Raw genomic sequence first — 140,039 nt, 5'->3', positions numbered from 1 at the left:
GTATCCCTTGAAACTGCAATTGCTCAGAGGTGGTGGTTTTGTTTTGCACAACCAGTGACGCTCTTTTCCTCATGCTGCGAATGCTTTCCTCATCATATTCTCTTTAGGACACTCAGGATGAAACAGCTGTGCCTTGGCTCAAGCAAGAAATGTACACATGCAAAGGAAATTAAAATACAAGTGTTTGCTTCAGGTAGGTGTAGAAGTTTTTTCTTTCCAGAATGAATGTCACAGCCTTTAAACTTCAATTCTTTAAATCTTTTTGGAAGGAGATGTCATTTCAGTTGTGCTTGTGACTGTGTTACATCCTAGGCAGAGATACCTATTGAATCTCTGTCCAAGTGTTTGACATTAGCAAGATCACTGTGTCTGTCTGTGGTTGGGTAGTCAACCCAATAGAGGATGTTCATGTGCACAGTTGTGGTGCATCTTAGCTTTCATTTGTGTTGTACTGTTGCCTGAATTCTATGAAGTAATTCTCAAAGTACTTTCTTTTTTTTTTTTTTTTTTTTTTTTTTTTGCACTAAGTGCAGATAACAACACAAATCAGTGCAGTTGGCAGGTGGACTGTGCCCAAGAACATTTGGTCAAAAGTAGGATTAAAGTCTGTTTCTTTGAGCCTGAATAAGATCTTCAGATACCCTTCTACCTCTGTGTGTGCGAACAGACATTTGCTCAGTGCTGAAAATGACTGTATCTCGTGTTTACTGCTTCGGTGAGATACCTGTGGTTGATTTTGTACTGTGTTTGCAACAGAGTTCTGGAGTAGCCCTGGGTTAGCTCTTTCCTCATCTTGTTCTTGTTGATAACCTGTTCTGTGTTCAGGTTGCTATTCTTGCTAGGAACGGTGCAGTCACTGGAAAGGTGCTTTTTGAGTCAGTTGTCTGCTGTAGCAGGGCTCTGCAAGAAGAAGCTGCCTGGACTACAGCTGTTGTCAGAGTACAGCTGAGTGAATGGAGAAAAGGTTGTAGAGAAATACTGTTGATAAATCAGCACCATGGTAGGACTAAGAGCACAAAAAAAAGCGCTGTCAGACACTGTGCCATACACAGATGCACACTGTACTGAAAAGATTGTTGTACACCAAGTTGTCTTTTTTTAATCAGTATTTTTATGCATAAATACAGGAAGGTATTTGCGTACACTCGCACAGTGCCTTGCTCTCTGAAGTTTGTTGTGAGCCACTGAGCTCCTGACTGCGCAGGTAACCTGCCTCCTCCTGTTGTTGAAGTTTCCTTAGGCATTCTGGCCGTGAATGAAGCAGTCGGTCACGGAGATACCAGCCCTACCCTGAGTGCCTTGTGCTCACCAGATGTGGGGCTGTACGGAGTCGCTGCAGAGTGTGCAGAGACATACCAGCGAGAGTTGGCAGAAGTCGAAAGGAGAAAAGTGGCCACAGGTGAACCCCAATAGCTACCTGCTAGTGCAGTAAATTCAAGATGATTGCCAGTAGAATGGAAAGCAGAGGGGGAGCAATGTGAGGAGCAGTCTTGCGTTCTGGGTATCTGTCACGGAGTTGACCAGATCAATCTATGTTCGTGACAGGGGCGGCAGGCCTCTGCCCTCCCCCCCCCACCCCAGTCCCACAAAAATGGGAAGGAAGGAAGGGAGGAAAAGAGCAGCGGCAACAATCTATGGAGGAAAACTTATTTTACTATAATATTGGAATACAAGATAACACAATATATACAATTTAATTGAAATTTAGATTAATAAATCAGACAAGATGAGAGAGAGAGAGTTCCCGGGACCGATTCAAACCTGAAAAGCTTGGAACGGCTAGGAAAACACCCTCCAGCACCCACTGCCAAGCAGCAAGAGAGCGTCCCCCCCCACCCGGAAGGGCCAGATCCCGTGACTGCTGTAATGTACAGGGATAGGTAGCTGGGATTGGGGCAGTGACACTTCAATGCCCCGTACACTACATGATGTTTTGATGTGGAATACTGAAACCCAAAATAAAACAAACAAACAAACAAACATAGAACCATGACATTCCACCCCTTATTCTACATCGTTACATCATGCTTAAAATATATATACATATATACAAACAAAAAATGATTACAATGCATTACACACACACGACTATATATATATATATGTATATACACATAGAATTAGTAACTGCACTCCCCTGGCATCAAGTTTCCCTGTGGTACACACTGGACATCCCCATTCTTTTGCATTACCCACCAAGTGCATCCTGGTCCCTGGGCAAAAACTGTACCACGGAGAGGTTTGCCCTTTCCTGAAGCTGGAAGAACCCAAACTGCCTTTCCTAACATGTTCTTTACATGTACAACAGGGACTTTATCTCCCTCTACGGTATGTAGGGAACTGGATTGGTTGGGACCATCACGATTGATAGATCCTCTGGTATTGACTAACCAGGTGGCTTCTGCCAAATGCTTCTCCCAGTGCTTAAATGTTCCGCCACCCAGTGCTTTTAGCATCGTTTTTAACAATCCATTGTATCGTTCAATTTTACCAGAGGCTGGTGCATGATAGGGAATATGGTAAATCCACTCGATGCCATGATCTTTGGCCCAAGTATTTACAAGAGAATTTTTGAAATGAGTCCCATTATCTGACTCAATCCTTTCTGGGGTGCCATGTCGCCACAGGACTTGATTCTCGAGACCCAGTATGGTGTTTCGGGCGGTAGCATGGGGTACTGCATATGTTTCGAGCCACCCAGTGGTTGCCTCCACCATAGTAAGCACATAATGCTTACCATTGCGAGATCGTGGCAAGGTGATATAATCAACCTGCCATGCCTCCCCATATTTATACTTTTGCCATCGCCCTTCCTCCCACAGAGGTTTCATCCTCTTGGCTTGTTTGATGATGACACATGTTTCACAGTTATGAATAACCTGTGCAATGGCATCCATAGTTAAGTCCACCCCTCGGTCTCTAGCCCATTTGTATGTTGCATCTCTCCCTTGATGACCTGAGGTCTCATGGGCCCACCGAGCCAGAAATAATTCACCCTTGTTCTGCCAGTCCAGGTCTATTTGAGCCACCTCAATTCTGGCAGCTCGATCTACCTGATGGTTGTTTTGCTGTTCTTCAGTAGCCCGGCTCTTGGGCACATGAGCATCTACATGGCGCACCTTTACAACCATATTCTTTATTCGAGCAGCAATGTCTTTCCACAGGTCAGCAGCCCAAATAGGTTTACTCCTTCTTTGCCAGTTATCTTGCTCCCACTGCTGTAACCACCCCCATAAGGCATTCGCTACCATCCATGAGTCAGTGTAAAGATAAAGCATTGGCCACCTCTCCCGTTCAGCAACATCTAAGGCCAGTTGGACAGCCTTTACCTCTGCAAATTGGCTTGATTCTCCTTTCCCTTCAGTGGCCTCTGCAACTTGTCGTGTGGGGCTCCACACAGCAGATTTCCATCTGCGATGCTTTCCCACAATACGACACGATCCATCTGTGAACAGGGCATATTTCTTTTCATTCTCTGGTAGTTCATTGTATGGTGGGGCTTCTTTAGCACGTGATACCTCTTCTCCTGGTGGTGTTCCAAACTTTTTACCTTCAGGCCAGTCCATGATCACCTCTAGGATTCCTGGACGGCTGAGGTTCCCCATCCGTGCTCGTTGTGTAATCAGTGCAATCCACTTACTCCAAGTGGCATCAGTAGCATGATGGGTGGAGGGAACCTCTCCTTTAAACATCCAGTTCAGCACTGGCAATCGAGGTGCTAGAAGAAGCTGTGTTTCAGTACCAACTACTTCAGAAGCAGCCCGAACCCCCTCATATACAGCTAAGATCTCCTTCTCAGTTGGAGTGTAGTGCTCTTCAGACCCTCTGTACGCCCGACTCCAGAATCCCAGGGGTCGGCCTCGAGTCTCTCCTGAGGCTCTTTGCCACAAACTCCAAGTGGGACCGTTCTCTCCAGCAGCGGTATAGAGGATGTTCTTTATACCCTGTCCCGTCCGTACTGGCCCTAGGGCCACGGCACGGGCTATCTCCTGTTTGATCTGTTCAAAAGCCTGCTGCTGCTCAGGGCCCCATGTAAACTCATTTCTCATTCGCGTCACATAATAAAGGGGGCTTACAATGAGGCTGTAGTTTGGAACATGCATTCTCCAAAAGCCCACTGCACCCAGAAAAGATTGTGTCTCTCTTTTGCTAGTGGGTGGAGACATGGCAGTGATTTTGTTGATCACATCTGTCGGGATGTGACGACGGCCATCTTGCCACTTTATGCCTAGGAACTGAATCTCCTGGGCAGGTCCTTTCACTTTGCTTCGCTTAATAGCAAAACCAGCACTCAGAAGAATTTGGATCATTTGCTCTCCTTTTGTAAAGACTTCTTCTGCTGTATCGCCCCACACAATGATGTCATCAATGTACTGCAGGTGCTCAGGAGCACTGCCCTGTTCCAATACAGTTTGGATCAACCCATGGCAAATGGTTGGGCTGTGTTTCCACCCCTGGGGCAAACGGTTCCAGGTATACTGAATGCCCCTCCATGTGAAAGCAAACTGTGGCTTACATTCTTTGGCCAAAGGGATGGAAAAGAAGGCATTAGCAATGTCAATGGTGGCATACCATTTGGCCGCCTTCGACTCCAGTTCATACTGGAGTTCTAACATGTCCGGCACAGCAGCACTCAGTGGGGGTGTGACTTCATTCAGGCCACGGTAGTCCACCGTCAGCCTCCATTCTCCACTGGCTTTACGCACTGGCCATATGGGGCTGTTAAAAGGCGAGTGAGTTTTGCTGATCACTCCCTGGCTCTCTAGTTGACGAATTAACTTATGAATGGGGAGTAAAGAATCCCTGTTGGTGCGGTACTGACGCCTGTGCACCACTTTTGTAGCAATTGGTACCTGTTGCTCTTTTACTCGCAGCAGCCCCACAACAGACGGATCTTCTGACAGGCCAGGCAAAACAGACAGCTGCTTAATGTTGTCTGTGTCCACAGCAGCTATTCCAAAGGCCCATCGATATCCCTTAGGATCCTTGAAATGCCCCCTTCTGAGATAATCAATACCTAGTATACATGGAGCCCCTGGGCCTGTCACAATAGGATGTTTTTGCCAGTCCTTACCAGTGAGGCTTATCTCAGCCTCCAACAAAGTCAATTCTTGAGAGCCCCCGGTCACTCCAGAAATATGGATTGATTCTGTCCCTTGGTGACTTGAGGGCATCAGAGTGCACTGTGCACCAGTGTCCACCAGTGCCTTATATTTCAGTGGTTCTGATGTGCCAGGCCATCGAATCCACACAGTCCAATATACTCTATTATCCCTTTCCCCCCCCTGACTGAGGGCAGGGCCCCTCTATTCATTACCTGTGGTAACTGGAGCAACTGCACTGGTGGTTGATCTGCTTTGTAATTCTTTCACCCGGGCTCGTAGTACAGGACTAGGTTGACCGTGCCACTTCCCCATGTCTTCTCCATGGTCACGTAGGTAATACCATAAGGCAATTCGCGGTGTATTACCCCTTGCTTGAGCCGGAGAGCGTTTGCTTCTAATAGCTGAGATCTTTGATGGTGCACGTGAGAAGGAAGGTTCATCGTCTTTAGTTAGGTGGGTTCGCATAAATTTCATCATCTCCTTCATCTCCTTCATTAGACTCTTTTGATTATCCTGATCTTCATCAAGCGTCTCTGATACTGTTACAGGTTTGTCACAGTTAATCAGTTGAGACATTTGCTGCCGCGTTTCATTCAGTTGGTCCGTCACTTTTGAGATGGCGGCTACAGCAGCATGAATGGGGGATAGCAACTGTTGATAGTTTTGGAGCGTAAGAATTAATTCATAAATTAAGGGCGTTCTCTGTTGTTCTTGGTATCTGTCACACGCTGACATCAGTGTAGAGGCATATTTGTCCGGTGCTGTTGTTACGAGTTTCTGCCATATCTCAGGTGTCGTCCTCACTTTTTCAGGGTCGCGGTCTTGGCGTGGATGGTTAGGAACAAAGTTAGGGTCATACAACATTTCCACCACGCCTATTTCTCTTAGATACTGGATACCCTTTTCAACTGTATCCCATTTTTTCATCGCAATCTTCAAACCGTTTTTGAAGGGATATTTTTCCTTCACAGCTATTAACACTCGTTCCCAGAGGGAGGCAGCCTCATCTGAACACCGACTAATTCCTCTATCGATAGCTGGATCTCTGGCAATGGCACCTAGTTGGCGAGCTTCATTACCATCCAGAGACAAGCTATGGGCCCCACTGTCCCAACAGCGAACCAACCAGGAAACAATACTTTCATTCGGGTGCCGTGTAAACTCCTTTCTTGAACCTTGGATTTCAGTCATCTTCAGAGGCCGGCGAGTAGTAATAGAGATTTCCTCTTCATCACTCTCTTCTGCATGTCTCTTAGTTTTCCCTTTTGCCTTTCGTGATGGTGGTGGTTCTGAGGAGGGCCCCTCGCCTGGATCTTCCTCCATCTCCTCCTCCTCCTCTTCTCTTTTTCGTTCAAGACGTGAAGACACTCTTTTCCATTTCTTGCCCTCCACAGGAGCAACTGGTATTGTTACTGGTGTCTCCTGTGATCGATTAGATTTAACTTGGGGATTTTCCCCTTTGGCTTGAACCTCAGCTCGGAAACTCTCTCTCTCCAAAATGGTATTATATAGGGCACGGTAAGCACAAGCCAAACCCCAAATAAGTTGTACCTCCTTAGATTTATGTAAGCCGCATAGTCCCTGACTCAAATACTGGCTTAGTTTCTCAGGATCCCACAGGTGTTCAAGAGTAAAATCCCATGACACTGCGGGTCCCCATGCTTCTAAGACCTTTCTTAAACCTCTCCATATTCCCTGCCAGTCATCATTCTCTAGTTTTGGAGGAGACTCCTTATCACGAATGCGTTGGAGTACACTCAGGAGAATTAACAACATGCACACCAACATGAGTATTGATGACACACTCACCAACATGAGTATTAATTCAAGATTCGAAAAACGTTTGATAAACCGAGAAGAAAACCCAGAAACTGGTCTGAACATTGTGTTGTTTGTAAAATTAGCTATTCCATTTGGGATGTAGCTGTTTGTGAAATTAGCCATTCCTTCTGGGATGTAAATGTCAAAATTCAAATCATACCACATTGCAAGTAGATAAAACATAGGTGTCTCCATCAGTGCCCTTAGGTAGTTATATACGGATACAATTCCAAAACACGTAAGTGTGAGATGGACTATTGGCCAGTAGGTTGTGAGTAACACCATTGCTTTAAATCCTTTACCCAGCACCCCCAGGATAACAAGTGGGTTCATTAGTGGTGCTTGCTAAAAAGGGGTTAATGAACTGAAGCTAACAAGAGGAGGGAAAAAAAAAAGAAAAAAAAGGCACTACCCAGACTAAGTAGTACTCAAAGTTTACAAATATCCCAGAACACTGACAGTACGCCTAATCTTTCAAGGTCAGGTTTTTCAGCACAGACACTTGAACTACTGATAATGCTCCCTAACGAAGCTCTCTAAGAGCAGAGAGAAAATGAGATTCGTTCTAAAAGCTAAAAAGCAGCTCGAGCCCCACGTTGGGCGCCAAAATCTGTCACGGAGTTGACCAGATCAATCTATGTTCGTGACAGGGGCGGCAGGCCTCTGCCCTCCCCCCCCCACCCCAGTCCCACAAAAATGGGAAGGAAGGAAGGGAGGAAAAGAGCAGCGGCAACAATCTATGGAGGAAAACTTATTTTACTATAATATTGGAATACAAGATAACACAATATATACAATTTAATTGAAATTTAGATTAATAAATCAGACAAGATGAGAGAGAGAGAGTTCCCGGGACCGATTCAAACCTGAAAAGCTTGGAACGGCTAGGAAAACACCCTCCAGCACCCACTGCCAAGCAGCAAGAGAGCGTCCCCCCCCACCCGGAAGGGCCAGATCCCGTGACTGCTGTAATGTACAGGGATAGGTAGCTGGGATTGGGGCAGTGACACTTCAATGCCCCGTACACTACATGATGTTTTGATGTGGAATACTGAAACCCAAAATAAAACAAACAAACAAACAAACATAGAACCATGACAGTATCTTGTTAGAATCTCATGTTATAGGAAATTGAGGCTGCCTTGTAAACTGAAGTCTTTGTTAAGGGAAAGAAAAAAAAGGTAGGAAGGAAATGAAAAAGGTAGCAGTGAAATATTCCCCACTTGTAGAATATATTGTGCTTAGGTAGTTCTTGCGGTGGTTCATTGGAATCTGCGGCGTTCCTTCTATTGCTTGGAGGAAGGGCCCTCTCCATGCATTTCCTTCCTGTAGTATTTGTATGTGAGGAAGATAGATAGGTGTTTGCTTTCAACATAGCAGCATTTCTGCTTTCAGGAGGCAGTGGCAGTGAACGGGTGAAACACTGGGTGAGAGGAGGCTGTCATCATTATCATAACGTGAGGACCAGAGAGGGAGGATGGGATGAGCCGACAGAATTTGTGCAGAATGACACACAGCTGTCACGGGAGGAGATGCAGGTAAAGTACGTGCTCTTTTCCTCTGAAATTGAAGTTGCCCCTATTTCAGGCCTTATTGCAACTTTGAGATGTAATGTTTCACCTCAGTAGTGATGTTAGCAAGCTTTGTATCTTATTTCCCTGTTCGTTGTCTACTTTGCACGTCAGCACCTCTTTGTCCTATTGTGGAGAATGTGCACACCTTGATCACCAGAACAAGACGGTGGTGTTGCTGCTCACCGAAAAGCAACTTGTAAGTTTCTCTTGAGCAGAATACAGAAGCCGCTGTGTAACATGTCATTTTTGCATCTCCCTTTTCTCTTCCTGGCTCTTCTTCCTACCATAACACTAATCTAGAGCACTGTATCTGGAGTCACGGCAGCATACGAGCGAGAGCAGTTGTGGCTGGCCAAAGAGAACCTGCTGGTGAAGCTTCAGGCACGTTGTCGAGGCTGTCTTGTCTGTCAGGAATTCAACTCCAGAATGAGGTTTTTGAAGAAGCAAGTTCCAGCCATCACTTGCATGCAGGTATGAAATCCCCTAATTCTGTTTGAAGCTTGTACTTGTCAGTTGCTCTCCACACGCACGCTTACTGACTGGTTTTGTTCAAGTCAAGCAGTTGCCATGCACAATTATCTTCATTATCTTCTCCCTGGGAATCACTATGTATAAATTACTTCTCTCCCTCTTCCCATTAGTCCGTGGGTTTGGAGAATTGAAGATGGCATTGAGAATTGTGCAATGGATGGTGCTTTTGGTTGTTTAGTTTTAGTCATTTGTTCTCTAGCTGTGTTTTGTCCTTGTTGGGGGTGCTGCTAAGTCCCTCACAACGACAGCTGGTGGTGGAAGAAATAGTTAAGGCTATTGCACTGCATATCTCTTACGGCATGTCTTGTAAGATGAGCATGTCTGTGTTACATTTTATTCAGCCAAAGGGAAGTGGAAACTGAGCAGCAGAAAGAAGCATCGAATAGTAAATTACTGCTCTTCACTTTGAAAAGTCGCCTTTTTTCTTGTGTGTGTTTTCAGTCCCAGTGGCGTGGCTATAAACAGAGGAAGGCATATCAAATCCGTTCGGATTACTGACGAGCACACAAGGACCAAGAAGTGAAGGTAGCAAATGCTATGGTTTTGTTTTGTTTTTTTTTTTTTTTTTTTTTTCTTCAACATTTTTGGTAGCAATATTTGTGGAGAAGACTTTTATCTGACCTGCTTTGGGATTCTTTCCTGTAGATTCAGTCACTGGCCAGGATGTATCAAGGCAGAAGGCGTTACAGAGATCACCTGCAATATTTCAGAGACAACGTAAGAGATTGTGAAATGAATTCAGTATCTGACACTTTTTTTTTTTTTTACTCTGCCCTTAACAAGTTTAAGTGGCTTTTCCACTTAAGTGGGTTTTTTTTTCCAATCTAGATAAATGACGTTATAAAAACTCAAGCTTTTATCCGAGGAAACAAAGCAGGAGAAGACTACAAAACCCTCAGTAAGTGTGGCCAAAAGAATAAAGCTAATATGCTTTGAATCTCTATTTGCAGAAAAATACTGTTAGTGAGATCTGCAACAGGAAGAGAGCTATGAAAATCAGTTGGGGTGAAGTGGTGCAAAGAGTAGATAGGTAGGTAGGTAGGTGTCTGAAGGAAGAATTCCCTCTGACTGAGGGAGTGGAATGTGCTGTCAGCAAGTTTGCTGATGACACAAAACTGGGCAGAGTGGCTGACACAGCAAAAGGCTGTGCTGCCTTCCAGCGAGACCTGGAGAGTTGGGTGGGGAGAAACGGAATGAGAAAGAACAAGGGCAGGTGTGGAGTCTTGCATCTGGGCAAGAGCAACCTGAGTACCAGTATAGGTTGGGGGCTGAGCTGTTGGAGAGCAGCGTAGGAGAAAGGGATCAGGGGATCCTGGTGGGCGGTAGGAGGAGCATGAGCCAGCACTGTGCTCTCGTGGCCAAGAGGGCATCGTGGGGTGTATGAGGAAGAGTACGGATAGGAGGTGGAGAGGTGCTCTTTCCCCTCTACTCTGCCCTGATGAGTGGAGCATCTCCCTGTGAGGAAAGGCTGAGAAAGCTGGGTCTCTTTAGCTTGGAGGAGACTGAGGGGTGACCTCGTTGATGTTTATAAATGTGTGAATAGTGAGCGTGAGGAGGATGAAGGCAAGCTCTTCTCAGTGACATCCAGTGATAGGACAAGGGGCAATGTGTGCAAGCTGGAGCACAGGGGGTCCCACATAAATAAGAGGAACAACTTCTTCACGGCAAGGGTAACAGAACACTGGGATGGGCTGCCCAAAGAGGTTGTGGGATCTCCTGTGGAGACATTCAGCAGCTACCTGGACATGTTCCTGTGTGCCCTAATCTAGGTGATCCTGCCCCAGCAGGGGGATTGGACGAGGTGATCTTTGGAGGTCCCTTCCAATTCCTGACATTCTGTGATTCTGTGCAAAGTTGGTTCACGGTAGTACTTTTGCTGCTGGGAAATAGGAGCGCTGATCTTTGGGGTAAGTTCAGCAAGGTGGACTCCCCTAAGCTGATACTGACTTCATCCTATAGCGTTGACTTCTGTCGTGATTTATTCCATGCCAGAAGTTCCGGATGCTGTCAGGAGTTATTCAAGCCCATTGGTGTTAATTTGACCCTGGACTGGCTGCTGCTTGACATGCTGTCTGCACAGAGGTAACACATGCATTAATTTGTTTCCTGTCCTCTGCTGTTTTGTCTCTTGTTTTTAGTTAATGCTGAAAACCCACCTACGGCTGTGGTTGGGAAATTGGTTCACTTGCTCGATCGGACCCAGATTTTCAGGAGGAGCTGGAGCTAATGAAACTGTGTGAGGAAGCTGTGACCTTGATCCGATCTAATCAACAGCTTGAAAATGACCTCAATCTCATGGACCTCAAGATTGGACTGCTAGTGAAGAACAGAATGACACTGCAGGTAGGAAATGCAGTGCTGGGAGACGAGCAGAGTGAATTGAGGCCAATGGCAGTTAGCATGAGGACCTTCTGAGCCTGGATCTCACTTACTCAGATGCAGTGGGAAGTATTTCCCCCAGAGTTACAGGTTTTCCTCCCAGTAAGTTCCTAACTGTTCCACTTATTACTATGTATCCCTAGAAAGAGAACTGCAGCAGAAACATCAAGGCTTCAAGTGTTTTAAAAACAAAGCACCAGAAAAAAACCCACTCGGGACCAAGGGAAAGCAATAGATGGTATGCTTGAAGGCTCTGAGAACTGTTTGTCTGTTCACTTGTGGTTACGTGAGTCATGGACTTGCACACCTTAATTTCTTCTCACGTTTTGTGTGCTGTATCAGAAGGGGGAGGTGATTTTGGAGCAGGAAATGTGCTCAGACTGCTTGGTGTTGGTTGGCTGATGGAAGCCCCCTCTGTCACTTTGCTGACGATTGATTGCACACAAGAACAACGTTGCTGATACAGCGGTGCCTTTTTTTAACTCAAGCTGAAGTTACAGTCACCTTTTCCTTTGGTCCTGAATAGCGTGGCGCTAGGCTTGACCTTGTGTAAAATCTGAACCATGGCAGCAGTGAAGTTCAGTTCCAAAGGAGGCTCCAGCTCTTGGGCTGATGCTGGCAGCAAAAAGTATCATAGTTATCAGAGCAGTGGAGGCAGGGAGTCAGCAAAATGGAAACAGGGCTTGGGGCTTCAAGCACAGTTGAGAAAGAAAGGCATTTTCAAGCATCTTCAGAACGCTACCAGCTGTGACAGTAGTCCCTGCTCAAAGCAATTAGTCCTTGTAGGTTCTCACCCAATTCTGGAATGTGGGGACAAGACAGAAATCGCTGCTACAACAGATAATGTTTCACTTCATGATCTCCTGATGTACCTTGACTGCCTTATCCACCCAAAAGGAAGTGCTATCGTGCAGCTTTTTCCCATATTGCGTGTTATTTAAATGTGGAATCTGTCCCTCTGTGTTCTTTGCAGGATGTTGTTTCTCATAGCAAAAATCTTAGCAAGGAGAACAAGGAACAGCTCTGTGACGTGATGACGCTGAACGAGCAAAAGGGAGGTTTGCAAGCTTGGAGCAAAGAGGAGAGGGAAAAGCTGGAAGCCTATCAGCATCTTTTCTACTTGAGGTATGCAGCTTTTCATTCACTGCTCTTGTCATAGATGCTTACGTGTATTGGAACAGTCTGTGCTTCTGCACTGCAGTGTTGAGGCGCTGTCTGTCTTTGTGGTGTTGGCTTTTGTGGACACGTGCTGTATGGGAACTGCTGAGTCATGGCCTGAACCTCTGATTGATCACCTGAGGCGAGCAGTGAGTCAGGCAGAGGAGCACAGGTGAAGGCAATGCAGCTGTGCTGCTGGAAGGGGTGCAGCCAGGCTACAGCCCTCCTAGACCTGTTTAAGAGCTGGCTGCCAGTGGGGAAGGATCTCGTCTGGAGATCTGCTCTGCTGGAGTTTTGTAAGTGAGCCCAGGATAGGGGTAAGCCTTCTATTTATTCTCCTTTTGTTAGCTTAGTCTGCTTTGTCAAACTCTCTTGTTTATTTCATAATGACAACATCTTAATAGTCATTGATTATACACGTGCACTAAGTACTTTTTCTTCTTGTTTTAGACTACTCCAACGTACTTGGCCAAGCTGCTTTTGCAGATGCCTCAAAACAAACCCACAGAGTTCATGGATTCAGCCATCTTCACGCTGCATAACTACGCATCCAGTCAGAGAGAGGAATCTCTGCTGTTGCGGCTGTTGCAAACAGCATTGCAGGAAGAGATCAAGTACGTTGTAGCATAGGACACAGCCTTGCTGTTGCCTGAGTTTGGGCCGCTGCTAAAATTGCAGCTGTTGTTGTGTGATGTCCCGTGCTCATTAGCTGATAATGCTGACCTGTCCCTGCCTTCTGCTCATGCTGTTTCACGTCAGTCCTTTCTGTAACCTGGAAGGAGGAGGAATTACCTTTGTTCTTTAGGATTAAAGCCATTTTTCTTTAGCCAGTGCTTTCTTGCTCAGGGAGGCACTGTTTTTGATCTACTGCAGTGCTTTCCTAAGATTCATTCCCATCTAAGTTCTCTGCTGTCTAGTAAGAAGGACTTGGCACAGACTGCGAGCTTGGGCTTTACAGGCCAGAGTGAAGCTGACGCGAAGGTCACTGTTTTCCAAAACTGATGAGGAGGCTGAAAATCAGATGCTGTCTGGTTTGGGTTTTTTCCTGGCTGTCAGGCTTAAGGATTCTGGCTGTCTGTCGGCATAATTGAGTTGATTGCCACTTAGGAGTTTGGTGTTTATGACTTCTGGCTGATACGGAGCTTCACAACTTGCTAGGAATAGCAAATACATGTAATGTTGGAGGCAGTCATGCCTTTTTTGATGTTTTTAAGTGTGAGGATGGTATGTGCCCTCCAACAGGTAACGCCTAAAAGGTTTGTTTAATTATTATTATCTTTTCTTGGAGTAGTAGTTCAGGAAAGTGCATGTCTATGCTTTATTCTCTGCTGCTGGATTTCCCATAGCGGCATGCTGTGAATGGCTTTTGTTGCTGATTGCTTACTTGTTGAAATACTGAAAGGAAATAGTTGTGCCTGTGTAGAACTCCCTTTGTTTCCTCTGTATTTTTGAGATGCGCTCTTTCAACCGTGGTGCCCGTGGTCAGAACGCACTGAGGCAGATCTTGGCCCCAGTTGTGAAGGAAATAATTGAGGACGAATCGCTCAACGTCAGAACGGATCCAGTGGATATTTACAAGTGCTGGGTGAACCAGATGGGATCTCAGAATGGTGAGGCCGGGTATGGAAGCTGTTGCTACTGTTTTTTTCTGAAAGTTGCTCAGCTGCTTTGCATTGCTCTGTTAATCGTTCCGAACCATCCCTGTATTCATTGCATGCATCTGTCCAATTGCTACCAGCTTTTTTCCATCAGCTCGAGATGGCTTTCTTCTGAAAGGTATAAAGATCACAGAATCACAGAATTGTAGGGGTTTTAAGGGACCTCCAGAGCTCATCGAGTCCAACCCCCCTGCCAAAGCAGGTTCCCTACACCAGGTCGCACAGGTAGGCATCCAGGCAGGTCTTGAACATCTGCAGAGAAGGAGACTCCACCACCTCCCTGGGCAGCCTGTTCCAGTGCTCCGTCACCCTCACTGTAAAGAAGTTCTTGCGCATGTTTGTGCGGAACTTCCTATGCTGCAGTTTCCAGCCGTTTCCCCTTGTCCTGTCTCCACTCACCACTGAAAACAGTCTGGCCTCACCATTCTGCCCCCCACACCTTAGATATTTATAGACCTGGATCAGGTCCCCTCTCAGTCTTCTTTTCTCAAGGCTGAACAGACCCAGTTCACTCAGCCTTTCCTCATAGCAGAGATGCTCCAGGCCCTTCACCATCTTCGTGGCCCTCCGCTGGACTCTTTCCAAGAGATCCCTGTCTTATTTGTACTGGGGAGCCCAGAACTGGACGCAGTAGATCATCTTGTGACAGGGGTGTTGAGCCTATTAGAAGTGAATCTCATGAAGAGATAGGCCAAAAAAAGCCCCAAAGCATTTCTTCTGTGTTAACTCATAGATACAGATACCGTAGCTCTTACTCTACCAAGCCAATCTCTGCCCACAACTCGGGCAGGCTGCCCAAGGAGGCTGTGGATGCCCCATCCCTGGAGGCATTCAAGGCCTGGCTGGATGTGGCTCTGGGCAGCCTGGGCTGCTGGTTGGTGAACCTGCACGCAGCGGGGGGTTGGAACGAGATGAGCATTGTGCTCCTTCTCAACACAGGCCGTGTTCATAGAATCACAGCATGCAGCTGTTCCTGTCTGCCCATGAGAAGGTTTCATCCACGTGGTCATCCTGGTTGGTTGGCCTGTAGATCCCCCGCTACGTCATCTGTCCCTGTCCTCCCTTTAATCTGTGTCTATAAAGTCTTGATGGGCTCCCATCCGTCCCCAGTCAGAGTTCTGTGTTTCTTCCAGTGCTTGATGTTGACCAGATTTTGAGGATTCTGTTGTTGGTTGTATTTGTTTTGTTTTTAAGGCACTTCAAGGGAAGTGGTGGAAAAGCAATGCTATGAAGTAAAAGACAACTGTCCCAGCGCAGCACGCTGCGTGAGTTACTATCTTAACACTGCAATGTGCAGCTTGTGTTTTCACTGATTTATTTGCGACCTGAGGTACTACTGCGTATCGCAGGTGACCTTCTTGACTCTAGAGAGCGTGTCTGCATGTGGTACAGAAAGATACAGTTCAGAGTTAGCTGGGCCTGTTCTCCCAGCGACTGCTGCAGGGACAGCAGAGGACGTGAGAAGTCCTTTGCTCTTTCAGTGCTAGCATTGTAATGAAAGTGAAAGCGTGCAGCTCTTTGCAGCCAGGTGAGCGTGGATCTGTTTGTGTGTCAAGCCAAAAATTCTGCCTGGCACTGACAAAAGTATATTAGGCTGAGGAGTGCTCACCTTCACATCTGACTTTTCCAAATAGCAAGTTGCCGTACGATGTTACACCTGAACAAGCTCTTAATCACGGTGAGGTGAGGACGCACCTGGATGCCTCAATCCGAGATGTGAAGGCAGTGACAGACAAGTTCCTGTCTGCCATCGTTGTTCAGCTGACCAAATCCCGTAAGTCTGGTGTGTCACCGCGTTATCCTGCAGCAGTTAATAGTGGGTTCATCCGTGAGGAATTCTCACTTGCCTTTTATTTCCTTTGAAGTTACGGGATGCGTTTCATCGCCAAGGTACTGAAAGACTCCCGGCATGACAAGTTTCCTGATGCTGGCGAGGATGAGCTTCTGAAGGTAAGGAGCTGAGCAGCTCTGTGAATCATTGTCTGCCACGCTGACTGCAGCAGATGCATCTCAGTGTTGTTTGTTGGCTGTACGTGTGCAGAGAAGTTTCAAAGCTGCAGTTTAAGTAGACAGGCTATTTGTTGTTATGGGTATAAAGTACTTTGCCCTGTGCTTTGGATTGCTGGATACATGTTTGTCAAAGGAGACATAATACAGCGTTCAGAAGAAGTCACCCTATTGCTTTTCCTTTTGCTTTTAATATCTTGGGCATTGTGCCCCCTAGGTTTCTTGGCTTTGGGATGCTCTTGCTGCTGAATGGTGCACCTTGGTTTTGCTGGTGTTATCTGAGTCAGTTGCTCTTTTTTTAAAGAGACAGTGTGCCAAGTTGAAAAGGCCCGTGTGCAGAATTCTACTCTTCTCACTTCCCTTACAATATTCTAGGGCATTACAGTAGCTGCAACAAAGTATATGGTGTCATTTTTCATGAGGTGTGGGCAGTTTTGTGTTGTACATTTCCGTACTTTGGAGAACGAAAAGGATGTTAGTAGTAAATGCTTCCAAATGAGCACAGCATTGTGGCTTTCATTGGGATTGTCCTGGCGTTTGTTATTTTGAAGGTCTTTCTGTCTGTGAGTGCTCTTCTTCTTAATAAAACAAAGAGTGGCTTTGACATTACTTGCCACAGTCTCTTTAAGCTTTTCTGTCTCTGCTTCATTACGAAGTAATTCCCAATCTGAATGCCGTTTTCTTCTCTCTTCTGGTTCCGTGCTTTCCCGTTCTGAGGCATCGATTCTTTCTGTGCAGGTGAATTCATTTTTTCCATCTGTAAATGTAGGTGGAAAGCTGCAGTTTTTATTAATCCTTGTGGAAACAATGTCACGGCCCATGCCGCACTCTGAACTGCAGCTGTGTGCGGTGACTGCCTGTAGATGCATTAGGGCCTAAAACTACTCCTACAGTGTACTGTTCTTGTCTTCCTACTACATGTTTTACTATTATCAATATGATTTCTCTCACAAATGTGTTTCTTATGACTGGTAGTGAACAGTTTTGTCTGTTGTGACCATGTGCCGTCACCTGGGATAGTAGAGCAAGAGCTGAAACCGCTGTCAAAACCATGACCTCTCTGAAAGCAGTTAATTTCTGGGGCAGCTTAGCAATGGCGAAGCTTCTTCTTTCTGTTTTTGCCATTTCTTCACACCTCTGATCTCTTCTGTGCATTCAAATGGCACGTGAAGCAGGAGAAGCCCAGATTCTGTGACTTGGCTCTGCGCAGATTGATGTGAAACTCCAGGAAATACTGAAGCATGTGGCGTGGGAACTTTTGCTGCATGTCAGCGTGCTGGGCCAATGCCTTTTTGTTGTGGGAATTACTGCAGGCAAATGTCCAATACGGGTTAGAAGTAGATGGATGAGCACGTGGATAACGGGCTGTCTTTATCTTTGGGGCCTCGGCGTTCATTGCTGCTCACTTAGCTGGTGAATTGGACTTCTTTTGAAATGTCAAATACCGCTCATCTTCGGCACTTCTGAGTTTCTTACTTCTGGATTAAATGCACCGTTGTGCATTTATTTAGTGTATGTATCTATGTTGCAGTGTGAAACTAAGATTCTTTGGGACAGCATGTGCTTATTAATGGCAGCGCAGTAGACCCTGCATCTGGAACGGGGCCCACAGCTCACAGGAAAGTAATTGGTCAGAACTCACTCGGAGTAGTGTCAGTAAAAGTCAGTGGAGGTCTGTGCCATTGGTTTTCCACGTGTTTTTTTCTCTCCTCAACTTGTCCTAGATTGTTGGCAACTTACTCTATCACGGCTACGTGAATCCGGCCATGGTGGCACCGGATGCATTTGACCTAATGGATCTTTCAGCTGGAGGGCAGCTGACTGCAGATCAACGAAGAAACCTTGGTTTGTTGCAAAGATGCTGCAGCATGCTGCGTCCAGCAAGATGCTCATGGGAGACGGTGCACATCTGAGCATCGTGAAGGAATACTTGTCACAGTCATCCCAGAAATTCAGGTAGAAGACTTGAGCTGATTGTGTTGAGGAGTTTGTCAGAGGACAGTGTTGCAAACAAAGAGGAGTGATGAATTTTAAATGTAATAAATTCCATCTCAGTCAAAAAGGAGGTCTGTTGAAAATGAGAGATTGCCCTTTGGGCTTCCACAATCATTGATCATAATGACATATAAAATACGTAGCTGGAATTGACAAACTAGATATAGTATATTAATGAGCTGGTCCAAACAATTGGCTTTGCCATACAAGCCTCCAGAGTAAAGGCTGTTTTTCTTTGTGTTTATTATGATATTCTGGCCATTGAAAACTAGAGTGTGCGTGCGTTCTTTCCTATATGCACCCTAGTTCCCTGTATGCAAACTAGATGGCACTTTGGATTAAAGCAGGCTGGAATTTAGTTGTTTGTATAATCAAGTAACTTTTGAATGAAGAGCTTCTTTATATCTTTCATCTTTTGTAAGAAAGAAAACTGGAAATGGCTGGGAGTGAGGATTATTCTTGCAGCTGAGACAGAAGGATGGGTGCACAAGGTCATTCGGTCCATGGACTTGTCCTGCAGATGCTTACAGTGAGCGAATGCCGACATGGCCAGTACCAATAACTGAATCTTCTAGATGGCTTTTGATGTGATAAGCTATAGCTTGTCCAATTGCAGTATGCTTGGGAACCATGGTTTGAAGAAGAACAGCTGCTGGTATGCTGATTACCTTTTTCTCCTTTTTCTTTTCTTTTTTTTTTTTTTTTTTTTTTAGACGCTTATTTCAGGTTGCTTGTGAGGTTCCTGAATTGCAGGATCAATTCAGTATTGATGAATATTCTGGCTTCCTTCCTTGTCTATCCCTTCTGCAGAGCTTATAGCCATCAATCTCAACGCTCCAGTCATGGGAGCAGTCCCACCATGTTTCAGTAACAGCAGCTAGATCGTAGTTAGCCTGGTGCACAATGGCTTCCAGTTCCTCCTGCTTGTTGCTCATGCTGCGTGCATTGGTATAGGTGCACTTGAGCCGAGTCATTTGCCTGACTCCCAGCTCTAAAATCGTTCCGCCAGGCTCTTCTCTTGTGAGGCCTGTACTGTCCCCTTCCCCCGTCATAATTAGTTGATTGCACAGGAAGAAAAGCTTGATGTCTGTGCCAAGGGAGACGTACACCGCACTTGCGCTGCCTGGACGATGTGGAAACTGGAAATTGTGGGGTGTGCTGAAGCATGCCCTCTCAGGTCAGTCTAAGCATCCATAGAGTAGACCTGTCTAGCAAAACAGGGAATAGACAGTTAAACCCATTCTGTTGGGAAATACTCTCTCCTTCTAAGTACCTTTAGAACGTGAGTTTCTTCAATTAATTACTCAACTCATTTGCTTTTCCTGAATGATCCTAAGCTCTTTTCTCAGGCGACATCTGCACTCTGCTCAGTCCAAGGAGAATCCCTGCCCGCAGATGCAATGACACAGCATGGCTCACCACCTCATTTTTCATTGCTTACTGTTATGGTAGCTGCCATCCATGTCCAGGCTGCATGTTCTTAGAGCTCTTCTGGAGTCCATGGGGCAGACTTATGGTTGAACTAAAGGGAATTTTTTTATAATGCTCTAGCTCCAGATGATTATCCCTAGTATCATTGTATTTAAAAAAAAAAAAAGGCGTTTTGAAGTAGTGCGATATATCTTCTGTGCCTCAGAATGTGGCACGTGTGGCATGAGAGAGTTGTGAGGCCACGAGGACTGCCCAGACAGCATGAGAACTGTAAGAGCAGAGAGCTATAGGTGATGCAGCGCTATTGGTGCCACCCGCAGGAAGCGGTAGCTGGAACAAAATATGGCCAGAAGAGTGATCAGATTGCGTTTGGTAAGGAACTATTTCATTAGTTGTAGAACTTTGACAAAATGTATATTCAGGATGATGATCAGCATGCCAGGTGCTGGGACCATGCCGAAAGAGAAATGGTCTGAAAACGTCGGTGCCATTTGCAATATATCCCCTTCCACAAAGCCCTCAGATCCATGCTGCAACTGCATCCAAAGCAACCCAGAGCCCTGTGCTTGTTGTACCCGGAGCTGTCGGTGCCAGGAGTTGCTGCTGTGTTTGCAAGGACGTTGTGTCAGCAGTGTGCCGTCAGTGGGGTTGTTTGATGGCAATGAAACCGCTGAATGGCGTACCTCAAGACTCAGAAAGAAGATGGTAGTGGTGACTGTGTGTCTGGGTATAGATAGCTTGATACAGATCTATAGGACTGCAGTGTGGATTGTACATAGGCCCTGCGCTGCGAGGTACGCTGTTGGGAAGCAACGTCCATCTGCCCGAGGGCAGGAAGGCCCTGCAGAGGGACGGCCTGAGGCCAGCCGTACGAGGCTGCACAGGAGCAAGCGCTGGGTCCTGCGCTGTGGTCATGACAACCGCATGGCAGCTTGTGCAGGATTGGGCTGAGGTAGAATTCCAAGGGCCCACTGATTCTAGAATGTTGGGTGCGGTGTTGGAATCTTCTGGTCCTGTGACATGGTCTTGCCTCCCCACCCTGTCGTCATGGCGGAGCAGCCTGGTGGCCCTTAGTGATGTCACAAGAGGCTGGAATGAGGGGAGGAGCAGTGCGTGCTGCGTCCCTTCATTGGAGCGCTTGAGCTCTGCGTGAGTAGCTCGCTTGTTGCCCTTGTGCAGCGACTGAGTGCCTTCCTTTTCAACCCTTGTGTCTTGTGCAGCATCTTGTAGGTAAGCTGAGACAGCGTGGGATGGACGGGTGGGCAGAGAGCTGTTGAAAACTGCTGGCTGGTGGAGCTCCTAGCAGCTCGTACTGCTTACTCTTGTCCATCAGACGTAACTTTCAGCCAGTACCTGCATTCCCAAGCGATCCGCAAAGATGGCATTTGTCCCGTGGCTTTTCCCTTGTCATCTTTGCTCCATTGTGCAAGCTCACAGACCTGTTCCTTCTCTCTCCTCTATCCGCTCCCTTGGTGCAGCTTTCGCTCGTGGAAGCACAGAGCAAAGTGACAAGAAACAGCTGCGAGTTCAAGGAATTGTCTACCTTGTTCTGATCTCCTGCCAGGTACGTGCCACGCTTTGTCCCCCCACGTGGTTGACCAGCACTGTGTCGCACCATGTTTGGTAACACAGCCTCACCCAGCGTTGATGGGACACTGGTCCCGTGTGGGTTTTTTCCCTTCCCCTGCAGCTCCGCCCTCAGGAGGATGCTGTGTGTGGTGCTGTGACCAGCTGGTCTGAAGGAAAGCAATCCCGTAGGCAAAGAGTCCTAGGCCCAGTTTGTGCTGAGCTGCACAGCGTGACCCAAGGTCACAAGCACGCACGCTTGGCCTGTGAGAGTGTGCGCGGCAGCTGTAGGGAGCACAGCAGAGATGCAAGCAGAGGAAATCCTTGATGTGCGGGGCTGCAGCAGGTGCCGGTGGTGAGGCTGCTGGGAGCTGTGGCCGGGGAGCAGATGCACCTGCAGCAATGATTCCTCTCACTGCCCTGCTGCTGCGCTGTCAGAGCGCCCTGGGCGAATGCATCTGCTGCTTTGTGCCAGTCCCCATCTGCTAGCAGAGGGACAGCTGCTTGGTCAAATGCCTAATGAGCTGTCCCATTTGAACGGAGTGAACAGAGTGGGTTCTTCTAGAGCACCCGCCTGTGCCAGAGGATAGCCAAGGGTAGTTCTGAAGAAGTCTCTCAATAGTGTGGTGTGTGAAGAGAGAAAATATGAGCGTGTTTCTTTTCATTCCAGCTTGTCGTGCCTGCTGTGATGGGCATCGCGTGCAGCGAGATCAGCTGTGAGCCTGGCATGACACGGATGGAGGTAGAGTGTGGAGCTCTGATTGGTCTTTGTTCCCTGATTTGAGCCAGCAGAGTGAGCTGCAGATGTGCTCTCCTGCTTTTCAAGAGAGCGAATCCTTGCGGCTCTATCGGTGTCACTGAAAAGCTGCCTTCAAGGCTTTCTTTCCTTGCTGCGGGCATGTTCTTAGCCTTGCCGTTCCTTCTTGTGTGCCCATGATAAGGACGGAGTGCACTTCCTGCAGCTTTCTCTGCTGACATGCTCCTCAGCCTGAAATCCTCCTCGTTTGCCCTCAGCTCCTCACCGTGGCCTGTGCTCTCTGTTTCAGGCTGAGAACAACGGGAAGCCCCTGCTGGTCCGTGAGGAGTCATCTCTTAATATCCCAGCTATTGCTGCTGCCCACGTTATTAAGAGATACGTTGCCCAGGCACCGGGTGAACTCTCCTTGGAGGTAAGCAGTTAAGGGCGTTCCTTGTTGTCCTGTACAGAAGAGTATAACGTGTGAAGCTCTCAGGAATATTCTCAGACACCTTCCGAATGTTTGGTGAGGTGAAGCTCAGAAGATGCGGCTCCAGATTAGACTTGCACTGGGTTGGATGCAGGGAGGAGTTCAGCCATCTGTAAACTATGGCTCTATTTGGCATTGGAATCTTGTGATCCAAGAGCTACTGCCCAGTGTGGTAGCCTGGTCTCTGAGCAATGGCAGAGCAGTGTATGGAGTGTGCAGATCTGTTCAGGATCTGTTTGGCTGACTTATGCCTGCGGTTTAATTGGAGCTCTCCCTTTGGCAAAGAGCCTGCTGCTTCTGAGAACCATTTCATACTGAACAGCTGAATTCTGTATGTTGTGTATTGGAGTGACTCTTCTACTTGCACGTTCAGTTGTACGACTGCAAATGCCTGAAGAGCTGCACTGGTGCAATGGCTCTCAAGCTTGACGATATTGGGCAGTGCAGAAGAATGCAGTCATTTGAGCTGCGCTTTCCTCCCAGCCGTGCTGAAGCTGGGATTGACGTTGCAATCTCTTGCAGGTGGGAGACCTCGTGTGCGTCATCGAGATGCCGCCTCAGGAGCTGAGCCCCCGCTGGAGAGGCAAGCACGGCTTTCAGGTAGGCCCAAGCTTCAGACGTGAGAGCGCAACTTCGGTCGAGGCAGGAATCTCAGCTTAGAGCTGCCCTGCCTGCACAGCATGGCTCCACATGGAAAATGGTTTCCTTGTGCTGGTGTCAGAGGACTTTCCCTTTTGCTGTGGGCTTAGGCCAGAGCTGAAAGTTGGTCTTTGTAGGAAACTGCCTCCTCAGTTAACTTAGAAAGAAGAGCCCTCACAGCGTGCATCAGGTCACGGCCACTGAACCGCACCTTTGGAAATGCAGCAGCTAGGACACGTGTTTCAGTGTCTCTGAGCACTTGTGCTTGCACCCATGCAGAAGGTGAAGTCAGCGTCTTTTAGGAAGTCGCTGCCTGTCAGCTGAGATGAGGCAGGGTAACAGAGCCTCTGCGTGCTTGCTGCTGCTGCTGGCTGCAGAACGCTGGGTAGCTCAGAGCTGGGGATGGCAGCTGCATCTCAGTCAGCAAGCAGAAAGTTCATAGGCTGTGCCAACTCAGATCTAGCTGCATCAATCTATCATAATATATAGCTTCTGTATGAAGTCTTTCCCTTCGGGCACGCTTGAGATTTAGGGGTGCATAGCATACTTGTCCTTTCCCCGCTCCATACACAGTTTTATGGATATTTGCCTGCCAATTTGGAATAATTATTAATTTTAAGCAGGCCATTTTTTGGTTGGATTGTCTTACGGAGCATCCGGCAGGCACGTGATGAGGAAAAGGTGATGTTTGAACAGTTCAGGCCTGAGAAACGCTGCCTTCAGTATTGCACGTCTCTTCTTCCTCTTGTTACAGGTTGGATTTTTCCCTGGTGAGTGTGTGGAGCTCATTAACGGAAAAATCCCGGAGTCTCTCATCAATTCAGTGCCAAAGCCAGGTACGATGAGACATTTGATGGTGCAGGGAAGCAAAATGGAGTCTTTTTTGGGTGTGTTCCATGTTTAATACCTCCCTTATCCTTCCCCCCTTATCCTCTGTGCTGATAATCCTTCCTGCATAGCACGGGGCGTATGGCTGGTGTTTTGTAGGCAGTGAGAAGGAGGGAAGGCCAAGGCAGTTCTCCGGCAAGTCCGTACGAGGCTGAGAACAGCCAGCGTCCCTGGTGGACAGATAGAGGTCTGGTTGTGCTAGTGACACGCTTGATCAGAACGTGGCTTTTCAAGAGGGTCCTTAATGCCCAGGTTGAGCAAGCTAAGCAAGAGGAGTGCATTCAACTCCATCAGAACGTGCAGAGATTTGGCCCAGTCCTCCTGTGTTTTATGACTGGAGTTGGGGAAATCCTAGAATCCTTGTAGAATGGCTTGGCGTGGAAGGGAGCTCGAGGATCATCAAGCTCCAAGCCCCCTTGCCTCAAGCTGGGCTGCCAACCAAGCTCCACGTTTAAAGTGGGACTGGACCAGGCTGCCCAGGGCCCCATCCAGTCTGGCCTTGGACTCATCCAGGGTTGGGGAAAATCCATTTTGGTACGCACTTGCTCATCATGTTCTTCCCGTTTTGAGGTGCTCTGTAGAAGGTGTTGTGCTCGGCCTCGTCCAACGGAGCCAAACCTGAGATGAACTGGTTTCTTCCTTTTGTTGTGCAGTGCCAAAGAAGCGCGGCAAGCTCCTCACCTTCCTTCGTTCCGTGGTGAAGGCCCGCCCAAAGCAACGGAAAGAGCGGGAGGTGGAGAAGGAGAGGGTGTTCGGCCGTGACCTGGGAGAGCATCTTCTTCACTCTGGTCGTGATGGTAAGGGACAGCCCATTCCTGAGAGCTTCCCTGTTTGAGAACCTAACGATGAAAGGGAGATGGTATGTAGCAAGGGGCAGGTTGATACCAGTGGAGAAACGGGGAATGGGAGTTGATGGCTGAAAGATGAAGTGAGGCTAATGCTCCCAAGAGACAAGCACGTTTGTATTTGCTTCAGCCAAGCCCGGCTGGGCTTAGTGGATGGGATGTGACGGGAGCGCAGCCTGAGGCAGGACTTGACTAAGGAGCTCCAGTAACCGCCGGCACGTGTTCTTTAGTCCCCCAGGTCCTCCAGAGCTGCGCCGAGTTCATCGAGCAGCATGGCGTGGTGCAGGGGATATACCGCCTGTCCGGCGTGGCGTCCAACGTCCAGAGACTGCGGTAAGAGTGCTGCGACTGACAGACACAGCTGCCAGCAGGGGCACGTGCCCTGTTGCGGGCGTTCAGAGGCCTGCGGGCAACGCCTTAGCACAGAGAAAAGGTCTCCTTTGGGAACATCCCATCCAGCACGGCTGACGTGGTGCTGGTGGCCGAGTGTTTGTGTTCTCCTGTACATCAGGAAGCCCTTCCAACTCTTGATTGCATTGGGTGTGGCTTTTGACTTGCTTTCCTCTTTCTCAACCGCTTTCGTGTCCTTCTCTGCAGCCAGGAATTTGAGTCTGAGCAGGTTCCTGAGCTAACCGTCCGCGACGTTCACAGCGCGAGCTCCCTCTGCAAAATGTACTTCAGGGAGCTCCCGACCCCCCTGCTGACCGACCAGCTGTACGACAAGTTCTCGGTAAGCACGAGGCAACGCCTTTCCTTTCCCTCTTCGCTGGGCCTCTTGGGAGATGGCTGCAGCAGTGCCCCAGCTCTGAGGCCCTTCTTCTGTTAGCCCCATGGGGTTTACTCGCATGTCTTTGCCACATCCTGCATCGTGCTGATGCCGCTTCTGGTGGCCCCAGGAGGTGGTTATTTCCATATTCACAGTGCTTGCGAGAATTCCTGTGTTGTTTGTTTGTTTGTTTGTTTTTTGCTATTCCCCAGCTATTTCTGGAACAGGAAGGGGATTAATAGCCAAGCGTACTTGGAGATGAATGCCCCCTGCGAGGAGCTGAGCTGCCCAACCAGGCTGTAAACCGGCCCGGTGCTTGGACTCCTTGGCCGTGGTGGCACCAGCTGCGTGCCGCTATGTTTGCCAGATGCCTCTGGGGAGGCCTAAAATCTTTCTCAGTGCTGACCAGCAGCGCGCTGTGCCCATGGTTCCCGACCCTGCGGCAGGTATCTCGCCTGATTTGTGTCTCAATCCCTTTCTGCCCTTTTCCAGGATGCTGTTGGTGCCACTACGGAGGAGGAGCGGCTGGTCAGAATGCGGGACGTCATCCAGCAGCTGCCCGCTCCTCACTACAGGTCAGTGCTGCCCTCAGCCTGCTGAGCTCAGCCCTGCTGCACTTCAGAGGGCAATGGTGCGATTCCAGGCTTTGTCTCACGTGAGCAACACGATGCCTGGGTATGTTGAAGCGGTTGAAGGCTGCACCGGTTTAATTTACAGGGTTAATTTATTGGGTCAGTTCCTGGGCACGGGGGTAGGCTTGGTGCAGCTGATGGCTGTGGCTGTGCTGTGCTGGTGCTGGGTGCTGCAGCGTGGCACTTGGTCAAGTTGGGTCTACTTCATCTTCAGCATCAGTAGCAGTAATAACAACTAGTGTGAATTGAGGTTTGCTTTGTGAGTGGCAGCACGGCATGCTGGCTGGTGCTGAACATTTGCCTCTCTTGTTTCCCAGGACCCTGGTGTTCCTGATGAGACACTTGGCCTGTCTTGCTGCAAACAGCTCTGTCACCAACATGCATGCTAAGAACTTAGCCATTGTGTGGGCTCCAAACCTCCTAAGGTAAACTTCTTTTTCCGTTTCAACAGAACGCTTACATCTGTTCTCCAGTAGAATAAAGCAGTCCTCCCTTCTTCTGCACCACATGTGCTCTTCTCCTGTAAAATGTGCAGTGAGTGGCTGACAGCAGAGCAGGAGCCTGGACTGTTCTCCAACCCCGCGTGGGCACAATTTCTAGCTGAGCATTGCTGCTCTCTTGTTTAGATGGGACTGGTGTGTCCTTGATCAGCCAGGAGAACTTCTTCAGTGGCATCTCTTATATGCCCGCCGCGGAAGTCTCCTGAGAACAAATGTGACAGCTTTGGGCTGCAGTAATTCAGACCTGGGGAAGCGATCTTGGCTGAATGACTTCTAAAACCTGCCTTTTCTACAGATCACAGCAGAGCGAGTCTGCCTGCGCCAGCGGGAGAGCTGCCTGCACGGAACTGCAGACGCAGTCGGCTGTGGTGGAATTCATCATCGACCACACAGACGTCCTCTTCTGCTCCACATCCGGATCGGACATTGCAGATGGAGCAGGTGAGTGTCTTCCTCCATTAGCTTTATCTTGGTCAGACACCTGGATCAAATGCAGGCCTTTTCCAAGTCCTTTGAAATACACTTTTCCTGTCGAGGGAACAGCAGACTTCTGGGCTTAGATTGGAATCTGGCGTCCAGTTGCTGGATGCTGAGAATGTGCAAGCCCAAACTTGACAAGGAGAAAAAACCATCACTGTCATTATGATGTTTTGCAAGCAGGTGAAGCTTGATTAACGTGTGGCAGCGGAGCTTTCTCAGTTCCCTGCCCCCATTTTCTAGGGTTTTTGTTTGCCTGTTTCGATACAGGGAGCTGCTCTTAATGATGACTGCGTCCTTTGCCATAGACACACCTCTGAGCACATGGTTGTTTTGAGCTGCTCTTCTTCCAGTGGCTCGGTTAAGCAAGTCTGAGGAAAACACAGCAGCTCCCCCAGACCTGCGATGGCTGTGCTGCCGCTTTCTGATCCTGGCTCTCACCTGTGGTTTTCCCTTCCAGGGCACAGTTCTCTCTCAGGGCCCCAGTCTGTGCAGGCGTCTTCTCCTGCCACAGAGCTGCTCAGCCTGGAGGAGGCGCAGGCACGGAGGCGAGGCCACAGCAGCTCTCCTGTCGCTGTGACAGAGAGCAGGGACATAGAGGTGGAAGAAGGCCCCACAGCTGTACGGGGGAAATTCCACACAGTCATCGACTTTCCACCTGAAAGGTAAAGAGGACTTTGTTTTCCAGCAGCTATCATCACTGTTTGGGTGGGTTGTGTTTGTTCTGTCTCCATTATTTCTAGTGCCTAAACTTGTGGAAATTAGATTTAATGAATGGTGCCTGAAGTGTTGCAGTGAATCTCCCCTCCCTTTGGACTGTGAGATTCAACTAACATTGAGTTGCCCGCCGGGCTCAGTTTAGCCTCACAACGGTGCCGTTCCTTCCTTGCTGGGCAGGCAGTGACGAGATGCACAAAGCCACGCTGACGTCTACCCTGGCCTGTGCTGGCTGTACCTGGAAAGGTTGGGGTTTTCCAGATTTCAGAGCCTCGTGCCTGAATCCAGTTGTGGTTCTCCTCTACGCAGAGCTGTTGGTCAGACCTGCTGACACTAGAAACTAGACATGGCAGTGAAATGGGCTGATGAGCTGTCAGTGTCAGAGTCAGAGATGCTTTTGAAGTTCCTTTATGGCTGTGCAATTCCTCAGCCAGCAGTTATGCCTGCCTACTCAATCAAAGCCACCCTTTGATGCTGTCCTGTACAGGTGTGGAGCCTGTGGACCTCACATGCTCTGCATCTTGCTTGACACAGTTGAGGGGAATTTAGCCAGCAAGACTTCAGGGCTGAGCTATAGGAATGGAACCATCCTCAACTGCTTGAAATGGAGCGAGTTTCTAAGCTGTGTTTCAGCAGGAACCAGGCGGTGCTAGGAACAAGCAACTGTTGGCACGAGCTCAGTGCAGCTCTTCCCTCACCCTGCGCCACGCACGACTCACACCATTCCCTGTTTTCTCTCTCCAGACCAAGTCCACCCAGCAAGATAAAGGAATCACCAGCTGGCTGTTGGTGTTCCTGCTTCAGCCTGGGGAAACCATCGTCTGGGGCCAAACGCCAGCCACAGCACCATCCCAGGGAGCCCTCAGAAATAGAAATCGTAGTGCTGGCAGGTAAGGGTGCAAATCCAGCTTTCAACGCCTTGCTTTTCAGCAACATAGAATTCTTGCTGTCAGTGGGCTTGTATCTACTTCCAGCGTTCCAACCCATACCTAACACCTTTAGTTCTCCCCTGATCAAGAACCCCTTTTGTAATTCAGCTTGTGAAAGTTTGGCACTAACCCCCTGTGTATCCTTCCTAGATGAACTGAGCCCTTGTCCACCCAGAAGAACCGGAGAAAGTAGCGAAGCTGGGCTGTGTGCTTCCACCAATGGAGAGCTCTTGGGAAGCACAAATGGCTGCGGATCACGTGACAGCCTTGCACGTAACAACAGTGATGGAGAGAGGGAGCTCATCCAAGTTGAAGCCCTCATTTCTCCCGGCTGTGCTGAAGATGCTGACCTGTGCCCACCAGGCACCGCAGTCACCAGCCTGGACTGTGACCCGGCACCTTTGCAGTGCAGCCCAGCCCAAGTACAGTCCGAGTGCCCGGACAGCAACACCTCTGTGCAGGAGCAGGTCAGCATCAGCGAGGAGGAGCAGCAGAGCCTCTTGGAGGGGGGCGTACAATCAGGCCTCCAGTCCCAGGCACCGTGCAGCATCTCTGAGAGCTCTGAGCCACTCTCTACGTGATCTTTCCATCCAAGAGAGGACGATTCCCATCTTTACCTGGACCTCTCACGCCCTCCTGTGTTTTCCTTTAATAATAAAAGCGCACTTATACTCACTCAACGCCTTGAGTGCCTGTGGAGTCTTCATTCACGAGGACTGGGATGAATGCGGCACACAGCAAGGCACCTCTGCTGGCAACGCTGAGGCTGCAGGGTGCACGAAGCAGAGCTCTGGGTTATTTCCCATTCTGTCTGGCTTTGGGATGTCTGCAGGTCCCAGTTGGTACGGTAGCAAATAATCTCTAGCATCTTGGATTCTGCTCGTGGTGACCCCAAGCTTCCTGGCGGTGGCTTTGTGATGCCTTTCAGGGCTTTTGGATGCACTGTGATGCCTTGGCTGCTCCCTAGCACCTCTCTCCTCCGGCAGCGTCCATTCCTTGAAGGAATCAGCAGCTGGCTGTTGGTGTTCCTGTTTCAGCCTGGGAAAACCATCTTCTGTGGCCAAACGCCAACTGCAGTGCAATGCCAGGGAGCCTGCAGAAATGCAAGTCGTAGTGCTGGCAGGTAAGAGTGCAAATCCTGCTTCCAAAGCTCTGCTTTCCAGCAACATAGAATGCATGCTGTCACTGGGCTTGATTGCCCTTCTAGCGTTCCAGCCCATACCTGACACCTTCAGTTCTCCCCTGATCAAGAACCACTTTTGTAATTCAGCCTGGGAGAGTTTGACACCAACCCCTGTTCATTCTTTTATAGGTGATTTGTGCTCTTGTCAACCGAGCAGAGCCAGAGCATGTAGTGATGCTGGGCTGTGTGCTTCCACCAATGGAGAGCTGTTGGGAAGCACAAATGGCTGCGGTTCAGCTGACAGCCTGCCGCATAACAACAGTGATGGAAAGAAGGAGCTGATCCAAGTTGAAGCCCTCATTTCTCCCGGCTGACACAAAACTGGGCAGAGTGGCTGACACAGCAAAAGGCTGTGCTGCCTTCCAGCGAGACCTGGAGAGTTGGGTGGGGAGAAACGGAATGAGAAAGAACAAGGGCAGGTGTGGAGTCTTGCATCTGGGCAAGAGCAACCTGAGTACCAGTATAGGTTGGGGGCTGAGCTGTTGGAGAGCAGCGTAGGAGAAAGGGATCAGGGGATCCTGGTGGGCGGTAGGAGGAGCATGAGCCAGCACTGTGCTCTCGTGGCCAAGAGGGCATCGTGGGGTGTATGAGGAAGAGTACGGATAGGAGGTGGAGAGGTGCTCTTTCCCCTCTACTCTGCCCTGATGAGTGGAGCATCTCCCTGTGAGGAAAGGCTGAGAAAGCTGGGTCTCTTTAGCTTGGAGGAGACTGAGGGGTGACCTCGTTGATGTTTATAAATGTGTGAATAGTGAGCGTGAGGAGGATGAAGGCAAGCTCTTCTCAGTGGCATCCAGTGATAGGACAAGGGGCAATGTGTGCAAGCTGGAGCATAGGGGGTCCCACATAAATAAGAGGAACAACTTCTTCACGGCAAGGGTAACAGAACACTGGGATGGGCTGCCCAAAGAGGTTGTGGGATCTCCTGTGGAGACATTCAGCAGCTACGTGGACATGTTCCTGTGTGCCCTAATCTAGGTGATCCTGCCCCAGCAGGGGGATTGGACGAGGTGCTCTTTGGAGGTCCCTTCTGTGATTCTGTGCAAAGTTGGTTCACGGTAGTACTTTTGCTGCTGGGAAATAGGAGCGCTGATCTTTGGGGTAAGTTCAGCAAGGTGGACTCCCCTAAGCTGATACTGACTTCATCCTATAGCGTTGACTTCTGTCGTGATTTATTCCATGCCAGAAGTTCCGGATGCTGTCAGGAGTTATTCAAGCCCATTGGTGTTAATTTGCTGACGACACCAAGCTGAGTGGTGCGGTAGATACGGTGGAAGGAAGGGATGCTATTCAGAGGGACCTTGACAGGCTTGAGGGCTGGGCTCGGGTGAACCTAATGAGGTTCAACATGGCAAAGTGCAAGGTTTTGCATTTGGGCCGGAAGAACCCCAGGCACCTGTACAGGGTGGGAGGAGTGGGCCTTGAGAGCAGCTCGGCAGAGAAGGACCTGGGGTTCCTGATGGATGAGAGACTGAACATGAGCCAGCAGTGCGCTCTGGCAGCTCGAAAGGCAAATGGGATCCTGGGCTCCATCAGGAGAGGGGTGGTCAGCAGGGACAGGGAGGTGATTGTCCCTCTCTACTCGGCTCTTGTGAGGCCCCACCTGGAGTACTGTGTCCAGGTGTGGAGCCCTCAGTACAAGAAAGACATAGAGATCTTGGAAAGGGTCCAGAGGAGGGCGACTAAGATGAGCAGGGGGCTGGAGCACCTCCCCTATGAGGACAGGCTGAGGGAATTGGGCTTGTTCAGCCTGGAGAAGAGAAGGCTGCGGGGTGACCTCATTGCAGCCTATCAATACCTGAAGGGAACCTACACCCAGGAGGAGAGTAAACTCTTCAGAAGGGCTGACAACAGCAGGACTAGGGGAAATGGATCCAAGTTGAAGGAGGAAAGACTTAGGTTGGATGTTAGGGGGAAGTTCTTCACAAGGAGAGTAGTTAGGCCCTGGAACAGGCTGCCCAGGGAGGTTGTGGATGCCCCGTCCTTGGACGTGTTCAAGGCCAGGTTGGACGGGGTCCTGGGCAACCTGATCTGAATGTGTACGTTTGGTGGCCCTGCTAGGCAGGGGGGTTGGAACTACATGATCCTTGAGGTCCCTTCCAACCCAGGTGATTCTGTGATTCTGTGATCCTGGACTGGCTGCTGCTTGACATGCTGTCTGCACAGAGGTAACACATGCATTAATTTGTTTCCTGTCCTCTGCTGTTTTGTCTCTTGTTTTTAGTTAATGCTGAAAACCCACCTACGGCTGTGGTTGGGAAATTGGTTCACTTGCTCGATCGGACCCAGATTTTCAGGAGGAGCTGGAGCTAATGAAACTGTGTGAGGAAGCTGTGACCTTGATCCGATCTAATCAACAGCTTGAAAATGACCTCAATCTCATGGACCTCAAGATTGGACTGCTAGTGAAGAACAGAATGACACTGCAGGTAGGAAATGCAGTGCTGGGAGACGAGCAGAGTGAATTGAGGCCAGTGGCAGTTAGCATGAGGACCTTCTGAGCCTGGATCTCACTTACTCAGATGCAGTGGGAAGTATTTCCCCCCGAGTTACAGGTTTTCCTCCCAGTAAGTTCCTAACTGTTCCACTTATTACTATGTATCCCTAGAAAGAGAACTGCAGCAGAAACATCAAGGCTTCAAGTGTTTTAAAAACAAAGCACCAGAAAAAAACCCACTGGGGACCAAGGGAAAGCAATAGATGGTATGCTTGAAGGCTCTGAGAACTGTTTGTCTGTTCACTTGTGGTTACGTGAGTCATGGACTTGCACACCTTAATTTCTTCTCACGTTTTGTGTGCTGTATCAGAGGGGGAGGTGATTTTGGAGCAGGAAATGTGCTCAGACTGCTTGGTGTTGGTTGGCTGATGGAAGCCCCCTCTGTCACTTTGCTGACGATTGATTGCACACAAGAACAACGTTGCTGATACAGCGGTGCCTTTTTTTAACTCAAGCTGAAGTTACAGTCACCTTTTCCTTTGGTCCTGAATAGCGTGGCGCTAGGCTTGACCTTGTGTAAAATCTGAACCATGGCAGCAGTGAAGTTCAGTTCCAAAGGAGGCTCCAGCTCTTGGGCTGATGCTGGCAGCAAAAAGTATCATCGTTATCAGAGCAGTGGAGGCAGGGAGTCAGCAAAATGGAAACAGGGCTTGGGGCTTCAAGCACAGTTGAGAAAGAAAGGCATTTTCAAGCATCTTCAGAACGCTACCAGCTGTGACAGTAGTCCCTGCTCAAAGCAATTAGTCCTTGTAGGTTCTCACCCAATTCTGGAATGTGGGGACAAGACAGAAATCGCTGCTACAACAGATAATGTTTCACTTCACGATCTCCTGATGTACCTTGACTGCCTTATCCACACAAAAGGAAGTGCTATCGTGCAGCTTTTTCCCATATTGCGTGTTATTTAAATGTGGAATCTGTCCCTCTGTGTTCTTTGCAGGATGTTGTTTCTCATAGCAAAAATCTTAGCAAGGAGAACAAGGAACAGCTCTGTGACGTGGTGACGCTGAACGAGCAAAAGGGAGGTTTGCAAGCTTGGAGCAAAGAGGAGAGGGAAAAGCTGGAAGCCTATCAGCATCTTTTCTACTTGAGGTATGCAGCTTTTCATTCACTGCTCTTGTCATAGATGCTTACGTGTATTGGAACAGTCTGTACTTCTGCACTGCGGTGTTGAGGCGCTGTCTGTCTTTGTGGTGTTGGCTTTTGTGGACACGTGCTGTATGGGAACTGCTGAGTCATGGCCTGAACCTCTGATTGATCACCTGAGGCGAGCAGTGAGTCAGGCAGAGGAGCACAGGTGAAGGCAATGCAGCTGTGCTGCTGGAAGGGGTGCAGCCTGGCTACAGCCCTCCTAGACCTGTTTAAGAGCTGGCTGCCAGTGGGGAAGGATCTCGTCTGGAGATCTGCTCTGCTGGAGTTTTGTAAGTGAGCCCAGGATAGGGGTAAGCCTTCTATTTATTCTCCTTTTGTTAGCTTAGTCTGCTTTGTCAAACTCTCTTGTTTATTTCATAATGACAACATCTTAATAGTCATTGATTATACACGTGCACTAAGTACTTTTTCTTCTTGTTTTAGACTACTCCAACGTACTTGGCCAAGCTGCTTTTGCAGATGCCTCAAAACAAACCCACAGAGTTCATGGATTCAGCCATCTTCACGCTGCATAACTACGCATCCAGTCAGAGAGAGGAATCTCTGCTGTTGCGGCTGTTGCAAACAGCATTGCAGGAAGAGATCAAGTACGTTGTAGCATAGGACACAGCCTTGCTGTTGCCTGAGTTTGGGCCGCTGCTAAAATTGCAGCTGTTGTTGTGTGATGTCCCGTGCTCATTAGCTGATAATGCTGACCTGTCCCTGCCTTCTGCTCATGCTGTTTCACGTCAGTCCTTTCTGTAACCTGGAAGGAGGAGGAATTACCTTTGTTCTTTAGGATTAAAGCCATTTTTCTTTAGCCAGTGCTTTCTTGCTCAGGGAGGCACTGTTTTTGATCTACTGCAGTGCTTTCCTAAGATTCATTCCCATCTAAGTTCTCTGCTGTCTAGTAAGAAGGACTTGGCACAGACTGCGAGCTTGGGCTTTACAGGCCAGAGTGAAGCTGACGCGAAGGTCACTGTTTTCCAAAACTGATGAGGAGGCTGAAAATCAGATGCTGTCTGGTTTGGGTTTTTTCCTGGCTGTCAGGCTTAAGGATTCTGGCTGTCTGTCGGCATAATTGAGTTGATTGCCACTTAGGAGTTTGGTGTTTATGACTTCTGGCTGATACGGAGCTTCACAACTTGCTAGGAATAGCAAATACATGTAATGTTGGAGGCAGTCATGCCTTTTTTGATGTTTTTAAGTGTGAGGATGGTATGTGCCCTCCAACAGGTAACGCCTAAAAGGTTTGTTTAATTATTATTATCTTTTTTTGGAGTAGTAGTTCAGGAAAGTGCATGTCTATGCTTTATTCTCTGCTGCTGGATTTCCCATAGCGGCATGCTGTGAATGGCTTTTGTTGCTGATTGCTTACTTGTTTAAATACTGAAAGGAAATAGTTGTGCCTGTGTAGAAGTCCCTTTGTTTCCTCTGTATTTTTGAGATGCGCTCTTTCAACCGTGGTGCCCGTGGTCAGAACGCACTGAGGCAGATCTTGGCCCCAGTTGTGAAGGAGATAATTGAGGACGAATCGCTCAACGTCAGAACGGATCCAGTGGATATTTACAAGTGCTGGGTGAACCAGATGGGATCTCAGAATGGTGAGGCCGGGTATGGAAGCTGTTGCTACTGTTTTTTTCTGAAAGTTGCTCAGCTGCTTTGCATTGCTCTGTTAATCGTTCCGAACCATCCCTGTATTCATTGCATGCATCTGTCCAATTGCTACCAGCTTTTTTCCATCAGCTCGAGATGGCTTTCTTCTGAAAGGTATAAAGATCACAGAATTGTAGGGGTTTTAAGGGACCTCCAGAGCTCATCGAGTCCAACCCCCCTGCCAAAGCAGGTTCCCTACACCAGGTCGCACAGGTAGGCATCCAGGCAGGTCTTGAACATCTGCAGAGAAGGAGACTCCACCACCTCCCTGGGCAGCCTGTTCCAGTGCTCCGTCACCTCACTGTAAAGAAGTTCTTGCGCATGTTTGTGCGGAACTTCCTATGCTGCAGTTTCCAGCCGTTTCTCCTTGTCCTGTCTCCACTCACCACTGAAAACAGTCTGGCCTCACCATTCTGCCCCCCACACCTTAGATATTTATAGACCTGGATCAGGTCCCCTCTCAGTCTTCTTTTCTCAAGGCTGAACAGACCCAGTTCACTCAGCCTTTCCTCATAGCAGAGATGCTCCAGGCCCTTCACCATCTTCGTGGCCCTCCGCTGGACTCTTTCCAAGAGATCCCTGTCTTATTTGTACTGGGGAGCCCAGAACTGGACGCAGTAGATCATCTTGTGACAGGGGTGTTGAGACTATTAGAAGTGAATCTCATGAAGAGGTAGGCCAAAAAAAGCCCCAAAGCATTTCTTCTGTGTTAACTCATAGATACAGATACCGTAGCTCTTACTCTACCAAGCCAATCTCTGCCCACAACTCGGGCAGGCTGCCCAAGGAGGCTGTGGATGCCCCATCCCTGGAGGCATTCAAGGCCTGGCTGGATGTGGCTCTGGGCAGCCTGGGCTGCTGGTTGGTGAACCTGCACGCAGCGGGGGGTTGGAACGAGATGAGCATTGTGCTCCTTCTCAACACAGGCCGTGTTCATAGAATCACAGCATGCAGCTGTTCCTGTCTGCCCATGAGAAGGTTTCATCCACGTGGTCATCCTGGTTGGTTGGCCTGTAGATCCCCCGCTACGTCATCTGTCCCTGTCCTCCCTTTAATCTGTGTCTATAAAGTCTTGATGGGCTCCCATCCGTCCCCAGTCAGAGTTCTGTGTTTCTTCCAGTGCTTGATGTTGACCAGATTTTGAGGATTCTGTTGTTGGTTGTATTTGTTTTGTTTTTAAGGCACTTGAAGGGAAGTGGTGGAAAAGCAATGCTATGAAGTAAAAGACAACTGTCCCAGCGCAGCACGCTGCGTGAGTTACTATCTTAACACTGCAATGTGCAGCTTGTGTTTTCACTGATTTATTTGCGACCTGAGGTACTACTGCGTATCGCAGGTGACCTTCTTGACTCTAGAGAGCGTGTCTGCATGTGGTACAGAAAGCTCACTGGAAAGTAATTGGTCAGAACTCACTCGGAGTAGTGTCAGTAAAAGTCAGTGGAGGTCTGTGCCATTGGTTTTCCACGTGTTTTTTTCTCTCCTCAACTTGTCCTTGATTGTTGGCAACTTACTCTATCACCGCTACGTGAATCCGGCCATGGTGGCACTGGATGCATTTGACCTAATGGATCTTGCAGCTGGAGGGCAGCTGACTGCAGATCAACGAAGAAACCTTGGTTTGTTGCAAAGATGCTGCAGCATGCTGCGTCCAGCAAGATGCTCATGGGAGACGGTGCACATCTGAGCATCGTGAAGGAATACTTGTCACAGTCATCCCAGAAATTCAGGTAGAAGACTTGAGCTGATTGTGTTGAGGAGTTTGTCAGAGGACAGTGTTGCAAACAAAGAGGAGTGATGAATTTTAAATGTAATAAATTCCATCTCAGTCAAAAAGGAGGTCTGTTGAAAATGAGAGATTGCCCTTTGGGCTTCCACAATCATTGATCATAATGACATATAAAATTCGTAGCTGGAATTGACAAACTAGATATAGTATATTAATGAGCTGGTCCAAACAATTGGCTTTGCCATACAAGCCTCCAGAGTAAAGGCTGTTTTTCTATGTGTTTATTATGATATTCTGGCCATTGAAAACTAGAGTGTGCGTGCGTTCTTTCCTATATGCACCCTAGTTCTCTGTATGCAAACTAGATGGCACTTTGGATTAAAGCAGGCTGGAATTTAGTTGTTTGTATAATCAAGTAACTTTTGAATGAAGAGCTTCTTTATATCTTTCATCTTTTGTAAGAAAGAAAACTGGAAATGGCTGGGAGTGAGGATTATTCTTGCAGCTGAGACAGAAGGATGGGTGCACAAGGTCATTCGGTCCATGGACTTGTCCTGCAGATGCTTACAGTGAGCGAATGCCGACATGGCCAGTACCAATAACTGAATCTTCTAGATGGCTTTTGATGTGATAAGCTATAGCTTGTCCAATTGCAGTATGCTTGGGAACCATGGTTTGAAGAAGAACAGCTGCTGGTATGCTGATTACCTTTTTCTCCTTTTTCTTTTCTTTTTTTTTTTTTTTTTTTTTTAAACGCTTATTTCAGGTTGCTTGTGAGGTTCCTGAATTGCAGGATCAATTCAGTATTGATGAATATTCTGGCTTCCTTCCTTGTCTATCCCTTCTGCAGAGCTTATAGCCATCAATCTCAACGCTCCAGTCATGGGAGCAGTCCCACCATGTTTCAGTAACAGCAGCTAGATCGTAGTTAGCCTGGTGCACAATGGCTTCCAGTTCCTCCTGCTTGTTGCTCATGCTGCGTGCATTGGTATAGGTGCACTTGAGCCGAGTCATTTGCCTGACTCCCAGCTCTAAAATCGTTCCGCCAGGCTCTTCTCTTGTGAGGCCTGTACTGTCCCCTTCCCCCGTCATAATTAGTTGATTGCACAGGAAGAAAAGCTTGATGTCTGTGCCAAGGGAGACGTACACCGCACTTGCGCTGCCTGGACGATGTGGAAACTGGAAATTGTGGGGTGTGCTGAAGCATGCCCTCTCAGGTCAGTCTAAGCATCCATAGAGTAGACCTGTCTAGCAAAACAGGGAATAGACAGTTAAACCCATTCTGTTGGGAAATACTCTCTCCTTCTAAGTACCTTTAGAACGTGAGTTTCTTCAATTAATTACTCAACTCATTTGCTTTTCCTGAATGATCCTAAGCTCTTTTCTCAGGCGACATCTGCACTCTGCTCAGTCCAAGGAGAATCCCTGCCCGCAGATGCAATGACACAGCATGGCTCACCACCTCATTTTTCATTGCTTACTGTTATGGTAGCTGCCATCCATGTCCAGGCTGCATGTTCTTAGAGCTCTTCTGGAGTCCATGGGGCAGACTTATGGTTGAACTAAAGGGAATTTTTTTATAATGCTCTAGCTCCAGATGATTATCCCTAGTATCATTGTATTTAAAAAAAAAAAAAGGCGTTTTGAAGTAGTGTGATATATCTTCTGTGCCTCAGAATGTGGCACGTGTGGCATGAGAGAGTTGTGAGGCCACGAGGACTGCCCAGACAGCATGAGAACTGTAAGAGCAGAGAGCTATAGGTGATGCAGCGCTATTGGTGCCACCCGCAGGAAGCGGTAGCTGGAACAAAATATGGCCAGAAGAGTGATCAGATTGCGTTTGGTAAGGAACTATTTCATTAGTTGTAGAACTTTGACAAAATGTATATTCAGGATGATGATCAGCATGCCAGGTGCTGGGACCATGCCGAAAGAGAAATGGTCTGAAAACGTCGGTGCCATTTGCAATATATCCCCTTCCACAAAGCCCTCAGATCCATGCTGCAACTGCATCCAAAGCAACCCAGAGCCCTGTGCTTGTTGTACCCGGAGCTATCGGTGCCAGGAGTTGCTGCTGTGTTTGCAAGGACGTTGTGTCAGCAGTGTGCCGTCAGTGGGGTTGTTTGATGGCAATGAAACCGCTGAATGGCGTACCTCAAGACTCAGAAAGAAGATGGTAGTGGTGACTGTGTGTCTGGGTATAGATAGCTTGATACAGATCTATAGGACTGCAGTGTGGATTGTACATAGGCCCTGCGCTGCGAGGTACGCTGTTGGGAAGCAACGTCCATCTGCCCGAGGGCAGGAAGGCCCTGCAGAGGGACGGCCTGAGGCCAGCCGTACGAGGCTGCACAGGAGCAAGCGCTGGGTCCTGCGCTGTGGTCATGACAACCGCATGGCAGCTTGTGCAGGATTGGGCTGAGGTAGAATTCCAAGGGCCCACTGATTCTAGAATGTTGGGTGCGGTGTTGGAATCTTCTGGTCGTGTGACATGGTCTTGCCTCCCCACCCTGTCGTCATGGCGGAGCAGCCTGGTGGCCCTTAGTGATGTCACAAGAGGCTGGAATGAGGGGAGGAGCAGTGCGTGCTGCGTCCCTTCATTGGAGCGCTTGAGCTCTGCGTGAGTAGCTCGCTTGTTGCCCTTGTGCAGCGACTGAGTGCCTTCCTTTTCACCCCGTCTTGTGCAGCATCTTGTAGGTAAGCTGAGACAGCGTGGGATGGACGGGTGGGCAGAGAGCTGTTGAAAACTGCTGTCTGGTGGAGCTCCTAGCAGCTCGTACTGCTTACTCTTGTCCATCAGACGTAACTTTCAGCCAGTACCTGCATTCCCAAGCGATCCGCAAAGATGGCATTTGTCCCGTGGCTTTTCCCTTGTCATCTTTGCTCCATTGTGCAAGCTCACAGACCTGTTCCTTCTCTCTCCTCTATCCGCTCCCTTGGTGCAGCTTTCGCTCGTGGAAGCACAGAGCAAAGTGACAAGAAACAGCTGCGAGTTCAAGGAATTGTCTACCTTGTTCTGATCTCCTGCCAGGTACGTGCCACGCTTTGTCCCCCCACGTGGTTGACCAGCACTGTGTCGCACCATGTTTGGTAACACAGCCTCACCCAGCGTTGATGGGACACTGGTCCCGTGTGGGTTTTTTCCCTTCCCCTGCAGCTCCGCCCTCAGGAGGATGCTGTGTGTGGTGCTGTGACCAGCTGGTCTGAAGGAAAGCAATCCCGTAGGCAAAGAGTCCTAGGCCCAGTTTGTGCCGAGCTGCACAGCGTGACCCAAGGTCACAAGCACGCACACTTGGCCTGTGAGAGTGTGCGCGGCAGCTGTAGGGAGCACAGCAGAGATGCAAGCAGAGGAAATCCTTGATGTGCGGGGCTGCAGCAGGTGCCGGTGGTGAGGCTGCTGGGAGCTGTGGCCGGGGAGCAGATGCACCTGCAGCAATGATTCCTCTCACTGCCCTGCTGCTGCGCTGTCAGAGCGCCCTGGGCGAATGCATCTGCTGCTTTGTGCCAGTCCCCATCTGCTAGCAGAGGGACAGCTGCTTGGTCAAATGCCTAATGAGCTGTCCCATTTGAACGGAGTGAACAGAGTGGGTTCTTCTAGAGCACCCGCCTGTGCCAGAGGATAGCCAAGGGTAGTTCTGAAGAAGTCTCTCAATAGTGTGGTGTGTGAAGAGAGAAAATATGAGCGTGTTTCTTTTCATTCCAGCTTGTCGTGCCTGCTGTGATGGGCATCGCGTGCAGCGAGATCAGCTGTGAGCCTGGCATGACACGGATGGAGGTAGAGTGTGGAGCTCTGATTGGTCTTTGTTCCCTGATTTGAGCCAGCAGAGTGAGCTGCAGATGTGCTCTCCTGCTTTTCAAGAGAGCGAATCCTTGCGGCTCTATCGGTGTCACTGAAAAGCTGCCTTCAAGGCTTTCTTTCCTTGCTGCGGGCATGTTCTTAGCCTTGCCGTTCCTTCTTGTGTGCCCATGATAAGGACGGAGTGCACTTCCTGCAGCTTTCTCTGCTGACATGCTCCTCAGCCTGAAATCCTCCTCGTTTGCCCTCAGCTCCTCACCGTGGCCTGTGCTCTCTGTTTCAGGCTGAGAACAACGGGAAGCCCCTGCTGGTCCGTGAGGAGTCATCTCTTAATATCCCAGCTATTGCTGCTGCCCACGTTATTAAGAGATACGTTGCCCAGGCACCGGGTGAACTCTCCTTGGAGGTAAGCAGTTAAGGGCGTTCCTTGTTGTCCTGTACAGAAGAGTATAACGTGTGAAGCTATCAGGAATATTCTCAGACACCTTCCGAATGTTGGGTGAGGTGAAGCTCAGAAGATGCGGCTCCAGATTAGACTTGCACTGGGTTGGATGCAGGGAGGAGTTCAGCCATCTCTAAACTATGGCTCTATTTGGCATTGGAATCTTGTGATCCAAGAGCTACTGCCCAGTGTGGTAGCCTGGTCTCTGAGTAATGGCAGAGCAGTGTATGGAGTGTGCAGATCTGTTCAGGATCTGTTTGGCTGACTTATGCCTGCGGTTTAATTGGAGCTCTCCCATTGGCAAAGAGCCTGCTGCTTCTGAGAACCATTTCATACTGAACAGCTGAATTCTGTATGTTGTGTATTGGAGTGACTCTTCTACTTGCACGTTCAGTTGTACGACTGCAAATGCCTGAAGAGCTGCACTGGTGCAATGGCTCTCAAGCTTGACGATATTGGGCAGTGCAGAAGAATGCAGTCATTTGAGCTGCGCTTTCCTCCCAGCCGTGCTGAAGCTGGGATTGACGTTGCAATCTCTTGCAGGTGGGAGACCTCGTGTGCGTCATCGAGATGCCGCCTCAGGAGCTGAGCCCCCGCTGGAGAGGCAAGCACGGCTTTCAGGTAGGCCCAAGCTTCAGACGTGAGAGCGCAACTTCGGTCGAGGCAGGAATCTCAGCTTAGAGCTGCCCTGCCTGCACAGCATGGCTCCACATGGAAAATGGTTTCCTTGTGCTGGTGTCAGAGGACTTTCCCTTTTGCTGTGGGCTTAGGCCAGAGCTGAAAGTTGGTCTTTGTAGGAAACTGCCTCCTCAGTTAACTTAGAAAGAAGAGCCCTCACAGCGTGCATCAGGTCACGGCCACTGAACCGCACCTTTGGAAATGCAGCAGCTAGGACACGTGTTTCAGTGTCTCTGAGCACTTGTGCTTGCACCCATGCAGAAGGTGAAGTCAGCGTCTTTTAGGAAGTCGCTGCCTGTCAGCTGAGATGAGGCAGGGTAACAGAGCCTCTGCGTGCTTGCTGCTGCTGCTGGCTGCAGAACGCTGGGTAGCTCAGAGCTGGGGATGGCAGCTGCATCTCAGTCAGCAAGCAGAAAGTTCATAGGCTGTGCCAACTCAGATCTAGCTGCGTCAATCTATCATAATATATAGCTTCTGTATGAAGTCTTTCCCTTCGGGCACGCTTGAGATTTAGGGGTGCATAGCATACTTGTCCTTTCCCCGCTCCATACACAGTTTTATGGATATTTGCCTGCCAATTTGGAATAATTATTAACTTTAAGCAGGCCATTTTTTGGTTGGATTGTCTTACGGAGCATCCGGCAGGCACGTGATGAGGAAAAGGTGATGTTTGAACAGTTCAGGCCTGAGAAACGCTGCCTTCAGTATTGCACGTCTCTTCTTCCTCTTGTTACAGGTTGGATTTTTCCCTGGTGAGTGTGTGGAGCTCATTAACGGAAAAATCCCGGAGTCTCTCATCAATTCAGTGCCAAAGCCAGGTACGATGAGACATTTGATGGTGCAGGGAAGCAAAATGGAGTCTTTTTTGGGTGTGTTCCATGTTTAATACCTCCCTTATCCTTCCCCCCTTATCCTCTGTGCTGATAATCCTTCCTGCATAGCACGGGGCGTATGGCTGGTGTTTTGTAGGCAGTGAGAATGAGGGAAGGCCAAGGCAGTTCTCCGGCAAGTCCGTACGAGGCTGAGAACAGCCAGCGTCCCTGGTGGACAGATAGAGGTCTGGTTGTGCTAGTGACACGCTTGATCAGAACGTGGCTTTTCAAGAGGGTCCTTAATGCCCAGGTTGAGCAAGCTAAGCAAGAGGAGTGCATTCAACTCCATCAGAACGTGCAGAGATTTGGCCCAGTCCTGCTGTGTTTTATGACTGGAGTTGGGGAAATCCTAGAATCCTTGTAGAATGGCTTGGCGTGGAAGGGAGCTCGAGGATCATCAAGCTCCAAGCCCCCTTGCCTCAAGCTGGGCTGCCAACCAAGCTCCACGTTTAAAGTGGGACTGGACCAGGCTGCCCAGGGCCCCATCCAGTCTGGCCTTGGACTCATCCAGGGTTGGGGAAAATCCATTTTGGTACGCACTTGCTCATCATGTTCTTCCCGTTTTGAGGTGCTCTGTAGAAGGTGTTGTGCTCGGCCTCGTCCAACGGAGCCAAACCTGAGATGAACTGGTTTCTTCCTTTTGTTGTGCAGTGCCAAAGAAGCGCGGCAAGCTCCTCACCTTCCTTCGTTCCGTGGTGAAGGCCCGCCCAAAGCAACGGAAAGAGCGGGAGGTGGAGAAGGAGAGGGTGTTCGGCCGTGACCTGGGAGAGCATCTTCTTCACTCTGGTCGTGATGGTAAGGGACAGCCCATTCCTGAGAGCTTCCCTGTTTGAGAACCTAACGATGAAAGGGAGATGGTATGTAGCAAGGGGCAGGTTGATACCAGTGGAGAAACGGGGAATGGGAGTTGATGGCTGAAAGATGAAGTGAGGCTAATGCTCCCAAGAGACAAGCACGTTTGTATTTGCTTCAGCCAAGCCCGGCTGGGCTTAGTGGATGGGATGTGACGGGAGCGCAGCCTGAGGCAGGACTTGACTAAGGAGCTCCAGTAACCGCCGGCACGTGTTCTTTAGTCCCCCAGGTCCTCCAGAGCTGCGCCGAGTTCATCGAGCAGCATGGCGTGGTGCAGGGGATATACCGCCTGTCCGGCGTGGCGTCCAACGTCCAGAGACTGCGGTAAGAGTGCTGCGACTGACAGACACAGCTGCCAGCAGGGGCACGTGCCCTGTTGCGGGCGTTCAGAGGCCTGCGGGCAACGCCTTAGCACAGAGAAAAGGTCTCCTTTGGGAACATCCCATCCAGCACGGCTGACGTGGTGCTGGTGGCCGAGTGTTTGTGTTCTCCTGTACATCAGGAAGCCCTTCCAACTCTTGATTGCATTGGGTGTGGCTTTTGACTTGCTTTCCTCTTTCTCAACCGCTTTCGTGTCCTTCTCTGCAGCCAGGAATTTGAGTGTGAGCAGGTTCCTGAGCTAACCGTCCGCGACGTTCACAGCGCGAGCTCCCTCTGCAAAATGTACTTCAGGGAGCTCCCGACCCCCCTGCTGACCGACCAGCTGTACGACAAGTTCTCGGTAAGCACGAGGCAACGCCTTTCCTTTCCCTCTTTGCTGGGCCTCTTGGGAGATGGCTGCAGCAGTGCCCCAGCTCTGAGGCCCTTCTTCTGTTAGCCCCATGGGGTTTACTCGCATGTCTTTGCCACATCCTGCATCGTGCTGATGCCGCTTCTGGTGGCCCCAGGAGGTGGTTATTTCCATATTCACAGTGCTTGCGAGAATTCCTGTGTTGTTTGTTTGTTTGTTTGATTTTGCTATTCCCCAGCTATTTCTGGAACAGGAAGGGGATTAATAGCCAAGCGTACTTGGAGATGAATGCCCCCTGCGAGGAGCTGAGCTGCCCAACCAGGCTGTAAACCGGCCCGGTGCTTGGACTCCTTGGCCGTGGTGGCACCAGCTGCGTGCCGCTATGTTTGCCAGATGCCTCTGGGGAGGCCTAAAATCTTTCTCAGTGCTGACCAGCAGCGCGCTGTGCCCATGGTTCCCGACCCTGCGGCAGGTATCTCGCCTGATTTGTGTCTCAATCCCTTTCTGCCCTTTTCCAGGATGCTGTTGGTGCCACTACAGAGGAGGAGCGGCTGGTCAGAATGCGGGACGTCATCCAGCAGCTGCCCGCTCCTCACTACAGGTCAGTGCTGCCCTCAGCCTGCTGAGCTCAGCCCTGCTGCACTTCAGAGGGCAATGGTGCGATTCCAGGCTTTGTCTCACGTGAGCAACACGATGCCTGGGTATGTTGAAGCGGTTGAAGGCTGCACCGGTTTAATTTACGGGGTTAATTTATTGGGTCAGTTCCTGGGCACGGGGGTAGGCTTGGTGCAGCTGATGGCTGTGGCTGTGCTGTGCTGGTGCTGGGTGCTGCAGCGTGGCACTTGGTCAAGTTGGATCTACTTCATCTTCAGCATCAGTAGCAGTAATAACAACTAGTGTGAATTGAGGTTTGCTTTGTGAGTGGCAGCACGGCATGCTGGCTGGTGCTGAACATTTGCCTCTCTTGTTTCCCAGGACCCTGGCGTTCCTGATGAGACACTTGGCCTGTCTTGCTGCAAACAGCTCTGTCACCAACATGCACGCTAAGAACTTAGCCATTGTGTGGGCTCCAAACCTCCTAAGGTAAACTTCTTTTTCCGTTTCAACAGAACGCTTACATCTGTTCTCCAGTAGAATAAAGCAGTCCTCCCTTCTTCTGCACCACATGTGCTCTTCTCCTGTAAAATGTGCAGTGAGTGGCTGACAGCAGAGCAGGAGCCTGGACTGTTCTCCAACCCCGCGTGGGCACAATTTCTAGCTGAGCATTGCTGCTCTCTTGTTTAGATGGGACTGGTGTGTCCTTGATCAGCCAGGAGAACTTCTTCAGTGGCATCTCTTATATGCGCGCTGCGGAAGTCTCCTGAGAACAAATGTGACAGCTTTGGGCTGCAGTAATTCAGACCTGGGGAAGCGATCTTGGCTGAATGACTTCTAAAACCTGCCTTTTCTACAGATCACAGCAGAGCGAGTCTGCCTGCGCCAGCGGGAGAGCTGCCTGCACGGAACTGCAGACGCAGTCGGCTGTGGTGGAATTCATCATCGACCACACAGACGTCCTCTTCTGCTCCACATCCGGATCGGACATTGCAGATGGAGCAGGTGAGTGTCTTCCTCCATTAGCTTTATCTTGGTCAGACACCTGGATCAAATGCAGGCCTTTTCCAAGTCCTTTGAAATACACTTTTCCTGTCGAGGGAACAGCAGACTTCTGGGCTTAGATTGGAATCTGGCGTCCAGTTGCTGGATGCTGAGAATGTGCAAGCCCAAACTTGACAAGGAGAAAAAACCATCACTGTCATTATGATGTTTTGCAAGCAGGTGAAGCTTGATTAACGTGTGGCAGCGGAGCTTTCTCAGTTCCCTGCCCCCATTTTCTAGGGTTTTTGTTTGCCTGTTTCGATACAGGGAGCTGCTCTTAATGATGACTGCGTCCTTTGCCATAGACACACCTCTGAGCACATGGTTGTTTTGAGCTGCTCTTCTTCCAGTGGCTCGGTTAAGCAAGTCTGAGGAAAACACAGCAGCTCCCCCAGACCTGCGATGGCTGTGCTGCCGCTTTCTGATCCTGGCTCTCACCTGTGGTTTTCCCTTCCAGGGCACAGTTCTCTCTCAGGGCCCCAGTCTGTGCAGGCGTCTTCTCCTGCCACAGAGCTGCTCAGCCTGGAGGAGGCGCAGGCACGGAGGCGAGGCCACAGCAGCTCTCCTGTCGCTGTGACAGAGAGCAGGGACATAGAGGTGGAAGAAGGCCCCACAGCTGTACGGGGGAAATTCCACACAGTCATCGACTTTCCACCTGAAAGGTAAAGAGGACTTTGTTTTCCAGCAGCTATCATCACTGTTTGGGTGGGTTGTGTTTGTTCTGTCTCCATTATTTCTAGTGCCTAAACTTGTGGAAATTAGATTTAATGAATGGTGCCTGAAGTGTTGCAGTGAATCTCCCCTCCCTTTGGACTGTGAGATTCAACTAACATTGAGTTGCCCGCCGGGCTCAGTTTAGCCTCACAACGGTGCCGTTCCTTCCTTGCTGGGCAGGCAGTGACGAGATGCACAAAGCCACGCTGACGTCTACCCTGGCCTGTGCTGGCTGTACCTGGAAAGGTTGGGGTTTTCCAGATTTCAGAGCCTCGTGCCTGAATCCAGTTGTGGTTCTCCTCTACGCAGAGCTGTTGGTCAGACCTGCTGACACTAGAAACTAGACATGGCAGTGAAATGGGCTGATGAGCTGTCAGTGTCAGAGTCAGAGATGCTTTTGAAGTTCCTTTATGGCTGTGCAATTGCTCAGCCAGCAGTTATGCCTGCCTACTCAATCAAAGCCACCCTTTGATGCTGTCCTGTACAGGTGTGGAGCCTGTGGACCTCACATGCTCTGCATCTTGCTTGACACAGTTGAGGGGAATTTAGCCAGCAAGACTTCAGGGCTGAGCTATAGGAATGGAACCATCCTCAACTGCTTGAAATGGAGCGAGTTTCTAAGCTGTGTTTCAGCAGGAACCAGGCGGTGCTAGGAACAAGCAACTGTTGGCACGAGCTCAGTGCAGCTCTTCCCTCACCCTGCGCCACGCACGACTCCCACCATTCCCTGTTTTCTCTCTCCAGACCAAGTCCACCCAGCAAGATAAAGGAATCACCAGCTGGCTGTTGGTGTTCCTGCTTCAGCCTGGGGAAACCATCGTCTGGGGCCAAACGCCAGCCACAGCACCATCCCAGGGAGCCCTCAGAAACAGAAATCGTAGTGCTGGCAGGTAAGGGTGCAAATCCAGCTTTCAACGCCTTGCTTTTCAGCAACGTAGAATTCTTGCTGTCAGTGGGCTTGTATCTACTTCCAGCATTCCAACCCATACCTAACACCTTTAGTTCTCCCCTGATCAAGAACCCCTTTTGTAATTCAGCTTGTGAAAGTTTGGCACTAACCCCCTGTGTATCCTTCCTAGATGAACTGAGCCCTTGTCCACCCAGAAGAGCTGGAGAAAGTAGCGAAGCTGGGCTGTGTGCTTCCACCAATGGAGAGCTCTTGGGAAGCACAAATGGCTGCGGATCACGTGACAGCCTTGCATGTAACAACAGTGATGGAGAGAGGGAGCTCATCCAAGTTGAAGCCCTCATTTCTCCCGGCTGTGCTGAAGATGCTGACCTGTGCCCACCAGGCACCGCAGTCACCAGCCTGGACTGTGACCCGGCACCTTTGCAGTGCAGCCCAGCCCAAGTACAGTCCGAGTGCCCGGACAGCAACACCTCTGTGCAGGAGCAGGTCAGCATCAGCGAGGAGGAGCAGCAGAGCCTCTTGGAGGGGGGCGTACAATCAGGCCTCCAGTCCCAGGCACCGTGCAGCATCTCTGAGAGCTCTGAGCCACTCTCTACGTGATCTTTCCATCCAAGAGAGGACGATTCCCATCTTTACCTGGACCTCTCACGCCCTCCTGTGTTTTCCTTTAATAATAAAAGCGCACTTATACTCACTCAACGCCTTGACTGCCTGTGGAGTCTTCATTCACGAGGACTGGGATGAATGCGGCACACAGCAAGGCACCTCTGCTGGCAACGCTGAGGCTGCAGGGTGCACGAAGCAGAGCTCTGGGTTATTTCCCATTCTGTCTGGCTTTGGGATGTCTGCAGGTCCCAGTTGGTACGGTAGCAAATAATCTCTAGCATCTTGGATTCTGCTCGTGGTGACCCCAAGCTTCCTGGCGGTGGCTTTGTGATGCCTTTCAGGGCTTTTGGATGCACTGTGATGCCTTGGCTGCTCCCTAGCACCTCTCTCCTCCGGCAGCGTCCGTTCCTTGAAGGAATCAGCAGCTGGCTGTTGGTGTTCCTGTTTCAGCCTGGGAAAACCATCTTCTGTGGCCAAACGCCAACTGCAGTGCAATGCCAGGGAGCCTGCAGAAATGCAAGTCGTAGTGCTGGCAGGTAAGAGTGCAAATCCTGCTTCCAAAGCTCTGCTTTCCAGCAACATAGAATGCATGCTGTCACTGGGCTTGATTGCCCTTCTAGCGTTCCAGCCCATAGCTGACACCTTCAGTTCTCCCCTGATCAAGAACCACTTTTGTAATTCAGCCTGGGAGAGTTTGACACCAACCCCTGTTCATTCTTTTATAGGTGATTCGTGCTCTTGTCAACCGAGCAGAGTCAGAGCATGTAGTGATGCTGGGCTGTGTGCTTCCACCAATGGAGAGCTGTTGGGAAGCACAAATGGCTGCGGTTCAGCTGACAGCCTGCCGCATAACAACAGTGATGGAAAGAAGGAGCTGATCCAAGTTGAAGCCCTCATTTCTCCCGGCTGACACAAAACTGGGCAGAGTGGCTGACACAGCAAAAGGCTGTGCTGCCTTCCAGCGAGACCTGGAGAGTTGGGTGGGGAGAAACGGAATGAGAAAGAACAAGGGCAGGTGTGGAGTCTTGCATCTGGGCAAGAGCAACCTGAGTACCAGTATAGGTTGGGGGCTGAGCTGTTGGAGAGCAGCGTAGGAGAAAGGGATCAGGGGATCCTGGTGGGCGGTAGGAGGAGCATGAGCCAGCACTGTGCTCTCGTGGCCAAGAGGGCATCGTGGGGTGTATGAGGAAGAGTAGGGATAGGAGGTGGAGAGGTGCTCTTTCCCCTCTACTCTGCCCTGATGAGTGGAGCATCTCCCTGTGAGGAAAGGCTGAGAAAGCTGGGTCTCTTTAGCTTGGAGGAGACTGAGGGGTGACCTCGTTGATGTTTATAAATGTGTGAATAGTGAGCGTGAGGAGGATGAAGGCAAGCTCTTCTCAGTGGCATCCAGTGATAGGACAAGGGGCAATGTGTGCAAGCTGGAGCATAGGGGGTCCCACATAAATAAGAGGAACAACTTCTTCACGGCAAGGGTAACAGAACACTGGGATGGGCTGCCCAAAGAGGTTGTGGGATCTCCTGTGGAGACATTCAGCAGCTACGTGGACATGTTCCTGTGTGCCCTAATCTAGGTGATCCTGCCCCAGCAGGGGGATTGGACGAGGTGATCTTTGGAGGTCCCTTCCAATTCCTGACATTCTGTGATTCTGTGCAAAGTTGGTTCACGGTAGTACTTTTGCTGCTGGGAAATAGGAGCGCTGATCTTTGGGGTAAGTTCAGCAAGGTGGACTCCCCTAAGCTGATACTGACTTCATCCTATAGCGTTGACTTCTGTCGTGATTTATTCCATGCCAGAAGTTCCGGATGCTGTCAGGAGTTATTCAAGCCCATTGGTGTTAATTTGACCCTGGACTGGCTGCTGCTTGACATGCTGTCTGCACAGAGGTAACACATGCATTAATTTGTTTCCTGTCCTCTGCTGTTTTGTCTCTTGTTTTTAGTTAATGCTGAAAACCCACCTACGGCTGTGGTTGGGAAATTGGTTCACTTGCTCGATCGGACCCAGATTTTCAGGAGGAGCTGGAGCTAATGAAACTGTGTGAGGAAGCTGTGACCTTGATCCGATCTAATCAACAGCTTGAAAATGACCTCAATCTCATGGACCTCAAGATTGGACTGCTAGTGAAGAACAGAATGACACTGCAGGTAGGAAATGCAGTGCTGGGAGACGAGCAGAGTGAATTGAGGCCAGTGGCAGTTAGCATGAGGACCTTCTGAGCCTGGATCTCACTTACTCAGATGCAGTGGGAAGTATTTCCCCCCGAGTTACAGGTTTTCCTCCCAGTAAGTTCCTAACTGTTCCACTTATTACTATGTATCCCTAGAAAGAGAACTGCAGCAGAAACATCAAGGCTTCAAGTGTTTTAAAAACAAAGCACCAGAAAAAAACCCACTCGGGACCAAGGGAAAGCAATAGATGGTATGCTTGAAGGCTCTGAGAACTGTTTGTCTCTTCACTTGTGGTTACGTGAGTCATGGACTTGCACACCTTAATTTCTTCTCACGTTTTGTGTGCTGTATCAGAAGGGGGAGGTGATTTTGGAGCAGGAAATGTGCTCAGACTGCTTGGTGTTGGTTGGCTGATGGAAGCCCCCTCTGTCACTTTGCTGACGATTGATTGCACACAAGAACAACGTTGCTGATACAGCGGTGCCTTTTTTTTAACTCAAGCTGAAGTTACAGTCACCTTTTCCTTTGGTCCTGAATAGCGTGGCGCTAGGCTTGACCTTGTGTAAAATCTGAACCATGGCAGCAGTGAAGTTCAGTTCCAAAGGAGGCTCCAGCTCTTGGGCTGATGCTGGCAGCAAAAAGTATCATCGTTATCAGAGCAGTGGAGGCAGGGAGTCAGCAAAATGGAAACAGGGCTTGGGGCTTCAAGCACAGTTGAGAAAGAAAGGCATTTTCAAGCATCTTCAGAACGCTACCAGCTGTGACAGTAGTCCCTGCTCAAAGCAATTAGTCCTTGTAGGTTCTCACCCAATTCTGGAATGTGGGGACAAGACAGAAATCGCTGCTACAACAGATAATGTTTCACTTCACGATCTCCTGATGTACCTTGACTGCCTTATCCACCCAAAAGGAAGTGCTATCGTGCAGCTTTTTCCCATATTGCGTGTTATTTAAATGTGGAATCTGTCCCTCTGTGTTCTTTGCAGGATGTTGTTTCTCATAGCAAAAATCTTAGCAAGGAGAACAAGGAACAGCTCTGTGACGTGGTGACGCTGAACGAGCAAAAGGGAGGTTTGCAAGCTTGGAGCAAAGAGGAGAGGGAAAAGCTGGAAGCCTATCAGCATCTTTTCTACTTGAGGTATGCAGCTTTTCATTCACTGCTCTTGTCATAGATGCTTACGTGTATTGGAACAGTCTGTGCTTCTGCACTGCAGTGTTGAGGCGCTGTCTGTCTTTGTGGTGTTGGCTTTTGTGGACACGTGCTGTATGGGAACTGCTGAGTCATGGCCTGAACCTCTGATTGATCACCTGAGGTGAGCAGTGAGTCAGGCAGAGGAGCACAGGTGAAGGCAATGCAGCTGTGCTGCTGGAAGGGGTGCAGCCAGGCTACAGCCCTCCTAGACCTGTTTAAGAGCTGGCTGCCAGTGGGGAAGGATCTCGTCTGGAGATCTGCTCTGCTGGAGTTTTGTAAGTGAGCCCAGGATAGGGGTAAGCCTTCTATTTATTCTCCTTTTGTTAGCTTAGTCTGCTTTGTCAAACTCTCTTGTTTATTTCATAATGACAACATCTTAATAGTCATTGATTATACACGTGCACTAAGTACTTTTTCTTCTTGTTTTAGACTACTCCAACGTACTTGGCCAAGCTGCTTTTGCAGATGCCTCAAAACAACCCCACAGAGTTCATGGATTCAGCCATCTTCACGCTGCATAACTACGCATCCAGTCAGAGAGAGGAATCTCTGCTGTTGCGGCTGTTGCAAACAGCATTGCAGGAAGAGATCAAGTACGTTGTAGCATAGGACACAGCCTTGCTGTTGCCTGAGTTTGGGCCGCTGCTAAAATTGCAGCTGTTGTTGTGTGATGTCCCGTGCTCATTAGCTGATAATGCTGACCTGTCCCTGCCTTCTGCTCATGCTGTTTCACGTCAGTCCTTTCTGTAACCTGGAAGGAGGAGGAATTACCTTTGTTCTTTAGGATTAAAGCCATTTTTCTTTAGCCAGTGCTTTCTTGCTCAGGGAGGCACTGTTTTTGATCTACTGCAGTGCTTTCCTAAGATTCATTCCCATCTAAGTTCTCTGCTGTCTAGTAAGAAGGACTTGGCACAGACTGCGAGCTTGGGCTTTACAGGCCAGAGTGAAGCTGACGCGAAGGTCACTGTTTTCCAAAACTGATGAGGAGGCTGAAAATCAGATGCTGTCTGGTTTGGGTTTTTTCCTGGCTGTCAGGCTTAAGGATTCTGGCTGTCTGTCGGCATAATTGAGTTGATTGGCACTTAGGAGTTTGGTGTTTATGACTTCTGGCTGATACGGAGCTTCACAACTTGCTAGGAATAGCAAATACATGTAATGTTGGAGGCAGTCATGCCTTTTTTGATGTTTTTAAGTGTGAGGATGGTATGTGTTCTCCAACAGGTAACGCCTAAAAGGTTTGTTTAATTATTATTATCTTTTTTTGGAGTAGTAGTTCAGGAAAGTGCATGTCTATGCTTTATTCTCTGCTGCTGGATTTCCCATAGCGGCATGCTGTGAATGGCTTTTGTTGCTGATTGCTTACTTGTTGAAATACTGAAAGGAAATAGTTGTGCCTGTGTAGAAGTCCCTTTGTTTCCTCTGTATTTTTGAGATGCGCTCTTTCAACCGTGGTGCCCGTGGTCAGAACGCACTGAGGCAGATCTTGGCTCCAGTTGTGAAGGAGATAATTGAGGACGAATCGCTCAACGTCAGAACGGATCCAGTGGATATTTACAAGTGCTGGGTGAACCAGATGGGATCTCAGAATGGTGAGGCCGGGTATGGAAGCTGTTGCTACTGTTTTTTTTCTGAAAGTTGCTCAGCTGCTTTGCATTGCTCTGTTAATCGTTCCGAACCATCCCTGTATTCATTGCATGCATCTGTCCAATTGCTACCAGCTTTTTTCCATCAGCTCGAGATGGCTTTCTTCTGAAAGGTATAAAGATCACAGAATTGTAGGGGTTTTAAGGGACCTCCAGAGCTCATCGAGTCCAACCCCCCTGCCAAAGCAGGTTCCCTACACCAGGTCGCACAGGTAGGCATCCAGGCAGGTCTTGAACATCTGCAGAGAAGGAGACTCCACCACCTCCCTGGGCAGCCTGTTCCAGTGCTCCGTCACCTCACTGTAAAGAAGTTCTTGCGCATGTTTGTGCGGAACTTCCTATGCTGCAGTTTCCAGCCGTTTCTCCTTGTCCTGTCTCCACTCACCACTGAAAACAGTCTGGCCTCACCTTTCTGATCCTGGCTCTCACCTGTGGTTTTCCCTTCCAGGGCACAGTTCTCTCTCAGGGCCCCAGTCTGTGCAGGCGTCTTCTCCTGCCACAGAGCTGCTCAGCCTGGAGGAGGCGCAGGCACGGAGGCGAGGCCACAGCAGCTCTCCTGTTGCTGTGATAGTGAGCAGGGACATAGAGGTGGAAGAAGGCCCCAAAGCTGTACGGGGCAAATTCCACACCATCATCGACTTTCCATCTGAAAGGTAAAGAGGACTTCCTTTTCCAGTACCTTCTCATCATTGTTTGGGTGGGTTTTTGTGGTTTCTTTTTGTGTTGTTTTCCCCCCCCATTATTTCTAGAGTCAAAGCTTGCTGAAACTCAGTTAAACTGATGGTGCCTGAAGTGTTGCAGTGAATCTCCACTCCCTTTGCACTGTGAGACAGAACTCACATTCAGTTGCCCGCCGGGCTGAGTTGAGCCACACAAGGCTGGCATTCCCTCCTTGCTGGGCAGGCAGTCACGAGCTGCATGAAGCCACGCTGACGTCTGTCCTGGCCTGTGCTGGCTGTACCTGGAAACGTTGGGGTTTTCTGGACTTCAGGGCCACGTGCCTGAATCCAATTCCGATTCTCCTCGAAGCAGAGCTGTTTGTCAGACCTGCTGGCACGAGAAACTAGACATGGCAGTGAGATGGGGCCGATGAGCTGTCAGAGTCAGAGATGCTTTTGGAGTTCCACGCACAACTCACACCATTCCCTGTTTCCTCTCTCCAGACCAAGTGCACCCAGCAGGATGAAGGAATCACCATCTGGCTGTTGCTGTTCCTGCTTCAGCCTGGGGAAACCATCCTCTGTGGCCAAAGACCAACGGCAGCACCATCCCAGGGAGCCCTCAGAGACAGACGTTGTAGTGCTGGCAGGTAAGGGTGCAAATCCAGCTTTCAACACCCTGCTTCTCAGCAACGTAGAATTCTTGCTGGCAGTGGGCTTGTATCTCCTTCTAGCTATCCAGCCCATACCTAGCACCTTCAGATCTCCCCTGATCAAGAACCACGTTTGTAATTCAGCTTGTGAGAGTTGGACACCAACCCCTGTTCATTCTTTTATAGGTGATTCGAGCTCTTGTCAACCCAGATGTGCCAGAACAAGTAGCAATGCTGGGCTGTGTGCTTCCACCAATGGAGAGCTCTTGGGAAGCACAAATGGCTGCGGTTCAGCTGACAGCCTGCCGCATAACAACAGTGATGGACACGAGGAGCTCATCCAAGTTGAAGCCCTCATTTCTCCCGGCTGTGCTGAAGATGCTGACCTGAGCCTGCCAGACACCACAGGCATCAGCCTGGACTGTGACCCGGTGCCTCTGCAGTGCAGCCCAGCCCAAGCAGAGCCCGAGTGCTCCGACAGCAGCACCGCCTTTGAGGAGAAGGTCAGCATCAGCGAGGAGCAGCAGAGCCTTTTGGAGGGGGGCTTAGAATCAGGCCTCCAGTCCCAGGCACCGGACGTCAACACTGACAGCGCTGAGCCACTCTGTCCATGAGCTTTCCACCCAAGAGAGGACGATTTCCATCTTTACCTGGACCTCTCACGCCCTCCTGTCTTTTCCTTTACTAATAAAAGCACACTTATACTCACTCAACACCTTGAGTGCCTGTGGAGTCTTCATTCAAGGAGACTGGGATGAATGCAACACACAGTAAGGCACCTCAGCTTGCAACGTGATGGCTGTGGAGTGCGTGCAGCAGAGCTTCTCGTTTGTTCCTGCTTTGTCTGCAGCGAGAGCTCTGCCTACGATTTGGTGTGGCAGCTGACAATCTCTAGCATTCTGGATATGGCTAATGATAATCCCAAGAATCAAGAATCACACAAGGTTGGAAACGACCTCTAAGATCATCCAGTCCAACCGTCTCCTCATCACCATTGCCACCACTAGCACTAAACCATATCACGCAAGCTTCCTGGCTGTGGCTTTGTGATGCTTTCCAGGGCTTTTGGATGCGTTTTGACACCTTGGCTGCTCCCTAGCACCTTGCTCCTGCAGCTGCGTTGGCTCCTGGCTCCCACTTACAAGCTGGCCATGCAGATCATCTCCACATCTGCCAGCACCGCGCTGAGGCACGAGGAGCTCACCCTGACCAGCAGCCGCCCCGCCCCCCGGTCTGTCATTGGTCCGCGGCAGCGCCGCTCCACCCCCGGGCTCTCGTCGGTCCGCGGCAGCGCCGCCGGCTGCCATTGGCTGAGGCGCCGTGCGCGGGAGCGAACGTTGGGGGCCGGCTGTTGGAGGCGCGGCTCTCGTCGCAGAGCGCCGCTGCAGCCGCCTGTGCCGCCCCGTAGGAGACCGCGGCGGCAGCCGGAGCTGTCCGGGCGGCACCGAGAGAGAAGCCGCGGCAGCTCGGGAGCGAGTGCTGAGGACAGCTGTGCCGGAGGTGAGCGGGAGAGCGGTGCCGGGGCGGGGAGAGGGGCTGTGGGGGCTCTAGGAAGCTGCGGGGAGGCGACGGGTGGCGGGGGGGGGGGGGGGGGGGGGGGGGGGGGGGGGGGGGAGGGATATAGCGAGATGTGAGGCTGTAGGCGCCTGTGAGGGGATGTAGGGGTTATGGGGAGCTGTTGGGGGTGAGAGTCAGATACGGGGCTCTAAGGGTGGTGTATAGGGAGATAGGGGGCTGTGGTGGGCCATAGGGTCATAGGGGACTATTGGGGGCTGTTGGGAGCTGTAGGGAGGAAGGAATATGAAGCTGTAGTGCATTGTGGGGGGACTGTAGGCGTGGGTATGTGGATTTGTATAAAAAATGAAGCCTCTGTTCTGGGCTGCATTGCAAAAGGGGTGACCAGCAGGGAGAGGGAGGTGATTGTCCCCATCGACTCAGCTCCTTTGAGGCCTCATGTGCAGCGCTGCATCCAGGCCTGGGGCCCGCAGCTATTTGCACTGAATGAGCTGATGTTGTTGTTGCTGTGGGGTGTGATCAGCAGGATGGGAAAGCGCAGTGTTTGTGTTCACATGAGGTTATAGCAGGGCTATGTCAGACTGTCGTGGATGTTCTTCAAGTAGTTTTAGGCTACGGGAACATGGAAAAGAATCCTGACAGCTGGCTCTGTCTTCTGTCGAGCTCTTCAAAATACTGCTTGAGATAACAGCAGATGAGATGAAATGCGGAGCAGCATGGGACTTGTGTCTGCCTTCAATAATTCTTTTCCTAGGCAGTTTGTGTTAAATTTTGTTCCATGGACTGTGACAGAAATCTGGGTTGCTCCGTGAGGTGTTAAAACTAGCTGACCTGTTGACTACTGACATAAGGCTTACTTGATTTGAGCTATGGAACTTTCAGCTTGTTTTGTCATGGCTGTTTCTAGGTATCAGATAGCAAATAAAACGTAGATCACAGTGGCTGGATTTTTTTTACTCAGGTGCTTCTGACACCATGCAAAACTCTCTTGTGGAGAAAGTTCCAGAAGCTTTCAGTGTTTAATTCTGGCTGTACAATAGCAATTAGTTCGATTTAGAACACATGAAAAGAAAGCTGATAGGGATCTGGTTACAGGTGGTTGAAATGACAAGAGGGAGATGGTGCAGGTGTAGGAACTAGGAGGTTGCCTTCCAAGTGCCTTCCTGGTTCTCCGTGCTGCTTGATGTTTATTTTCCCATTGGTGCTGTGTTCAAGTGCAAGCACTGTAGGGTGTAGAGAACACTGTAGAATGCCTGGTACTGCCCCGACCAGTCATAGATACTGGAAGGAAAAGTTGTGATGAACTACCGATGGAAAACATGGACAGTTTTGAGGCTTCTTCTTGGCAGAAGTTGGTGAGACAGTCCTCTGATAATCAGACAACAGGTAAACTGGTTTACAAATGAGTCTTACTTTAAAGAGGGCCTTATGTAGTCTGGTTGTTTACAGTAATGCAGGACTAGTTGGGTAAATAACTGATTGGAAAACCTATAAGGGAATGAAGTTGTTTTTTTTAGGTTAGGTTCTTACTATTGAATGCAGTACAAGTGCTTGCATGACTGGGAGCCCAACTGTCTGCTGCCGTTGTTGTCATGCTGCCTCTTTGATGTGCTGCCTCTTCAAACTGCTGGGGCTGGCAGCAGCGAGCAGAACTAATGCAGCAATTAGAATGGGTGATGCAGAGAAGACTGTGGCAGAAATGATGAAGCCAGAGGCCCAGCTAGCAGAGGTTTATGCATTTGCTGCCGATCTTTATCCCAAGGAGCTGGCCGCCTTGCAGCAACAAAGCCATGATGTCAGTAATGCCTTCTGATGTCTGTGAATTGATATGGATCACCAAATCTGCCTTGTCTGTTTCACTAAACGTGCCTGTCTTGAGTGTTGGTAGAACTGCCTTGATGCTTAGTCTGTTCTGACGGGATGCTTCATCTTGAAGTCTTGAGCTACTCGGCACTGTGAGATTCTGTTTGAATCTCTTGGTGCTCTAGCAGTAGTTTTGCAGAGCAAGTGTAATTGATCTGTATTCCCCTTTGTATGCAGGGTAACCTCAGCCATGCAGAATTATCTGTTGCTGTAGAGATGCTCTCTTCTGTGGCTGTGATGATCAGGGCTTTGGGTTCAGGGGATGTGAGTGCAGTATGGAGACAACTGAGCAATGCTGTCCCAGGGCTGACAAACACTGAGGATGAGAACTGTCAGAGGTGAGTGTTTTGAAGGTTCCTGTCCGTCTTTGATATTGCTTACATTCCCAAGAGGTTCGGTTTTCTTTTCTTCCCCTTACACTTCAGGTTCTTTCCCTGCTTACTCCAATATTAATTTATTCTCTCTCGGTTCTTGCACCTTGTCTTTGCCTTCCCCGTTTCTTACTAATCTGCTCTGAGTGCCGTCTCTCAGACCTTTATCAAGGTTTCACAACAAAGCTATGTTGTGGCCCTTCGAGGTTCTCAATTGCACCAGGCCAGCTCCTGCCCTGTGTTTTTTGTCTGAAAGTGTCATGTGGTGTTTCAGTGCTTTTCTTGATTGCTTTGCACTGGAGCTGACCACCTTGCTCACGGTCTTTTGTCTTTTTCCTATTCCTTCTTTCTTTCGTGTATGTCAGTTTTAACCCTTGTGTTACTTCTTCCATTTTGTGTTTAGTTCTCATTGCTGTCTTGTGTGTTCCCTGGCCAGTTTTTCATGACGTGATACTTGCTGGTTTTGATTTTTGTTCTTAGACAGATGTGTGGATGATGTGATGAAGCTGAAGGCTCAGATGCGTGCAGAAGAAAATGAGTTTATCATGTGGAATGATATCCAGTCCCGTGTGGATGGTGTGCACTTAGCTGTGCATGAAGAACATGAAAGTAAGTTTTGCTTGATTAGTGCTAGACTGATCCTAGATCATAAGGTGTGCTAAAAGTAGGTGCATGCCAATGAACAATCTTGTTGCTGGATTCATATAGCCTGAGATAGTTGCCTTTTGCCACTGCTTCTTGTGGAGCTGAGTTGCCCTGAAAAGGCTATCACCTAGAGAGGCTTAAACGTGATGTCAGAGCCTGGAATCTTGACTGCCTTGCTTCCTGGCTCTCCAAATAGACACGGGCTTCCTGTGTGGCTTCAGTTCCTCTGATCACGTGAGCCAAACAAGTGCACGCCATGTGCATGCGTGCACCAAAGCACTAGTTTTGCAGCCTTGTATTTGTGAGGCATCACAGCAGAAGCCTGGAAGTTCATGTAGTCCAGCTCCTCGTTTCTTGTAACACTCCTGTAACCCCTGAAACCATAGAGACAACAGAGAACCCAAACCATCAACCGTAAAAGGCAGAGAATTTTATAATGACATCAGTTGACGTCTTATGGCATAGTTTGGGTAGGAACCTTTTGAATTCTTTCACCTGTTAGTGTTTCATAGAATCATAGAATGGCCTGGGTTGAACAGGACCGTAGTGATCGTCTAGTTTCAGCCCCCCTGCTGTGTGCAGGTTGCCAGCCACCGGACCAAGCTGCCCAGAGCCACATCCAGCGTGGCCTCGAGTGCCTCCAGGGATGGGGCATCCACAGCCTCCTTGGGCAACCTGTTCCAGTGCAACTATGTTCAGTTTCTTGTGTGCCCCTGTGCATGGATACTTCTTATCTAGTGTCTGAGGAAGTCCTGAAGCCATAGCCACATGTACCCTTCTACTGTCCTGAAACTTGGTTTCAAAGTCAAGAATGCTTTCTAATGAGGAGCTGTAACATATTGTTGTTTCACGGAGTAGTCTTTTTCTGCCCCTGTTGGCTAATTAATCAAGGATAATGACTGCTTGTCCTCTGTGCCCTTTCCTGAGTCAAAAGTTGCTATGTGTGTTTTCCTTTGTTCTTCATGAGATGGAGTAGTGTCAACCGTAGTGTGTGTGTTTTTGTAAGCAAGGTCTTTCTTTTCCTACTTTCCCCCAGCACTCATGGGGAGAGCAGCATGCCTAAAGGTGTGCATACTGTGTATGTGCACACTGTAGGAGGAAGCAAGCAGTCTGTACCGTAGTCTGCCCAGGTGACGGGGAGTTGTCAGATGAAGGACAGAAAAAAGGAAGGCATTCTCTGGGCTAAGATAATACTGAGAGGGAAATGCAAGTGGTGCTGAGACAAAACATGCTGTTACGGCCTAGACATCACTGTGCAAAGATACTCCGAACACACCTGGGTGCTTTCCTGTGCAACCTACGTTAGTGAGCCTGCTTATAGTGCGGGGTTTGGTCTACATGATCTCCAGAGGTGCCTTCCAACCCCTGTGATTTTGGTGGATCTGTGATTCTCTACACGAACTGCCCAACAGTTCAACTGAAACACATTTCATCTAGTTATTGGTGATGTGGAAACTTCAGATGAAAGATCTGGCGCGCTAGCAGTCATGGAAGCAAGCAATAGTTAATGTTAGATGTTTTAATAGAAGGCCTACCATTAGGTATTTGTGTGTGTTAGGCTGTGAAATCACTAATACAGTAGAGTAGAGAACAGTAAGAACAGAAAAAATCTAGCACTACCGAATGAGGGAAGAGGAAGAATGGCCTGACATTTGGAGTGGATTTTGTTAAGTGTTCTCTGCAGCTCATTGCTACTACTTGGACACGTTTCCAATTTTGAATTTCAAGTTTTCTGTCAAGAAAGAAATAGAGAAAAAGCATAAATTGGACAATACTGAGTTGTTGTTTGCTTTCTTACTGTATGCTTCTGTGTAAAAACAGTGGAGTCCTGCCTGCAATCTCTCTTAGTGTGAGAGATAAATAGAAGTGTATATGGGAAGCCAGTTTGATGGCATACGACTGAGAACAGAAGTAGGTATGTGAATATGTAAAATGTACACAGAGCTGATTTTTGCTAGACATCATTTAGAGGTGATGACAATTGATGTGGAAGAATAAGGACAATTCAGAATGACATGAATACGTTTCACCGCGTTCTTGAAATCCACGGTTAGAAAACAATTCAATGGCCCCGCTTCACAGAAAAAGTGGAATGGTGTGCGTTTAAAAAACAGAGTGCAGGACAGAAAGAATTCTCATGGTAGTCTTGGTCCACTACCAGCTGTAACTTTGAATAACGTGTGAAAGGAAGGCTTTCTGTAGATCTTCATACTGTTCTTGAAGTAGGCCTCTGTGCACTGGTGTAGGTAACAAGTTTTGTGGAATCACGGGGCATCCCAAGTTGGGAGGGACTCACGAGGATCATGGAGTCCAAGTCCTGGCTCGGCTCTGGACCGCCTAAAAATCAGACCGTCTGTCTGAGAGCATTGTCCAAATGCTTCTTGAGCTCTGGCAAGCTCATTGCTGTGACCGCTGCCCTGGGGGAGGCAGTTCCAGTGCGGGACCACTGGAAACAGAAATCCAACTCAGATCTCCCCTGTCACATCTCCAGGCTGTTCCCTTGGCTTCTGTTGTTGTTGGCCAGGGAGCGATCAGTGCCTGCCCCTCTGCTCCCCCTGGTGGGGAAGCTGTAGAGCACCACGAAGTCTCTGCTCAGTCTCTTCTCTGGACTGAGGACTTCAGCTGCTCTTCGTATGTGTTCCCCTCTGGACCCTACGCCATCTTTGTAGCCATCCTTTGGACACTTTCTAATAGTTTTATGTCCTTTTCCTACTGGGGTGACCCAAACTGTACACCGTACTCAGGATGAGGCCACAACAATGCAGAGTAGGGTGGGACAGTCCCCTTCTCTTGACCTGCTAGTAGTGCTGTGCTTGATGCACTGCAGAATACCGTTGGCCCTCCTGGCTACGTGGGAGCACTGTTGACTCGTATTCAACTTACTGTCAACCAGGACCCTCCAATCTCTTTCATCGTGGCTGCTCTCCAGCATCTCCCCCCTTAGTCTGTGTGTATAGCCAGGGTTGCCCTTTCCCAGGTGCAGAATCTGTCACTTGCTCGTACTCAATTTCTTGCAGTTGGTGATTGCTCAGCTCTCTAATTTCTCAGGATCTCTACGCAAGGCCTCTTCACCCTCCACAGACTCAGCAGTTCCTCGCAGTTTAGTGTTGTCAGTCAGCTTGCTCGTAACACCTTCTAGTCCTACATCCAAGTCTTTATGAAAGCATTCAAGAAAGCTGGCCCTAAAATAGAGCCCTGGGGAACCCCCGGAGTGACTGACTGCCAGAGCGATGTGACCTCGTTTACTGTGGCTTTTTGGGCCTGACCCTTCAGCCACTCATTCACCCACTGCATTGTATTGTTGTCTAGTCGTATGTTGGATGTTTTGTCCAGGATTCTGTGAGAAACGGTGCTGAAAAGTTGACTGAAATCCAAAAAGCCCTCAACGGGCTTTTCTAGGTGAAATACAGAGGTGACCTTGTCATTAAAGAAAGCATAGTTAGTTAAATGGTCCTTGACATGGTGCTTTTTTACAGCAGTCGTACGGTCTTCTTAGCAATCCTGGTTCCTGTGGTGTCCCTAGCGTGTATTGTTCCTTAATCTTTGCTCTGTCCAAATGCAGTGCCTGCCATAAAACGTTCCACACTGTGATTCTCCTACTGCGTGCAGAAGAAAAAGCTGCAGTCTTTGGGTGTTTTAACCCAAGTTGTATCCACTCTGAGCTCCTCGCTTTCTTCTGAAAGATCTTTGTTGTAAACTCTCCAACTGTGATTTGAACTGCTGCTTCTTTCAGCAAGCAATAATTGAATATTCAATATACGTTGCATCACACGATCTCTGGGTGTCCATTCCAAGCCAGATGACTTTGTGATTTGCTGTAGGTTTGGCATGTGTGACTCAGGCTTTGTTCACATTTAGCTAACTGCAAGCTATCTATTTATGTCTGTTTTCAGTTAGTTGAGCTGTAGTCCTCGCTGTCCCTGGCAGCACCCACTGTTATCTGTTGTAATACAGCTCCTAGTACATGCATCCAATAAATGCTGGTATTTCAGAAGTGAAGGCAGTGTATTTCTGAATGGCGTTCTGTGCAAAGCTATAGCTTGGTGTGAAGAGCTTGATTCTGAAGGATTCTTGCAAGCTTGTAACTTACTAGCCCTGGCCATTGAGGTTTTGATAATTCCCTTCTAGTGGATTTGAGCTACGTGTTGAAGAACTCATTCATGTGTCCATTCATGTGGTCTCCCCGAGGGATCTTTTTTCTCCTTTTTCCTTTATTTATTACTGTGTCCAAAAGTGTGTGGCTTCTTGAAGGTGGAGAAGTGGTCTTGCTTTCTTTGCTAGTAGAAAATGATTGCTATTAAGATGTTGCTATTCTCAGCGGGTATTTGGTTTAGCACTAACAGCACTTTTCTTCCAAAGCACAGTTTTGTGATGATGGTAAAGGATTGGATAAGGATTGGATCTTGTATTTGTTCTTCTATCCCTTTCTCTGTAGGAGTTTTGGCTGTTGGGCTTATCAGCGAGGCGCTGGATGAAGGAGACACCAGAAAAGCTCTGCAAGCCTTATACAGATTCCTGCAGCAAAACTGGAGGGTGTAACCCCACAGGTAGGTCAGCATTATCAGGGCACACTGCTTCGGGCTAAGAGAGAGAAAGCACAGGTGGGTGTAGTTAAAAGTACCTCTCAAGAAGCCTTTGCATCTGTGTACTGAGGGCATTCCTGACGTTGGGAGAAAAGCTGGGAAACAGATCTGGAAATGAAAGGGTGAACGCTGCATGCTATCAGCTGATGTTACCTGGCCAGTTTGGATCTGTCTGTATGAAGGAAAGAGAGATGCAGGCATAACACGTGAATCTTGGTGAACTACAGAGATGGGCTTCAAGATATGAACTGCTGGAGATGGATTGCTCTAGCTAATTGTACGTCCAGAGTGGCAGACGTACCTTCTTTTTGGAGATATGAGGAGATGTGTTCAGTGTCATTTGTTTTTATAAGAAGGCAGTGTTTATCCTAATAGCTGTGAATTTCCAAATGCAAGTCTCGTTCAGTCTCCATTTTTTAGTGCTATTTGTTAAATGTATCCATAGGTGTAGTTACATCAAGCAAAAATGAGGTTTGAGAAATAGGAAAAAAAACTTGTTAGGTGATGAATTTGTTCAGAAGGAGGGGAAAACAGAAAACAAAATATATGCTTCTAGCAAGATGTGTATGAATGCCTATCACTCGCTAGGTGACGCTGCAGATGCTATGCATTTTGTGCATGGTGGTTGTCTGTTGTGGTAGCCCAGGACTTCTCCTGACTTAGATGGAGTTGCCTCTTTGTGTAACTGGTCTGTATGTACAGGTGAAAATGGAGAGAGGAAGAATGATCTCACCTTACTGGCTTAGGAAGGAAGATGAAACACTGTATGGGTGGTGTTTGGTTGCCCTGCCTCGGGCAGGGGGTTGGAGATTCGTGATCCTTGAGGTCCCTTCCAACCCTGTGATTCTGTGGTGTACATGCTACTGATTTTTTTTTTTTAACAGATGAGTGGGATGCTATTTTATTTCCTTATGCTTACACAGAAGTAGCAGATGTGCTTCCTTTCAGTTGCCTACGCGTGTTTAATTTCTTTTTGTACTATCTTTTCAGTTGTGGAGCTCATTGTTCTAATTCCAGCAGGGATTTTAGCATAGAGACTGAGATGATACTGTGTTCAACATGGGTGTTTTTTAGTATGTTTGTTTGCTTTGTTTTTTTTGACTAAGTGTAAACCTTCACGATGGCAGTGTCCGAAAACTGCGCTGGTGATGAAGATCACTGAGCAGCTTCCTCAGAGGCCCTGAAAGGGTTCTTGTTCCTCAGGAACCCATTTTGTGCTGAAGCATTTCCTCCTACTGAGTGAGAATGAAATAAGGAGTTGTTCTTGGTGTGCACGTAAGCTTCTGCCAGGCTGGATTGGTGACTTCAGTTGATGTGAAATTACCTCATTGAGGCATATGTTCAATGTGGGGCTCCTCCCTGCAACGTGGCAGCAATTTCAGCGATGGTGAGATCGTGGTACAGACCAGCACTGTGGGTAGAACAGTTGTGTCCTGAGTCAACGTGCTTACTAGCTGGTGACTTGTGTAGCTTGGGACTGAGAGGGATTGCAGTTCAGCACAAGGCAGGGGATCTGGCGTATGATGCGATTTCTCACGTGATGAGCAGTGAGAGAAGTGTTAACCCTGCAGTGTGTGACAGCGCGTGTCCCTGCTGGGGGACTGTGACAGTAAATGCACGGGAAAGATCAGACGGCTTTGACAGTCCTGGGATTGATGACTGTGCTGGTAGAGATGGCAGTGCAAGAGTTTGTTCTTCTAAGTCTGCCACCCTTCCCAACAGGAATTTCTACATTGCTGAAGCAGTCATGGGACTCCTTGGACATTCCGATAAGACTTGTTAAAGGGATGTAGGTTTCAATCCAAAGCAGTGGTAATGTGGAGGGTATGTAAGGAAATGTCAATTGTCAGTCCTGCCACAGAACTCTTCATGCTGGAATATAGTGGCTCTTTGTGCAGGGGGATTATTAATCCGTGTCAGAAGTCAATGTTTCCTGTGTCCTGTTTGCACATCAGGGGTTGTTGGAGGGATGGCCGTTGCTTCTTCAGATCTCCTTCCATAGTAACCCCCAGGAAGCAACAGTGGGGGTGGAGGAGCTGTGCTTGGCAGCTGCTGGACTATTGTTCATTATGTGTATTTTGGGGTTTGCTAAACACTTGTCTCTTGGACAATTTCTGCGTGTAACATTATTTAATGAGTTTCTTCAGCCAAAACATAAGATACGGTGTGATCAGTACTCCACAGCAAATGGTCTGTTAATAGAGAGACTTGAGAGATGCTTTTACTGTTGTACATTTGTATTTACCCCCAGTACATGCAGTGCTTTTTGATTTGCTGGTACAGAAATCTGCAAAGCTTTGTGGACGGGACAAGAGCAGCCTGCTGTTGTGTTAGTTCCCCCTCGGTTTTTGGTTGCTGCTCCTGTATGTGCATTTCCACTTCATGAAGTTTCCCTGAACAACTCCTTGCAGCCTGGTACTGGGAAAGGACTCCTGTTAGTCTCTGTTTGTGTCCACCTCAGCAGAACAAAGCTTTTCAGGAAAAGTGCTAGGAGTGCTGGTAGGCAGACAGCCAGGTGGCTGTGAGTGGGCAGTGTGCTCGTGCTGCCTGGAAGGCTTCAGTAGAGAGGTGATCCTTGCACTTGGCACTGGTGAGGCTGCTCGTGTACTGTGTCCAGTTCTGCCCTGCCCCCCCAGACAGCAGACATGAGTGTACTGGAGATAGGCCAGCGTAGGGCCACTGAGGTGCCTGAGGGACTGGAACAGCTCTCCAGAGAGGAAAGCTGAGGGGGAGGAGACTCTTTAGTCTAGAGATGAGAGGGCTTGGAGGGAATCTCTTCAGTGTATGTGAAAGCTGGAAGTGAGGATGCAGTTGAGGACAAGAGGCATTGAGTACAAACTGGGGTTCGAGAGGTTCCATCTAAACGTCAGGCAGCACTTTGCAGTGGAGGTAACTGAGCAGTAGCGGAGGTCGACCAGAGAGGGACTGGAGTCTTTTCTTTGGAGTTGTTCAGAAGCCATCTGGATCTGGTCTGTCCTGGATAATGTGCTCTCGGTGTCCCTGCTGGAGCAAGGGGTTTGTACCAGCTGAGCTCAGAGGTCCCTTTCCATCTTAAATTGTTCCGTGATTTTCTTTTTTGGGCTCCTTGGAAAGGCACGTCCTATTGGCAGATACAGCTTTAGGACTGAGCAGTGCAGATTGCTTGGCGTTGGGATGCCTTGATGTTTGTTGGAGTGACACCACTGCTGGAACTCTTGGTGGGAGTTCCTTGTCCTGAGATGAGTTTTGGCCTGGTAATGCTGTAGTTGCTTCTGCTAGTAACAAATGTCCATTATGGCCTTGTGTTGAAATTGATTAGAAAGATACTGAAGTGCTTCCTGTATCCCTTGAAACTGCAATTGCTCAGAGGTGGTGGTTTTGTTTTGCACAACCAGTGACGCTCTTTTCCTCATGCTGCGAATGCTTTCCTCATCATATTCTCTTTAGGACACTCAGGATGAAACAGCTGTGCCTTGGCTCAAGCAAGAAATGTACACATGCAAAGGAAATTAAAATACAAGTGTTTGCTTCAGGTAGGTGTAGAAGTTTTTTCTTTCCAGAATGAATGTCACAGCCTTTAAACTTCAATTCTTTAAATCTTTTTGGAAGGATATGTCATTTCAGTTGTGCTTGTGACTGTGTTACATCCTAGGCAGAGATACCTATTGAATCTCTGTCCAAGTGTTTGACATTAGCAAGATCACTGTGTCTGTCTGTGGTTGGGTAGTCAACCCAATAGAGGATGTTCATGTGCACAGTTGTGGTGCATCTTAGCTTTCATTTGTGTTGTACTGTTGCCTGAATTCTATGAAGTAATTCTCAAAGTACTTTCTTTTTTTTTTTTTTTTTTTTTGCACTAAGTGCAGATAACAACACAAATCAGTGCAGTTGGCAGGTGGACTGTGCCCAAGAACATTTGGTCAAAAGTAGGATTAAAGTCTGTTTCTTTGAGCCTGAATAAGATCTTCAGATACCCTTCTACCTCTGTGTGTGCGAACAGACATTTGCTCAGTGCTGAAAATGACTGTATCTCGTGTTTACTGCTTCGGTGAGATACCTGTGGTTGATTTTGTACTGTGTTTGCAACAGAGTTCTGGAGTAGCCCTGGGTTTGCTCTTTCCTCATCTTGTTCTTGTTGATAACCTGTTCTGTGTTCAGGTTGCTATTCTTGCTAGGAACGGTGCAGTCACTGGAAAGGTGCTTTTTGAGTCAGTTGTCTGCTGTAGCAGGGCTCTGCAAGAAGAAGCTGCCTGGACTACAGCTGTTGTCAGAGTACAGCTGAGTGAATGGAGAAAAGGTTGTAGAGAAATACTGTTGATAAATCAGCACCATGGTAGGACTAAGAGCACAAAAAAAAGCGCTGTCAGACACTGTGCCATACACAGATGCACACTGTACTGAAAAGATTGTTGTACACCAAGTTGTCTTTTTTTAATCAGTATTTTTATGCATAAATACAGGAAGGTATTTGTGTACACTCGCACAGTGCCTTGCTCTCTGAAGTTTGTTGTGAGCCACTGAGCTCCTGACTGCGCAGGTAACCTGCCCTCTCCTGTTGTTGAAGTTTCCTTAGGCATTCTGGCCGTGAATGAAGCAGTCGGTCACGGAGATACCAGCCCTACCCTGAGTGCCTTGTGCTCACCAGATGTGGGGCTGTACGGAGTCGCTGCAGAGTGTGCAGAGACATACCAGCGAGAGTTGGCAGAAGTCGAAAGGAGAAAAGTGGCCACAGGTGAACCCCAATAGCTACCTGCTAGTGCAGTAAATTCAAGATGATTGCCAGTAGAATGGAAAGCAGAGGGGGAGCAATGTGAGGAGCAGTCTTGCGTTCTGGGTATCTTGTTAGAATCTCATGTTATAGGAAATTGAGGCTGCCTTGTAAACTGAAGTCTTTGTTAACGGAAAGAAAAAAAAGGTAGGAAGGAAATGAAAAAGGTAGCAGTGAAATATTCCCCACTTGTAGAATATATTGTGCTTAGGTAGTTCTTGCGGTGGTTCATTGGAATCTGCGGCGTTCCTTCTATTGCTTGGAGGAAGGGCCCTCTCCATGCATTTCCTTCCTGTAGTATTTGTATGTGAGGAAGATAGATAGGTGTTTGCTTTCAACATAGCAGCATTTCTGCTTTCAGGAGGCAGTGGCAGTGAACGGGTGAAACACTGGGTGAGAGGAGGCTGTCATCATTATCATAACGTGAGGACCAGAGAGGGAGGATGGGATGAGCCGACAGAATTTGTGCAGAATGACACACAGCTGTCACGGGAGGAGATGCAGGTAAAGTACGTGCTCTTTTCCTCTGAAGTTGAAGTTGCCCCTATTTCAGGCCTTATTGCAACTTTGAGATGTAATGTTTCACCTCAGTAGTGATGTTAGCAAGCTTTGTATCTTATTTCCCTGTTCGTTGTCTACTTTGCACGTCAGCACCTCTTTGTCCTATTGTGGAGAATGTGCACACCTTGATCACCAGAACAAGACGGTGGTGTTGCTGCTCACCGAAAAGCAACTTGTAAGTTTCTCTTGAGCAGAATACAGAAGCCGCTGTGTAACATGTCATTTTTGCATCTCCCTTTTCTCTTCCTGGCTCTTCTTCCTACCATAACACTAATCTAGAGCACTGTATCTGGAGTCACGGCAGCATACGAGCGAGAGCAGTTGTGGCTGGCCAAAGAGAACCTGATGGTGAAGCTTCAGGCACGTTGTCGAGGCTGTCTTGTCTGTCAGGAATTCAACTCCAGAATGAGGTTTTTGAAGAAGCAAGTTCCAGCCATCACTTGCATGCAGGTATGAAATCCCCTAATTCTGTTTGAAGCTTGTACTTGTCAGTTGCTCTCCACACGCACGCTTACTGACTCGTTTTGTTCAAGTCAAGCAGTTGCCATGCACAATTATCTTCATTATCTTCTCCCTGGGAATCACTATGTATAAATTACTTCTCTCCCTCTTCCCATTAGTCCGTGGGTTTGGAGAATTGAAGATGGCCTTGAGAATTGTGCAATGGATGGTGCTTTTGGTTGTTTAGTTTTAGTCATTTGTTCTCTAGCTGTGTTTTGTCCTTGTTGGGGGTGCTGCTAAGTCCCTCACAACGACAGCTGGTGGTGGAAGAAATAGTTAAGGCTGCACTGCATATCTCTTACGGCATGTCTTGTAAGATGAGCATGTCTCTGTTACATTTTATTCAGCCAAAGGGAAGTGGAAACTGAGCAGCAGAAAGAAGCATCGAATAGTAAATTACTGCTCTTCACTTTGAAAAGTCGCCTTTTTTCTTGTGTGTGTTTTCAGTCCCAGTGGCGTGGCTATAAACAGAGGAAGGCATATCAAATCCGTTCGGATTACTGACGAGCACACAAGGACCAAGAAGTGAAGGTAGCAAATGCTATGGTTTTTTTTTTTTTTTTTTTTTTTTTTTTTTTTTTCTTCAACATTTTTGGTAGCAATATTTGTGGAGAAGACTTTTATCTGACCTGCTTTGGGATTCTTTCCTGTAGATTCAGTCACTGGCCAGGATGTATCAAGGCAGAAGGCGTTACAGAGATCACCTGCAATATTTCAGAGACAACGTAAGAGATTGTGAAATGAATTCAGTATCTGACACTTTTTTTTTTTTACTCTGCCCTTAACAAGTTTAAGTGGCTTTTCCACTTAAGTGGGTTTTTTTTTCATTCTAGATAAATGACGTTATAAAAACTCAAGCTTTTATCCGAGGAAACAAAGCAGGAGAAGACTACAAAACCCTCAGTAAGTGTGGCCAAAAGAATAAAGCTAATATGCTTTGAATCTCTATTTGCAGAAAAATACTGTTAGTGAGATCTGCAACAGGAAGAGAGCTATGAAAATCAGTTGGGGTGAAGTGGTGCAAAGAGTAGATAGGTAGGTAGGTAGGTGTCTGAAGGAAAAATTCCCTCTGACTGAGGGAGTGGAATGTGCTGTCAGCAAGTTTGCTGATGACACAAAACTGGGCAGAGTGGCTGACACAGCAAAAGGCTGTGCTGCCTTCCAGCGAGACCTGGAGAGTTGGGTGGGGAGAAACGGAATGAGAAAGAACAAGGGCAGGTGTGGAGTCTTGCATCTGGGCAAGAGCAACCTGAGTACCAGTATAGGTTGGGGGCTGAGCTGTTGGAGAGCAGCGTAGGAGAAAGGGATCAGGGGATCCTGGTGGGCGGTAGGAGGAGCATGAGCCAGCACTGTGCTCTCGTGGCCAAGAGGGCATCGTGGGGTGTATGAGAAAGAGTACGGACAGGAGGTGGAGAGGTGCTCTTTCCCCTCTACTCTGCCCTGATGAGTGGAGCATCTCCCTGTGAGGAAAGGCTGAGAAAGCTGGGTCTCTTTAGCTTGGAGGAGACTGAGGGGTGACCTCGTTGATGTTTATAAATGTGTGAATAGTGAGCGTGAGGAGGATGAAGGCAAGCTCTTCTCAGTGACATCCAGTGATAGGACAAGGGGCAATGTGTGCAAGCTGGAGCATAGGGGGTCCCACATAAATAAGAGGAACAACTTCTTCACGGCAAGGGTAACAGAACACTGGGATGGGCTGCCCAAAGAGGTTGTGGGATCTCCTGTGGAGACATTCAGCAGCTACCTGGACATGTTCCTGTGTGCCCTAATCTAGGTGATCCTGCCCCAGCAGGGGGATTGGACGAGGTGATCTTTGGAGGTCCCTTCCAATTCCTGACATTCTGTGATTCTGTGCAAAGTTGGTTCACGGTAGTACTTTTGCTGCTGGGAAATAGGAGCGCTGATCTTTGGGGTAAGTTCAGCAAGGTGGACTCCCCTAAGCTGATACTGACTTCATCCTATAGCGTTGACTTCTGTCGTGATTTATTCCATGCCAGAAGTTCCGGATGCTGTCAGGAGTTATTCAAGCCCATTGGTGTTAATTTGATCCTGGACTGGCTGCTGCTTGACATGCTGTCTGCACAGAGGTAACACATGCATTAATTTGTTTCCTGTCCTCTGCTGTTTTGTCTCTTGTTTTTAGTTAATGCTGAAAACCCACCTACGGCTGTGGTTGGGAAATTGGTTCACTTGCTCGATCGGACCCAGATTTTCAGGAGGAGCTGGAGCTAATGAAACTGTGTGAGGAAGCTGTGACCTTGATCCGATCTAATCAACAGCTTGAAAATGACCTCAATCTCATGGACCTCAAGATTGGACTGCTAGTGAAGAACAGAATGACACTGCAGGTAGGAAATGCAGTGCTGGGAGACGAGCAGAGTGAATTGAGGCCAATGGCAGTTAGCATGAGGACCTTCTGAGCCTGGATCTCACTTACTCAGATGCAGTGGGAAGTATTTCCCCCCGAGTTACAGGTTTTCCTCCCAGTAAGTTCCTAACTGTTCCACTTATTACTATGTATCCCTAGAAAGAGAACTGCAGCAGAAACATCAAGGCTTCAAGTGTTTTAAAAACAAAGCACCAGAAAAAAACCCACTCGGGACCAAGGGAAAGCAATAGATGGTATGCTTGAAGGCTCTGAGAACTGTTTGTCTCTTCACTTGTGGTTACGTGAGTCATGGACTTGCACACCTTAATTTCTTCTCACGTTTTGTGTGCTGTATCAGAGGGGGAGGTGATTTTGGAGCAGGAAATGTGCTCAGACTGCTTGGTGTTGGTTGGCTGATGGAAGCCCCCTCTGTCACGTTGCTGACGATTGATTGCACACAAGAACAACGTTGCTGATACAGCGGTGCCTTTTTTTAACTCAAGCTGAAGTTACAGTCACCTTTTCCTTTGGTCCTGAATAGCGTGGCGCTAGGCTTGACCTTGTGTAAAATCTGAACCATGGCAGCAGTGAAGTTCAGTTCCAAAGGAGGCTCCAGCTCTTGGGCTGATGCTGGCAGCAAAAAGTATCATAGTTATCAGAGCAGTGGAGGCAGGGAGTCAGCAAAATGGAAACAGGGCTTGGGGCTTCAAGCACAGTTGAGAAAGAAAGGCATTTTCAAGCATCTTCAGAACGCTACCAGCTGTGACAGTAGTCCCTGCTCAAAGCAATTAGTCCTTGTAGGTTCTCACCCAATTCTGGAATGTGGGGACAAGACAGAAATCGCTGCTACAACAGATAATGTTTCACTTCATGATCTCCTGATGTACCTTGACTGCCTTATCCACCCAAAAGGAAGTGCTATCGTGCAGCTTTTTCCCATATTGCGTGTTATTTAAATGTGGAATCTGTCCCTCTGTGTTCTTTGCAGGATGTTGTTTCTCATAGCAAAAATCTTAGCAAGGAGAACAAGGAACAGCTCTGTGACGTGATGACGCTGAACGAGCAAAAGGGAGGTTTGCAAGCTTTGAGCAAAGAGGAGAGGGAAAAGCTGGAAGCCTATCAGCATCTTTTCTACTTGAGGTATGCAGCTTTTCATTCACTGCTCTTGTCATAGATGCTTACGTGTATTGGAACAGTCTGTGCTTCTGCACTGCAGTGTTGAGGCGCTGTCTGTCTTTGTGGTGTTGGCTTTTGTGGACACGTGCTGTATGGGAACTGCTGAGTCATGGCCTGAACCTCTGATTGATCACCTGAGGCGAGCAGTGAGTCAGGCAGAGGAGCACAGGTGAAGGCAATGCAGCTGTGCTGCTGGAAGGGGTGCAGCCAGGCTACAGCCCTCCTAGACCTGTTTAAGAGCTGGCTACCAGTGGGGAAGGATCTCGTCTGCAGATCTGCTCTGCTGGAGTTTTGTAAGTGAGCCCAGGATAGGGGTAAGCCTTCTATTTATTCTCCTTTTGTTAGCTTAGTCTGCTTTGTCAAACTCTCTTGTTTATTTCATAATGACAACATCTTAATAGTCATTGATTATACACGTGCACTAAGTACTTTTTCTTCTTGTTTTAGACTACTCCAACGTACTTGGCCAAGCTGCTTTTGCAGATGCCTCAAAACAACCCCACAGAGTTCATGGATTCAGCCATCTTCACGCTGCATAACTACGCATCCAGTCAGAGAGAGGAATCTCTGCTGTTGCGGCTGTTGCAAACAGCATTGCAGGAAGAGATCAAGTACGTTGTAGCATAGGACACAGCCTTGCTGTTGCCTGAGTTTGGGCCGCTGCTAAAATTGCAGCTGTTGTTGTGTGATGTCCCGTGCTCATTAGCTGATAATGCTGAACTGTCCCTGCCTTCTGCTCATGCTGTTTCACGTCAGTCCTTTCTGTAACCTGGAAGGAGGAGGAATTACCTTTGTTCTTTAGGATTAAAGCCATTTTTCTTTAGCCAGTGCTTTCTTGCTCAGGGAGGCACTGTTTTTGATCTACTGCAGTGCTTTCCTAAGATTCATTCCCATCTAAGTTCTCTGCTGTCTAGTAAGAAGGACTTGGCACAGACTGCGAGCTTGGGCTTTACAGGCCAGAGTGAAGCTGACGCGAAGGTCACTGTTTTCCAAAACTGATGAGGAGGCTGAAAATCAGATGCTGTCTGGTTTGGGTTTTTTCCTGGCTGTCAGGCTTAAGGATTCTGGCTGTCTGTCGGCATAATTGAGTTGATTGGCACTTAGGAGTTTGGTGTTTATGACTTCTGGCTGATACGGAGCTTCACAACTTGCTAGGAATAGCAAATACATGTAATGTTGGAGGCAGTCATGCCTTTTTTGATGTTTTTAAGTGTGAGGATGGTATGTGCCCTCCAACAGGTAACGCCTAAAAGGTTTGTTTAATTATTATTATCTTTTCTTGGAGCAGTAGTTCAGGAAAGTGCATGTCTATGCTTTATTCTCTGCTGCTGGATTTCCCATAGCGGCATGCTGTGAATGGCTCTTGTTGCTGATTGCTTACTTGTTGAAATACTGAGAGGAAATAGTTGTGCCTGTGTAGAACTCCCTTTGTTTCCTCTGTATTTTTGAGATGCGCTCTTTCAACCGTGGTGCCCGTGGTCAGAACGCACTGAGGCAGATCTTGGCCCCAGTTGTGAAGGAAATAATTGAGGGCGAATCGCTCAACGTCAGAACGGATCCAGTGGATATTTACAAGTGCTGGGTGAACCAGATGGGATCTCAGAATGGTGAGGCCGGGTATGGAAGCTGTTGCTACTGTTTTTTTTCTGAAAGTTGCTCAGCTGCTTTGCATTGCTCTGTTAATCGTTCCGAACCATCCCTGTATTCATTGCATGCATCTGTCCAATTGCTACCAGCTTTTTTCCATCAGCTCGAGATGGCTTTCTTCTGACAGGTATAAAGATCACAGAATCACAGAATTGTAGGGGTTTTAAGGGACCTCCAGAGATCATCGAGTCCAACCCCCCTGCCAAAGCAGGTTCCCTACAGCAGGTCGCACAGGTAGGCATCCAGGCAGGTCTTGAACATCTGCAGAGAAGGAGACTCCACCACCTCCCTGGGCAGCCTGTTCCAGTGCTCCGTCACCCTCACTGTAAAGAAGTTCTTGCGCATGTTTGTGCGGAACTTCCTATGCTGCAGTTTCCAGCCGTTTCCCCTTGTCCTGTCTCCACTCACCACTGAAAACAGTCTGGCCTCACCATTCTGCCCCCCACACCTTAGATATTTATAGACCTGGATCAGGTCCCCTCTCAGTCTTCTTTTCTCAAGGCTGAACAGACCCAGTTCACTCAGCCTTTCCTCATAGCAGAGATGCTCCAGGCCCTTCACCATCTTCGTGGCCCTCCGCTGGACTCTTTCCAAGAGATCCCTGTCTTATTTGTACTGGGGAGCCCAGAACTGGACGCAGTAGATCATCTTGTGACAGGGGTGTTGAGACTATGAGAAGTGAATCTCATGAAGAGATAGGCCAAAAAAAGCCCCAAAGCATTTCTTCTGTGTTAACTCATAGGTACAGATACCGTAGCTCTTACTCTACCAAGCCAATCTCTGCCCACAACTCGGGCAGGCTGCCCAAGGAGGCTGTGGATGCCCCATCCCTGGAGGCATTCAAGGCCTGGCTGGATGTGGCTCTGGGCAGCCTGGGCTGCTGGTTGGTGAACCTGCACGCAGCGGGGGGTTGGAACGAGATGAGCATTGTGCTCCTTCTCAACACAGGCCGTGTGCATAGAATCACAGCATGCAGCTGTTCCTGTCTGCCCATGAGAAGGTTTCATCCACGTGGTCATCCTGGTTGGTTGGCCTGTAGATCCCCCGCTACGTCATCTGTCCCTGTCCTCCCTTTAATCTGTGTCTATAAAGTCTTGATGGGCTCCCATCCGTCCCCAGTCAGAGTTCTGTGTTTCTTCCAGTGCTTGATGTTGACCAGATTTTGAGGATTCTGTTGTTGGTTGTATTTGTTTTGTTTTTAAGGCACTTCAAGGGAAGTGGTGGAAAAGCAATGCTATGAAGTAAAAGACAACTGTCCCAGCGCAGCACGCTGCGTGAGTTACTATCTTAACACTGCAATGTGCAGCTTGTGTTTTCACTGATTTATTTGCGACCTGAGGTACTACTGCGTATCGCAGGTGACCTTCTTGACTCTAGAGAGCGTGTCTGCATGTGGTACAGAAAGATACAGTTCAGAGTTAGCTGGGCCTGTTCTCACAGCGACTGCTGCAGGGACAGCAGAGGACGTGAGAAGTCCTTTGCTCTTTCAGTGCTAGCATTCTAATGAAAGTGAAAGCGTGCAGCTCTTTGCAGCCAGGTGAGCGTGGATCTGTTTGTGTGTCAAGCCAACAATTCTGCCTGGCACTGACAAAAGTATATTAGGCTGAGGAGTGCTCACCTTCACATCTGACTTTTCCAAATAGCAAGTTGCCGTACGATGTTACACCTGAACAAGCTCTTAATCACGGTGAGGTGAGGATGCACCTGGATGCCTCAACCCGAGATGTGAAGGCAGTGACAGACAAGTTCCTGTCTGCCATCGTTGTTCAGCTGACCAAATCCCGTAAGTCTGGTGTGTCACCGCGTTATCCTGCAGCAGTTAATAGTGGGTTCATCCGTGAGGAATTCTCACTTGCCTTTTATTTCCTTCGAAGTTACGGGATGCGTTTCATCGCCAAGGTACTGAAAGACTCCCGGCATGACAAGTTTCCTGATGCTGGCGAGGATGAGCTTCTGAAGGTAAGGAGCTGAGCAGCTCTGTGAATCATTGTCTGCCACGCTGACTGCAGCAGATGCATCTCAGTGTTGTTTGTTGGCTGTACGTGTGCAGAGAAGTTTCAAAGCTGCAGTTTAAGTAGACAGGCTATTTGTTGTTATGGGTATAAAGTACTTTGCCCTGTGCTTTGGATTGCTGGATACATGTTTGTCAAAGGAGAACATAATACAGCGTTCAGAAGAAGTCACCCTATTGCTTTTCCTTTTGCTTTTAATATCTTGGGCATTGTGCCCCCTAGGTTTCTTGGCTTTGGGATGCTCTTGCTGCTGAATGGTGCACCTTGGTTTTGCTGGTGTTATCTGAGTCAGTTGCTCTTTTTTTAAAGAGACAGTGTGCCAAGTTGAAAAGGCCCGTGTGCAGAATTCTACTCTTCTCACTTCCCTTACAATATTCTAGGGCATTACAGTAGCTGCAACAAAGTATATGGTGTCATTTTTCATGAGGTGTGGGCAGTTTTGTGTTGTACATTTCCGTACTTTGGAGAACGAAAAGGATGTTAGTAGTAAATGCTTCCAAATGAGCACAGCATTGTGGCTTTCATTGGGATTGTCCTGGCGTTTGTTATTTTGAAGGTCTTTCTGTCTGTGAGTGCTCTTCTTCTTAATAAAACAAAGAGTGGCTTTGACATTACTTGCCACAGTCTCTTTAAGCTTTTCTGTCTCTGCTTCATTACGAAGTAATTCCCAATCTGAATGCCGTTTTCTTCTCTCTTCTGGTTCCGTGCTTTCCCGTTCTGAGGCATCGATTCTTTCTGTGCAGGTGAATTCATTTTTTCCATCTGTAAATGTAGGTGGAAAGCTGCAGTTTTTATTAATCCTTGTGGAAACAATGTCACGGCCCATGCCGCACTCTGAACTGCAGCTGCGTGCGGTGACTGCCTGTAGATGCATTAGGGCCTAAAACTACTCCTACAGTGTACTGTTCTTGTCTTCCTACTACATGTTTTACTATTATCAGTATGATTTCTCTCACAAATGTGTTTCTTATGACTGGTAGTGAACAGTTTTGTCTGTTGTGACCATGTGCCGTCACCTGGGATAGTAGAGCAAGAGCTGAAACCGCTGTCAAAACCATGACCTCTCTGAAAGCAGTTAATTTCTGGGGCAGCTTAGCAATGGCGAAGCTTCTTCTTTCTGTTTTTGCCATTTCTTCACACCTCTGATCTCTTCTGTGCATTCAAATCGCACGTGAAGCAGGAGAAGCCCAGATTCTGTGACTTGGCTCTGCGCAGATTGATGTGAAACTCCAGGAAATACTGAAGCATGTGGCGTGGGAACTTTTGCTGCATGTCAGCGTGCTGGGCCAATGCCTTTTTGTTGTGGGAATTACTGCAGGCAAATGTCCAATACGGGTTAGAAGTAGATGGATGAGCACGTGGATAACGGGCTGTCTTTATCTTTGGGGCCTCGGCGTTCATTGCTGCTCACTTAGCTGGTGAATTGGACTTCTTTTGAAATGTCAAATACCGCTCATCTTCGGCACTTCTGAGTTTCTTACTTCTGGATTAAATGCACAGTTGTGCATTTATTTAGTGTATGTATCTATGTTGCAGTGTGAAACTAAGATTCTTTGGGACAGCATGTGCTTATTAATGGCAGCGCAGTAGACCCTGCATCTGGAACGGGGCCCACAGCTCACAGGAAAGTAATTGGTCAGAACTCACTCGGAGTAGTGTCAGTAAAAGTCAGTGGAGGTCTGTGCCATTGGTTTTCCACGTGTTTTTTTCTCTCCTCAACTTGTCCTAGATTGTTGGCAACTTACTCTATCACCGCTACGTGAATCCGGCCATGGTGGCACCGGATGCATTTGACCTAATGGATCTTTCAGCTGGAGGGCAGCTGACTGCAGATCAACGAAGAAACCTTGGTTTGTTGCAAAGATGCTGCAGCATGCTGCGTCCAGCAAGATGCTCATGGGAGACGGTGCACATCTGAGCATCGTGAAGGAATACTTGTCACAGTCATCCCAGAAATTCAGGTAGAAGACTTGAGCTGATTGTGTTGAGGAGTTTGTCAGTGGACAGTGTTGCAAACAAAGAGGAGTGATGAATTTTAAATGTAATAAATTCCATCTCAGTCAAAAAGGAGGTCTGTTGAAAATGAGAGATTGCCCTTTGGGCTTCCACAATCATTGATCATAATGACATATAAAATACGTAGCTGGAATTGACAAACTAGATATAGTATATTAATGAGCTGGTCCAAACAATTGGCTTTGCCATACAAGCCTCCAGAGTAAAGGCTGTTTTTCTTTGTGTTTATTATGATATTCTGGCCATTGAAAACTAGAGTGTGCGTGCGTTCTTTCCTATATGCACCCTAGTTCTCTGTATGCAAACTAGATGGCACTTTGGATTAAAGCAGGCTGGAATTTAGTTGTTTGTATAATCAAGTAACTTTTGAATGAAGAGCTTCTTTATATCTTTCATCTTTTGTAAGAAAGAAAACTGGAAATGGCTGGGAGTGAGGATTGTTCTTGCAGCTGAGACAGAAGGATGGGTGCACAAGGTCATTCGGTCCATGGACTTGTCCTGCAGATGCTTACAGTGAGCGAATGCCAACATGGCCAGTACCAATAACTGAATCTTCTAGATGGCTTTTGATGTGATAAGCTATAGCTTGTCCAATTGCAGTATGCTTGGGAACCATGGTTTGAAGAAGAACAGCTACTGGTATGCTGATTACCTTTTTCTCCTTTTTCTTTTCTTTTTTTTTTTTTTTTTTTTTTAGACGCTTTTCTCAGGTTGCTTGTGAGGTTCCTGAATTGCAGGATCAATTCAGTATTGATGAATATTCTGGCTTCCTTCCTTGTCTATCCCTTCTGCAGAGCTTATAGCCATCAATCTCAATAGTAAACCCTAGGGGTTTACTCGCATGTCTTTGCCACATCCTGCATCGTGCTGATGCCGCTTCTGGTGGCCCCAGGAGGTGGTTATTTCCATATTCACAGTGCTTGCGAGAATTCCTGTGTTGTTTGTTTGTTTGTTTGTTTGTTGCTATTCCCCAGCTATTTCTGGAACAGGAAGGGGATTAATAGCCAAGCGTACTTGGAGATGAATGCCCCCTGCGAGGAGCTGAGCTGCCCAACCAGGCTGTAAACCGGCCCGGTGCTTGGACTCCTTGGCCGTGGTGGCACCAGCTGCGTGCCGCTATGTTTGCCAGATGCCTCTGGGGAGGCCTAAAATCTTTCTCAGTGCTGACCAGCAGCGCGCTGTGCCCATGGTTCCCGACCCTGCGGCAGGTATCTCGCCTGATTTGTGTCTCAATCCCTTTCTGCCCTTTTCCAGGATGCTGTTGGTGCCACTACAGAGGAGGAGCGGCTGGTCAGAATGCGGGACGTCATCCAGCAGCTGCCCGCTCCTCACTACAGGTCAGTGCTGCCCTCAGCCTGCTGAGCTCAGCCCTGCTGCACTTCAGAGGGCAATGGTGCGATTCCAGGCTTTGTCTCACGTGAGCAACACGATGCCTGGGTATGTTGAAGCGGTTGAAGGCTGCACCGGTTTAATTTACAGGGTTAATTTATTGGGTCAGTTCCTGGGCACGGGGGTAGGCTTGGTGCAGCTGATGGCTGTGGCTGTGCTGTGCTGGTGCTGGGTGCTGCAGCGTGGCACTTGGTCAAGTTGGATCTACTTCATCTTCAGCATCAGTAGCAGTAAGAACAACTAGTGTGAATTGAGGTTTGCTTTGTGAGTGGCAGCACGGCATGCTGGCTGGTGCTGAACATTTGCCTCTCTTGTTTCCCAGGACCCTGGTGTTCCTGATGAGACACTTGGCCTGTCTTGCTGCAAACAGCTCTGTCACCAACATGCACGCTAAGAACTTAGCCATTGTGTGGGCTCCAAACCTCCTAAGGTAAACTTCTTTTTCCGTTTCAACAGAACGCTTACATCTGTTCTCCAGTAGAATAAAGCAGTCCTCCCTTCTTCTGCACCACATGTGCTCTTCTCCTGTAAAATGTGCAGTGAGTGGCTGACAGCAGAGCAGGAGCCTGGACTGTTCTCCAACCCCGCGTGGGCACAATTTCTAGCTGAGCATTGCTGCTCTCTTGTTTAGATGGGACTGGTGTGTCCTTGATCAGCCAGGAGAACTTTTTCAGTGGCATCACTGATTGCCTACTGCGGAAATCTCTGGAGCCCAGTTTGACAGCTTTGGGCTGCAACAGTTCAGACCCGGGGAAGCGATCTTGGCTGAATGACTTCTAAAACCTGCCTTTTCTACAGATCACAGCAGAGCGAGTCTGCCTGCGCCAGCGGGAGAGCTGCCTGCACGGAACTGCAGACGCAGTCGGCCGTGGTGGAATTCATCATCGACCACACAGACGTCCTCTTCTGCTCCACATCTGGACCTGACATCGCAGATGGAGCAGGTGAGTGTCTTCCTCCATTAGCTTCATCTTGTTCAGACACCTGGATCAAATGCAGGCCTTCTCCAAGTCCTTTGAAATCCTCTTTTACTATCGAGGGGACAGCAGACTTCTGGGCTTAGATTGGAATCTGGCGTCCAGTTGCTGGATGCTGAGAATGTGCAAGCCCAAACGTGACAAGGAGAAATCTGGTGAAGCTTGGTGAAAGTGTGGCAGCGAAGCTTTCTCAGTTCCCTGCCCCCATTTTCTAGGGATTGTGTTTGCCTGTTTCGATACAGGGAGCTGCTCCTAATTATGACTGCATCCTTTGCCATAGACACACCTCTGAGCACATGGTTGTTTTGAGCTGCTCTTCTTGCAGCGGCTCGGATAAGCAAATCTGAGAGAAACACAGCAGCTCCCGGACCTGCGATGGCTGTGCTGCCGCTTTCTGATCCTGGCTCTCACCTGTGGTTTTCCCTTCCAGGGCACAGTTCTCTCTCAGGGCCCCAGTCTGTGCGGACCTCTTACCCTGCCACAGAGCTGCTCAGCCTGGAGGAGGCGCAGGCACGGAGGCGAGGCCACAGCAGCTCTCCTGTCGTTGTGACAGAGAGCAGTGACATAGAGGTGGAAGAAGGCCCCAAAGCTGTACGGGGCAAATTCCACACCATCATCGACTTTCCATCTGAAAGGTAAAGAGGACTTCCTTTTCCAGTACCTTCTCATCATTGTTTGGGTGGGTTTTTGTGGTTTCTTTTTGTGTTGTTTTCCCCCCCCATTATTTCTAGAGCCAAAGCTTGCTGAAACTCAGTTAAACTGATGGTGCCTGAAGTGTTGCAGTGAATCTCCACTCCCTTTGCACTGTGAGACAGAACTCACATTCAGTTGCCCGCCGGGCTGAGTTTAGCCACACAAGGCTGGCATTCCCTCCTTGCTGGGCAGGCAGTCACGAGCTGCATGAAGCCACGCTGACGTCTGTCCTGGCCTGTGCTGGCTGTACCTGGAAACGTTGGGGTTTTCTGGACTTCAGGGCCACGTGCCTGAATCCAATTCCGATTCTCCTCGAAGCAGAGCTGTTTGTCAGACCTGCTGGCACGAGAAACTAGACATGGCAGTGAGATGGGGCCGATGAGCTGTCAGTGTCAGAGTCAGAGATGCTTTTGGAGTTCCACGCACAACTCACACCATTCCCTGTTTCCTCTCTCCAGACCAAGTGCACCCAGCAGGATGAAGGAATCACCATCTGGCTGTTGCTGTTCCTGCTTCAGCCTGGGGAAACCATCCTCTGTGGCCAAAGACCAACGGCAGCACCATCCCAGGGAGCCCTCAGAGACAGACGTTGTAGTGCTGGCAGGTAAGGGTGCAAATCCAGCTTTCAACACCCTGCTTCTCAGCAACGTAGAATTCTTGCTGGCAGTGGGCTTGTATCTCCTTCTAGCTATCCAGCCCATACCTAGCACCTTCAGATCTCCCCTGATCAAGAACCACGTTTGTAATTCAGCTTGTGAGAGTTGGACACCAACCCCTGTTCATTCTTTTATAGGTGATTCGAGCTCTTGTCAACCCAGATGTGCCAGAACAAGTAGCAATGCTGGGCTGTGTGCTTCCACCAATGGAGAGCTCTTGGGAAGCACAAATGGCTGCGGTTCAGCTGACAGCCTGCCGCATAACAACAGTGATGGACACGAGGAGCTCATCCAAGTTGAAGCCCTCATTTCTCCCGGCTGTGCTGAAGATGCTGACCTGAGCCTGCCAGACACCACAGGCATCAGCCTGGACTGTGACCCGGTGCCTCTGCAGTGCAGCCCAGCCCAAGCAGAGCCCGAGTGCTCCGACAGCAGCACCGCCTTTGAGGAGAAGGTCAGCATCAGCGAGGAGCAGCAGAGCCTTTTGGAGGGGGGCTTAGAATCAGGCCTACAGTCCCAGGCACCGGACGTCAACACTGACAGCGCTGAGCCACTCTGTCCATGAGCTTTCCACCCAAGAGAGGACGATTTCCATCTTTACCTGGACCTCTCACGCCCTCCTGTCTTTTCCTTTACTAATAAAAGCACACTTATACTCACTCAACACCTTGAGTGCCTGTGGAGTCTTCATTCAAGGAGACTGGGATGAATGCAACACACAGTAAGGCACCTCAGCTTGCAACGTGATGGCTGTGGAGTGCGTGCAGCAGAGCTTCTCGTTTGTTCCTGCTTTGTCTGCAGCGAGAGCTCTGCCTACGATTTGGTGTGGCAGCTGACAATCTCTAGCATTCTGGATATGGCTAATGATAATCCCAAGAATCAAGAATCACACAAGGTTGGAAACGACCTCTAAGATCATCCAGTCCAACCGTCTCCTCATCACCATTGCCACCACTAGCACTAAACCATATCACGCAAGCTTCCTGGCTGTGGCTTTGTGATGCTTTCCAGGGCTTTTGGATGCGTTTTGACACCTTGGCTGCTCCCTAGCACCTTGCTCCTGCAGCTGCGTTGGCTCCTGGCTCCCACTTACAAGCTGGCCATGCAGATCATCTCCACATCTGCCAGCACCGCGCTGAGGCACGAGGAGCTCACCCTGACCAGCAGCCGCCCCGCCCCCCGGTCTGTCATTGGTCCGCGGCAGCGCCGCTCCACCCCCGGGCTCTCGTCGGTCCGCGGCAGCGCCGCCGGCTGCCATTGGCTGAGGCGCCGTGCGCGGGAGCGAACGTTGGGGGCCGGCTGTTGGAGGCGCGGCTCTCGTCGCAGAGCGCCGCTGCAGCCGCCTGTGCCGCCCCGTAGGAGACCGCGGCGGCAGCCGGAGCTGTCCGGGCGGCACCGAGAGAGAAGCCGCGGCAGCTCGGGAGCGAGTGCTGAGGACAGCTGTGCCGGAGGTGAGCGGGAGAGCGGTGCCGGGGCGGGGAGAGGGGCTGTGGGGGCTCTAGGAAGCTGCGGGGAGGCGACGGGTGGCGGGGGGGGGGGGGGGGGGGGGGGGGGGGGGGGAGGGATATAGCGAGATGTGAGGCTGTAGGCGCCTGTGAGGGGATGTAGGGGTTATGGGGAGCTGTTGGGGGTGAGAGTCAGATACGGGGCTCTAAGGGTGGTGTATAGGGAGATAGGGGGCTGTGGTGGGCCATAGGGTCATAGGGGACTATTGGGGGCTGTTGGGAGCTGTAGGGAGGAAGGAATATGAAGCTGTAGTGCATTGTGGGGGGACTGTAGGCGTGGGTATGTGGATTTGTATAAAAAATGAAGCCTCTGTTCTGGGCTGCATTGCAAAAGGGGTGACCAGCAGGGAGAGGGAGGTGATTGTCCCCATCGACTCAGCTCCTTTGAGGCCTCATGTGCAGCGCTGCATCCAGGCCTGGGGCCCGCAGCTATTTGCACTGAATGAGCTGATGTTGTTGTTGCTGTGGGGTGTGATCAGCAGGATGGGAAAGCGCAGTGTTTGTGTTCACATGAGGTTATAGCAGGGCTATGTCAGACTGTCGTGGATGTTCTTCAAGTAGTTTTAGGCTACGGGAACATGGAAAAGAATCCTGACAGCTGGCTCTGTCTTCTGTCGAGCTCTTCAAAATACTGCTTGAGATAACAGCAGATGAGATGAAATGCGGAGCAGCATGGGACTTGTGTCTGCCTTCAATAATTCTTTTCCTAGGCAGTTTGTGTTAAATTTTGTTCCATGGACTGTGACAGAAATCTGGGTTGCTCCGTGAGGTGTTAAAACTAGCTGACCTGTTGACTACTGACATAAGGCTTACTTGATTTGAGCTATGGAACTTTCAGCTTGTTTTGTCATGGCTGTTTCTAGGTATCAGATAGCAAATAAAACGTAGATCACAGTGGCTGGATTTTTTTTACTCAGGTGCTTCTGACACCATGCAAAACTCTCTTGTGGAGAAAGTTCCAGAAGCTTTCAGTGTTTAATTCTGGCTGTACAATAGCAATTAGTTCGATTTAGAACACATGAAAAGAAAGCTGATAGGGATCTGGTTACAGGTGGTTGAAATGACAAGAGGGAGATGGTGCAGGTGTAGGAACTAGGAGGTTGCCTTCCAAGTGCCTTCCTGGTTCTCCGTGCTGCTTGATGTTTATTTTCCCATTGGTGCTGTGTTCAAGTGCAAGCACTGTAGGGTGTAGAGAACACTGTAGAATGCCTGGTACTGCCCCGACCAGTCATAGATACTGGAAGGAAAAGCTGTGATGAACTACCGATGGAAAACATGGACAGTTTTGAGGCTTCTTCTTGGCAGAAGTTGGTGAGACAGTCCTCTGATAATCAGACAACAGGTAAACTGGTTTACAAATGAGTCTTACTTTAAAGAGGGCCTTATGTAGTCTGGTTGTTTACAGTAATGCAGGACTAGTTGGGTAAATAACTGATTGGAAAACCTATAAGGGAATGAAGTTGTTTTTTTTAGGTTAGGTTCTTACTATTGAATGCAGTACAAGTGCTTGCATGACTGGGAGCCCAACTGTCTGCCGCCGTTGTTGTCATGCTGCCTCTTTGATGTGCTGCTTCTTCAAACTGCTGGGGCTGGCAGCAGCGAGCAGAACTAATGCAGCAATTAGAATGGGTGATGCAGAGAAGACTGTGGCAGAAATGATGAAGCCAGAGGCCCAGCTAGCAGAGGTTTATGCATTTGCTGCCGATCTTTATCCCAAGGAGCTGGCCGCCTTGCAGCAACAAAGCCATGATGTCAGTAATGCCTTCTGATGTCTGTGAATTGATATGGATCACCAAATCTGCCTTGTCTGTTTCACTAAACGTGCCTGTCTTGAGTGTTGGTAGAACTGCCTTGATGCTTAGTCTGTTCTGACGGGATGCTTCATCTTGAAGTCTTGAGCTACTCGGCACTGTGAGATTCTGTTTGAATCTCTTGGTGCTCTAGCAGTAGTTTTGCAGAGCAAGTGTAATTGATCTGTATTCCCCTTTGTATGCAGGGTAACCTCAGCCATGCAGAATTATCTGTTGCTGTAGAGATGCTCTCTTCTGTGGCTGTGATGATCAGGGCTTTGGGTTCAGGGGATGTGAGTGCAGTATGGAGACAACTGAGCAATGCTGTCCCAGGGCTGACAAACACTGAGGATGAGAACTGTCAGAGGTGAGTGTTTTGAAGGTTCCTGTCCGTCTTTGATATTGCTTACATTCCCAAGAGGTTCGGTTTTCTTTTCTTCCCCTTACACTTCAGGTTCTTTCCCTGCTTACTCCAATATTAATTTATTCTCTCTCGGTTCTTGCACCTTGTCTTTGCCTTCCCCGTTTCTTACTAATCTGCTCTGAGTGCCGTCTCTCAGACCTTTATCAAGGTTTCACAACAAAGCTATGTTGTGGCCCTTCGAGGTTCTCAATTGCACCAGGCCAGCTCCTGCCCTGTGTTTTTTGTCTGAAAGTGTCATGTGGTGTTTCAGTGCTTTTCTTGATTGCTTTGCACTGGAGCTGACCACCTTGCTCACGGTCTTTTGTCTTTTTCCTATTCCTTCTTTCTTTCGTGTATGTCAGTTTTAACCCTTGTGTTACTTCTTCCATTTTGTGTTTAGTTCTCATTGCTGTCTTGTGTGTTCCCTGGCCAGTTTTTCATGACGTGATACTTGCTGGTTTTGATTTTTGTTCTTAGACAGATGTGTGGATGATGTGATGAAGCTGAAGGCTCAGATGCGTGCAGAAGAAAATGAGTTTATCATGTGGAATGATATCCAGTCCCGTGTGGATGGTGTGCACTTAGCTGTGCATGAAGAACATGAAAGTAAGTTTTGCTTGATTAGTGCTAGACTGATCCTAGATCATAAGGTGTGCTAAAAGTAGGTGCATGCCAATGAACAATCTTGTTGCTGGATTCATATAGCCTGAGATAGTTGCCTTTTGCCACTGCTTCTTGTGGAGCTGAGTTGCCCTGAAAAGGCTATCACCTAGAGAGGCTTAAACGTGATGTCAGAGCCTGGAATCTTGACTGCCTTGCTTCCTGGATCTCCAAATAGACACGGGCTTCCTGTGTGGCTTCAGTTCCTCTGATCACGTGAGCCAAACAAGTGCACGCCATGTGCATGCGTGCACCAAAGCACTAGTTTTGCAGCCTTGTATTTGTGAGGCATCACAGCAGAAGCCTGGAAGTTCATGTAGTCCAGCTCCTCGTTTCTTGTAACACTCCTGTAACCCCTGAAACCATAGAGACAACAGAGAACCCAAACCATCAACCATAAAAGGCAGAGAATTTTATAATGACATCAGTTGACGTCTTATGGCATAGTTTTGGTAGGAACCTTTTGAATTCTTTCACCTGTTAGTGTTTCATAGAATCATAGAATGGCCTGGGTTGAACAGGACCGTAGTGATCGTCTAGTTTCAGCCCCCCTGCTGTGTGCAGGTTGCCAGCCACCGGACCAAGCTGCCCAGAGCCACATCCAGCGTGGCCTCGAGTGCCTCCAGGGATGGGGCATCCACAGCCTCCTTGGGCAACCTGTTCCAGTGCAACTATGTTCAGTTTCTTGTGTGCCCCTGTGCATGGATACTTCTTATCTAGTGTCTGAGGAAGTCCTGAAGCCATAGCCACATGTACCCTTCTACTGTCCTGAAACTTGGTTTCAAAGTCAAGAATGCTTTCTAATGAGGAGCTGTAACATATTGTTGTTTCACGGAGTAGTCTTTTTCTGCCCCTGTTGGCTAATTAATCAAGGATAATGACTGCTTGTCCTCTGTGCCCTTTCCTGAGTCAAAAGTTGCTATGTGTGTTTTCCTTTGTTCTTCATGAGATGGAGTAGTGTCAACCGTAGTGTGTGTGTTTTTGTAAGCAAGGTCTTTCTTTTCCTACTTTCCCCCAGCACTCATGGGGAGAGCAGCATGCCTAAAGGTGTGCATACTGTGTATGTGCACACTGTAGGAGGAAGCAAGCAGTCTGTACCGTAGTCTGCCCAGGTGACGGGGAGTTGTCAGATGAAGGACAGAAAAAAGGAAGGCATTCTCTGGGCTAAGATAATACTGAGAGGGAAATGCAAGTGGTGCTGAGACAAAACATGCTGTTACGGCCTAGACATCACTGTGCAAAGATACTCCGAACACACCTGGGTGCTTTCCTGTGCAACCTACGTTAGTGAGCCTGCTTATAGTGCGGGGTTTGGTCTACATGATCTCCAGAGGTGCCTTCCAACCCCTGTGATTTTGGTGGATCTGTGATTCTCTACACGAACTGCCCAACAGTTCAACTGAAACACATTTCATCTAGTTATTGGTGATGTGGAAACTTCAGATGAAAGATCTGGCGCGCTAGCAGTCATGGAAGCAAGCAATAGTTAATGTTAGATGTTTTAATAGAAGGCCTACCATTAGGTATTTGTGTGTGTTAGGCTGTGAAATCACTAATACAGTAGAGTAGAGAACAGTAAGAACAGAAAAAATCTAGCACTACCGAATGAGGGAAGAGGAAGAATGGCCTGACATTTGGAGTGGATTTTGTTAAGTGTTCTCTGCAGCTCATTGCTACTACTTGGACACGTTTCCAATTTTGAATTTCAAGTTTTCTGTCAAGAAAGAAATAGAGAAAAAGCATAAATTGGACAATACTGAGTTGTTGTTTGCTTTCTTACTGTATGCTTCTGTGTAAAAACAGTGGAGTCCTGCCTGCAATCTCTCTTAGTGTGAGAGATAAATAGAAGTGTATATGGGAAGCCAGTTTGATGGCATACGACTGAGAACAGAAGTAGGTATGTGAATATGTAAAATGTACACAGAGCTGATTTTTGCTAGACATCATTTAGAGGTGATGACAATTGATGTGGAAGAATAAGGACAATTCAGAATGACATGAATACGTTTCACCGCATTCTTGAAATCCACGGTTAGAAAACAATTCAATGGCCCCGCTTCACAGAAAAAGTGGAATGGTGTGCGTTTAAAAAACAGAGTGCAGGACAGAAAGAATTCTCATGGTAGTCTTGGTCCACTACCAGCTGTAACTTTGAATAACGTGTGAAAGGAAGGCTTTCTGTAGATCTTCATACTGTTCTTGAAGTAGGCCTCTGTGCACTGGTGTAGGTAACAAGTTTTGTGGAATCACGGGGCATCCCAAGTTGGGAGGGACTCACGAGGATCATGGAGTCCAAGTCCTGGCTCGGCTCTGGACCGCCTAAAAATCAGACCGTCTGTCTGAGAGCATTGTCCAAATGCTTCTTGAGCTCTGGCAAGCTCATTGCTGTGACCGCTGCCCTGGGGGAGGCAGTTCCAGTGCGGGACCACTGGAAACAGAAATCCAACTCAGATCTCCCCTGTCACATCTCCAGGCTGTTCCCTTGGCTTCTGTTGTTGTTGGCCAGGGAGCGATCAGTGCCTGCCCCTCTGCTCCCCCTGGTCGGGAAGCTGTAGAGCACCACGAAGTCTCTGCTCAGTCTCTTCTCTGGACTGAGGACTTCAGCTGCTCTTCGTATGTGTTCCCCTCTGGACCCTACGCCATCTTTGTAGCCATCCTTTGGACACTTTCTAATAGTTTTATGTCCTTTTCCTACTGGGGTGACCCAAACTGTACACCGTACTCAGGATGAGGCCACAACAATGCAGAGTAGGGTGGGACAGTCCCCTTCTCTTGACCTGCTAGTAGTGCTGTGCTTGATGCACTGCAGAATACCGTTGGCCCTCCTGGCTACGTGGGAGCACTGTTGACTCGTATTCAACTTACTGTCAACCAGGACCCTCCAATCTCTTTCATCGTGGCTGCTCTCCAGCATCTCCCCCCTTAGTCTGTGTGTATAGCCAGGGTTGCCCTTTCCCAGGTGCAGAATCTGTCACTTGCTCGTACTCAATTTCTTGCAGTTGGTGATTGCTCAGCTCTCTAATTTCTCAGGATCTCTATGCAAGGCCTCTTCACCCTCCACAGACTCAGCAGTTCCTCGCAGTTTAGTGTTGTCAGTCAGCTTGCTCGTAACACCTTCTAGTCCTACATCCAAGTCTTTATGAAAGCATTCAAGAAAGCTGGCCCTAAAATAGAGCCCTGGGGAACCCCCGGAGTGACTGACTGCCAGAGCGATGTGACCTCGTTTACTGTGGCTTTTTGGGCCTGACCCTTCAGCCACTCATTCACCCACTGCATTGTATTGTTGTCTAGTCGTATGTTGGATGTTTTGTCCAGGATTCTGTGAGAAACGGTGCTGAAAAGTTGACTGAAATCCAAAAAGCCCTCAACGGGCTTTTCTAGGTGAAATACAGAGGTGACCTTGTCATTAAAGAAAGCATAGTTAGTTAAATGGTCCTTGACATGGTGCTTTTTTACAGCAGTCGTACGGTCTTCTTAGCAATCCTGGTTCCTGTGGTGTCCCTAGCGTGTATTGTTCCTTAATCTTTGCTCTGTCCAAATGCAGTGCCTGCCATAAAACGTTCCACACTGTGATTCTCCTACTGCGTGCAGAAGAAAAAGCTGCAGTCTTTGGGTGTTTTAACCCAAGTTGTATCCACTCTGAGCTCCTCGCTTTCTTCTGAAAGATCTTTGTTGTAAACTCTCCAACTGTGATTTGAACTGCTGCTTCTTTCAGCAAGCAATAATTGAATATTCAATATACGTTGCATCACACGATCTCTGGGTGTCCATTCCAAGCCAGATGACTTTGTGATTTGCTGTAGGTTTGGCATGTGTGACTCAGGCTTTGTTCACATTTAGCTAACTGCAAGCTATCTATTTATGTCTGTTTTCAGTTAGTTGAGCTGTAGTCCTCGCTGTCCCTGGCAGCACCCACTGTTATCTGTTGTAATACAGCTCCTAGTACATGCATCCAATAAATGCTGGTATTTCAGAAGTGAAGGCAGTGTATTTCTGAATGGCGTTCTGTGCAAAGCTATAGCTTGGTGTGAAGAGCTTGATTCTGAAGGATTCTTGCAAGCTTGTAACTTACTAGCCCTGGCCATTGAGGTTTTGATAATTCCCTTCTAGTGGATTTGAGCTACGTGTTGAAGAACTCATTCATGTGTCCATTCATGTGGTCTCCCCGAGGGATCTTTTTTCTCCTTTTTCCTTTATTTATTACTGTGTCCAAAAGTGTGTGGCTTCTTGAAGGTGGAGAAGTGGTCTTGCTTTCTTTGCTAGTAGAAAATGATTGCTATTAAGATGTTGCTATTCTCAGCGGGTATTTGGTTTAGCACTAACAGCACTTTTCTTCCAAAGCACAGTTTTGTGATGATGGTAAAGGATTGGATAAGGATTGGATCTTGTATTTGTTCTTCTATCCCTTTCTCTGTAGGAGTTTTGGCTGTTGGGCTTATCAGCGAGGCGCTGGATGAAGGAGACACCAGAAAAGCTCTGCAAGCCTTATACAGATTCCTGCAGCAAAACTGGAGGGTGTAACCCCACAGGTAGGTCAGCATTATCAGGGCACACTGCTTCGGGCTAAGAGAGAGAAAGCACAGGTGGGTGTAGTTAAAAGTACCTCTCAAGAAGCCTTTGCATCTGTGTACTGAGGGCATTCCTGACGTTGGGAGAAAAGCTGGGAAACAGATCTGGAAATGAAAGGGTGAACGCTGCATGCTATCAGCTGATGTTACCTGGCCAGTTTGGATCTGTCTGTATGAAGGAAAGAGAGATGCAGGCATAACACGTGAATCTTGGTGAACTACAGAGATGGGCTTCAAGATATGAACTGCTGGAGATGGATTGCTCTAGCTAATTGTACGTCCAGAGTGGCAGACGTACCTTCTTTTTGGAGATATGAGGAGATGTGTTCAGTGTCATTTGTTTTTATAAGAAGGCAGTGTTTATCCTAATAGCTGTGAATTTCCAAATGCAAGTCTCGTTCAGTCTCCATTTTTTAGTGCTATTTGTTAAATGTATCCATAGGTGTAGTTACATCAAGCAAAAATGAGGTTTGAGAAATAGGAAAAAAAACTTGTTAGGTGATGAATTTGTTCAGAAGGAGGGGAAAACAGAAAACAAAATATATGCTTCTAGCAAGATGTGTATGAATGCCTATCACTCGCTAGGTGACGCTGCAGATGCTATGCATTTTGTGCATGGTGGTTGTCTGTTGTGGTAGCCCAGGACTTCTCCTGACTTAGATGGAGTTGCCTCTTTGTGTAACTGGTCTGTATGTACAGGTGAAAATGGAGAGAGGAAGAATGATCTCACCTTACTGGCTTAGGAAGGAAGATGAAACACTGTATGGGTGGTGTTTGGTTGCCCTGCCTCGGGCAGGGGGTTGGAGATTCGTGATCCTTGAGGTCCCTTCCAACCCTGTGATTCTGTGGTGTACATGCTACTGATTTTTTTTTTTTAACAGATGAGTGGGATGCTATTTTATTTCCTTATGCTTACACAGAAGTAGCAGATGTGCTTCCTTTCAGTTGCCTACGCGTGTTTAATTTCTTTTTGTACTATCTTTTCAGTTGTGGAGCTCATTGTTCTAATTCCAGCAGGGATTTTAGCATAGAGACTGAGATGATACTGTGTTCAACATGGGTGTTTTTTAGTATGTTTGTTTGCTTTGTTTTTTTTTGACTAAGTGTAAACCTTCACGATGGCAGTGTCCGAAAACTGCGCTGGTGATGAAGATCACTGAGCAGCTTCCTCAGAGGCCCTGAAAGGGTTCTTGTTCCTCAGGAACCCATTTTGTGCTGAAGCATTTCCTCCTACTGAGTGAGAATGAAATAAGGAGTTGTTCTTGGTGTGCACGTAAGCTTCTGCCAGGCTGGATTGGTGACTTCAGTTGACGTGAAATTACCTCACTGAGGCATATGTTCAATGTGGGGCTCCTCCCTGCAACGTGGCAGCAATTTCAGCGATGGTGAGATCGTGGTACAGACCAGCACTGTGGGTAGAACAGTTGCTGTCCTGAGTCAACGTGCTTACTAGCTGGTGACTTGTGTAGCTTGGAACTGAGAGGGATTGCAGTTCAGCACAAGGCAGGGGATCTGGCGTATGATGCGATTTCTCACGTGATGAGCAGTGAGAGAAGTGTTAACCCTGCAGTGTGTGACAGCGCGTGTCCCTGCTGGGGGACTGTGACAGTAAATGCACGGGAAAGATCAGACGGCTTTGACAGTCCTGGGATTGATGACTGTGCTGGTAGAGATGGCAGTGCAAGAGTTTGTTCTTCTAAGTCTGCCACCCTTCCCAACAGGAATTTCTACATTGCTGAAGCAGTCATGGGACTCCTTGGACATTCCGATAAGACTTGTTAAAGGGATGTAGGTTTCAATCCAAAGCAGTGGTAATGTGGAGGGTATGTAAGGAAATGTCAATTGTCAGTCCTGCCACAGAACTCTTCATGCTGGAATATAGTGGCTCTTTGTGCAGGGGGATTATTAATCCGTGTCAGAAGTCAATGTTTCCTGTGTCCTGTTTGCACATCAGGGGTTGTTGGAGGGATGGCCGTTGCTTCTTCAGATCTCCTTCCATAGTAACCCCCAGGAAGCAACAGTGGGGGTGGAGGAGCTGTGCTTGGCAGCTGCTGGACTATTGTTCATTATGTGTATTTTGGGGTTTGCTAAACACTTGTCTCTTGGACAGTTTCTGCGTGTAACATTATTTAATGAGTTTCTTCAGCCAAAACATAAGATACGGTGTGATCAGTACTCCACAGCAAATGGTCTGTTAATAGAGAGACTTGAGAGATGCTTTTACTGTTGTACATTTGTATTTACCCCCAGTACATGCAGTGCTTTTTGATTTGCTGGTACAGAAATCTGCAAAGCTTTGTGGACGGGACAAGAGCAGCCTGCTGTTGTGTTAGTTCCCCCTCAGTTTTTGGTTGCTGCTCCTGTATGTGCATTTCCACTTCATGAAGTTTCCCTGGACAACTCCTTGCAGCCTGGTACTGGGAAAGGACTCCTGTTAGTCTCTGTTTGTGTCCACCTCAGCAGAACAAAGCTTTTCAGGAAAAGTGCTAGGAGTGCTGGTAGGCAGACAGCCAGGTGGCTGTGAGTGGGCAGTGTGCTCGTGCTGCCTGGAAGGCTTCAGCAGAGAGGTGATCCTTGCACTTGGCACTGGTGAGGCTGCTCGTGTACTGTGTCCAGTTCTGCCCTGCCCCCCCAGACAGCAGGCATGAGTGTACTGGAGATAGGCCAGCGTAGGGCCACTGAGGTGCCTGAGGGACTGGAACAGCTCTCCAGAGAGGAAAGCTGAGGGGGAGGAGACTCTTTAGTCTAGAGATGAGAGGGCTTGGAGGGAATCTCTTCAGTGTATGTGAAAGCTGGAAGTGAGGATGCAGTTAAGGACAAGAGGCATTGAGTACAAACTGGGGTTCGAGAGGTTCCATCTAAACGTCAGGCAGCACTTTGCAGTGGAGGTAACTGAGCAGTAGCGGAGGTCGACCAGAGAGGGACTGGAGTCTTTTCTTTGGAGTTGTTCAGAAGCCATCTGGATCTGGTCTGTCCTGGATAATGTGCTCTCGGTGTCCCTGCTGGAGCAAGGGGTTTGTACCAGCTGAGCTCAGAGGTCCCTTTCCATCTTAAATTGTTCCGTGATTTTCTTTTTTGGGCTCCTTGGAAAGGCACGTCCTATTGGCAGATACAGCTTTAGGACTGAGCAGTGCAGATTGCTTGGCGTTGGGATGCCTTGATGTTTGTTGGAGTGACACCACTGCTGGAACTCTTGGTGGGAGTTCCTTGTCCTGAGATGAGTTTTGGCCTGGTAATGCTGTAGTTGCTTCTGCTAGTAACAAATGTCCATTATGGCCTTGTGTTGAAATTGATTAGAAAGATACTGAAGTGCTTCCTGTATCCCTTGAAACTGCAATTGCTCAGAGGTGGTGGTTTTGTTTTGCACAACCAGTGACGCTCTTTTCCTCATGCTGCGAATGCTTTCCTCATCATATTCTCTTTAGGACACTCAGGATGAAACAGCTGTGCCTTGGCTCAAGCAAGAAATGTACACATGCAAAGGAAATTAAAATACAAGTGTTTGCTTCAGGTAGGTGTAGAAGTTTTTTCTTTCCACAATGAATGTCACAGCCTTTAAACTTCAATTCTTTAAATCTTTTTGGAAGGATATGTCATTTCAGTTGTGCTTGTGACTGTGTTACATCCTAGGCAGAGATACCTATTGAATCTCTGTCCAAGTGTTTGACATTAGCAAGATCACTGTGTCTGTCTGTGGTTGGGTAGTCAACCCAATAGAGGATGTTCATGTGCACAGTTGTGGTGCATCTTAGCTTTCATTTGTGTTGTACTGTTGCCTGAATTCTATGAAGTAATTCTCAAAGTACTTTCTTTTTTTTTTTTTTTTTTTTGCACTAAGTGCAGATAACAACACAAATCAGTGCAGTTGGCAGGTGGACTGTGCCCAAGAACATTTGGTCAAAAGCAGGATTAAAGTCTGTTTCTTTGAGCCTGAATAATTGTTCAGATACCCTTCTACCTCTGTGTGTGTGAACAGACATTTGCTCAGTGCTGAAAATGACTGTATCTCGTGTTTACTGCTTCGGTGAGATACCTGTGGTTGATTTTGTACTGTGTTTGCAACAGAGTTCTGGAGTAGCCCTGGGTTAGCTCTTTCCTCATCTTGTTCTTGTTGATAACCTGTTCTGTGTTCAGGTTGCTATTCTTGCTAGGAACGGTGCAGTCACTGGAAAGGTGCTTTTTGAGTCAGTTGTCTGCTGTAGCAGGGCTCTGCAAGAAGAAGCTGCCTGGACTACAGCTGTTGTCAGAGTACAGCTGAGTGAATGGAGAAAAGGTTGTAGAGAAGTATGTTGATAAATCAGCACCATGGTAGGACTAAGAGCACAAAAAAAAGCGCTGTCAGACACTGTGCCATACACAGATGCACACTGTACTGAAAAGATTGTTGTACACCAAGTTGTCTTTTTTTAATCAGTATTTTTATGCATAAATACAGGAAGGTATTTGTGTACACTGGCACAGTGCCTTGCTCTCTGAAGTTTGTTGTGAGCCACTGAGCTCCTGACTGCGCAGGTAACCTGCCCTCTCCTGTTGTTGAAGTTTCCTTAGGCATTCTGGCCGTGAATGAAGCAGTCGGTCACGGAGATACCAGCCCTACCCTGAGTGCCTTGTGCTCACCAGATGTGGGGCTGTACGGAGTCGCTGCAGAGTGTGCAGAGACATACCAGCGAGAGTTGGCAGAAGTCGAAAGGAGAAAAGTGGCCACAGGTGAACCCCAATAGCTACCTGCTAGTGCAGTAAATTCAAGATGATTGCCAGTAGAATGGAAAGCAGAGGGGGAGCAATGTGAGGAGCAGTCTTGCGTTCTGGGTATCTTGTTAGAATCTCATGTTATAGGAAATTGAGGCTGCCTTGTAAACTGAAGTCTTTGTTAACGGAAAGAAAAAAAAGGTAGGAAGGAAATGAAAAAGGTAGCAGTGAAATATTCCCCACTTGTAGAATACATTGTGCTTAGGTAGTTCTTGCGGTGGTTCATTGGAATCTGCGGCGTTCCTTCTATTGCTTGGAGGAAGGGCCCTCTCCATGCATTTCCTTCTTGTAGCATTTGTATGTGAGGAAGATAGATAGGTGTTTGCTTTCAACATAGCAGCATTTCTGCTTTCAGGAGGCAGTGGCAGTGAACGGGTGAAACACTGGGTGAGAGGAGGCTGTCATCATTATCATAACGTGAGGACCAGAGAGGGAGGATGGGATGAGCCGACAGAATTTGTGCAGAATGACACACAGCTGTCACGGGAGGAGATGCAGGTAAAGTACGTGCTCTTTTCCTCTGAAGTTGAAGTTGCCCCTATTTCAGGCCTTATTGCAACTTTCAGAAGTAATGTTTCACCTCAGTAGTGATGTTAGCAAGCTTTGTATCTTATTTCCCTGTTTGTTGTCTACTTTGCACGTCAGCACCTCTTTGTCCTATTGTGGAGAATGTGCACACCTTGATCACCAGAACAAGACGGTGGTGTTGCTGCTCACCGAAAAGCAACTTGTAAGTTTCTCTTGAGCAGAATACAGAAGCCGCTGTGTAACATGTCATTTTTGCATCTCCCTTTTCTCTTCCTGGCTCTTCTTCCTACCATAACACTAATCTAGAGCACTGTATCTGGAGTCACGGCAGCATACGAGCGAGAGCAGTTGTGGCTGGCCAAAGAGAACCTGCTGGTGAAGCTTCAGGCACGTTGTCGAGGCTGTCTTGTCTGTCAGGAATTCAACTCCAGAATGAGGTTTTTGAAGAAGCAAGTTCCAGCCATCACTTGCATGCAGGTATGAAATCCCCTAATTCTGTTTGAAGCTTGTACTTGTCAGTTGCTCTCCACACGCACGCTTACTGACTGGTTTTGTTCAAGTCAAGCAGTTGCCATGCACAATTATCTTCATTATCTTCTCCCTGGGAATCACTATGTATAAATTACTTCTCTCCCTCTTCCCATTAGTCCGTGGGTTTGGAGAATTGAAGATGGCATTGAGAATTGTGCAATGGATGGTGCTTTTGGTTGTTTAGTTTTAGTCATTTGTTCTCTAGCTGTGTTTTGTCCTTGTTGGGGGTGCTGCTAAGTCCCTCACAACGACAGCTGGTGGTGGAAGAAATAGTTAAGGCTATTGCACTGCATATCTCTTACGGCATGTCTTGTAAGATGAGCATGTCTGTGTTACATTTTATTCAGCCAAAGGGAAGTGGAAACTGAGCAGCAGAAAGAAGCATCGAATAGTAAATTACTGCTCTTCACTTTGAAAAGTCGCCTTTTTTCTTGTGTGTGTTTTCAGTCCCAGTGGCGTGGCTATAAACAGAGGAAGGCATATCAAATCCGTTCGGATTACTGACGAGCACACAAGGACCAAGAAGTGAAGGTAGCAAATGCTATGGTTTTGTTTTGTTTTGTTTTGTTTTTTCTTCAACATTTTTGGTAGCAATATTTGTGGAGAAGACTTTTATCTGACCTGCTTTGGGATTCTTTCCTGTAGATTCAGTCACTGGCCAGGATGTATCAAGGCAGAAGGCGTTACAGAGATCACCTGCAATATTTCAGAGACAACGTAAGAGATTGTGAAATGAATTCAGTATCTGACACTTTTTTTTTTTTTTACTCTGCCCTTAACAAGTTTAAGTGGCTTTTCCACTTAAGTGGGTTTTTTTTTCCTTCTAGATAAATGACGTTATAAAAACTCAAGCTTTTATCCGAGGAAACAAAGCAGGAGAAGACTACAAAACCCTCAGTAAGTGTGGCCAAAAGAATAAAGCTAATATGCTTTGAATCTCTATTTGCAGAAAAATACTGTTAGTGAGATCTGCAACAGGAAGAGAGCTATGAAAATCAGTTGGGGTGAAGTGGTGCAAAGAGTAGATAGGTAGGTAGGTAGGTGTCTGAAGGAAGAATTCCCTCTGACTGAGGGAGTGGAATGTGCTGTCAGCAAGTTTGCTGATGACACAAAACTGGGCAGAGTGGCTGACACAGCAAAAGGCTGTGCTGCCTTCCAGCGAGACCTGGAGAGTTGGGTGGGGAGAAACGGAATGAGAAAGAACAAGGGCAGGTGTGGAGTCTTGCATCTGGGCAAGAGCAACCTGAGTACCAGTATAGGTTGGGGGCTGAGCTGTTGGAGAGCAGCGTAGGAGAAAGGGATCAGGGGATCCTGGTGGGCGGTAGGAGGAGCATGAGCCAGCACTGTGCTCTCGTGGCCAAGAGGGCATCGTGGGGTGTATGAGGAAGAGTAGGGATAGGAGGTGGAGAGGTGCTCTTTCCCCTCTCCTCTGCCCTGATGAGTGGAGCATCTCCCTGTGAGGAAAGGCTGAGAAAGCTGGGTCTCTTTAGCTTGGAGGAGACTGAGGGGTGACCTCGTTGATGTTTATAAATGTGTGAATAGTGAGCGTGAGGAGGATGAAGGCAAGCTCTTCTCAGTGACATCCAGTGATAGGACAAGGGGCAATGTGTGCAAGCTGGAGCACAGGGGGTCCCACATAAATAAGAGGAACAACTTCTTCACGGCAAGGGTAACAGAACACTGGGATGGGCTGCCCAAAGAGGTTGTGGGATCTCCTGTGGAGACATTCAGCAGCTACCTGGACATGTTCCTGTGTGCCCTAATCTAGGTGATCCTGCCCCAGCAGGGGGATTGGACGAGGTGATCTTTGGAGGTCCCTTCCAATTCCTGACATTCTGTGACTCTGTGCAAAGTTGGTTCACGGTAGTACTTTTGCTGCTGGGAAATAGGAGCGCTGATCTTTGGGGTAAGTTCAGCAAGGTGGACTCCCCTAAGCTGATACTGACTTCATCCTATAGCGTTGACTTCTGTCGTGATTTATTCCATGCCAGAAGTTCCGGATGCTGTCAGGAGTTATTCAAGCCCATTGGTGTTAATTTGACCCTGGACTGGCTGCTGCTTGACATGCTGTCTGCACAGAGGTAACACATGCATTAATTTGTTTCCTGTCCTCTGCTGTTTTGTCTCTTGTTTTTAGTTAATGCTGAAAACCCACCTACGGCTGTGGTTGGGAAATTGGTTCACTTGCTCGATCGGACCCAGATTTTCAGGAGGAGCTGGAGCTAATGAAACTGTGTGAGGAAGCTGTGACCTTGATCCGATCTAATCAACAGCTTGAAAATGACCTCAATCTCATGGACCTCAAGATTGGACTGCTAGTGAAGAACAGAATGACACTGCAGGTAGGAAATGCAGTGCTGGGAGACGAGCAGAGTGAATTGAGGCCAATGGCAGTTAGCATGAGGACCTTCTGAGCCTGGATCTCACTTACTCAGATGCAGTGGGAAGTATTTCCCCCCGAGTTACAGGTTTTCCTCCCAGTAAGTTCCTAACTGTTCCACTTATTACTATGTATCCCTAGAAAGAGAACTGCAGCAGAAACATCAAGGCTTCAAGTGTTTTAAAAACAAAGCACCAGAAAAAAACCCACTGGGGACCAAGGGAAAGCAATAGATGGTATGCTTGAAGGCTCTGAGAACTGTTTGTCTCTTCACTTGTGGTTACGTGAGTCATGGACTTGCACACCTTAATTTCTTCTCACGTTTTGTGTGCTGTATCAGAGGGGGAGGTGATTTTGGAGCAGGAAATGTGCTCAGACTGCTTGGTGTTGGTTGGCTGATGGAAGCCCCCTCTGTCACTTTGCTGACGATTGATTGCACACAAGAACAACGTTGCTGATACAGCGGTGCCTTTTTTTAACTCAAGCTGAAGTTACAGTCACCTTTTCCTTTGGTCCTGAATAGCGTGGCGCTAGGCTTGACCTTGTGTAAAATCTGAACCATGGCAGCAGTGAAGTTCAGTTCCAAAGGAGGCTCCAGCTCTTGGGCTGATGCTGGCAGCAAAAAGTATCATAGTTATCAGAGCAGTGGAGGCAGGGAGTCAGCAAAATGGAAACAGGGCTTGGGGCTTCAAGCACAGTTGAGAAAGAAAGGCATTTTCAAGCATCTTCAGAACGCTACCAGCTGTGACAGTAGTCCCTGCTCAAAGCAATTAGTCCTTGTAGGTTCTCACCCAATTCTGGAATGTGGGGACAAGACAGAAATCGCTGCTACAACAGATAATGTTTCACTTCATGATCTCCTGATGTACCTTGACTGCCTTATCCACCCAAAAGGAAGTGCTATCGTGCAGCTTTTTCCCATATTGCGTGTTATTTAAATGTGGAATCTGTCCCTCTGTGTTCTTTGCAGGATGTTGTTTCTCATAGCAAAAATCTTAGCAAGGAGAACAAGGAACAGCTCTGTGACGTGATGACGCTGAACGAGCAAAAGGGAGGTTTGCAAGCTTGGAGCAAAGAGGAGAGGGAAAAGCTGGAAGCCTATCAGCATCTTTTCTACTTGAGGTATTGTCTCGCTCCAATTTATAGGAGGGAGAGGAGGTTCTTTTATTATCTATATACCCGGTGTGAGATTAAGAAGCAACGGTTCAAATGTTGGTCCAACCAGTTTATTACAAATCTTAATCAGGGGAAATGAGGAAGGGGAGAACGGACACTATTATGAATTAGGGTAATGGGGGAAGGGAAGGGGGGCGATAGAAAAGATAGGAAAGAGGAAGCAAGGAGTCTTTATAGGAAGCAAGAGGGACATAGTCACCACCATGGATCCAGCGAGGTTCGTAGTTCTGTCTTTGATCCTCAGTAGTGGTGGGTCGTCAGACATTGTTGTCCTGTTGCCAACGACGACAACGACCATGGTGATGATGGCTCTTTTTCAATACTTCAAAGTGTGAGTCAGCTGTTTTTGGTGTGACAGCTCAGATCCAAAGTGGTCGAATCAGCTCTCCTTTGAGTGACAGATCAAACCCAAGGTGGTTGAGTCAGTTCTCCTTGCGGTGGCAGCTTCTGGCTCTGGGATCTCAGCAGGAACCTCCTTTGTTCTTATCTTTCTGGCCTTGCCAGCAGATAAGAGGAAGCAGGGAGGCACCAACTTGCATCTTGCCTTCGCAAGATACAATGGTATCATCCCCCAGCCTTCCATACTTAGCTGGAGCGGTTTGGCCACAGGCCAGATCTTCCGCCAGTGAACACTGCTGAGCACTCTCTTCCGCTCTTCTACAGAGCAAGCAGCTCTGGGGGAAGGGGCTTGCAAATGTTCCCAAAGTGATATTGATTGTCACACAGTTAGCACCCATCAGTTGCCTCCTTGACAAGTCACTCAGAGTCTTATCACAAGAAAAACCTCAGGAAGCAAGCTTTGAGCCAAAAAAAAAACTAAGAAGGATTCTCACACCACCCCGTGGCTCAAAGATTGCTTGAAATGAAGCATAAGTGACCCTTCACGGTGGTGAGGAAAAGAAAAGGGAGAAAATAAAAAGACTGCAAAGAAGCAGGGGGGGGAAGAAGGAGGGGGAGAAGGGGAAGATAATCGTTACACAATTGCTACAGTAGTTTTCTTGGGCTTGGTTACAAATGTTGCCCTGATCTGTTGGACTTGTCCATCATCAGTTGAAGTAGTTACAAAATACATGGAAGATACAACACGTTGTATAAGTTGAATAAAACATGGAATCATACAAGGTACAAACGTAAGAGTTGCAACAACACACAGCAGATAAAATAGGATACGTTTGACCCATGGGCCACTTGGAAGCCAGGAAAAGAGATCAACATCCAGGCTTTTCCAGGTTTGGACAGGAACATGGGCTATCTTCCGTATACCCTGGGCAATTTGTTTAACAACTTTACCATTATCATCAATCTTTAGACAACAATTAGAATCATTCAATTTGCCACAGACACCACTCAGTGATATCTCAGGAGTGGTGACATGAATGTTACATGATGAATAAAAGGTAGAAAGTGAAAAGAGACAACCATACATTTAACAATAACCAATAATAAAAAATAAATAGGTAAACAAACTTAGGTATTTGTGTCAGCTGCTTTCCCCACCCAGGAACTCCCAGTGTAAGCCAGGATCCAGATGGGAATTCTTCAGTAGAGGTTGTGGTGTTTATGAATAGCCATACAATATTACACTTCAGTTAATTTACTAAAAGCATATCTAGTCTAATTTGACAATATGTGGACTTGCCATGTAATGTTTTCTAAGATGACTTAGTGTCTCGAGAACTTTACACTTGAGCATTTCCAAAGCAATTCAAATGCTAAGAGATATAAATATTAGTTTGGCAAGTTCAAGTATTGTTACAGTCCACAGAACTTTTCACAGGACAGTGTGTGCAGGATACCCCCACAACACCAACCATCAAAGAGAGGTAATCCCAGAAACACACACATCTCTTTTTAAAACTTAGGCACTTTCCAACAACCATGTTTTGGATGGAACTCCTGGACTGGTGTGACACTGAAAAGCATCAGTGCAAAAGGCTTTATGATAGATTTCTTTTGTGACCACATCTAACAGATATTAGATGGGTCCCTTGATTCATTTCCCAGTTTGTCAGGAATTTGGAAACACTGTGGAGGAGTTACATGCAAATCATAATCAGTTTGGTAAAAAGGGGTGAAAGAAGGAGTCAAAAGAAATGGTATCACTGTGCAGGGAGTGCCAGTAAGCCAGGATGACCTGTAAAAAACCCTGAACCCAGTTGTGAAGTTTAACAGATCCAAGGACTGATACCAACCACCACCCACACCCATAACAACACAAAACATAACACTATTGCAACCAAAAAAAAATGTAATCAAAAGGTACATTCAGTGTTCTAGCATGATCAAATCAGTATTTCTGTCACAAAACACAAATAGTTAAAATCAGCTATTAGCCTTTTTGTGTTCTGTCAAGGTCCCACGGGGATCTTCTGTGAAAATAAAACTAAGACACCGACTTGCCCTTTTTGGGCTTTGTTAATGTGGTTAAAAAATGAGGGAACAATCCAGCAAGTGTTGATTTCATATTCCTTTTTCGGGGTGTCTTTAGCCTTCCAAAGATATTTGTTAAGGGATTCCATTAAGTTTAGTGAAACCGGCCTCAGGTTAGCTAAATCAATCGATACAGTCTGGCCAGGGAGGTAAGAGTGTTTCCCTGGCTTATCAGCTACTGGATCGTGACTCACAGGGATAACTGGCAAGAGTGGTGGGGCCTTTAGCAAAAGGTGTTAAATCGACGATCTTGTTTCCCTTTGTTGTGAGCTTTCTCATGCATCCACCCTTCACCGCCCCCACCCCGCTCACTTGGGGGGGGCGAAGACATCAGTTTTCTAATGGTTTGGATAGCCGTTCAGGTTCCCTGGGAGAGACCCTAGGACCTGGGGTTTTGCTTTCCTCAAGATTCTGGATCTTTTGTTCTGGCCACCAGTTAACTAATTTCTCTAACCTGACAGTGGGTAATCCATTCATCAAATCTCGTGGAACACCCTTTTGCCAGCCCAGTGTCCAGAGACAATTACGTTTATGTTCAATATTTCGCCTACCTGTTTTTACTGACAGTGAGACCCTTCCAGTCCCACTGAGCTTTGAGCAAGGAGGTCTGGGGGCAAGGCTGACTGCTGCAAGTTGTACTTCCCTTGGCTCAAATTTAATGGAGGAAGAAACCACTGGCCCATATTTCCTTCCATAGTTAATTAACTCTCGGGCAACCTCTCCCCACGTCCACGCTTTGTTTCCTGACTGCAGATGGTTGGGGGTTACAGTTCCTTCTAACACTGGCCGGGTTCTCTCTCCCTGAGACATAGCCTCTATTTTTCCTTGCAGTTGAATACCTATAGGTTTTAACGACTCTGGAAGCCCCCTAATTAGAGGGGTCATTCTCTCAGGATCAACAGGCATCATCATAGGTGATTCATGGTGTGGCTGCAGCTTTCTATCATACATCATTTGGAGACAAGCAGCCTTTTGAACACTCTCTACTAACTGATCAACTGTTCCAGTAATGGCAAGAGGGTCTCCCCTTTCTAAAGGGTTGAGACCACCTGCCCAATAGGCAGCCCTTTGCGTTAAGGACCAGGGAACACGATTGTTACCAGTAGTTAAAAATACTCCTGGTCCCCAATAACCTTCTGCTTCCTTTTCTGTTAACCGAATCTGGTCGCCACCAGTGAGACTCACCCTCCATACATATTCTGTCTCTGATTCCTTTGGAGAGCGGCTAAAATCTTTTTTCAGTTTCGCTAGTTCAGTGGCTGAGAAGGGAATTTCTTTAACATTAATTTGAGGATCTAGATCCTCACTGTTATCGAATGTGTATTCAGTTTTTATCAAAGGACGCAATGGGGCTATTGGAGTTTCTAATTTATCTAGCCTTTCCTTCATTCCTGGTAGTTCCACCTGAGGAAAAGTTTTTCCTCGAGGCAAACTATGGGTGACGGTATGGCTGGCATGCTTACACGTTAGCAGTTCCTTAAAAGCAATTTGCAACAAAGCCGAATTACATTTCTCTCTTTCTAATTGTTCCTCAAGGTTCACTATTTGATTCTGCAGAGTTTTCACCAATTCTTGTGTTACTTTAACCGATTCCTGCAGTGCTTGTATAGTTTGGGTTTCTGCCTTAAGATGCTGGTCTCGGAATTCTGTGGCTGCAACCAGAGCAGAACCTAGTACTGCACAGATAAACGACTTTCCTTTTCCAGCTCGAGTACGAGCATTCTTTTGCAGGATACTAATACGGTCCGAAACACTCTGCAAGTTATACCAGTTCTGTCGTGCCCAATCCAAACCTGATAAAGAGGGTCGAGCACCATGTTTTTCTAAAAGATCAAATAATACATCTTCACTTTTCATGTTGGCAATGCTGTAGCTCATTTTTTCAATACAATGAAAGGCCTACACTAAGGGAGGTGTACGTATTCAAAAGCTCAAGTGACTCCTTATCTCTCCTCCCAGGGAGATGCAGCACACCTAAACAAATGCAAATGCTCCAATCACTCCCCTCTTTCTTTGGGGGAGCACAAAAAATGTGACGCTAAAGCAAAACTTTCTAGGTTTCAATGGAGTAAATAAAATTTCTTGGAGAGGCACACACGTTTAAGTAACAAAATATCACTTCCTTTCTTCCCCAAGAGGCACGTGCATGCAGACACACACACACACAAAAAGGTTCAAGTTTCGCACTTCAGTTACCAAATAACCAGAGAGGTCTTCCCGAGGAGGCACACACGTATTAAACAAAATGCAAGTACTCAAAATACGTCCCCGAGAGGTACACACATAAAAGGTAAAGTTTCAGAATATGGAGAGGTCTTCCTGGAGAAGGACTCACGTCTAAATTTTCAAAACTATCGCTCCTTGCAACTCCAGGAGGTACACACAGAAGAAAAAAGTTTAAAACTATATCTGGAAGGACAACACTCTCACAGCGGGTATCCTGCCTTGACTACGCCATTAAATAAATGTCTCGCTCCAATTTATAGGAGGGAGAGGAGGTTCTTTTATTATCTATATACCCGGTGTGAGATTAAGAAGCAACGGTTCAAATGTTGGTCCAACCAGTTTATTACAAATCTTAATCAGGGGAAATGAGGAAGGGGAGAACGGACACTATTATGAATTAGGGTAATGGGGGAAGGGAAGGGGGGCGATAGAAAAGATAGGAAAGAGGAAGCAAGGAGTCTTTATAGGAAGCAAGAGGGACATAGTCACCACCATGGATCCAGCGAGGTTCGTAGTTCTGTCTTTGATCCTCAGTAGTGGTGGGTCGTCAGACATTGTTGTCCTGTTGCCAACGACGACAACGACCATGGTGATGATGGCTCTTTTTCAATACTTCAAAGTGTGAGTCAGCTGTTTTTGGTGTGACAGCTCAGATCCAAAGTGGTCGAATCAGCTCTCCTTTGAGTGACAGATCAAACCCAAGGTGGTTGAGTCAGTTCTCCTTGCGGTGGCAGCTTCTGGCTCTGGGATCTCAGCAGGAACCTCCTTTGTTCTTATCTTTCTGGCCTTGCCAGCAGATAAGAGGAAGCAGGGAGGCACCAACTTGCATCTTGCCTTCGCAAGATACAATGGTATCATCCCCCAGCCTTCCATACTTAGCTGGAGCGGTTTGGCCACAGGCCAGATCTTCCGCCAGTGAACACTGCTGAGCACTCTCTTCCGCTCTTCTACAGAGCAAGCAGCTCTGGGGGAAGGGGCTTGCAAATGTTCCCAAAGTGATATTGATTGTCACACAGTTAGCACCCATCAGTTGCCTCCTTGACAAGTCACTCAGAGTCTTATCACAAGAAAAACCTCAGGAAGCAAGCTTTGAGCCAAAAAAAAAAACTAAGAAGGATTCTCACAGGTATGCAGCTTTTCATTCACTGCTCTTGTCATAGATGCTTACGTGTATTGGAACAGTCTGTACTTCTGCACTGCAGTGTTGAGGCGCTGTCTGTCTTTGTGGTGTTGGCTTTTGTGGACACGTGCTGTATGGGAACTGCTGAGTCATGGCCTGAACCTCTGATTGATCACCTGAGGCGAGCAGTGAGTCAGGCAGAGGAGCACAGGTGAAGGCAATGCAGCTGTGCTGCTGGAAGGGGTGCAGCCAGGCTACAGCCCTCCTAGACCTGTTTAAGAGCTGGCTACCAGTGGGGAAGGATCTCGTCTGCAGATCTGCTCTGCTGGAGTTTTGTAAGTGAGCCCAGGATAGGGGTAAGCCTTCTATTTATTCTCCTTTTGTTAGCTTAGTCTGCTTTGTCAAACTCTCTTGTTTATTTCATAATGACAACATCTTCATAGTCATTGATTATACACGTGCACTAAGTACTTTTTCTTCTTGTTTTAGACTACTCCAACGTACTTGGCCAAGCTGCTTTTGCAGATGCCTCAAAACAACCCCACAGAGTTCATGGATTCAGCCATCTTCACGCTGCATAACTACGCATCCAGTCAGAGAGAGGAATCTCTGCTGTTGCGGCTGTTGCAAACAGCATTGCAGGAAGAGATCAAGTACGTTGTAGCATAGGACACAGCCTTGCTGTTGCCTGAGTTTGGGCCGCTGCTAAAATTGCAGCTGTTGTTGTGTGATGTCCCGTGCTCATTAGCTGATAATGCTGAACTGTCCCTGCCTTCTGCTCATGCTGTTTCACGTCAGTCCTTTCTGTAACCTGGAAGGAGGAGGAATTACCTTTGTTCTTTAGGATTAAAGCCATTTTTCTTTAGCCAGTGCTTTCTTGCTCAGGGAGGCACTGTTTTTGATCTACTGCAGTGCTTTCCTAAGATTCATTCCCATCTAAGTTCTCTGCTGTCTAGTAAGAAGGACTTGGCACAGACTGCGAGCTTGGGCTTTACAGGCCAGAGTGAAGCTGACGCGAAGGTCACTGTTTTCCAAAACTGATGAGGAGGCTGAAAATCAGATGCTGTCTGGTTTGGGTTTTTTCCTGGCTGTCAGGCTTAAGGATTCTGGCTGTCTGTCGGCATAATTGAGTTGATTGGCACTTAGGAGTTTGGTGTTTATGACTTCTGGCTGATACGGAGCTTCACAACTTGCTAGGAATAGCAAATACATGTAATGTTGGAGGCAGTCATGCCTTTTTTGATGTTTTTAAGTGTGAGGATGGTATGTGCCCTCCAACAGGTAACGCCTAAAAGGTTTGTTTAATTATTATTATCTTTTCTTGGAGCAGTAGTTCAGGAAAGTGCATGTCTATGCTTTATTCTCTGCTGCTGGATTTCCCATAGCGGCATGCTGTGAATGGCTCTTGTTGCTGATTGCTTACTTGTTGAAATACTGAGAGGAAATAGTTGTGCCTGTGTAGAACTCCCTTTGTTTCCTCTGTATTTTTGAGATGCGCTCTTTCAACCGTGGTGCCCGTGGTCAGAACGCACTGAGGCAGATCTTGGCCCCAGTTGTGAAGGAAATAATTGAGGGCGAATCGCTCAACGTCAGAACGGATCCAGTGGATATTTACAAGTGCTGGGTGAACCAGATGGGATCTCAGAATGGTGAGGCCGGGTATGGAAGCTGTTGCTACTGTTTTTTTTCTGAAAGTTGCTCAGCTGCTTTGCATTGCTCTGTTAATCGTTCCGAACCATCCCTGTATTCATTGCATGCATCTGTCCAATTGCTACCAGCTTTTTTCCATCAGCTCGAGATGGCTTTCTTCTGAAAGGTATAAAGATCACAGAATCACAGAATTGTAGGGGTTTTAAGGGACCTCCAGAGATCATCGAGTCCAACCCCCCTGCCAAAGCAGGTTCCCTACAGCAGGTCGCACAGGTAGGCATCCAGGCAGGTCTTGAACATCTGCAGAGAAGGAGACTCCACCACCTCCCTGGGCAGCCTGTTCCAGTGCTCCGTCACCCTCACTGTAAAGAAGTTCTTGCGCATGTTTGTGCGGAACTTCCTATGCTGCAGTTTCCAGCCGTTTCCCCTTGTCCTGTCTCCACTCACCACTGAAAACAGTCTGGCCTCACCATTCTGCCCCCCACACCTTAGATATTTATAGACCTGGATCAGGTCCCCTCTCAGTCTTCTTTTCTCAAGGCTGAACAGACCCAGTTCACTCAGCCTTTCCTCATAGCAGAGATGCTCCAGGCCCTTCACCATCTTCGTGGCCCTCCGCTGGACTCTTTCCAAGAGATCCCTGTCTTATTTGTACTGGGGAGCCCAGAACTGGACGCAGTAGATCATCTTGTGACAGGGGTGTTGAGACTATGAGAAGTGAATCTCATGAAGAGATAGGCCAAAAAAAGCCCCAAAGCATTTCTTCTGTGTTAACTCATAGGTACAGATACCGTAGCTCTTACTCTACCAAGCCAATCTCTGCCCACAGCTCGGGCAGGCTGCCCAAGGAGGCTGTGGATGCCCCATCCCTGGAGGCATTCAAGGCCTGGCTGGATGTGGCTCTGGGCAGCCTGGGCTGCTGGTTGGTGAACCTGCACGCAGCGGGGGGTTGGAACGAGATGAGCATTGTGCTCCTTCTCAACACAGGCCGTGTTCATAGAATCACAGCATGCAGCTGTTCCTGTCTGCCCATGAGAAGGTTTCATCCACGTGGTCATCCTGGTTGGTTGGCCTGTAGATCCCCCGCTACGTCATCTGTCCCTGTCCTCCCTTTAATCTGTGTCTATAAAGTCTTGATGGGCTCCCATCCGTCCCCAGTCAGAGTTCTGTGTTTCTTCCAGTGCTTGATGTTGACCAGATTTTGAGGATTCTGTTGTTGGTTGTATTTGTTTTGTTTTTAAGGCACTTCAAGGGAAGTGGTGGAAAAGCAATGCTATGAAGTAAAAGACAACTGTCCCAGCGCAGCACGCTGCGTGAGTTACTATCTTAACACTGCAATGTGCAGCTTGTGTTTTCACTGATTTATTTGCGACCTGAGGTACTACTGCGTATCGCAGGTGACCTTCTTGACTCTAGAGAGCGTGTCTGCATGTGGTACAGAAAGATACAGTTCAGAGTTAGCTGGGCCTGTTCTCACAGCGACTGCTGCAGGGACAGCAGAGGACGTGAGAAGTCCTTTGCTCTTTCAGTGCTAGCATTCTAATGAAAGTGAAAGCGTGCAGCTCTTTGCAGCCAGGTGAGCGTGGATCTGTTTGTGTGTCAAGCCAACAATTCTGCCTGGCACTGACAAAAGTATATTAGGCTGAGGAGTGCTCACCTTCACATCTGACTTTTCCAAATAGCAAGTTGCCGTACGATGTTACACCTGAACAAGCTCTTAATCACGGTGAGGTGAGGATGCACCTGGATGCCTCAACCCGAGATGTGAAGGCAGTGACAGACAAGTTCCTGTCTGCCATCGTTGTTCAGCTGACCAAATCCCGTAAGTCTGGTGTGTCACCGCGTTATCCTGCAGCAGTTAATAGTGGGTTCATCCGTGAGGAATTCTCACTTGCCTTTTTTTTCCTTCGAAGTTACGGGATGCGTTTCATCGCCAAGGTACTGAAAGACTCCCGGCATGACAAGTTTCCTGATGCTGGCGAGGATGAGCTTCTGAAGGTAAGGAGCTGAGCAGCTCTGTGAATCATTGTCTGCCACGCTGACTGCAGCAGATGCATCTCAGTGTTGTTTGTTGGCTGTACGTGTGCAGAGAAGTTTCAAAGCTGCAGTTTAAGTAGACAGGCTATTTGTTGTTATGGGTATAAAGTACTTTGCCCTGTGCTTTGGATTGCTGGATACATGTTTGTCAAAGGAGAACATAATACAGCGTTCAGAAGAAGTCACCCTACTGCTTTTCCTTTTGCTTTTAATATCTTGGGCATTGTGCCCCCTAGGTTTCTTGGCTTTGGGATGCTCTTGCTGCTGAATGGTGCACCTTGGTTTTGCTGGTGTTATCTGAGTCAGTTGCTCTTTTTTTAAAGAGACAGTGTGCCAAGTTGAAAAGGCCCGTGTGCAGAATTCTACTCTTCTCACTTCCCTTACAATATTCTAGGGCATTACAGTAGCTGCAACAAAGTATATGGTGTCATTTTTCATGAGGTGTGGGCAGTTTTGTGTTGTACATTTCCGTACTTTGGAGAACGAAAAGGATGTTAGTAGTAAATGCTTCCAAATGAGCACAGCATTGTGGCTTTCATTGGGATTGTCCTGGCGTTTGTTATTTTGAAGGTCTTTCTGTCTGTGAGTGCTCTTCTTCTTAATAAAACAAAGAGTGGCTTTGACATTACTTGCCACAGTCTCTTTAAGCTTTTCTGTCTCTGCTTCATTACGAAGTAATTCCCAATCTGAATGCCGTTTTCTTCTCTCTTCTGGTTCCGTGCTTTCCCGTTCTGAGGCATCGATTCTTTCTGTGCAGGTGAATTCATTTTTTCCATCTGTAGATGTAGGTGGAAAGCTGCAGTTTTTATTAATCCTTGTGGAAACAATGTCACGGCCCATGCCGCACTCTGAACTGCAGCTGCGTGCGGTGACTGCCTGTAGATGCATTAGGGCCTAAAACTACTCCTACAGTGTACTGTTCTTGTCTTCCTACTACATGTTTTACTATTATCAGTATGATTTCTCTCACAAATGTGTTTCTTATGACTGGTAGTGAACAGTTTTGTCTGTTGTGACCATGTGCCGTCACCTGGGATAGTAGAGCAAGAGCTGAAACCGCTGTCAAAACCATGACCTCTCTGAAAGCAGTTAATTTCTGGGGCAGCTTAGCAATGGCGAAGCTTCTTCTTTCTGTTTTTGCCATTTCTTCACACCTCTGATCTCTTCTGTGCATTCAAATCGCACGTGAAGCAGGAGAAGCCCAGATTCTGTGACTTGGCTCTGCGCAGATTGATGTGAAACTCCAGGAAATACTGAAGCATGTGGCGTGGGAACTTTTGCTGCATGTCAGCGTGCTGGGCCAATGCCTTTTTGTTGTGGGAATTACTGCAGGCAAATGTCCAATACGGGTTAGAAGTAGATGGATGAGCACGTGGATAACGGGCTGTCTTTATCTTTGGGGCCTCGGCGTTCATTGCTGCTCACTTAGCTGGTGAATTGGACTTCTTTTGAAATGTCAAATACCGCTCATCTTCGGCACTTCTGAGTTTCTTACTTCTGGATTAAATGCACAGTTGTGCATTTATTTAGTGTATGTATCTATGTTGCAGTGTGAAACTAAGATTCTTTGGGACAGCATGTGCTTATTAATGGCAGCGCAGTAGACCCTGCATCTGGAACGGGGCCCACAGCTCACAGGAAAGTAATTGGTCAGAACTCACTCGGAGTAGTGTCAGTAAAAGTCAGTGGAGGTCTGTGCCATTGGTTTTCCACGTGTTTTTTTCTCTCCTCAACTTGTCCTAGATTGTTGGCAACTTACTCTATCACCGCTACGTGAATCCGGCCATGGTGGCACCGGATGCATTTGACCTAATGGATCTTTCAGCTGGAGGGCAGCTGACTGCAGATCAACGAAGAAACCTTGGTTTGTTGCAAAGATGCTGCAGCATGCTGCGTCCAGCAAGATGCTCATGGGAGACGGTGCACATCTGAGCATCGTGAAGGAATACTTGTCACAGTCATCCCAGAAATTCAGGTAGAAGACTTGAGCTGATTGTGTTGAGGAGTTTGTCAGTGGACAGTGTTGCAAACAAAGAGGAGTGATGAATTTTAAATGTAATAAATTCCATCTCAGTCAAAAAGGAGGTCTGTTGAAAATGAGAGATTGCCCTTTGGGCTTCCACAATCATTGATCATAATGACATATAAAATACGTAGCTGGAATTGACAAACTAGATATAGTATATTAATGAGCTGGTCCAAACAATTGGCTTTGCCATACAAGCCTCCAGAGTAAAGGCTGTTTTTCTATGTGTTTATTATGATATTCTGGCCATTGAAAACTAGAGTGTGCGTGCGTTCTTTCCTATATGCACCCTAGTTCTCTGTATGCAAACTAGATGGCACTTTGGATTAAAGCAGGCTGGAATTTAGTTGTTTGTATAATCAAGTAACTTTTGAATGAAGAGCTTCTTTATATCTTTCATCTTTTGTAAGAAAGAAAACTGGAAATGGCTGGGAGTGAGGATTGTTCTTGCAGCTGAGACAGAAGGATGGGTGCACAAGGTCATTCGGTCCATGGACTTGTCCTGCAGATGCTTACAGTGAGCGAATGCCAACATGGCCAGTACCAATAACTGAATCTTCTAGATGGCTTTTGATGTGATAAGCTATAGCTTGTCCACTTGCAGTATGCTTGGGAACCATGGTTTGAAGAAGAACAGCTACTGGTATGCTGATTACCTTTTTCTCCTTTTTCTTTTCTTTTCTTTTTTTTTTTTTTTTTTAGACGCTTATTTCAGGTTGCTTGTGAGGTTCCTGAATTGCAGGATCAATTCAGTATTGATGAATATTCTGGCTTCCTTCCTTGTCTATCCCTTCTGCAGAGCTTATAGCCATCAATCTCAAGGCTCCAGTCATGGGAGCAGTCCCACCATGTTTCAGTAACAGCAGCTAGATCGTAGTTAGCCTGGTGCACAATGGCTTCCAGTTCCTCCTGCTTGTTGCTCATGCTGCGTGCATTGGTATAGGTGCACTTGAGCCGAGTCATTTGCCTGACTCCCAGCTCTAAAATCGTTCCGCCAGGCTCTTCTCTTGTGAGGCCTGTACTGTCCCCTTCCCCCGTCATAATTAGTTGATTGCACAGGAAGAAAAGCTTGATGTCTGTGCCAAGGGAGACGTACACCGCACTTGCGCTGCCTGGACGATGTGGAAACTGGAAATTGTGGGGTGTGCTGAAGCATGCCCTCTCAGGTCAGTCTAAGCATACACAGAGTAGACCTGTCTAGCAAAACAGGGAATAGACAGTTAAACCCATTCTGTTGGGAAATACTCTCTCCTTCTAAGTACCTTTAGAACGTGAGTTTCTTCAATTAATTACTCAACTCATTTGCTTTTCCTGAATGATCCTAAGTTCTTTTCTCAGGCGACATCTGCACTCTGCTCAGTCCAAGGAGAATCCCTGCCCGCAGATGCAATGACACAGCATGGCTCACCACCTCATTTTTCATTGCTTACTGTTATGGTAGCTGCCATCCATGTCCAGGCTGCATGTTCTTAGAGCTCTTCTGGAGTCCATGGGGCAGACTTATGGTTGAACTAAAGGGAATTTTTTTATAATGCTCTAGCTCCAGATGATTATCCCTAGTATCATTGTATTAAAAAAAAAAAAAAAAAAAAGGCGTTTTGAAGTAGTGCGATATATCTTCTGTGCCTCAGAATGTGGCACGTGTGGCATGAGAGAGTTTTGAGGCCACGAGGACTGCCCAGACAGCATGAGAACTGTAAGAGCAGAGAGCTATAGGTGATGCAGCGCTATTGGTGCCACCCGCAGGAAGCGGTAGCTGGAACAAAATATGGCCAGAAGAGTGATCAGATTGCGTTTGGTAAGGAACTATTTCATTAGTTGTAGAACTTTGACATAATGTATATTCAGGATGATGATCAGCATGCCAGGTGCTGGGACCATGCCGAAAGAGAAATGGTCTGAAAACGTCGGTGCAATTTGCAATATATCCCCTTCCACAAAGCCCTCAGATCCATGCTGCAACTGCATCCAAAGCAACGCAGAGCCCTGTGCTTGTTGTACCCGGAGCTGTCGGTGCCAGGAGTTGCTGCTGTGTTAGCAAGGACGTTGTGTCAGCAGTGTGCCGTCAGTGGGGTTGTTTGATGGCAATGAAACCGCTGAATGGTGTACCTCAAGACTCAGAAAGAAGATGGTAGTGGTGACTGTGTGTCTGGGTATAGATAGCTTGATACAGATCGATAGGACTGCAGTGTGGATTGTACATAGGCCCTGCGCTGCGAGGTACGCTGTTGGGAAGCAGTGTCCATCTGCCCGAGGGCAGGAAGGCCCTGCAGAGGGACGGCCTGAGGCCAGCCGTACGAGGCTGCACAGGAGCAAGCGCTGGGTCCTGCGCTGTGGTCATGACAACCGCATGGCAGCTTGTGCAGGATTGGGCTGAGGTAGGATTCCAACCGCCCGCTGATTCTAGAATGTTGGGTGCGGTGTTGGCATCTTCTGGTCCTGTGACATGGTCTTGCCTCCCCACCCTGTCGTCATGGCGGAGCAGCCTGGTGGCCCTTAGTGATGTCACAAGAGGCTGGAATGAGGGGAGGAGCAGTGCGTGCTGCGTCCCTTCATTGGAGCGCTTGAGCTCTGCGTGAGTAGCTCGCTTGTTGCCCTTGTGCAGCGACTGAGTGCCTTCGGTTTCACCCCTTGTGTCTTGTGCAGCATCTTGTAGGTAAGCTGAGACAGCGTGGGATGGACGGGTGGGCAGTGAGCTGTTGAAAACTGCTGGCTGGTGGAGCTCCTAGCAGCTCGTACTGCTTGCTCTTGTACATCAGACGTAACTTTCAGCCAGTACCTGCATTCCCAAGCGATCCACAAAGATGGCATTTGTCCCGTGGCTTTTCCCTTGTCATCTTTGCTGCATTGTGCAAGCTCACAGACCTGTTCCTTCTCTCTCCTCTATCCGCTCCCTTGGTGCAGCTTTCGCTCGTGGAAGCACAGAGCAAAGTGACAAGAAACAGCTGCGAGTTCAAGGAATTGTCTACCTTGTTCTGATCTCCTGCCAGGTACGTGCCACGCTTTGTCCCCCCACGTGGTTGACCAGCACTGTGTCGCACCATGTTTGGTAACACAGCCTCACCCAGCGTTGATGGGACACTGGTCCCGTGTGGGTTTTTTCCCTTCCCCTGCAGCTCCGCCCTCAGGAGGATGCTGTGTGTGGTGCTGTGACCAGCTGGTCTGAAGGAAAGCAATCCCTTAGGCAAAGAGTCCTAGGCCCAGTTTGTGCTGAGCTGCACAGCGTGACCCAAGGTCACAAGCATGCACGCTTGGCCTGTGAGAGTGTGTGCGGCAGCTGTGGGGAGCACAGCAGAGATGCGAGCAGAGGAAATCCTTGATGTGCGGGGCTGCAGCAGGTGCCGGTGGTGAGGCTGCTGGGAGCCGGGGCCGGGGAGCAGATGCACCTGCAGCAATGATTCCTCTCACTGCCCTGCTGCTGCGCTGTCAGAGCGCCCTGGGCGAATGCATCTGCTGCTTTGTGCCAGTCCCCATCTGCTAGCAGAGGGACAGCCGCTTGGTCAAATGCTGCCTAATGGGCTGTCCCATTTGAACGGAGTGAACAGAGTGGTTGCTTCTAGAGCACCCGCCTGTGCCAGAGGATAGCCAAGGGTAGTTCTGAAGAAGTCTCTCAATAGTGTGGTGTGTGAAGAGAGAAAATATGAGCGTGTTTCTTTTCATTCCAGCTTGTCGTGCCTGCTGTGATGGGCATCGCGTGCAGCGAGATCAGCTGTGAGCCTGGCATGACACGGATGGAGGTAGAGTGTGGAGCTCTGATTGGTCTTTGTTCCCTGATTTGAGCCAGCAGAGTGAGCTGCAGATGTGCTCTCCTGCTTTTCAAGAGAGCGAATCCTTGCGGCTCTATCGGTGTCACTGAAAAGCTGCCTTCAAGGCTTTCTTTCCTTGCTGCGGGCATGTTCTTAGCCTTGCCGTTCCTTCTTGTGTGCCCATGATAAGGACGGAGTGCACTTCCTGCAGCTTTCTCTGCTGACATGCTCCTCAGCCTGAAATCCTCCTCGTTTGCCCTCAGCTCCTCACCGTGGCCTGTGCTCTCTGTTTCAGGCTGAGAACAACGGGAAGCCCCTGCTGGTCCGTGAGGAGTCATCTCTTAATATCCCAGCTATTGCTGCTGCCCACGTTATTAAGAGATACGTTGCCCAGGCACCGGGTGAACTCTCCTTGGAGGTAAGCAGTTAAGGGCGTTCCTTGTTGTCCTGTACAGAAGAGTATAACGTGTGAAGCTATCAGGAATATTCTCAGACACCTTCCGAATGTTTGGTGAGGTGAAGCTCAGAAGGTGCGGCTCCAGATTAGACTTGCACTGGGTTGGATGCAGGGAGGAGTTCAGCCATCTCTGAACTATGGCTCTATTTGGCATTGGAATCTTGTGATCCAAGAGCTACTGCCCGGTGTGGTAGCCTGGTCTCTGAGCAATGGCAGAGCAGTGTATGGAGTGTGCAGATCTGTTCAGGATCTGTTTGGCTGACTTATGCCTGCGGTTTAATTGGAGCTCTCCCTTTGGCAAAGAGCCTGCTGCTTCTGAGAACCATTTCATACTGAACAGCTGAATTCTGTATGTTGTGTATTGGAGTGACTCTTCTACTTGCACGTTCAGTTGTACGACTGCAAATGCCTGAAGAGCTGCACTGGTGCAATGGCTCTCAAGCTTGACGATATTGGGCAGTGCAGAAGAATGCAGTCATTTGAGCTGCGCTTTCCTCCCAGCCGTGCCGAAGCTGGGATTGACGTTGCAATCTCTTGCAGGTGGGAGACCTCGTGTGCGTCATCGAGATGCCGCCTCAGGAGCTGAGCCCCCGCTGGAGAGGCAAGCACGGCTTTCAGGTAGGCCCAAGCTTCAGACGTGAGAGCGCAACTTCGGTCGAGGCAGGAATCTCAGCTTAGAGCTGCCCTGCCTGCACAGCATGGCTCCACATGGAAAATGGTTTCCTTGTGCTGGTGTCAGAGGACTTTCCCTTTTGCTGTGGGCTTAGGCCAGAGCTGAAAGTTGGTCTTTGTAGGAAACTGCCTCCTCAGTTAACTTAGAAAGAAGAGCCCTCACAGCGTGCATCAGGTCACGGCCACTGAACCGCACCTTTGGAAATGCAGCAGCTAGGACACGTGTTTCAGTGTCTCTGAGCACTTGTGCTTGCACCCATGCAGAAGGTGAAGTCAGCGTCTTTTAGGAAGTCGCTGCCTGTCAGCTGAGATGAGGCAGGGTAACAGAGCCTCTGCGCGCTTGCTGCTGCTGCTGCTGGCTGCAGAACGCTGGGTAGCTCAGAGCTGGGGATGGCAGCTGCATCTCAGTCAGCAAGCAGAAAGTTCATAGGCTGTGCCAACTCAGATCTAGCTGCATCAATCTATCATAATATGTAGCTTCTGTATGAAGTCTTTCCCTTCGGGCACGCTTGAGATTTAGGGGTGCATAGCATACTTGTCCTTTCCCCGCTCCATACACAGTTTTATGGATATTTGCCTGCCAATTTGGAATAATTATTAATTTTAAGCAGGCCATTTTTTGGTTGGATTGTCTTACGGAGCATCCGGCAGGCACGTGATGAGGAAAAGGTGATGTTTGAACAGTTCAGGCCTGAGAAACGCTGCCTTCAGTATTGCACGTCTCTTCTTCCTCTTGTTACAGGTTGGATTTTTCCCTGGTGAGTGTGTGGAGCTCATTAACGGAAAAATCCCGGAGTCTCTCATCAATTCAGTGCCAAAGCCAGGTACGATGAGACATTTGATGGTGCAGGGAAGCAAAATGGAGTCTTTTTTGGGTGTGTTCCATGTTTAATACCTCCCTTATCCTTCCCCCCTTATCCTCTGTGCTGATAATCCTTCCTGCATAGCACGGGGCGTATGGCTGGTGTTTTGTAGGCAGTGAGAATGAGGGAAGGCCAAGGCAGTTCTCCGGCAAGTCCGTACGAGGCTGAGAACAGCCAGCGTCCCTGGTGGACAGATAGAGGTCTGGTTGTGCTAGTGACACGCTTGATCAGAACGTGGCTTTTCAAGAGGGTCCTTAATGCCCAGGTTGAGCAAGCTAAGCAAGAGGAGTGCATTCAACTCCATCAGAACGTGCAGAGATTTGGCCCAGTCCTGCTGTGTTTTATGACTGGAGTTGGGGAAATCCTAGAATCCTTGTAGAATGGCTTGGCGTGGAAGGGAGCTCGAGGATCATCAAGCTCCAAGCCCCCTTGCCTCAAGCTGGGCTGCCAACCAAGCTCCACGTTTAAAGTGGGACTGGACCAGGCTGCGCAGGGCCCCATCCAGTCTGGCCTTGGACTCATCCAGGGTTGGGGAAAATCCATTTTGGTACGCACTTGCTCATCATGTTCTTCCCGTTTTGAGGTGCTCTGTAGAATGTGTTGTGCTCGGCCTCGTCCAACGGAGCCAAACCTGAGATGAACTGGTTTCTTCCTTTTGTTGTGCAGTGCCAAAGAAGCGCGGCAAGCTCCTCACCTTCCTTCGTTCCGTGGTGAAGGCCCGCCCAAAGCAACGGAAAGAGCGGGAGGTGGAGAAGGAGAGGGTGTTCGGCCGTGACCTGGGAGAGCATCTTCTGCACTCTGGTCGTGATGGTAAGGGACAGCCCATTCCTGAGAGCTTCCCTGTTTGAGAACCTAACGATGAAAGGGAGATGGTATCTAGCAAGGGGCAGGTTGATACCAGTGGAGAAACGGGGAATGGGAGTTGATGGCTGAAAGATGAAGTGAGGCTAATGCTCCCAAGAGACAAGCACGTTTGTATTTGCTTCAGCCAAGCCCGGCTGGGCTTAGTGGATGGGATGTGACGGGAGCGCAGCCTGAGGCAGGACTTGACTAAGGAGCTCCAGTAACCGCCGGCACGTGTTCTTTAGTCCCCCAGGTCCTCCAGAGCTGCGCCGAGTTCATCGAGCAGCATGGCGTGGTGCAGGGGATATACCGCCTGTCCGGCGTGGCGTCCAACGTCCAGAGACTGCGGTAAGAGTGCTGCGACTGACAGACACAGCTGCCAGCAGGGGCACGTGCCCTGTTGCGGGCGTTCAGAGGCCTGCGGGCAATGCCTTAGCACAGAGAAAAGGTCTCCTTTGGGAACATCCCATCCAGCACGGCTGACGTGGTGCTAGTGGCCGAGTGTTTGTGTTCTCCTGTACATCAGGAAGCCCTTCCAACTCTTGATTGCATTGGGTGTGGCTTTTGACTTGCTTTCCTCTTTCTCAACCGCTTTCGTGTCCTTCTCTGCAGCCAGGAATTTGAGTGTGAGCAGGTTCCTGAGCTAACCGTCCGCGACGTTCACAGCGCGAGCTCCCTCTGCAAAATGTACTTCAGGGAGCTCCCGACCCCCCTGCTGACCGACCAGCTGTACGACAAGTTCTCGGTAAGCACGAGGCAACGCCTTTCCTTTCCCTCTTCGCTGGGCCTCTTGGGAGATGGCTGCAGCAGTGCCCCGGCTCTGAGGCCCTTCTTCTGTTAGCCCCATGGGGTTTACTCGCAAGTCTTTGCCACATCCTGCATCGTGCTGATGCCGCTTCTGGTGGCCCCAGGAGGTGGTTATTTCCATATTCACAGTGCTTGCGAGAATTCCTGTCTTGTTTGTTTGTTTGTTTGTTTTTTGCTATTCCCCAGCTATTTCTGGAACAGGAAGGGGATTAATAGCCAAGCGTACTTGGAGATGAATGCCCCCTGCGAGGAGCTGAGCTGCCCAACCAGGCTGTAAACCGGCCCGGTGCTTGGACTCCTTGGCCTTGGTGGCACCAGCTGCGTGCCGCTATGTTTGCCAGATGCCTCTGGGGAGGCCTAAAATCTTTCTCAGTGCTGACCAGCAGCGCGCTGTGCCCATGGTTCCCGACCCTGCGGCAGGTATCTCGCCTGATTTGTGTCTCAATCCCTTTCTGCCCTTTTCCAGGATGCTGTTGGTGCCACTACGGAGGAGGAGCGGCTGGTCAGAATGCGGGACACCATCCAGCAGCTGCCCGCTCCTCACTACAGGTCAGTGCTGCCCTCAGCCTGCTGAGCTCAGCCCTGCTGCACTTCAGAGGGCATTGGTGCGATTCCAGGCTTTGTCTCACGTGAGCAACACGATGCCTGGGTATGTTGAAGCGGTTGAAGGCTGCACCGGTTTAATTTACAGGGTTAATTTATTGGGTCAGTTCCTGGGCACGGGGGTAGGCTTGGTGCAGCTGATGGCTGTGGCTGTGCTGTGCTGGTGCTGGGTGCTGCAGCGTGGCACTTGGTCAAGTTGGGTCTACTTCATCTTCAGCGTCAGTAGCAGTAATAACAACTAGTGTGAATTGAGGTTTGCTTTGTGAGTGGCAGCACGGCATGCTGGCTGGTGCTGAACATTTGCCTCTCTTGTTTCCCAGGACCCTGGCGTATCTGATGAGACACTTGGCCTGTCTTGCTGCAAACAGCTCTGTCACCAACATGCACGCCAAGAACTTAGCCATTGTGTGGGCTCCAAACCTCCTAAGGTAAACTTCTTTTTCCGTTTCAACAGAACGCTTACATCTGTTCTCCAGTAGAATAAAGCAGTCCTCCCTTCTTCTGCACCACATCTGCTCTTCTCCTGTAAAATGTGCAGTGAGTGGCTGACAGCAGAGCAGGAGCCTGGACTGTTCTCCCACCCCACGTGGGCACAATTTCTAGCTGAGCATTGCTGCTCTCTTGTTTAGATGGGACTGGTGTGTCCTTGATCAGCCAGGAGAACTTTTTCAGTGGCATCACTGATTGCCCACTGCGGAAGTCTCTTGAGCCCAGTTTGATAGCTTTGGGCTACAACAGTTCAGACCCGGGGAAGCGATCGTGGCTGAATGACTTCTAAAACCTGCCTTTTCTACAGATCACAGCAGAGCGAGTCTGCCTGCGCCAGCGGGAGAGCTGCCTGCACGGAACTGCAGACGCAGTCGGCCGTGGTGGAATTCATCATCGACCACACAGACGTCCTCTTCTGCTCCACATCTGGACCTGACATCGCAGATGGAGCAGGTGAGTGTCTTCCTCCATTAGCTTTGTCTTGGTCAGACACCTGGATCAAACACAGGCTTTCTCCAACTTTTTTGAAATACACTTTTACTATCGAGGGGACAGCAGACTTCTGGGCTTAGATTGGAATCTGGCGTCCAGTTGCTGGATGCTGAGAATGTGCAAGCCCAAACTTGACCAGGAGAAAACTGTCACCGTCATTATGATGTTTTGCAAGCAGGTGAAGCTTGATTAACGTGTGGCAGCGAAGCTTTCTCAGTTCCCTGCCCCCATTTTCTAGGGATTTTGTTTGCCTGTTTTGATACAGGGAGCTGCTCTTAATGATGACTGCGTCCTTTGCCATAGACACACCTCTGAGCACATGGTTGTTTTGAGCTGCTCTTCTTCCAGTGGCTCGGTTAAGCAAGTCTGAGGAAAACACAGCAGCTCCCCCGGACCTGCGATGGCTGTGCTGCCGCTTTCTGATCCTGGCTCTCACCTGTGGTTTTCCCTTCCAGGGCACAGTTCTCTCTCAGGGCCCCAGTCTGTGCGGGCCTCTTCTGCCACAGAGCTGCTCAGCCTGGAGGAGGCGCAGGCACGGAGGCGAGGCCACAGCAGCTCTCCTGTCGTTGTGACAGAGAGCAGTGACATAGAGGTGGAAGAAGGCCCCAAAGCTGTACGGGGCAAATTCCACACAGTCATTGACTTTCTATCTGAAAGGTAAAGAGGACTTCCTTTTCCAGTACCTTATCATCATTGTTTGGGTGGGTTTTTGTGGTTTCTTTTCGTGCTTTCCCCCCCCCCCCCCCCCATTATTTCTAGTGCCAAAGCTTGCTGAAACTCAGTTAAACTGATGGTGCCTGAAGTGTTGCAGTGAATCTCCACTCCCTTTGCACTGTGAGACAGAACTCACATTCAGTTGCCCGCCGGGCTGAGTTTAGCCACACAAGGCTGGCATTCCCTCCTTGCTGGGCAGGCAGTCACGAGATGCATAAAGCCACGCTGACGTCTGTCCTGGCCTGTGCTGGCTGTACCTGGAAACGTTGGGGTTTTCCGGACTTCAGGGCCACGTGCTTGAATCCAATTCCGATTCTCCTGGAAGCAGAGCTGTTGTTCAGACCTGCTGGCACGAGAAACTAGACATGGCAGTGAGATGGGGCCGATGAGCTGTCAGTGTCAGAGTCAGAGATGCTTTTGGAGTTCCATGCACAACTCACACCATTCCCTGTTTCCTCTCTCCAGACCAAGTCCACCCAGCAGGATGAAGGAATCACCATCTGGCTGTTGGTGTTCCTGCTTCAGCCTGGGAAAACCATCCTCCGTGGCCAAACGCCAACCGCAGCGCCGTCCCAGGGAGCCCTCAGAGACAGACATTGTAGTCCTGGCAGGTAAGGGTGCAAATCCTGCTTTCAACACCCTGCTTCTCAGCAACGTAGAATTCTTGCTGGCAGTGGGCTTGTATCTCCTTCTAGCTATCCAACCCATACCTGACACCTTCAGTTCTCCCCTGATCAAGAACCACGTTTGTAATTCAGCTTGTGAGAGTTGGACACCAACCCCTGTTCATTCTTTTCTAGGTGATTCGAGCTCTTGTCAACCCAGATGTCCCAGAGCAAGTAGCGATGCTGGGCTGTGTGCTTCCACCAATGGAGAGCTCTTGGGAAGCACAAATGGCTGCGGTTCAGCTGACAGCCTGCCGCATAACAACAGTGATGGACACAAGGAGCTCATCCAAGTCCAAGCCCTCGTTTCTCCCAGCTCTGCTGAAGATGCTGACCTGAGCCTGTCACGCACCACAGGCACCAGCCTGGACTGTGACCCAGTGCCTCTGCAGTGCAGCCCAGCCCAAGCACAGCCTGAGTGCCCTGACAGCAGCACCTCTGTGCAGGAGCAGGTCAGCAACAGCGAGGAGAAGCCGTGCCTCTTGGAGGGGGACTTAGAATCAGGCCTCCAGTCCCAGGCACCGTGCAGCATCTCTGAGAGCTCTGAGCCGCTCTCTCCGTGACCTTTCCATCCAAGAGAGGACGATTCCCATCTTTACCTGGACCTCTCACGCCCTCCTGTCTTTTCCTTTAATAATAAAAGCACGCTTGTGCTCACTCAACGCCTTGACTGCCTGTGGAGTCTTCGTTCCCAGGGACTGGGATGAATGCAACAAACAATGAGGCACCTCAGCTTGCAACGCTGAGGCTGTGGGGTGCACGAAGCAGAGCTCTGGGTTAGTGCCCGTTTTGTCTGGCTTTGGGGTGTCTGCAGCTCCCATTTGGTATGGTAGCAAATAATCTCTAGCATCCTGGATGCTGCTCGTGATAACCCCATGCTTCCTGGCGGTGGCTTTGTGATGCCTTTCAGGGCTTTCGGATGCCTTGTGATGCCTTGGCTGCTCCCTAACACCTCTCTCCTCTGGCTCCCAACCTGTGAGCTGCCTGTGCAGATCATCTGCAACCCTGTCATCATCATGCTGCGGCAGGACGAGCTCACTCAGACCCGGCGTCTCATTGCTCAGCGTCAGCGCTGTCCCGCCCCTGGCAGCCTCTCATTGGTCAGCGTCAGCGCTGTCCGGCCCCCCACGAGCCTCTCATTGGTCAGTGGTAGGGCTGTCCCGCCCCTGGCAGCCTCTCATTGGTCGGCGGCACTGCTGTCCCATCCCCGCCAGCCTCTCATTGGTTAGCGGCAGCGCTGCTTCCTCCCCCAGGGTCTCCTTGATTCGCAGTAGCTCCGCCGGCTGCGATTGGCTGAGCCGCCGTGCACGGGAGCGGTCGTTGGGGGCCGGCTGTTGGAGGAGAGGCAGGGCTGTTGCTGTCCGGGCAGCAGCGAGATGGAAGCTGCAGCACAACAGGAGCGAGTGCTGAGGGCAGCTCCGCCAGAGATTTGTGGGAGAGCAGTCCTGGGACAGGGAGAGGAGCCCTGCGCGGCCCCAAGCAAGGGGAGATGGCCATAAAGTGGAGCACAGGAAGTTCCGCCCATGGATGAGAAGGGAGTTCTTCACAGTGAGAGTGGCGCAGCTCTGGAACAGGCTGCCCAGGGAGGCTGTGGCTTCTCCTTGTCTGGAGATATTCGAGAACCGCCCGGACACCCACCTGCGCAGCCTGCTGTAGGAGCCCGTTTTGCAGGGGGGTTGGACTCGGTGATCCCTGGAGGTCCTTCCGAGCCCAGTTCTGTGATTCTGTGATTTTAATCCTTGCTTCTTGCAGCAGTATGGTGTTTGGTGTTTCAGAAGAGAGAAAAGCATGGCGGGCATCAGCTGGATTTCTGTGGCTGGTAAAGCTGTGCCGAGAACTGGGCTGACTGCTGCCCCTGGAAACATGCGCAAAGTCTGCAGAGGCAGAGGAATGACTTTTCTCTCAAAAGTTGAGCTTGTCTAAGGTAACTCACTGGTGGGAGAGCTTCTGCTTTAAAGCATCAGGTTGTATAAGTAAGGTAATTTAAAAAGCAAGCTTGACAGTTCTTTTTGACCTAAGTGGTTTTTTAGCAGGGGAAGGTTGGAGAGGCTTTTTGCTAACGGAAGATGGAGAGAGGAAAAGCAAGTGAAAGGCACGCTGTGCATATCTGCTGCATACCATCTGCACCGCTCTCCCCCTTTTGAGAGGTAGGTTGTGTTTTTGCAGTGGAAGTTTCCAGTAGTTCTGTATGTAGCACAGGATAATTTGCCTTTCACAAAGAAAGCTGCTGAACAGCTCTAGGATTGCAGTTGAAAACTTGTGAAACAGGTATAAAGGTGTCAATGAATCTATTAATAACTGCTAATGAAAAAGAAATAAATCCAAAGGTGCGAGCAGGGGAAGGAAACTGGGTGGACTCGGAATTACTTCCTTAACAATAACTGTCCAAGGAGGGAGTGAAGCTGCAAAACAGGGACAGTTATCCCCCCATGCCTTTAGAAAGGATAATGGGTCTGAAGGCTGTAATACAAACATTGGTTAAGATGGTCTTCTGGGACTCTGTGTCACCCTATAACACTCCAGTTTTGCCATTACAGAAGGCAGATGGCACCTATCGACTGATACAAGATCCAAGCAAAATTAATGACATAGTTCTCAAGTGACCCCCCCTGCTTCCTAACCCCTATACTTTAATGAGTCAAATCCCACACAGACACAAATGGCTCAGTGTAACAGACCTCAAAGATGCTTTCGGGACCTGCATTTTAGACTCAGAGAGTCGAGATCTTTTTGCCGTTGTACGAGAGGATCCAAAAATGCAACAAAAATAGCAAGATAGGTGGATTGCTTTACCCCAAGGGTACATAGAATCGCCTAATTTATTTTTATTATATTTTATGTATTATATTATTATAAATATTATATATTGTATTATTATGTATTATTTTACATACATTATATATTTTATATTTTATTTTTGTTTTAACTAATTAAGTGCTGGAGAAAGTTTTGGAAAAGTTTCAGGTTGAAGAGGAGGTGAAGCTGTTTCAGTATGTAGATGATTTTCTGATTTGTGGAAAAGAGGAGTCTAAAGTAAGAGACTAAGTAAAACTCCGAATTTCTTGGGAATAAGGGCTAGGGCTGTTTGAACTGTAGTATGTGGAAAAAGAAGTCAGATACCTTGGGCATGTGATTTCTGAAGGGAAATAGAGAGTTCTGAAGGAATTCAGGGCACTGTGCAGCTTCATTTGCCCAGGACAAAGAGGGAGCGGCAAAAGTTTCTAGGTTTGATGGCATTCTGTATTTTGTGAATAGAAGAATATGTACAAGAAACAAAGATTGTACCTCCAACTATCACAGGGAGAACGCAACATATTAAAATGGACAAAAGAGGGAAAAGAATTAGTAGAAGTATTGAAACAGGACTTAATCACAGCACCTGTGTTAGAACTGCCTGCCTTAAAGGAACCATTTCACCTTTTGATAACTGTCAGTGAAAGAGCTGTTTTAGGCATTCTAACACAAGAATAGGGAGACAAAAGAAAACCTATTCATAGTTGTTCAAGGTATTAGACCCTGTATCTCAGGGTTGGCCTGAACGTGTGGCTGTGTCCAGGTGGTATCAGCAACTTCCTTACTGGTAGAAGAGAGTGTGCGTGTACACTTTGGGAGTGTAAGGAGCAAGTTGTTGACAATACGTGTTCCCCCCCTACCCTTCCATGAAGAGATTGCTCCACATTTTGAGGCATGACGGTTACAAAAAAAAAAAAAAAAGAGCAGGAATCTGCTCCTCAATCTCTTAAAAAAGCATAGTGCCAAACTCTCCCCCGTGGAGATGAAATGGGCGTGGAATAATTGGTCCAACTTAGAGGGAGTCATGGGTCATATTAAATTCCCTCCATAATCAAATTTGTATGGGGGAGGAAAAGGGAATATCAATCATTTGTGCAGTTCCAGGAGCTGCTCTTAGTGCTGCCATAGAGATCCGCAATGAACAGCACATGGTAGAAACCCAAATTATAAAGTCCTTGCAGGAATTGGTGACATACCTGCAGTACCAAGTAGAAGATCTTAGGGGACAGAAAAAGAAGAACATTCAAAAGGCCTCCCTCAGCAAGCCCTTAGAGAACAGTTGGTAAATGACAGGGAGATAGATGCTAGATCCCCAAGTAGTGACTTTCCTCCAGGAGAAAATCTTGAGGATGTGAGAGCCCAAAAAGACAAGTTGGGAAACCTGTGATCCTTCTCTGCCTTTAGATAGAAACTGGGCGTGCATGGGAAGAGACTGGCAGTGGGTATTCTGATGTTCATACTGACGAGGTTCCCTGTTTGCTACGGAGCCGGCCAAAGTAAGGAAGGATTTTGGTGACACCCTTAGGAAATCAGTATGTGTGGAAAGTGCCATTAACAGAGGGAGGTCAGATCTTGCTGACTGAAAAGGAATCAGAGGGTTATTGAGGACCTGGAATATTTTTCACCACGGGCAACCACTGCCAGTGGTCCCTTACTCCAAGCGCTGCTTATTGGGATGATTACTCCCCAGGACAACTGCTGTTGATTGATTTGCCCCACCGTGGTCCTGTCCCTTTAACCCTCAGGGAGACTCTTCACAAATACTTGTGGAAGCCTCAATATGATCAGGAGTAACTGTACAAAATTAACCGTCTGGATTTCACCTCCCTTCTAACTTTGGTTCATTTAGGACCAGGAAGTCTTATTTCTGTTTTGTTTTCTTTTCCAGTTTTGCTTCTTCTAACCTTGGCTCCTTTGGAACCAGGATGTTCTCTCTTGTTTTCCAGATGCTAACGAATGCTGATACGGTTGTTGTAGCTCACATGTTCCCTTCTCACTCTGCTCCTTTCTCTGGGATCCCCGTGGTATCATTGGTGTTACTGTTTTGGACAGGAATCTTCTTCAGATTAATTTTTGTAATTGCTTATGATGACCTTAACACAGTCACTGGCTGGTCACGGTCCCATGCCCATATTGGCAGTACTGGGCATTTAGTTAGTTTTACTTATGATCCTGTCACTAACTCTCCCGCAGCTTTTGTCCTAATACACAATGCTTCGGTACATACCATACACTTAATCATTGTGCTGGGACTGAATCACAATGGAGTTTTTTTGTTTATTTTTTTTCCCTGCAGAGGAGAAAGAATCACAAATGCTTGTGGAGAAAAAAGACTCAGGGATTTCTTCTTTCTTGCTAGCAGATCTTGATGCTCTCCTCTTCCTGCCAGTGGGCTGCGTGTCATGCCATAGTCCTGCAGTCTCCAGAAGTGACCCCACGTGCTACCAAAACAGATCACAGACCTGGATTCAGGCGTTCCTCGTTCTCCCACTGCACGAGCTGTCATGGAGCAGCATGTGATCTCTGAAGTTGCTCCCACACCTGCAGTTGTTCTTTGGGCTCGGCATCAGTTGTCTCAGTCAGCCTGGAGAAGAGAAGGCTGCGGGGCGACCTCATTGCAGCCTATCAATACCTGAAGGGAACCTACACCCAGGAGGGGAGTAAACTCTTCAGAAGGGCTGACAACAGCAGGACTAGGGGAAATGGATCAAAGTTGAAGGAGGAAAGATTTAGGTTGGATGTTAGGGGGAAGTTCTTCACAAGGAGAGTGGTTAGGCCCTGGAACGGGCTGCCCAGGGAGGTTGTGGATGCCCCGTCCTTGGACGTGTTCAAGGCCAGGTTGGACGGGGTCCTGGGCAACCTGATCTGAATGTGGATGTTTGGTGGCCCTGCTAGGCAGGGGGGTTGGAACTACATGATCCTTGAGGTCCCTTCCAACCCAGGTGATTCTGTGATTCTGTGATTCTGTGATTCTGTCTCTTGCACTCACGTGGCTTTCACCTGGTATTCTTTCTTTTCCCCCATCTTTAGGGCTCCCAAGTACTGCTGTGATGTCTGTGCCTTCTGTCGCTCCCACCAAACATGGGTTTGTTCTTTTTAGGTTCAATATCATTTCTTGACATTATGCAATGTTTCTCATTTTTCTTGTGTTTCATGTTGCCAATCTACGCCTAGTTGGAGCTACAGCGAGCCCAAATGCTGACTGCTCTGCTTTGACCAAGTGAGATGCAAAAAGAAGAGGTAGGTTGCAAAACAGGCTTCTAGTGCGTGCCATGTAAAACTTGGGGTATCCAGAGTTAACTTCTTGTCTTTCTCCTTTTCCAGTTCCCTTTGATTTTTTCCCCCTTTTTTATAATTTATTTTCATTTCCTAATCCACTTTCTAATTCTACTTCTTTTCTTTTTTCCAATTCCTTTTCCAATTACTTTTCCGAATAGTTTTCTGCTTCATTTTTTTCTTTTTACCTTTTTCTTTTCTCTCCTTGTTCTTTTATTTCCTTTTCTTTCTCCTTCTAATTTGTTTTCTTAAGACTTTTTCAAATTCTTTTTTGTTTTGAATTTTTTCTATTTCTTTCTAATTCTTTCTTTTTCTTTTGATAATTCTGTTTCCAATTGTTTTTCTTTTTCATGTTCCTTTTCTTAGTCATATTCCTTTCCGTTTTTTATTTTCTTCAACATATTCCAATTCTCATTCCAATTCTTTTTCCTTTATTAATTATTTTTCCATTCCCTTTTCTAAATCTTTCTCTCTTTCTAAATCTGTTTCTTCTTTCCTGTTTCTAATTGTGAGAATCCTTTGTTTTTTGGCTCAAAGCTTGCTTCCTGAGGTTTTTCTTGTGATAAGACTCTCAATGATTTGTTAAGGAGGCAAGTGATGGGTGCTAACCGTGTGACAATCGACATCACTTTGGGAACATTTGAGAGCCCCTTCCTCCAGAGCTGCTTGCCTCCAGAATAGAGTGCTCAGGAATGTTCACTGGCAGAAGATCTGGCCTGTGACTAAACAGCTCCAGCTTGGTATGGGAAAACTGGGGAATGATACCATCGTGTTCTGTGAAAAACAAGATGCAGATGGGCATCCCTGCTCCCTCTTGTCTGCTGGCAAGGCCCAGAAGATGGGAACAGAGGAGTTTCTGCTGAGATCCCAGAGCCAGAAGCTGCCGCTCCAAGGAGAGCTGACTCAACCACATTGGATTTGAGCTGTCACTCCAAAGACAGCTGACTCGACCACTTTGAAACTATTGAAAAGGGGCCGTCATCGCCATGGTCATGGCCGTCGTTCTCATCATTCTCCTCATCGTCAACAGAACAATGCCTGACGACCCACCACTACTGAAGATCAAAGACTGAATTACAAACCACGCTGGATCCATGGTGGTGACTGTCTCCCTCTTACTTCCTGTAAAGACTCCTTGCTTCTTCTTTCCTATCTTTCCTATCGCCCTCCTTCCCTTCCCCATTACCCTAATTCATAATAGCATCCGTCCTCCCCTTCCCCATTTCCCTAATTACGATTTGTAATAAATTGGTCGGACCAACATTTGAACCATTGTTTCTTAATCTCACGCTGGGTATATAGATAATAAAAGAACCTCCTCTCCCTCCTATAAATTGGAGCAAGACACTAATCTGCTTTGTTTTTCTAATTTTTTTTCCTAATTCTTTTCCTATTTCTTTTTCCTGTTGCAAGTCTTTCTTTTCATTGCAAGTCTTTTTCCTTTTTCTATTTCATTTTTTTTCTTTTTTGAATCCCAATTCTTTTTCAAGTTGTAGTTCTTGTGTTCTCTTTCTGGATCATTTTCTATTTTTTTTTTCCTAATTCTTTGTCTAATTCGAACTATTTGTCTAATTCTTTTTCTATTTTTTTCTTTTTCCAATTCCTTTTTGTTTCCTTTTTCCATTTCTCATTCTAATTTTAATTCTTCTTCATTTTTTTTTAAAAAAATATATATACTTTTTGGTCTTTCTAATACTTTTGTTTTCTAATTTTCTTTTTCCTTTTCTAATGATTTCTCCAATTCTTTTTCTAATTCTTTTTCTGCTCCTTGTTTTTCTTTTTCTAATTCTAATTCTTTTTCCAAGCCTTTTTTGTGGTCCTTTTCCCAGTCTAAGTCTTTCTTTTTTCTATTTCAATTTTTTTCTAACTCCAACTCTTTTTCTAATTGTAGTACTTTTTCTTTTCCCTGTTGAACATCTTTTCCCTGTTCCATGTCCTTTTCATTTTTCTGTTTCAGTTTTTTCTTTTACATTTTCCAATTTTTTCTAATTTTTTTAAATTAATTTTCTAATTCATTTTCTATTTTTTTCTGTTCTTTTTGATTGTTTCTTTTTTTTTTCAGATTCTAAATATTTTTCTACTTTTCATTGTAAAACTTGATATCTTTCTATTTTTTCTTTATATTTTTCCTTTTTCTAATTCATTTTATTTTTCTCAGTCTTTTTCCACCTCTTTTTCTGTTTCCAGGTTTTTCTTTTTGCAGTTTTTTCCTTTTCCAATTATCGTTCTAATTCTTCTCCTTTTTCTTTATCCATTGGTTTTTCTTTTCTAATTCCTTTTCATATCCATTCTCTTGCTCTAGTGCTTTTGTTTCCTTTCTCTTCTTTTTCATTTTCCAATTCTTTTTCCAGGTCTGTTTCCATTTCCAGTTCTCTTTCCAATTTTTCATCTATTTTTTTCCATTTTTTCTTTTCTCAATTCCTTTTTATACAATTCCTTTTCTTTTTCCAATTCCTTTTCTTTTCATCTTCTTTTCCATATTCTTGTTTTTCCTCTCTCTAATTATTTTTCTAATTCTTCTTCTATTTTTTCTAATTATTCTCTTTTTTCTTATTATTTTTCATTGTTCTATTTCTAATTCTTTTTCTAGACTTTTTTTCTCACTTTTTCATTTTCCTTTATTTTTTCACTTTTTTTTGTCTTTCTAGTTCCTTTTCCAATTCCTTTTCTAATATTTTTTTCTAATTCTTTCTCATTTCCCATTTTTTTCAGTTCCTTATCTTTTTCTTTTTCCAATTCTCATTCTAATCCTAATTTGTCTTCGTTTTTTCTTTTTCTAATTGTTTTTCTCTTTCATTTTCTAATTCTAATTATTTTCTTTCTTTTCTATTTCGAATTATTTTTATAATATTTTCTTCGCCTTTTTCTTCTCCCCTTTTCTTGTTTTTCTGTTTCTTACTCTTTTTGTCTTATTTCCTAATTCTTTTTCTAATTCTTTGTCATATTCTTTTGATTTTTTTCCTTTTCTAATATTTTTTTCCCTAATTGGTTTTCTTTTTCCTTTTTATTTTTGTTATTCTTTTTCTAATTCCAGTTCTTTTTCCTCTGCCTTTTCCAATTCTTCTATTTCCAATTCGTTTTCTATTTATTTTCCCAATTCCAATTATTTTGTCTTTTCCTCACCTTTTTCCTGTCCTCATTGTATTTCAAATTCTTTTTTCTATTTCTAATAATGTTCCTTTTAATAATTCTAGCTATTTCTTTTTCTTTCTTTTTCTACATCTTTCTTTTCTCCTTTCCTTTTCCTTTTTTTCATTTTTATTCCCTTTTTTTGTTTCCGTTTTCCTTTTTTTTTTTTTTTTTTTTTTTTCCATTTTCCTTTTCCTTTTTTCTTTTCATTTTCATCTTCTGTGAACCTGAAGTGCTCAGGCAATGAGAAACCAGGGGAGGAGAAGATAAGAGTTGGATAATAGATCATAAGCGATGTCCCACTGATTCAGATTTCAGTGTTCCTGAAGAAAATACTACCAGTCTACAAGAGCCTTATCCAGCTGGGCTGCATTGCCAGATAACAAACCTGAATAAACCAAAGGACGCACGATGTTGTGGGTTTTCACTTGGGTTCCTTGTACTGTCCATGCGGATTCACAGTATTTTTGTACAGGCTTGTGGATCTTCACTGGGCTTTGCAGAAGTCCACCCTGGTTCACTGAAGACTTTGCAGGATCACTGGTCTTCACTGAGATTCCATGAAGTTCACGTGGTTTTGTAAGATTTTGCACAGCTTTGCTTCTGTTCACACTGGTTTCCCATATCTCCGCTTTGGTTCAGTCAAGTCTGCACAATTTTGCTGGCCTTTGCTGCGTTAAAGTTTCACTCCTTTACTTAGTCCCTGACAGTTTGCAGGTGGTATCTCAAATTCTCAGTCATCTGCTGCCACTTCCCCCACCTTTCCGGAGTATGAGCTTGCAATTAAATATCATCTACACATGGATACACATCCTAAGGCAGTGAAACTCTGTCAAAGTTCACTGAGGTGGCTTGAGCAATAGTGGGAGAATGTGTACACCCCTGTGGGAGTCAGCTAAAGGTATATCATATCCTCTCCTGTGTGAAAGCAGACTTTTCTTTATCCTCTTCCTGCAAGGAAACTGTTGTCATGGTTCTATGTTTTCTGTTTGTTTGTTTTTATTTTGGGTTTCAGTATTCCACATCAAAACATCATGTCGTGTACGGGGTATTAAAGTGTTAATGCCCAATCCCAGGTACCTATCCCTGTACATTACAGAAGTCACGGGATCTGGCCCTTCCAGGTGGGGGGGGGCGCTCTCTTGCTGCCTGGCAGTGGGTGCTGGAGGTGCTTTCCTAGCCGTTACAAGCTTTTCAGGTTTGAATCGGTCCCAGGAACTCTCTCTCTCATCTTGTCTGATTTATTAATCTCAATTTCAATTAAATTGTATATACTGTGTTATCTCGTATTCCAATATTATAGTAAAATAGGTTTTCCTCCATAGATTGTTGCCGCTGCTTTTTTTTTCCTCCCTTCCTTCCTTCCCATTTTTTGTGGGACTGGGGTGGGGGGGGAGGGCAGAGGCCTGTCGCCCCTGTCACGGACATAGATTGATCTAGTCAACTCCGTGACAACTGTAAAGAGCAACTGCCATCCAAATAAGCTCCAAAGCCCATTTCACGTCATACTCCAGACCCAAACCATCAATATTTCACAGCAAACTCCAGGTTCACGTCCTTGCTAATTCACCCCAAACTGAGTTCCCAAAACCTCATTATTTCATTCCAAATGTCAGCACCAACACTCCCTGATGTCACCCCCCAGGGATGCTCCAGCATCAATCCCCCAGCATTACTCCTTCACATCACCCCCTTTCATCCCAACATCACCCACCAGTGCCAACCCAACAATGTCACCCTGGAGTCACTTCCTGATGTCACCCCTCACCGTCACCACAATATCCACCCTCAGCATCACTCCAACATTGTCATTCCCCAGTGTCACCCCAACGCTCTCACCCCAGGATCAGTTATTCATGTTAAATCCTTGTGGTACTCCAACATCACTCCCAATGATGTCACCCTATCGTGCTACTCCCTGACATCTATCCTATTGATACCCCAACATCACTCCAACATAACCAGTGTCACTCTAAAATTTTAGATGATTCCATTAAGTGGGAAGCAGAATCTCCCTAAGCAAGTATGCTATTACTATCTGACCCTTGAGAGATGGCAAGCCACCGAAAAGGAGAGAGAAGGAACATGCCAGCAGTGGATTTGACCAGCATCACTAGCAGGGCATCCCCTGCTTCAAAGCACACTTCCACTCTTTCTCCCACTTTCATTCTCCCCAGGGTCTGTAGGGTTTGTTCCACTTGCATGCTGTACCCATATGGCCAGTGCGTGATACAGAGTTCTACAGTCAAAGAATTTTAAGATGCTATAATCACAAAATGAACAAGACAGTTAGGCAAAGCAGACTATGACAACAAAAGAGAATAAATAGAAGGCTTACCCCTATCCTGGGCTCACTCACAAAACTCCAGCAGAGCAGATCTCCAGCAAAGATCCTTCCCTCCTGGCAGCCAGCTCTTAAATAGCTCTAGGAGGGGGCAGCCAGGCTCCACCCCCTTCTGGCAGCACAGGTGAATTGAATTGCCTTCACCTGTGCTCCTCTGGCTGCCTCATGGCTCGCCTCAGGTGATCAATCAGAGGTTCAGGCCATGACTCAGCAGTTCCCATACAAGAGCCCAGCTGGAACATCAGCTTGCAAAACAAGTCTTCGCAAGAATTGCCTTCACCTGTGCTCCTCTGGCTGCCTCATGGCTCGCCTCAGGTGATCAATCAGAGGTTCAGGCCATGACTCAGCAGTTCCCATACAAGAGCCCAGCTGGAACATCAGCTTGCAAAACAAGTCTTCACAAGAATTGCCTTCACCTGTGCTCCTCTGGCTGCCTCATGGCTCGCCTCAGGTGATCAATCAGAGGTTCAGGCCATGACTCAGCAGTTCCCATACAAGAGCCCAGCTGGAACATCAGCTTGCAAAACAAGTCTTCGCAAGAACAAGACCAAATACCAAGGACAGCTCTCTCTACAAAACATTTGCAGCCACAGCCACAAATATCAACTCCCTTAAAACTGCCAAAATACCTTATTCAATTCCAGGATCATTCTTCAGTCAGGGGCCGTTAGGTCCCCAATATAACACCCCAACAACGTCACCATCCAGCGTTCACTCCCTGATGTCACCCACCCTTCCTCCCCCAAAAGCCCCAACATAACCCATGCCACTAAAATGACACTTCAGAATCACTCTCCAGTGTCACCCCAATGTCACTCCCAGAGTCGTGCCAACAATGTCACCCCCCAGCATCACACTAAGTCACCCCAGTGTCTCCATCGAGTATCTCTCTCTTTCTGAATTCCCCCCCCTCCCCTACCCCCCACCCGCAATACCCCAGCATCACCCCCCAGCGTCACTCTCCAGGCTCAGTCCACAACTTCACCCCAGTGTCATCCCAGCATCACTCCATGGCATCACCCCAACTTGCTTGCCAAGTAAGCAAGGCTTGGGACAGCAGCTCTTAGCGGGGCTGTATAAGCTTTCAGACACCGACAATCGATTGTTAATCATCACCTTCCATCTGGTTTCCAAACCAGATGACAACGAGTTATGTGGGGAGTCTGTTCTGGAAACGATTTGTCTTTTCTCCAAACCTGCTATGAGTTCAGAAATCACACATCATGCTGCAGCAGAAATGGGGTACAGTGGTATGTTAGCGACCCCTGCTTCAGGGAGCACAGGGGCTGCGTAAAGTGCACACGCTGCAGTCTCCCTGTTTCTTTGGAGTCTGGGATTGAAACTTGACCCAAAAGGCCACACACTGCCATACAGGCAGGTGCCAGATTCACCCACTGATTATGTCAAATCCTGAATTGTTTTCACAATGGGCTTTAATTACAAAGAAAGTAGGCGACACGTTTCTCACTGGAGAGCCACAAGCTGTCCCCACTAGTTTGGCAAACAGCGCTCGCTCCGATCACACCAGAAATCTCAACTCTGCCATCGAGGCTGCACACACAGCTTTTCAGCATCTTGCTGTATCAGTACTGAAATTTGTGTGCTTTATCAGTACTGAAATTTGTGCTCCCCTATCTATCAGAAATTTTACTGAATGCTTTTGAGGACAGACTTCAATCAAAATATGCATGCCATTGTTGCTCATCCTTTGATCAAACTCCCCTTGCTGGACAGGCAGATCCAATCACCTGCTTGTAATTAGTCTTTTTTTGTTGTTGTTTACAGTCTGAAGCAGTGATTGAGCACCTGGTGAGGGGTGTGGCCAGCCCTGCCAGCACAGGTGGAAGCAATCTACCTGTGGGACCGGATAGGGCTGAGCTTGGCTCCACCCCCTCCCTGCCCATATTTAAGGGCTGGGAACAGCAAGGGCAGCATTCTGCTTGGGAGCTGCCTCCTTGGGATCATTGGAAGCAAGTTCTGCTCTTTGGAATTGGGGTGAGTGATTGATGCTTTGTTGCAGGGCTCTGGTCTTTCTGTTTTTGGGATCCTAACTGCTTTTAAAGGTAGAAAGCTGTACGGAGACTCTGCATGGAGACTGCTTCCTTTGGGGTGTGGGCTGAGTGTTTGCTTTTGGAATGGGGTCATTGGTTTCTTCTTTATTGCTGGATTGTAATTTTACTTTCTGGAGGGCTCCTGACCATGTTTAAGGTCTGTCAGCAGAAAGAGCGGCAACTGCACCTGGAGACTGCTTCCTTTAGAGCGTGGGGTGAACCCTTGAAACAGGGTGAGTGATTCTTTATTCCAGAGTTGCAATATCTTGTTTTTGGGAGGATCCTGACTCCACTTAGGGGCTGGTAGCCTTTAAGGTGGTATCCATCTTTAGAGACTGTCTTCTTGGGAGTGTGGGGTGAGGTCTGGTCCTTAAGAAAAGATGAGTGATTCCTTCTTATTTTAGGGCTGTGACCTTTCCCTTTTGGTTTTTGGGGCATCCTGACCACATCTAAGTGCTGACAGATGTATGGGCAATGTTGATCTCTGGAGACTGTCTCCTGTGGAGCATGAGTGAGTTTTGGCCTTTGAGAAGGGTATAAGTGGTTTCTTCTTCATTTCAGGGCTGCAATCTTCCCTTGTGTTTTGTGTGTGTGTTTTGTTTTTGTTTTTGTTTTTTTCTTTATATAGTTTCCTGACCACTTTTAAGGGGTGGAAGCCATAAGGGTAGCATCTGTACCTGGAGACTACTTCCTTGGCAGTGTGGGCTGAGTGTTCATCTTTGGAATGGAGTAACTTCTTCTTCCTTTATTTCAGGGCTGTTATGCACTGCTTCCAACCGTGCAGAGTTGTTTAAAGGCATTCTGTGCACCCTTAGGTGTAATAAGTCTTCATCTTTATAGGAAGCCAAGGTTTGTCCTCTTCTGGACCACTGTACTCAGCATCACCCCAGATATCTCCATCCTAATTGTCTGGAGATGCCGTCAGTTTCCTAATCTGTACGACACCCAAACCCCAATTCCTCTTCCTCCCACCCCCTGACCTGCATTCAATGCTCTGCAACTCTGGTTCCCAACAGCGTGATGAAGTGAAGCCCCTGCTCTGCTGAATACTGGGACTGGCCCAGAGAGGCTCTGACGAATGTGGATTATCCCAGCTGGAGTACTTGGTACCATTGGTGGTGATCTCGTCCAACTGCCACACAACGAACAGGAACATCCACAGCCAGATAAGTGCCCAGAGCCTGACCCAGCCTCACCTTGGAAGGGACAGGGCATCCATCATGTCTGGGTAATCTGTTCTGCTGTGTCACCACCATCACTGTACAGGATTTTCTTCATATCTAGGCTAAATCTTTCCTTGTTCTTCCCTTCAGGTGTTGAAAGGCTGTTACCAGATCACCTCGGAGCCTTCCCTTCTGCAGGCTGAGCAGCTCCAGCTCTCTGTCTTTATAGGAAAGGCGTTCCATCCCTCGGTTCATGTTTGTGGCCGTTCTATGGATGTGCTCCAACAGTTCCACATCTGTCCTGCTCTGCAGACATCCACATCCAGATGCAGCACCTCCAGGTGAGGCCTCCCAGCGCAGAGCAGAGGGGCAGGACCGCCTCCCTTCGCCTGCTGACCGCACATCTTTGGATGGAACCCAGCGTACGGTTGGCTTTCTGGACTGGAAGGCGCGTTGCTGAGTGCCACTACTCAGCCTGTTGAGGTCCCTCTGGATGGCATCCCGTCCCTCTGGTGTGTCACCGCACCCCACAGCTCGGTGTCATTAGGGTGCACTCCACCCTACTGTCAATGTCGCTGATGAAGGGGCAATTCCAGATGTGTGTGCAAACTCAGCAAAGAACACTTTGAGAGCAGCCCCACAGAGAAGGGCTTGCGAATCCTGGTGGATGAGAAGCTGGACGTCAGCCAGCAGAGCGGGCTTGCAGCCTGGAAGGCCAGCTGTGTTCTGGGCTGCCTTAAAAGAGGAGCGGCCAGCAGGGAGAGGGAGGTGATCGTCCCCATCTGCTCTGCTCTTGTGAGGCCCCATCTGCAGCGCTGCATCCAGGCGTGGGGCCCCCAGCACAGGAAGGACGTGGAGCTCACGGAGCGGGTCCAGAGGAGGCACTGAGATGATCAGATGGTTGGAGCAGCTCTCCTACAAGGAAAGGTTGAGGGAAGTGGGCTCGTTTAGCCTGGAGAAGAAAAGGCTTGGGGGAGACCTCGTTGCAGCTTTCCAGTACTTGAATGGGGGAACAGCAGGAAGGGGAACGGCTGTTTACAAGGGTGGATTGTGAGGACAAGGGGGAATGGTTTTAATGTGAGACAGGGGAGGTTTACGTTGGTTATTAGGAGGAAGCTTTTCACACAGAGGGTGGTGACGCACTGGAACGTGCTTCAGAGTCCCTTCCAGGAGGATCTGCTCCATGATTTTTTGCAGCAGAGAGGTGAGACTGACGTCGGCAGTTCCCAGGGTCACACTTTATATCTGCAGTAACAGCTGTGCTGTCGCCTTTTTTCTGCTCACCAGAGACTTCACCTGACTGCCTCGACTTCTCAAGTACCACTGGGAGTGGCTCGGTGACTGCAGCACTGAATTCCCTCAGAGCTCTGGGACTCATCAGGACCCAAAGACTCCTGGATGCTCGGGTCCTCAGGTGGTCCAGAACCTGATCTCCCATCACAGTGTGGGATAGGGAGGGCTCTGTGGGACCGGCATTGCTTCCTGAATCTACCAAACCAAAGGTGAGGGCAGTGTGTAATGAGCAGTTATCAGAGTAGATGGAAGATGGATGTTGTTGGGTACCTCAGCCTTCTCCTTGTCTGTTGTTCCCAGCTCAGTGCTGCTGGTAAGCAGTATCGTGCGCAGAGTGCAGCCACGTTGATCAGAGAAAGGAGTGCAGGTTTGTGAAAGAGGCACATCTGCAGGGCAGCGCCTTCATTACTGCTTTGTGTCCCACAGGTGGCAGCAGGCTGCGGCACTCCGGAGAGCCGTAACGACCGCATGGAGATGCGTGGCTCTTATGGAAACAGCAAGGAACCGGAATCTGCATTTCCTGGAATGCCCAGAACCCCTCTTTGCTGGCCGGTAATTGTCTGCCCAGCAGGTAAGGGCAATGCACACCCACCAGCGTTTACCCGTTCCCTAGCATGGCACAGCACGGTGCTCACAGAGCTCTTCATTGCACTTCGTGGTGCCCTGGATGCTGCCTGTCCTTTCTGTGTTCTGCTTGTCTGCGGCCTTTCACTGCAGTGTTTTCATTCCCTTTGCCCTTGCTGTTCCCTACTCCATTCTCTTGCCCTCCTGTTTTTGTGTTCCATGCCACGTTCTCTTGGCCGCTGCCCTCGGCTTTCTTTGCCGCATTCACTTCAGCATTCAGTTTTGGCGTTCCGTGCCGCGTTCTCTCGCCCTCCTGTTCTGGCATTTCCTTCCATGTTCTGTTAGCCGTCGCCATTGGTTGGGCATCCTCTTGTCCTCCTGGTTTTGTGTTCCACGCTGAGTTCTCTTGGCCGTTGCCCTGGGCTTTCTTTGCCATATTCACTTCAGCATTCAGTTTTGGCGTTCCCTGCTGCGTTCTGCTGCCCTCCTGTTTTGGCGTTTCTTGCCGTGTTCTCTTGGCCATCATCCTTGGCATTTCCTTCCACGTTCTCTTGGCCATTGCCCTTCTCTGGGCATTCCCTCGCCCCCCTGTTATTGTGTCCCATGCTATGTTCTCTTGGCCATTGCCCTTGGCTTTATGTAGCCCCTTTCTCTTCAGCATTTGATTTTGGCGTTCCCGGCAGCATTCTATTGCCTCCTATTTTGGCACTTCCTGCCATGTTGTCTTAGCCCTTTCCTGGGCATTCCATGCCGTGTTCCCTCGGCCTTTTGTTTCAGCATTTTGTGCTGCGTTCTCTTGGCCTTTGCCCTCGGCCTTTCCTGTTGCGTTCTCCTTGTCCTCCCCTTGGCTTTCCATTGGTGCTCTCTTTGCTTTTGCCCTTGCCTTAGCTTGGCTGTTTGCTTTGCATTTACCTTGGCTTTCCACGGGAGTTTTGTTTCCCTTTGCTTTTGGCACTCTGGGATTAGCTGGGAGGATACATTAACATTA

General features: G+C 48.0%; 4 protein-coding genes, 2 long non-coding RNA genes and 1 pseudogene across 7 annotated transcripts; all 7 read left to right on the top strand.

Moving 5' to 3' along the window:
- The first annotated feature begins 615 nt into the window (after positions 1-615).
- On the top strand, positions 616-21,223 carry LOC128088667 (ras GTPase-activating-like protein IQGAP1; annotated as a pseudogene).
- A 672-nt stretch (positions 21,224-21,895) lies between these two features.
- LOC128088684 (rho GTPase-activating protein 32-like) lies at positions 21,896-48,266 on the top strand. Its single transcript, XM_052699424.1, has 13 exons — positions 21,896-21,967; positions 22,272-22,394; positions 22,974-23,051; positions 23,845-23,926; positions 24,632-24,775; positions 25,054-25,156; positions 25,421-25,553; positions 26,082-26,164; positions 26,539-26,646; positions 27,017-27,162; positions 27,659-27,863; positions 28,660-28,805; positions 47,836-48,266. Exons 1-13 carry the CDS (start codon positions 21,914-21,916, stop codon positions 48,264-48,266), a joined length of 1,836 nt encoding a protein of 611 aa, XP_052555384.1. The 5' UTR covers positions 21,896-21,913.
- LOC128088679 (uncharacterized) lies at positions 37,250-40,065 on the top strand. Its single transcript, XR_008210346.1, has 4 exons — positions 37,250-37,729; positions 38,145-38,251; positions 38,424-38,522; positions 39,980-40,065. It is a non-coding gene; the product is annotated as an uncharacterized LOC128088679 (long non-coding RNA).
- A 424-nt stretch (positions 48,267-48,690) lies between the features above and the next one.
- Positions 48,691-55,217, top strand: LOC128088659 (rho GTPase-activating protein 32-like). Its single transcript, XM_052699411.1, has 2 exons — positions 48,691-48,808; positions 54,775-55,217. The coding sequence occupies exons 1-2, from the start codon at positions 48,787-48,789 to the stop codon at positions 55,200-55,202; spliced, it is 450 nt and encodes a 149-aa protein (XP_052555371.1). The 5' UTR covers positions 48,691-48,786; the 3' UTR covers positions 55,203-55,217.
- A 12,274-nt stretch (positions 55,218-67,491) lies between these two features.
- Positions 67,492-127,751, top strand: LOC128088710 (ras GTPase-activating-like protein IQGAP1). Its single transcript, XM_052699453.1, is given in 26 exon segments — positions 67,492-67,592; positions 68,109-68,276; positions 96,339-96,481; positions 96,818-96,988; positions 97,490-97,573; positions 97,688-97,759; positions 97,870-97,939; positions 99,180-99,233; positions 99,236-99,384; positions 100,393-100,544; positions 106,457-106,583; positions 106,864-107,034; positions 107,867-108,033; positions 109,707-109,825; positions 109,828-109,846; positions 109,938-110,022; positions 111,805-111,925; positions 111,928-112,036; positions 113,147-113,253; positions 113,426-113,524; positions 114,992-115,077; positions 115,753-115,824; positions 116,129-116,251; positions 116,831-116,908; positions 117,705-117,786; positions 127,594-127,751. Coding segments are annotated over 26 exon segments (2,814 nt in total). The 5' UTR covers positions 67,492-67,564.
- LOC128088707 (rho GTPase-activating protein 32-like) lies at positions 118,548-123,100 on the top strand. Its single transcript, XM_052699452.1, has 8 exons — positions 118,548-118,635; positions 119,281-119,413; positions 119,942-120,024; positions 120,399-120,506; positions 120,875-121,020; positions 121,515-121,716; positions 122,245-122,384; positions 122,574-123,100. The coding sequence occupies exons 2-8, from the start codon at positions 119,354-119,356 to the stop codon at positions 122,999-123,001; spliced, it is 1,167 nt and encodes a 388-aa protein (XP_052555412.1). The 5' UTR covers positions 118,548-118,635; positions 119,281-119,353; the 3' UTR covers positions 123,002-123,100.
- A 459-nt stretch (positions 127,752-128,210) lies between the features above and the next one.
- LOC128088708 (uncharacterized) lies at positions 128,211-129,776 on the top strand. 2 transcript variants are annotated; one of them, XR_008210375.1, is made up of 2 exons: positions 128,211-128,471; positions 129,095-129,776. It is a non-coding gene; the product is annotated as an uncharacterized LOC128088708 (long non-coding RNA). The 2 variants fall into 2 exon arrangements; XR_008210376.1 differs by having other exon boundaries at positions 129,045-129,776.
- The last annotated feature ends 10,263 nt before the right edge of the window (positions 129,777-140,039 follow it).

The sequence above is a fragment of the Tympanuchus pallidicinctus genome, unplaced genomic scaffold (genome assembly GCF_026119805.1).
Source record: "Tympanuchus pallidicinctus isolate F22 unplaced genomic scaffold, pur_lepc_1.0 scaffold36, whole genome shotgun sequence".
Taxonomy (NCBI): Eukaryota; Metazoa; Chordata; class Aves; order Galliformes; family Phasianidae; genus Tympanuchus; species Tympanuchus pallidicinctus.
The sequence above is the reverse complement of the archived record's forward strand: the minus strand, read 5'-3'. Positions and strand labels throughout refer to the sequence as shown.

Bases quoted from the DNA above. Each gene is read 5' to 3' on its own strand.
- LOC128088684 (XM_052699424.1), top strand. From the start codon at position 21,914: ATGGGCATCGCGTGCAGCGAGATCAGCTGTGAGCCTGGCATGACACGG. The intron at 22,395-22,973 runs GTAAGCAGTTAA...AATCTCTTGCAG, and splicing joins CGGGTGAACTCTCCTTGGAG to GTGGGAGACCTCGTGTGCGT. The intron at 25,554-26,081 runs GTAAGCACGAGG...GCCCTTTTCCAG, and splicing joins AGCTGTACGACAAGTTCTCG to GATGCTGTTGGTGCCACTAC.
- LOC128088659 (XM_052699411.1), top strand. From the start codon at position 48,787: ATGCAAGTCGTAGTGCTGGCAG. The intron at 48,809-54,774 runs GTAAGAGTGCAA...ATTCTTTTATAG, and splicing joins GCAAGTCGTAGTGCTGGCAG to GTGATTCGAGCTCTTGTCAA.
- LOC128088707 (XM_052699452.1), top strand. From the start codon at position 119,354: ATGTACTTCAGGGAGCTCCCGACCCCCCTGCTGACCGACCAGCTGTAC. The intron at 120,507-120,874 runs GTAAACTTCTTT...CCTTTTCTACAG, and splicing joins TGGGCTCCAAACCTCCTAAG to ATCACAGCAGAGCGAGTCTG. The intron at 121,717-122,244 runs GTAAAGAGGACT...CTCCAGACCAAG, and splicing joins ATTGACTTTCTATCTGAAAG to TCCACCCAGCAGGATGAAGG.